This window comes from Telopea speciosissima, chromosome 11, assembly GCF_018873765.1.
Source record: "Telopea speciosissima isolate NSW1024214 ecotype Mountain lineage chromosome 11, Tspe_v1, whole genome shotgun sequence".
Lineage (NCBI taxonomy): Eukaryota > Viridiplantae > Streptophyta > Magnoliopsida > Proteales > Proteaceae > Telopea > Telopea speciosissima.
The window spans coordinates 50,681,772-50,810,577 of record NC_057926.1 but is presented as its reverse complement, the minus strand read 5'-3'; the positions used below and the strand labels follow the sequence as shown (position 1 = coordinate 50,810,577).

Genomic DNA, 128,806 nt, shown 5'->3' with positions numbered 1-128,806 from the left:
TTTGGAGACATGAGGGATTGAGGGTTATCCGACTTGAGGCCGACTAATTCCCTTGGGCTTGTACATGACCCTGCGCCACGTGAGAAACGGGAGTTTCTGGGCCTTAATGAGCCTTAGGCAGGTGGTCTCTATCAGTGGGTCATATAACCAGATCCTCTCCAATGCGCCAGCGCATCTCCAACGGTTGAGCAACATGCTAGGATGTGTGCTTAGTCTACCTAGCCATTAGATGCACGTTGGAGAGGATTTGGGTTCATGTGGGATCCACAACATATAGATTCTTCTTCTGCTTGCGGTTTGCCTAGAATCTCTGCTCTTTCCCTTTTTTCATCTCTCATCTTTATATGAAATGATTTTACTATCTTTTTTTTATTTGAAGTCATTTCCATCACATCTCATTGGTACGCTCCTCTATACCACTTGGGATAACTTTCTCATAATTTTTTTATTATTTTAGAAATGTGCTTAATTCTATACAAACACATTTTAGGTGACAATTTAGGAAGAACAATTACTCTATGCCCCCAGAATGAGAAAATATATATATAAGAGGAAATATTGATGTAATAGCTGTCCTTCCAATCTAAGGATAGAAACTGCCACAATTGATGGGTTTGAGATATTATGGCATCATATTTCTAATAGTCTTGTTCAATTATTTCTTAATAATTGGATAAGGTGGAAACTATAACATAGTTGTTGCTTGTTTGGTTTCTTTTTATTTTCTTTAAGCTTCCTTATATGATGTTGTGGATTCTAGAAAATTCTATAAACTATTTCGGCCAAGTGGGCACATAATGAATTTGTAATTGTATTTTTATTTAAAAAATAACTTTAATACATAACATATATTCATAAATTTTTTAAAATCGATTGGTTGAGTTATAAAGTTTTTCTTAATTAAATTCACAATGTGTTTTTTTTTGTAACACTAAATTCACAATGTTAAGTTGGTATATTCATGAAAGTGGTTGTGTTGATCTATATGATCAAAAGTGTTCAAAATGCTAGTGATAAAGAAAATTATTATGTCATTTATTATTGTAATTCTCGATCATAATATGATTCACTTAATTGGTTGTATCAATTTTTTTATTAAATATTTATAAATCCAAGAAATCGATAATTGATTTTGGTGAAACAATGTTAATGATATGAGTTGAATACAATATAGATGATAAGTCCATTTTTTTTAATCAAATATATTACATTTTACATGGAAATCAAATAAAGAATAATACAAATAATGACACCATATTATGTTTTCTCTTTCACTTTAGTTAAGGTGTGTCTATTTATCTCAGACTCTACAAACATGAATATTTACAGTCCAATGATTTCGACAAAAAGATGACACCATAAAATAAACTAAAACATCTCAATGTGAATGAATTTGCATTTGTATTTCTATTTTAAAACATAATTTTAATCCGTTACATTTACTCATAAAAGTTACCAATGTCTATTAGTTAAGGTTACAATGTGTTTTTATGATAAGGTCAAATTCACAATTTTAAGTTGGTATATTATGAACTTGGATATGTGTGATTTATACGATCTAAAGTATTCAAAATGCTGGTTGCAAAGGAATTTTTTTTGTCATTTTTATATTGTAGGTTGATCATGATATGATTCACTTAATTGACTCTATCAATGTTTTCTTTAACTAGTAATTAATTGGGAATCGAGTATTGAATTAAGTGAATATTTTTAATGATAGTTATGAGTTGAATATGATATACATGATAAATCAAATTTTCGTCAAATATAGTATAACTTACGTAGAAATCATATATGGAGTAGTAAAATTAAGGACACCATATTATGTTTTCCTCTTAATGTTAGTCGATCTGGCAATTGGATGTGCGTTTTTATCATATTCTCGAAAATGAATAAGTTTACACTCCAACGACTTCAACAAGAGGAAGACATCACACAATAATAAAACAAAATATCTCAAGTGAAGCTAATGTATGAACAATTAGGTTAGATCAGTTAAATTGTTACTTAATTTTGATTCACTCAACAAAATTGCGTATGTTGCTTAAATAGCATATTGTGTTGTGAGTGCTTGTGGTAGAGGCAAATATTATCTCCTTAATTATTAGAAGTAGATTTAGTTCGATTCATTATATTAACTATATTTTTTCTTATTAACTCATGATGAAATCAATAATTGATTCAAGTGACAAAATCAGATATGAACTAAATATAATTTTAATTGACTAATAAGTCAACTAAAAGCTTAGCCAATGTATGACTATGAGTAACCATTGACTCAGCAAAGATACCTATGTAGCCTAAAGGGCCTAATATCTCCAGAATATTTATGATAAAGGCAAATACATGTCCTTAATTATTGTAAGTATACTACAATTTGATTCATTAAATTAACTCTAGTCATTATTTCTAATTCACGATGAAACCGTTAATTGATTAAGGTGAATCAATTCCAATATTAATTATGAACTAAATTGAATATGCATAGTGTTGACAAGGACCAACACATCACAACTGAAACAATTTGAGTTCAATTCTCCTTGTCAAATAAGGCCCCACTTATTTGGATAAGTAGACCCATTAATTTGTCAGTCAGTAGTATCTCAACCCTTAATGACCAAAACATTGGATTTGGTAGTTTGATCGACGGAAAGGCTACATTTGGTATTAGATCAATGATACACCCTTTTCTCTCAACATCTCAAGTTTAATCAAATGGAGCTGGACAAATGACTAAATATTATTAGATCTTCAAAATACTATTTGTTGAGAATTGAGTATGGTTGTTCCACTGATATATGGAAAGATCCTTGAATTTTCAAACTTAAGGAGTACAATATTTTCCTTCATCAACTCAACATCACTCAATGTTTACCAAGGTTGAAGATCGTATGTCCGCTAGGGTTTGAAACCACAATTTGCTCTTCAACATTTTCCTTGCATCTAAAAATCTGGTGACATACAACAAAAGTTGCAGCTTCTCGCTTAATCAATGATCAGATCTAGCTAGTCTCACTCTATTGATGGATTCGGTTCAAGTAATGCAGTGAAAAATAAACTTTAATTCTACTAATCCCATAAGATCAATCCAATGTTGGTGTAAGGTATAACGAATAAAATTCCAACCATTGGAAAAGGGAAAACAATTACCTTCAATACTATAGGTACAATGACCTAATGCACGTGCATTGATCGCACATGGTGTGGTGTGGATCTGAACTCAACTGACTGTCAGTTGCTTGCTAGCAAATGATCAATAAAATTCTTCTTCCTCGATTGAAGAAGCGAAAGTGGGAATCGCAACCTAGAATAAGGGAGAGCTGCAACCTAAGATAAGGGCCTAGAACACACAAAAGGCTCATTCTCAGTAGGGAAGAGCAGATGATTTTACAGTCATGGTCTAGTTAGAGATTCGAATAAGGGTCATGTTACAAGATGAGAAGGTGTTAGGCATCCACTCCGCCCAGTCTTTCTACTGGATGGTAAAGTTTATCCTAAGCCACATGCATTTCTGTGTTTAAAACTACTAATATACACTACTATACATCATAGAATAGTACATATTATCCCACACAAGTTTGCTTTAATTATACTTAACAATTACCCTAAAGCATGCACATCCTGTTAAACACGTGCTAATTAAAATGAGACCTTGAGTAACCCTAATCAAGCTTTAACTATATTAACAATCATGCTTTTATACTTTAAGTTATCCTCGACATGCTTATCAAATTAGTAATTAATAATCTAGTGTACTGGTTAGGATTCGGCATCAAACAGGGTATTTAATTCTTCGCTCAATCTTCCCTCAATTCTTATGAAAATTCTTAGGGAAGATTCGGCTGATTTTCCTATTATTCGCAAATAGTTGTATTATTTGTTTTGGGTTTTAGGGTAAGGTGAGATGGCCTCTTTATTGAATGAGTGAGTTTTTGTAATTGCAGGTTGAGGTAAGGCGAATATGTCCCCCTCTCCCCCCCCCCCCCGCCCTTGTAATTCCTTTTTTTCCTTGATTGGTTCTTAATAAAATTTCTAGGGACCAGCCCAGGTCCCAGATAATATTTTGGTTTCAAAATAAAATGCTTATCAAATTAGCTATTTAATTACAAAGAAAAACTAAGAACCGTTTGGAAGTATTATGATATTTTGAGATTTTAACATAAATATGAAAGTTATTTATTTGAATAATTTGAATTTGGGATTTGATTTGGTGTTGGTGATTTGGAAGTGTAAATTTTGCGTTTTAGTTGAATGTTTGTATGATTAAGAATTGATGTTTAATTATTGAGCAAGGGATCGTTGTCTAGTCACGTATCACCTACACCAACATGGGGCCAATGAGAGTGTGCATAGCGGGATCTGCCTGAATATGAATTTTTTTAAAAAAATTTTATTGGGGGCTAAATGGTAAATTCACATGGTCCTATGTTATGGTTCTTTTTACCCTTAATTATTTAATATATAGTAATATATATTTAATTATGCATGTACTTGGAAAATTTATCTTTATACTTCGAAATTTTGTATATTTGTATATATGGACTAATTGGACCATCCCACTACTAAACGGAACTAGTAACTGGTTCCTATTTTTGGGGCCGTATAATAGATGGGAATACGGGATGGGTTTGGATCGTGGTTCTGAATCTTGGATCGGATCGGTATCGATCAATCCCGAGATTAGACCAATACAACAAGGTCTGACTGGATCATTCCCTGGATCGATCAATTCGGTTGGATCAGTTGATCTGATTCGATCCTTGTTTATTTTTTCAAAGTTTTTTAGTTTTTTTTTAATATTATCTTGACCAATACAGGCCGATACCAACCGATATTGACCGATCCGATGTGGATAATATTGGCCGATCCGATCCCGAGATCAAAACACCCACCAACTTTGGTCCAAACTTGATCCGATCCATAAAAAAACGATTTTGGGGTTTTTTGACTGACCAATTTGTACCATCTTATCCCGATCAAAAAAGGCTTTGGGCCTTTTGGCAATGGCCGATACCTGCATTTTGAACCTGGTTTGGATTGCCCCCTTGAACCGGGACCGGTAAGAACCATCTCAGAACCAGGCCATAGGTTGTCCCTATTTTAGTATGATGGGACTTTGCCAAGCCGTCAACGTGGAAAGACCAAAAGCATGACGTATATTAAACGAATAATATTTCGACAGGTGGAAGCAGAAATGTCACTATAACCTTCCCTAAACCCTACCGCAGTAGGTGAACCTCAAACGATCTGGTGACTCCGGTCGGACCTCCTAGAAGATCCACAACCGAAACAATGAGAAACCACCGATTCCTTCAACGTCGCGATCGTCAATTCAGAAGTCAGAAGCCCTCAATATATCCAAACCTTTATATTCATTTCCAATCCTTCTCTCTCCCTCCGAAACTGCAGTGTTCACGAAGAACAAGTACAGATTTCTCTTCACAGACGGCGAAGAACGATGCATTGCTACGCACACAGAGCGATTATACGACTGTTATTTCTTTTCTTATTCGCTCTCTTCTTTTTCTCTGCAACTGCTCGCCCGTTCGTTCTTGTTCTCTCTAAAGATGACCTCAAAGAAAATCCTCCCTCTTCCGCCGAAGACGAGTCATCCAACGATGAATCATCTGAGTGGGACGAGTTCGGAGATTCCGATAACAAGTCCGAAGACGAGCTCGATCCCGGTTCATGGCGTCCCATCTTCGAGCCCGATTCTGTAGCCGGTTCAACATCGAAGAGCGATGACGAAGGCCTGTATTACTCTGGCATCCGCAAAATGGTATCCTCTGTATGCTCCGGTGATCCTAGATTAATGGAGGAAGCCACTTCGGAGATCGAGGCAGCTGCGGTTGGTGGATTCCCTCATGCGCAGTCGGCTTTTGGATTTCTGTGTGGAACAGGACGATTGAGAGAGCAGGACAGAGCCAAGGCTTTTTTGTATCACCACTTTGCCGCCGTAGGTGGTAACATGCAGTCTAAAATGGCCCTCGCGTACACTTACTTTAGACAGGATGTACGAAACCCTAATCCCTAAAAGAGAGATTTTTCCCCTTTTTGTTGCGTTTTGATCAGAATTTTAATTCTTTCTGCTTGCTTGCAGATGTACGATAAGGCTGTGAAGCTTTATGCGGAATTAGCGGAAGCAGCGGTTTCGAGTTTCTTGATTTCCAGAGACTCGCCTGTGATTGAACACGTTAGATTACATAATGGAGCTGAGGAAAATAAGGAGGCATTGCGGAAGTTACGAGGGGAGGAAGATGAGGACTTCCAAATCACAGAGTATCAGGCGCTGAAGGGAAATGCCGGGGCCATGCATAAAATTGGGTTTATCTACTACTTTGGATTGAGAGGGGTGAGGCGTGATCATGCCAAGGCATTGTCATGGTTCTTGAAGGCCGTGGAGAAGGGGGAGCCCAGGTCCATGGAGCTTCTTGGAGAGATATATGCCAGGGGAGCTGGAGTTGAGAGGAACTACACCAAGGCGCTGGAGTGGCTCACTTTGGCATCCAAACAACAGCATTTCTCTGCTTATAACGGGATGGGCTACTTGTATGTTAAGGGCTATGGGGTAGAAAAGAAGAACTACACTAAAGTAAGTTATCCTTCTTTCTCTGGTATTTTGTTCTTTATTTGCATGTTTTTTTCAGCTTTAGGTTCATGTAGAACACCGAGCGTTTTTCCCCCTTACATTGAAACTTCCGTTTCTCAAAACTCTCTTTGTTCAGGGATGCTGCCTTAGTCTTTCTGTTGCTTAAAACTGGCTTAGGCTGTCTTCACGATGTGTATATCTTAGGCCATTGAGCTACTTCCATCTTTTGATTGCTGGAACGCCGCATAAAGTAGCACCCAAACAAAATAAAAAGAAAAAAAAATCCTGCCCGAAAACCCATAATACTGCAACTCTGTAAGATAAAAAAGCATGACATTTAGCATCGTATTCTGAGTTGGAGAACACTTCCGTTACTCCCTACATGCTTACACATGCCTTTATGACCTCCCATTCGGAACCTCCCTAGGTCCAAACATCTAAGCTACAATGGAACACAAAATAAGCATCCACTTTAGCTGAGGGTTTGATGATTTTCGGGAGATAGTGGGAAATATTGTGTTAACCTTGATGGACCTTGGGTTGCGCTAGGCTCTGTGTGGATGATTTCCTTCTTTAGGTTGGGCTACTGAGCTGCACCCCAATGCATAATCTCCAATTGATTTGTTGACCATAATAATAGTGTCTTTTCTCAAGTGCTTCACACCTTAAGCTCCAGGAAAAGGAAAACTGATATTATACTTCTGAATCAGCTATGCTGAGAATTACAATAAAGTGTGTATGGAAAATGCTCTTCTGAACCACACCATGAACCACTTACTAGTTTGGATGAGGTGTTAGCTGCATAGCATTTCTAATGTAATTCTCAATGGCACAGCTAGTAAGAAACTGGTTAAAATTTTGATTAGCCATTTGGGTGATCAAATGGAGCCATTTTTTGGCCCGAAACTTCAGGGAAAGCCTAATTAAGCATCTCTAAACATATTTGAACCTTTACATTGTAAATAAACATACCCATAATCCCTAGGTTGCTAGTGCACATTATACCCTGTCTTATGTACAGTTTCTCTTATGTGGTCTATGCTACACATAACTTAATACTAGAACACAAAAAATTCAGTTAAAACAATTAAAATAAATGCGACTTCGTGAAGCTGTAGATCGGCCAACAATTTCTTTCATTTATAAAATTGAGTCTCAACCAATATATATTAACCCTTTTTTTTCTTCAAAAAGTCATTTCAAGAAAATCGTTTTTTTTAATCAGAAATTTTAAAAACAATCTAAAAACTCATAAATAAATCCAACTTTGTGAAGTCATAGATCAGCCTATGGTGTCTAACATATAAAAATTGAAGGTCAAGCACTAAATATTTACCATATTCTTTGCAAAAATTAATTCAAAATATATCCTAATTGATCGTCGATTGCAAATGTGTTGTAGTAGTCTGTAGTCCCCAACACCTTGTTCCACCAAGAAATGTAGGCGATTTGGCTAAAAATCATAAAATATGGGTTCCCCCCCCCCCCCTCTTCTTTTCAACACCCACGAAATGAGTTGAAAATAGAAGGTGCAAAATCAGTGAGTGCTGGAGTATGCCTGTATAGTTGACCCCTTTCGTTTTGCGATTTCTTGAAACCGAAATATTTCATGAAATTTCGGTTATTCCATGTTTCAAAAAATGGCGCAAACATTGGGTCAATTGCTGAAGCAGTTGGTGTGAGTCACATGATAATGTCCTAATTGAGTTATGCTACAATATCATCCAAATGAGTATTTTGAGAGTTTGTTTCTCTTCTGTTCTTTTGTGAGCCACTTTTAGTTACTGGTTTTTTCTGAAGATTAATTCATTCTGTTGAATTAGAAATGGGTGCCAGTTTTGAATTGAACTTTATCATTGTAGGCAAAAGAGTACTTTGAGAAGGCTGCAGATAATGAGGAGCCTGGTGGGCACTATAACCTGGGGGTGTTGTACCTGAAAGGAATTGGTGTTAAAAAAGATGTTAGGTTAGCATGCAAGTTTTTCATCACAGCAGCTAATGCTGGGCAACCAAAGGCGTTTTACCAATTGGCAAAAATGTTCCATACAGGTGTTGGGCTTAAGAAAAATGTTCCTATGGTAAGTGCTTTCGACTTGTGCTGTCATGCTTATAAACTCCTTTTTTGTTCCCAAAATCTTTTCAATTATGGTTATGTTTTGCATATAGGGTTTAGCCATGTGTTTTTTTGCCCCTTTCTCCTATACTTTTTCTTTTTCTTTTTTAATTTATTGAGAAACAATCTGTTTACAATAATAGAACAAGCCTCAAAAGGCTAGGGCAAAGGCCTCCCAGTGCATGTGAACAGGGAAATGAAACTAACCCCAATCATAAGGATTAAAACTGATATTGATCTAGATCTGACAACCCCTTGCTTGGTCATCAAATTTGCCATGTCATTCACTTACCTTGGCTTCTGTTGAAATGATAGTCACCTGAACCCCAAATATCACATGTGTGAATCTCAATTGTGTATCTTCTTTGCAAGCAGCCTATGGTATTGCCAAATGAGTCATCCTCCATAACTAAATTTGAAAATCCTCTTTGGATGGCAAACTCTTACCCAGCTCGTAGGGTTAAAATCGCAGCCCCCTTTTGGAGTCACCCTGTCCAATAGTGTGAAAGTATATGCTTACTCTTGAGCTCTTGCTGTTTCCAATGATTCTTCTCACTCCCAATGGACCCGAGTCACCAAGTGAGGGCCCATCAAAATTAAATTTGACCACTCTGTCTCGCAGCAGGGACCATGGCTGCATCCTTCTCTTTTTAAATGGTTTCTCTGTTGATTTTCAGTTTCACAAGGATCCTCCTTTATTAGATCTGTCTGTGTGACCTTATGAGCATCCGATGGGATACCTGCATGTTCATCTACCAAACAATCAATTCTCAATAAAAGAGGACAACAATGATTATAGCTATCTAGAAATCGAAGAAGATTGATTCACGTACAGAAGTAGATTGTTAGTTCTATGGAGAAATTGACATTATCCCAGTCTCTAGACTGATTCATCAGTTTTCCCTTTTCCTTTCTTTAAGTCATCTGTAGACTGCTGGATTATTATTTGTCGACCAATATAATTTTGTAAGAGTAGGTGTAGATGATAATCATATCTTTTGTTATCCTTGCTTTGCTCTGTTGCTGTCTGATTTTGAATTAAGTATGGGTTAGAATGGATGACCTTCCCATTCAATTAAGTGATTGACATGTACAAAATCTATGTCGACCTGGAGATTAAAAGCTTAATGCCATGTGGAGTGTCTCCAACATTTCCTTCTCTAATAACTATATTTCACTCTAACTTGGTTTTTTGGACTGAAATCATCTTGGATGAGGCCTCCATGAAACATTTTCCAGTAGTATCTTCTCTCTAATGACAGGATCCTTTGGTGTTTCCTAATGCAAATTCATAATTGCTTCTTTACATTGTTGTGCTATTGTTTCAATATTGTTACACTGATATAATTAATGTGCATTGCATAAGAGAAGGGTTTTTTTCCCCTCATTTTAAAAGCTCTTTATGAATCAGAATCTAGCACCTTATATATCTCCTAATAGTCCTACACTTGAGAGTTGAGGTGTTAAAGTATGAGTCAGCATTTAGTTTTCTTATACATCCTAGTATGTGTAATTGTACTTTCTTTTGTTCTGAATGTATCTATATTTGACTTATACATGAACAGAGATAAAAACTTTCCCTTGCAATATCTAGAAGCAGCCAGCTGACAAATCAGAATAAACAGAAATGAAAATGGTCCTGTTGGTCTCATTGATCTCAAGTCATTTAACAAGAATCTTAGTGGTAGGAAAACCAGCTTTCTCAGGAGAAACTCTTGCTTTGGTATTTCTCAATTAATCTCAAATCTTCTATAAACATGATTTGACTTGAAGAACAACCCTTCTTAGCAGGACTATCTTCCACCTATTGCATTATCCGAAAGCATGAACAATGCAAATATCCAATTTTAAATGTTGGAAAAGACTAAAATGCCTTTGCACCAATACCAAACAGCCCAAAATTGATTGGTACGAGAAATAGAGTATGGATATTCCAAACTGGAAGACACAGATTTTGGCAATCATGCTGGTTCCCTTCCATCTATCCATAGACTTGCAAAAGTAAACAAAATATCTCTGGAGGGGTTTCTTAAAGCTGGAGGATTCCAGATACTGGATATGCTCTAGGTTATATCTTTAATGTGAAAGGCAATGAACAACTGAAAGAGATAAGAAGATTATATGAGAAAGGTCGGGTCCCATCAGATATGATTAGCAGGACTTCTTGGTAACAAAATCAATAAACAAATAATGCAAACAATAAGACAAAGAGAATTGAAAAAAAAAGAAAAAGAAAAAGAAGAAAGCTGCTCTAAAAACACCAAGAAGAAATCTGACACCGCTCATTTGCCTGAATAGATAATCATGTATATTTCCTGATAGTTAAATTCTGTTCGGTTCAGGCTACTGGCTTGTACAAGTTAGTTGCAGAGCGGGGACCTTGGAGTTCTTTATCAAGATGGGCTTTGGAGTCATACTTGAAGGGTGAAGTGGGAAAAGCATTCCTCTTGTACTCAAGAATGGCGGAGCTAGGATATGAGGTGGCACAAAGTAATGCCGCATGGATTCTTGACAGATTTGGAGAACGTAGTATGTGCATGGGAGAGGATGGGTTTTGCACGGATGCAGAAAGGCATCAACGTGCACATTCTCTGTGGTGGCAGGCTTCAGAACAGGGTAATGAACATGCTGCTCTTCTGATTGGGGATGCATATTACTATGGTCGGGTATGTGTCTTACTAATAAGCCTCTCTGAGCTCTAAGAGCTGAAAATTTGCTTTTCATGCTGTCCTTCTCTCTGAGTATCTGCTCATCTTAAATTCACTCTTTATTCTTTTTTTATTGCAGGGTACTGAAAGAGATTATGAACGTGCAGCAGAGGCTTACATGCATGCTAAATCACAATCCAATGCACAAGCCATGTTCAACCTTGGATACATGCATGAGCATGGCCAAGGGCTTCCTTTTGATCTTCATCTCGCCAAGCGATACTATGATCAGGCCCTAGAGAATGATCCAGCTGCCAAATTGCCTGTCACACTGGCTCTCATGAGCTTGTGGATAAGAAAAAACTATGCCAATAGCTTCCTGGTGAGATTATTGGTTCCTTGATTTCTTTCATAAGAAATAAGAAATTTTCTCCCAATCATAGACTGTTTCAATGTCTTTTCACAAATGGTTTCCTTCCTTTGGGTTTTCTTTGTAATTAACATACAAGTATATACGAAGAAGCTACCGTCATTGTTTTAAATTCCGGGATTGGGATAATGTGTATCGGCCGATCCACCCGATCCTGGCTGATACCATTCAATATTCTGTGAATATCATCAGCTTGTATTGGGCTTTGATCCTGGCTGATGCCATCAGCAGATTGCATTGGGCTGAATTGGCTGATCTGTCTTGGGATCAGTAGTGTCTGATCTGGCATTCAATTCCGAGATTTAACATCTTAGCTACTTGTACAATATAAACTACCTAATAGAAACATATTTGTGCACCATTTTCAACCTATATGTGCCCCCTTTGAAGTAGATTAACAAGAAGATTTTTGTCATTCACCTCATTTTCAATTCTTATTGGTTTCTTGCTATCTTTTTCTTGTAGAATTCCAACTGATTATGAACAGTAGCCTTCCCAGTTAAGAAACTCAGACTTTTATCTCCCATGGTTGCTAAGGGAAGGACTTCAAGTTGGAATCAAATACTGGAAAGAAAGTCATAATTGATATGTTTCCAATAAATATTATTTGCTAATTTTGAAAGTTTATATATACAAAACAACTCTATTTATAATTTTATGGGCAGCTGATACCAAAGATTCATAATGCTGTGACTGATGTGAATGACAATGTGAGCAGAATTCCTTCTGGACCAGAATCTGCGAAAACTTGAATTGCATCTATGAGCCCAGATAAGTACCAAGTTAACTGGCAAATCAGGAATTATGTTTGAATCTCAGCCATTTTGAGTCTAATCAAAATTTGAGTTGTTGACCAACTCAATTAGAATTGTGAGGAGGCTGGGCTGGTTGAGTTATTGAATTATCTTAGTGATGGGACTAGGGTCACTAAATATCAAGTAACACCCAACCCAACAACAGGACCAATGGGTAATATTATACAGCTAGCATAACCCTTACTTATCAGTAATAACAGGGTGGTAATAAGCCTAAGAAATAGGCCAACAGTATAGGGAATCGACACTAAAGTTAAGCCACAAAGTTGGTCTTGGTCCAAAACCTAATTTAACACCAAACAATAAGGTCACTGGAATGGTAGCTTGCTGCGCAAATTTAGAAACTAGGAAGAACCCTTGATCCCTAGGTCAATACATTGTCAAACTGATGTAAGCAGTAGTTAATAATTCCATTATGAAACCCTCAAACTCTCAGTTGCAACACATAACCATAACTAAGATTAGAGACGTGTTCCCAAAATAGTAACTAAGGGAGAACCAGCAATAACAGCCCAAAGCCACCACTGATGGGACTCAAAACACTGTTGATGGTAGGGGGTAAGGGTACCTTGAACACTTCAAAAACCCAGCCTCAGTTGATGGCTGAATTGCAAGACACTTGTTAAAAAATAGAAACTCAAACACAAATTTAGAAACTTACAACCACAGAGATTTCTAACCAAGGGATGGACTTGAAAACACTGTCGAATGAAGGCAGGGAGATGGTCAAATTGATACTAGAAGGAGGCATTCAACTGATGGATGGATGAAGAGATATAGTAACTTGAAGTTTCTATGAAGCTTGATGGAATAGACTATGGATAGTTGTCAAGGCGTCGACTAGGCACCGTCTAGGCATCCAGGCCCTGTTGACACTTAACAAGTTTACGTTGCTTTATATTTATTTTGTTTTGTTTTTTGATGAATATGCTTATATTATATCCCATGCTTTGCTTATTATATGTTTGTTTGCTCATATTAGGTTATTACTAATATAATTATATCATATTGCATTGATATGGCTTCTATGTTGCATATAGCATAATTATATAAAATTATCATTGTTATATTACATATAGTCATATACTGCACGCCTAGGGCAATTAGGCGGGCAGAACTAGCAGAACCAGTCTTGAAACTGGATTTGAATCTCCCTGCTCTCATTGTCTTCCAATGTAAAATTCGTAAGGAAGAAGAAGAAGATGGAGGAGAAGGGAGTTTTGTACCTGGAACTCTGGCTGCATCCACCAGCTCCACCACCTCTTCCACCATTGACACATCAAAAGAGGAAGAAGCATTTGTTAAATTATAAGTTCAAAGATATATATTTTTTAATTTTGTAAATTGCTCCTTCATATTTACAAGGAAAATAAATAAATTCTTTATTTTACATATAAGGTCCTCAAAATAACATATTAAAGGAGAAAATACTATATTTTACATCTAACCCCCACCTTGTATATGTATGCCTACGTCACTTAGGCACGAGGCAACAAAGCGCCTGGCCCCTACATAGGTTCGCCTTGGCACCAATGCAACTCTGGGCATGTTTCCCGTTGCATGCTCATGTAGTATTGTGTAAAGATGGGTACTTCACTACTACCTTTTTTTTTTATTTGTGGGTGGGGTGGGGTGGGGGGGTGTTGGTTTACAGAGTGTAGTGTCTATTATCGAGTTCAAGAGTCAACTCACTACTAGTTGAATGGACTCTGCTCAATTGACTTCTGAGTCAGTGTTTTGAGTTGTAAAACACTTCTGTGTTCTAATGCTCATGCTCTGTGGATGTTATTGGAAATGATTTGGTTGCATCAAATTCTGAGTTCTGACTAACTGATTATCGAAGGTTTGAAACCACAATATTTTCGGTTTTAGGTTGGTGACTCAGAATAGGGTCCCACTTTCCATAAATCTGTAGCATCTCTTATTTTTTTCCTTTTAGATCCAATGATCGAGTAGATCTTGTCAGTGAGGTTTATTGCCATTGGATTGAGAAGTAAAAGTTGATTTAGTTTTGGCAAATGATTATCGGAACAAATATTCTTCTGTATGTAGATTGTTACAATGCAAATTTTTTTTTTGGTGGGTTAGACAACAATGCAAAACAATTTGGGTGGGTATTGGATTCTTGTGTAGTTAATCAGTAGTATTGCTGTACCACCCCATCCAGCAGGGACACTTATTAATTTACGTATGAATTGTGGAAGAAGAAGGGGCAACAAGTAACAATGTATTTCTGCGAGGGAAACAGGTTGTAGTTTGTAGTCATATGGTTCGCATCATGTAGGATTTTGATTTGGCCAATCCAGGGCGTGGTTTACCCTCTTGATTTGCAGCATGGACAACGCCCCTGTTGATCATGTATTCGTCAGTCCTTTTTGTTAAATAGTAGCTGATTTGTATTTCCAGTTTTCATTTTGTTCTCCAAACAGAAGTTAGGAATAAGCTTTCATGCTTTTTTCTACTAATTGGCTGAGAACTTGCCACATAGGGGAGGGGTTGAATCATATTGGGTCTGCCAGCCAGCTAATTGCCACTTGTACAACCCTGGCTGGACAGCCCGGAAACCTAGCCTAGAAGTACAAATCAACCAACCGTGTACATCATGAATTTGTCTGTATGTAATTGTAAAAATAGCTCTTAATGTTTTCATTGGGGCCCAGTTATTGCAGAGAGTCATTAGCTTTATGTTTCTACTTGAAGTTTCTCCTGTGCTTGATACTGCCATCTTGAAGAGAAATTTCATTTTAGCTGACCTTATGTTTTGGGTTATTCAGTGATCCCAGACTCCCTGACTGGCTTTCTATTTTATCTTTTCAGGTTGGATTTATTGATTCATTGCCAGAAGTCTATCCAAAATTGGGAGCGTGGATAGAGAACGTGATCATGGATGAAGGGAACGCGACAATCCTTACTCTATTTGTTTGCCTATTGACGGTCCTCTACCTTCGTGAGCGGCAAAGAAGGCATGCAGCTGCTGGGCCTGGTGAGGTGCCCCTCCCAGTCCAACCCAATGAGCTTGATGCACCCGGTCCCAATTAGTTAAAACAATGGTGGTTCCTCACTATTGAAGATTGTAATCAGGATCCCCTAGCATACAAATTTCCAAATGATTGTCCTGTGACCAAAATATCGGGAGAAAAAAAAAGAGATACCCAGGGATGAAGGGGAATGTCCACTGCTTAACAGAATATGAGTGCTTATGATTCTGGGGTGAAAATACCCTACATATGGGAGGAATTATTGATACATGATTCATGAGGTTCGGTCAGAGAACCTGAGTTTTTCCCCTAGGGGAAATGTATAGAAGACTTCATTTTTTCCTACAAACTTCCCATTATCTATCTGCTTCAAATTCTTCAAACTCTGTTAAAATGTAAAATGTGTGATTCCAAGGATGTGCAGGTCGGACCATAGATGGGGATTGTAGCTCATGCATCCTGATTTCTGCCATTTGGGTCGCCGTATAGGTGAACTGTTGAACGGGAAGAGGACACCATATATTGATCTGACAGTCTGTCAAAGTTGGGGTTCTAAACATATGGTTTACATTTACCCTACATAACACAGTTTCCCATTCTCAATGGTTAGAGTTGCTCAAAGGTTTGTGCCCTTTTAATGTTTCTTCTTTTTTTTTATTCTAACACTTGGTACTTGGTAGGGGATTATAGGATTTATTTGTTACTGAAATTCGTGGTTCATCTCTAAAGTATTTTACTTTTCCCACTAAAAATCCCAATTTGTGGTTCATCTAAAGTATATTTCTTTTCCCACTCAAAATCCCTCAACAAGCTATAAATTTTTTTGTCGGATTAGTTTTTCATTGACGCTCGTGTATGAAATATGGTGTATCCCTAGAATAACGCAATCCGATGTGACTACAACATTGGTGATCTTCTTCCTTGGTGCTGTCATTGGTCTTGATGGCCCAACCTTGTGCCCTTTCAATGGTACTCGTGGAGATGAAACGCTCCAATTCACAGGAAATAGTGAAGTAATTTGTGGCCTTGGATTTGCATTTGAACGGCTGACTCTAAGGTACAGGGAGAGCTTGCTCCAGTTGGACATCCAAAAAAAAAAGTTTTGGTAATTGTTTAGTATCACCAATGTAAAAGTCCAGTAAAGACTTTGTAAGTTGTATTTGAGATGGTTTAACGCCTATCCTAATTCGTAAACAAGACCGCAAGACGATGCCTGTGTGTTGGTTTAACAAGTGCACCATTGTATAATGTTTAGGAACTGTTCCTAGGGTTTAAAAAACTGGGAATCGGTGGAATTGGCTGATGCGACTGAGAATTAACCGGGTTGATTCCAATAAACTTTTATTATATGTACAGCCAATCTGACCGAAATCAAACCATAATCAATAAAGGCCGATCTGTACCTGATTCTAAGTTTCTAAAGTTTGACTGTCCAACCGGCCCTCCTAATTTTTCAAACTGGTACTAAATGCCATTTAAATCACCTGTGACTAATAAACCATCGTTGCTATAAGCTGTTGATGAATATTTAATTCTGTATCCTAATCTATCAGGTCTCCTAATTGGTGCATAAACAAAAGAGGAAAGGTGCACCGGTATGTCTTTTTTTGTTTCCTCCTTTGGTTTCAGACAGCTGTTTTGAACCACTCTGGCCGAATTAGGTGAGAGACTGCCCAGATTGATATCCTCTCCAGCGCATCAACCGCTGGAGGCAGGTGATCCTAGCCGTCGGATGCGCATTTGAGGGATTGGCACGCTGGAGATGATCCAGCTCCGAGACTGCCCTCTACACAAATTATATTTTTTAAGAGAGTTTTTTCGCATGATCGGACTCATGAACAGTGAATACCTTCATTAAACACTCATTTCCTATTGTATGAGGAAGAGACTATTTATATCTCCAATTCAATCCAATGGTTATTACCAAGAAAAAAAAAATCCAATGGTCTAGACTCAGATATTGAGGCTCCCTCTATACCATGGGTGAAGAAAAACTCTTATCTATTTCTTATAAGGGAAAATGTTCTCTCAGCGGCCACTGGGGTAGTATAAGCTAGTACGTCTGTCTGTATCTATCTGTCTCTCTTCCTCATATAATGATATCTTTGTTCTTCAATTTATGATATTGTTTTATCGTATCTCATTGGCGTGTTCCTCTATGACAGGAACCCTCTTCCTTCTTATAATTATTTATCTGATAATTTTTTTTCAGATGGATCATACTTGAAAACAAATGGAACCTATAAGTCAAGATCGTTGGAGTTTGTAATCTTTGATTTTGTATTTGATACAAAGGGATCATACTTTTATCCTAGGGAAAACTATGAGAAGGGATGGAAAGAGGAGGATGAAGGCACGAATTAGGAGTCAATACTAGGTCTCCATTACAACTAACACATGGATTTAAGAATCGTATACCGCCTGTGTATGATAAATTAACATGTGGCACCAATGGGAGTGGAGGATAAGGTATCATGCAAGAGGGGTAAGGGTCATTTCAAAAGAGTAAGGGGGAGAGAATCGATATGGATCAGATAAGGATCAATGTATTGACACAATATCAGACGATTTTACCCTTAATCCATACCATTATATCAATACAAAATCGACTAGGAATTGATATTGACCTCAATCACCGAATACCAATATAAATCTGCCGATACCAAACCAATACCTACAACCATGACTCCAATACCGTGAACTAAATCCTTGAAATCAACCAGATACTTTACCAGCTGACCTAATTGACACCTTCCAATCGTACTAATTTGATGCAAAATGGCAAAGCAATTTTAGTTGCAGAATTTCAATAAATCCCACAACAAACTATAGACAGGATTCCAATCCAACGGGTTTTTTTTTAATGATCCAATCCAACGGTTTTGACCTGGGGAAGACAAGTCTTCACGCATCCTCTCTCCTTACTTGGAGCCACCTAATATTGGTCCAGGCATGATTCTAAGTATATCTTCATTGTGCTGATACTGTATGTCATACGGTACCGACAAGGGATAAAATGGTCTAAAATTCCATTTTTAAAGGAGATTCAAAGATAAATTTGTCTGATATGTCTAAAACCATGGGCCCAAGGTTAGCCCCTAACCCCCTAATGACAAGTCAAAAGTCAAAACCAAACCTTAAACGTCCGTCCCATCCTCATACTCAGATCCAGCCAGACATCCACAGAGAAAAAACAGAGAAAGAAAGAGAGAGGGTTCGTTGGTTGGTTCGTGCAGTGAGTCAGTGAACCCTTCGCCCTGCGCCCTTCGACCTTCGACCTTCGAAGTTTTGATCAAACCCCAACCCCTTTTCTCCCAAAGACCAAAGGCGAAGCCCTCCATCCATGGCCTCAACCCCGACCCCTCCACAGCCACAACACCAACTCCTCTCCATTAAGGCCGCAGCTCGCAAGCTTCCCGTCAAACGCAAAACTCCTGAAATTCCATCTATTCATACTAATAATCCTAGCCCTAACCCTGTCTGTCCCTCTCCCGTTCCGAACCAGATCCCCAAAATCGAAATCGCTGACGAAGAAAACGACAACAACATCATCGACGGCGAAGACCTCGAAGCAGCAGCCGAAGACGATCTCAAGCCTCCTCCGTTCAAATTCCATCGCATATGGCCCGAATCCGACGAAATTCGATTCCTCCAAGGCCTCCTCGAATGCTCCGCAGATGGGTTTATCTTTCCTCGAGACCTCCCTCTCTTCTACGATCGCTTCTCACAGTCCATGCCTCAACCCTACACCAGATCCCAGCTTTCAGAGAAGCTTCGTCGTCTTCGTAAGAAATTTCGCGTTATCTCTACCCGAATTTCACGTGGCCTTGATCCTTCGCTTCTTGCTCCGCACGATCGTGCGCTCTTCGATCTTTCCAATCAGTTATGGCATCCTTCATATGCCTCTTCATCTCCCTTTCAGTCTAATAAGCGGAAGCCCTCTAAGGTTAGTGTTAGGGTGAGTTTCTCTCCTACCCCTTCTGCTTGTCTTCCTCCCCCTCCTCCTCCACCACCAGTTCAACCTAACATCAACGACGCTGATATTACCGAGGAAGATACTGAAATGAATTTAGAGAACAATCTCGGCAGTGGACATGAAGAGGAGCCGTATTTGCCAGTCGGTGAAGATGGTGGTGGGCTTGGACGGTTCGCGGCGAAAACCATTTTGGATGTTTTTGATAGATCCCTCAAGGAGGTGAGAATGACACTCGTTCGCCAAGAGCTTCTTTATCCGGACCAGACGTCTACGTCTTCATCTACTCCAGCGGAATCGTCGAAACAGGGGAAGGCAATAGCTTTTGAGAAAAGGTGGCGAGAGCAAAGAGCGGCGGAACTAGATGTAATGGCTCGCCGCTTGAGGCTGGTTCTTGAGAATGCTATTAATCAACGATGAGAGCACTCGATCGATGTATAAATCGAATGTATAAACATTATTTTCTTCTCTTATTTATTTATTATCTTCTTTTACATAACCTTCAATCCTTTGGCTTTCTTTTTATTTGGTTTTTTCTTGTGTGTTTGATCGTCTAGGTGATTTTTGTATATTCGATCATAAAAGGATTCATTGTTGTGCATTCAATGTCCAATTACAGTATAAGCTTGCTTTTTTGGCAAGTCCAATTTGAAAATTGTCCAGATCAAATCAAGATCAATTGCAGAACCAGATGTTTAGATCTTGGGCTGAGGTTTTTGACCAAAAGGATTGGAGATGAGTAATCAATAAATTTGCCTTATGCCGGATTTGAGATAAATTCCTTCGGAAAGCATCCACAAACTCTATTGGACTCATCAATGGCCATGTCTTTTGACCCCCAAATAATTCCAAGTTCAGAGGATCAGTCTTTGAAATGGGATCACAATTAACAATTGTTTTTCATCGTCTACAAGAATGACAGAACATTTATGGGTGCCCCAGAGCATCTCAGGGCCTAATGGATCCTGTCAATGTCAATTGTTTACTCTACTCTTTAGCTCAACTTCTATGTACTTATATTTATGTCCATGTCTACAGTAATGCATTTCGGATTGAGCTCCTCAACTTCTATGTACTTTTATTTCTGTTCATGTCTACAGTAGTGCACATCTTGCTGCTAGGGAGGCCTAGATCCACATGCCAGTGCATCGGGATGTGGGCGGCCGAGTGGATCGAAGCTCCCCAGCCACACAATGTGCACTGGAGAGGAGCCGGATCCCCCAATTATCTAAAACCTGATCCAAATTTTAGGACCCTAAAATTGAAATAATAACCTACTAATCCAATTAGTTTACTAATTAATAAACTAATTAATTGGAAGTGTAACTGTGTAGCTATGTGACAGTTCATCCAGAGAAAGAACTCCAAGCCCTTCTGCCCAGTGAAATGAAGTGCATACTCTATTGGGAAAACAAAAAAATCTATAGCAAGTGGTAAATAGAGCGTTAGGGGTTGTCAATCTGAGACCAGAACAAAACCAGACCTATTAAAAACCAAAACATCCTACATTCCTACCCATTAATCTGTTGGGTTAGTTCTTAGTTCTGATTTACTTAATCTGGGCAGTTCTAGTCTGGACTCCAGAAAGATGAAACTGATTAAGAGCTATCTTGATTAGGAGCTGTGATTTTACATATGACAAGTTTTCCAGGCTTGATGAGCATGACCTCTATCCCTAGTTTGAGAACTAGCAACCAAGCCTAACAGTCATGCAATCAGCATGATGGAACAGCAGCCATGGCTGATTAATCCACCATAAGGCTTGTTGAACTGATCATTGTAGGATTAATTTTTTTTTTTTATCATTAATACTAATAAGAAAATATTAGGAACTAGAACAAATCATTTCCATTATTAATTGGTATTGGTTCCAAAATTTGAAACCAACAAGTTAATTGGGACAGTTTGGCCTTGGACCAATTGTGGAATTGATTTAAGATCCACCCTGATTAACTGGAACCGTCCCAATTAGCACCACTACTTGATCAAATATAAGTTTGGATCAGCCAATCTGAGTAATTGAAGTCATCATTTACATTAAGCTACTTACAAGAGTAAGAAGCTTTTCACTAGTTAGAACACAAGGAAACTAGACTCGGTTAATTTTCTTAACCACCTGGTACTTCCTTTTCAGTTTATCATCGAAAAGGGAGTGGGTATATACGCACAATGTACACAGCCAAAGGTTACATTTTTACATACAGAAGTGTAACCTAGGTGCAAGATCATAATCCATTTCAAAATATAAGATTGAACTACTGATATCCACTCAGTTTAGTACTATCCTGGTGCCGAATATTCTGAAGTGCCTACTTCCCCATATGTCTCTTTTATCAAGGTAATAAGATTTTATGCAGCACTGCACCCATGGAGGATTTCTAAGAGCCATCTCGACTTCCTTCCCATCGTCTCTCTCAGTTATTCCAAGCAATTTATTTCGCTTCCTCTTCAGTACGTCAAAAGAGGGGAAGCCATCAAAAAATGTCTCCTATCATGGATCAAGACAGAATTATAAGGTAATGCAGTCAGGGAAGTAGTTTATTAACCAACATAATCCAAAGCTTTGTCTAATTTATTTCTTGCAATTCAAATGATTGAGGTTCAAAACTTAAAATACAATCCAAAAGGATGGATCAACATCTGCACTATTTCAGAAGGATCTCTTTGAAGATGGAGTGATAGCTGGAAGTCCAGAACATGGTAAGTTCCAACCAACTCCAATAGGCAGAATCCAATAAAAAAGATACCAAATTCTTCAATGATAAGTTTTGTAGGGCATTTGGAGGGGCGTTTAATGTGCGAGCCTTGGCACAACGGTTAAGTTGCGCTATTGCAACAGTCAGATTGCGGGTTCAAAACATGGAAACAGCCTCTCTGCGAAGCAGGGGTATGGCTGCGTACATTTGCCCCTCCCAGACCCTGCAGTAGCAGGAGCCTCAGCACTGGGATGCTTTTTATTTGGAGGGGGGGTAGGGGGAGAGTGGGGCAAGAATAAAAACTTTTGCCATTTTTATTGCTGATGTAATAGCATGCGCAAAGACGGTGACCTATCATTCACTAAAAATTCCAGAACAGTTCAAGAGTTCATTTATCTAACAGATGCAGATCCTGATGCCATGCTTGCGACATTATATACAGATGGGAAGTAAATGTAAAACAAATGTTATAATTTCATGGCCTTTATACACAAGGCTAAATCTACTTGGTGAAAAGAAGGCCTTACCCCATCCTCAGCATACAAAAATGCATGGATCCTTGCAGTAGGGTCCTCCAAGGTCAACCTTATCCTATATACACCATGGGGGCTACGGAAATCCTCAACTCTACAGGGATATGTTGCTAGCACACGAACAACACACTTAAATTTGGCTGTAACCTGTAATGTACAAACAAAATTAAGCAAAGAGCTAGAGATAATTGCCAACTGACATACGACAGTAGAAAAGATGAGCATATGATATATTTCCAAAGTTTGATTCATTTGTTCTATGGATAAGTAGACAAATATTTTAAGTTTTTTTCTTCAGATTTAATACGAAACAACATTCATTAAAATCCTTGACAAAGTGATCTTTGAAAAATCATCTCATTGTAGAAATTGTGGCCTCCTCTCACAGAATATGGTAACATAACAATAGCATTACAACAATATATTCTCTTGAGCACATATATATGTATAGGAAAAGAAGGGAGACCTCTGCATAAGTGAGGACATCCATTAATGTAACAAATGGCACATGCTCATGATCAGTCTCTGAAATAGAAAACTATGCATTAGTTAAAAGAATATATTTATCAAACTTCACAGCATCCTGAATTGCAAAATGATGAATGAGAAGACAGGAAGACTATATCTACCAATCACAGTGACAAACAAGCAAGCTCTAATATTGCTAACAATGTAAAACCTGTAACACGAGAAGGCCAAGGAAAGCTTGACAAAGGCATTTTCTCCCATTTAGATGATGCCCGCTCATCGGAAAACCTGATTCAAGGAAGAGCTTGAACAATTCATGCAACCAAACCCTAGCAGATAGTAAAAACAGCACTCCAGAACCCCACTTGCAGCTCAGTAGAAACAAGCAATTACCGTTGTCGGTGTATTACGATGTTATCCTCATTTGACAAGTATTGCAGCCAGGTAGAAGGCAACAGCATGCCCTGCCATAGCCCTGATTGCTCCTTGCTGATTATGTTAGAAAACTTCATCCACCTACCACTACCTATCAAGTGTAGGCCGAGCTTTTCTTTCTCTTGGTCAATAGGCACCCTCAAGATAGTCCCAATAGAAGGAAATGTACATAAAACATCCCTTGGCAAAGGTAAAGATTCCAACTGTAAAGGAAGCGGATTCTCCATTTCATCTTCTAGCCTGTAGTTTATAACTAACATTAATACATACATACATATTATTTGTACGTCATCAGCTACCTAAATTTGAGAAAGATAAATGCCTATGAAAATGTGAATTTCAGAGTAACTTAATAACTGTGAATCCAAGTAGTGCCTACAAGGGATTACTGCAATAATGAACTCAGAACTGCTACAGAAATTATTGCATCGGCAGCATAGTTCTCCATAGAATTTGAGTATGAGACCCCATTCAAGAGCAAGAGAATCGCACCTTACATGTGTGTGTGTGTGGGTGTGTATGTGTGCGCGCGTGCGTGCACGTTGGTGTGCATATCGTGTGTGGGCATTCATGTGGGAGTGTAGGTTGTGCGGGCAGCCACACGGATGTGTATTGTGCATGTGTGTGGGGAGGGGGGGGGGGAGGGGATTTGAACTTTCTTTGAGTGCATTAGAACTTGTATTTTCAAAATTTTAATTTACTCAGTTAGGGACCTATGGTCAGTCTCCATTCTAATACCAAAAAATGAATGAAACCAAGAACATAAAAGGAAAGCAGACAAACAAATACTCACTTTGTTTGGATACTTAGAGGAGGCGTATCAGTACCATCCCACAAAAAAAGCATCCAGTTATCTTTTGAAACTTCACAGACATGAAGGATCTTCAGGCCATGAAATAGATGGTGCGACAATGAGAAAAAGAAGGAAAAGAGGGAAAATTTTTAAGTTAGTTACACATTTAAAGAAAAAAGCACTAGAATTTCTGGTTGTAAAGCTTACCTAGACACCTTAAGTAAATAACTAGGTACCATGACATGGTGAATTACCTTGCAAACTAAATCAAAGTTATGTCCTTCCTTGATCTCACTCAATGAAAAAGCTTTACTTGTTCCTAACAATCACATAAAGAGTTGAAGATTCAAATCATGATTTAAAAAAATAAGGAGAAATTGTGGGATGAAAGTGATTACTGATAACTCCACCAAATAAATATAAGAATGTAGTAGTAGTACATCTCCAACTAATATGAGGCAAAGCGTCTGAATTGAAAAGATGGTATCACGTAAGACCACAATTTTCAAAGACAACTTATTTAAGTAAACTAATGGATTATCAGTCTAGTGTAAGAATAGGGAGCAGTAAAATGTGTTTAACATTGAAAGCTTGTCAGGAACTAGAGTCAACTGAGACTTTGGTTATTAGTTTCCTATTCAAACTCTTTTATTTTGTTGTTTTGCAAATGCTTTAGAAAATATACACAGGTGGATCATTGGCTTAGTTGGTGCATTTTAGCAAGGTTTCTTTGACATATATATAGGGACAAAGTTTTCCTCCACCCATAGAGGATGGTTCACCCACCATCCTAGGGTTCACAAACCCCTCTAACAAAATAAAAAGAAAAACTGATGAAGAAGAGAGAAGATGAGAGAAGAGCCTGCTAGAAATGGAGCAGTCTCGGTTGTGAGAGCTGCTCCTCTCACGCAAGGAATATATTGATTTATGTTTCCTAAATTGAGGAAACAGAATTACACCAAATAACTGAAATAAGGAAAATAAATAAATACAAATAAGACTACAGCTGGCCTATTCGAACTATATGGACTGGCCAATTGTGTCCATGACTTATGTACCCCCATGGTACACTAAGTCATGGACCCCCATACAATATTTAACACCCTCCTAGGTTTTTGTATGTTCCAAAATACCCTCCTGATACCCATTCCTGCCCTCTCCTGCCCCTCGGTATATATATATCAAGCAGAAGAATTCAGTTTTTCATTTTCTCTCACACACTCTCTCTCTCTCTTTTTCTCATCCCTGTTTCATCCTTCATGTTGTGCTTGGTTCACTCTTCGTGATTTGTTATTTGACACAAAAATGTTGTAGTTTCTTGTGCCGGACTGTTTTGGAACCTCCAAAACTTGGATGCAAAGAGTAGCAATTAGTTGAGCTACTGCTTTAATATGTCTCAGCCTGCCAGCGTTTCTTCAATGAAAAAATGCAGATTTCAAATGAAACAATATGGTCAAGCTTACAGCAAATGGACATGAACACTATATTATGCTGTTGGCTTAAACAATACTTCTAATATGTTTATGAAAGGTTTATTTTTTCAGGTTTTTAATGTCCTAGACAACAATACTCCACTTTGCTTCTCAATCATATCGGAGGACCTGCAGTCTGAGATCATCACGAGTTTCATGAATTATGACTTCTATCAAAGTAGTCCACGTCATCTGTAGAGTTCTGATATCAAGACTTTATGAAAATTGTTGAGAGTAGAAAGTTAAAGGTTGTTCAGAATATAGAAAAGAGAAATCATGTTATTCAAAACAAATCACTGATATTTGCAATAAGGGCATAAATATGATGGCAAATCCATGGGAAACTCTGGCTAACAAAACAAAAGGGAGTTGCACTAAAAAGCATTGGAAGTAATATGCATACAGAATGTGATACTTGGGCGATTAAACACAAATTCCTAAATGGTTTTGGCGTTGTTGAGCCATGTCTAGGGCTTGATGGGGACATCAGTCCCATTCTTAAGACTTTCGAAGAGTTTACCAACGAAGACTGCGCAGACATCTTCAGGTTGGATCAGGCTCACTTTGGTTGGACAGAGATTTCTTTCGTAATGGATTGTGGCGCTGATCTGGAGTACTTTTGCTGGCCTAAGTAATTTTAATCTTTTATTGTGATTTGGGTCATATGTAATTTTGGTTCAGTTTTTTTGGTTCGGTTTGGTTCAGTTTTGGTTCCATTTGTAATTTTGGTCTAGGCTCAGGCCCACTTGGATCAGCCCCTTTAGTTGACTAGAGGACTTCTTGGAACTTGTGCTCCCTTAGGAAACAGCTCAACTAGTGTGCTTCCCTATGTGTTGGTCTTCCCAAGGGGGAGATCAATAATTTTCTATTGTTTTGTTTTTCTTTACTTAAGCTATGTACAGGCCATTCGGCCAGAAATTGTTGAATGTTAAGAAATGAAATGAAAGAAGCTATTGGCTCTTGGGTTTCCTTCTCCTCTCTTGCGTGGAGCATCTTCTCCCCTCAACCCCCCAAATGGATTTTCTTCTTCTTCTTTTCTCCTTCTCTGTTACAGCAGCACAGCAGGTAAGTGGTTAAGTTATTTGTTTCCCTTCTTCCCCATTCCCTCTTTCTTTCCCCCTTCCAATCGAACCTGCCTTGTTCTTTCTTTTCTGTTTGTTACATTATCTGCTCTACCCCATTCCCCCCTACCCGAATGCATGCTCATCACTACCCTTCCCCTCCTTGTCATATTTACTAATTAAGAATCTGGAACCCTTTTATTTTCTGACCTGATACGCACTTCTACTGCTGGTAGTTTTGGTGCATCTTCTTCATACTTTCTTATGTCTTATTCTCTATTGGAATGCATGCCTAGGACTAGTACAGCATGAATTCTTTTTAGAGTATTGAAAGGCCTCTGCACTTGATTTGGTAATTTATGTGTTGTTTCCCCGTCCTCATTTTGCCTATCAAATGTTTGTGGAAATGATGCTATGAGTTCTATTCTGTATTTTTCATTATTGCATAGGCTTTTCAATGCTTTATAATGCATATGAGTCTGTATATGCTGCTGCTACCCATTTCTGTTGCCTACTGTCCTATGAGTTGTAACCCATTAGTTATCCTAAATAGCAACCCATGTAGGAGCCCTAGTTTCTAGGTATCCCCCTACATCAGGGCTCCTTTGGTCAAACGCACCACTGAATGGGAAGATCTCCCCCCCCCCCCTATAAATTAATTACTTGCAATTTTTAATTGCCCCACGTCTACCATTTGGCCCACTGTGTTACAAATTTTATGCCAAAGCTAAGGTGTCGAGCAATTTTAAAACTTTCAAATGTATCGGGCTGAAACTTTCCAAACCGATAGATTATGGCATGGACAACATATCCTAAAAATTTAACACCCACACAGCTCCAGTGGCAGATATTTGGGTCGTACGAAACCTTCTGTTCATAGGGTAGTGAAATAAATTTTCCCACAGCTAAAACTGAAATGATAACAGAAAAAAAGTTTCAAAAGTATTTCATTCACATGTTAATTTATCCATGCCACAGACTATACATCTAAGTGACTTCCATCATTTCTGTATTCAACTCTAGTAAGTATTTCAAATCAACAGAAAAATTAAAAACCATAAGCAGGATTTTAACAACTAAAACAGGTAGTCAAAGAAATGAGCAGATCTTGTTCAGTACATGCACGAGGGTACCTGCATCATGTTGAAAATTGAGCAACCATGTCCTTAAACCGGCTATGAATTTTTTATCATCATCTCTGCTGTGGTATTTTGGAGAAACTTGATGTGGGATGAAGTTTTTACCCGATTTCCCTTCAAATAGAGCAAATGAAGAGAACTTTTTGTTGAAAAGAGCATACACCTCCCCATGATGAGCTTTAATCTGCATAATCATGTTTCTAGGTTTGACTAAAAAAGGGTCACCACTTACTGCACTTACAAGGAAATATTGAGGAAATATGTTGCACCAATCTAGCAAACATGTTCATCTCATTGCATTTTCATGTCCTTGAAAAGTAAGCAACAGTATGCAATTCTATTCTGCTAGTGCCGAAACAGAAGATAATCTGAAATTTATATTTTCATTTTATCAGTTAATTCATTTAAATTTAAAAAAAAAAACACTTCATAGACGTGTAAACACTTCAAATTTGATATGGTTAGTAGGCTACTGACTTATTGTGTCCAAAACTTCACGTCTATGTATGAAATCACCACAAAAGTCCGTGCCTAACCTACTTAGTATTAATATATGCAGGCATTCACATGCTATGTGGTTCATGTATTAATATATCCACATAAATATACAAAAGCTATTGATGTAGGACAGCCAAGGGTTTCAACATTCTAGAGCTGAACTACAGGGAACATGTAGAAAGACTGAAACCATCTGGGGTTTCATAATTGGAGATCCTTCCAATAAAAATTCCAAATTCATTACACGATTGAAAAAAAAAAAAAAGTGATGAACATAATAAAATCCATATTTAGAGAAACTTGACCCTATCACTATTTAGACTCTTAAGATGACTTTGAAGCTCAAACTTACGACGTCTCAACAACTTAGCTTCCAAGTAAACTAGAACTCCTAGGTAAAAAAAAAGAGCATCCCAATGCACGAGGCTCCCTGATGTAGGATCATAGTTATCAAGGTGGCAAGGTGACCATGGCGTTGGATAGGACCTAAAATCAAGACGACACCAACAAGGCAGCAAGGTGCCCAAGGCGACCAAGGAGCCTGGACACCTTGGTGACACCTTGATAACTATGTGTAGGATAAGACCTAGAAACTAAGTTTTCCCAAGAGGATAACAAAGCTAACTTACGGTAGGCACCAATTACACCTAAAGGCTGTCTAGTTAGGGGAGGCAGCAACACATACATGAGGCACATACATGAGAGGAACATCGATAACAATGAGAAATGAACAATAGAAACCACAGGCTACATGCATTCAACTAAACAATATTCAATTAGATGCTACAGAGGTCAGAATTTAGGCAACACTTAAGTCAAATACTAGCATGCAAGGACTTTCAAGAATCCTATGATTATAAGGCTAAGCCAACATCCATGCTAGAATAATAACAAATTCAATGTAAAGTTCTATAACAGACAATGGACAAAGCTTAAGGGAAAGAACGTAGAAGTAATTAAAACACCAACCAGATTTAGGGGCTGCACCTAGTGACCACCTTCCATATTTAGGTGGATCCGTCCATTAGAGTTAACAGTAAAGCAGAAAAAGAAAAGAACAAGGAGGGCAATACCGTGGGGTGTGGGGAAGAAGAAAACAACAAAATAAAAGGGAGGGAACAAATCTTGTAGCGAAAAGGGAGAACAGAGAGAGAAGTAGGGGAGAAGAAAGTAGAAAAAGAGGAAGGAGTAGGGAGAACAGAAATCAAGAAAGAGAAGAAAAAGAAGAGAAATTGAGAGGGAGAGAGAGAGAGACATGCTGCAAGAGGGCCACAAAGGAGAACTGTGGGAATGGAATGGTTACAAAAGTAGTTACCACTACTTTAAAAAATATAATTAAAAAAAAAGAGGAAAATATCAAGACGTGGGGAAGGGGAAGTGGGACAATTACAACATAAACAATAAAGAAAAAGAAAAGCACACTTCTCCTCACATACAAAACATACTGAAATAGAGATAGAAATAAACAGAAACAGAAATAACAATAAATAGAAATCAGAATTACTAGCTAATACTAAAGACTACTGCAAGTAGGGTCCACGCTGGGGCCCATAGGGCTGTACTCAAGCAACATGGTAGCCTCAGAACTCATCGTCAATCCACATCGAGGCAGAGGACGCCTGAGCTCTGCAATGTCTCCTCTGGTATATCATGAATCCTTGATCGGATGGTATGACGTCCTCATCACTCCCACTACCGCAGGGTGTGGGAAAGGCAAATGGATGCAGCTTTACCCCTTGCTTCGCAGGAGAAGCTGTTTCCAAGTTTTGAACCCGCAACCAACAGGTTGCAATTGTAAAACCTAACACGATGCAGAGAAGAATGGAAATCGCAAACACAATCACACAATGCGCACAAAGATTTACGTGGTTCGGCAAGGTTGCCTACGTCCACGGTGAGATGAGATCTGTTTCACTATCAATGGAGAATAGGGTTACAGTCGCTCGTTCCTCACACCTCTCTCAGATTTTCAATACAGAGAAAGAACTCTCGCTACAGATTTATAGCGAAAACCCTATACAGGAAATTTATCGAAGGCCCATGGAGGCTCCACACAACAGTCCATCATCAGAAGTCAAGACACCAAAACCTCAACAGCAATAGCGCAACCTTACTATTCTTTGGCAAGTTTCTATGACACAGAAATAGAAACTTGCCAAAGAATAGTAAAACCAGATTTACTATAAATAGCACTATCAGATGTCCTACACTAGTAACTTAACCCAAATCAAAATAAACCCCCCGAAAAAAAAAATCAAAGCTATAACTTCAACCCCATAGAAATACAAGAATCCTCATGTTTTGACATGAAAACAACCTAGAAGCAAATCCCAACACTACGTAATCCTTCCCCTGCTTGTTTCTACTTCAGATATTGAAATCTTTGGGACCGCACAGATAGAGAGGAAAATCAAAAGACTTGGATCATTATTGCTTTGTTTTTTTTTTTTTTTTTAAATGAATATGCTTATATTATATCATATGTTTTTTTTTTATTACATTTTGGTTTTCTCATATTAGGCCATTACTAACATAAAACAACAACAACATAGCCTTATCCCAACTAAATGGGGTCGGCCACATGGAGCGTATGCTTCGTCATTACTAGCATAATTATATCATATTGCATTGAAATATGATGTCTATGTTGCAAATAAGCATAATTATATCCTTGGTGTATGTTTTTTGTTGATGATATTGTTTTGGTAGATGAGACAAAAAAACAAGGATTAACGCTAAGTTGGAGTTATGGAGATCAACCTTGGAATCAAAAGGTCTCAATTTAAGTAGAACGAAGAGTATGTGGTGTGTAACTTTAGCCACACTAGGACGGTTAATGAGGTGGTGAATATTGATTAGAGACAGATTCCACAAAGTGATTATTTTAGATATATAGGCTCAATCGTAAATAAAGAAGGTGATATAGAGTATGATGTTGCCCAAAGAATTAAAATAGGATGGTTGAAGAGCGTTTGGAGTGCAGCGTGAGATGCATTTGGAGTGCTGCATGATCAGGGTATATACCTTTAAAATTTAAAGGAAAATTTTATACAACGGGCTATGATGTATGGTCCAAAATGTTGGGCAGTTAAGAAGCGTCATATAGATAAACTAAGTGTAGCAAAAATGAGGATTTTGAGATGGATGTATGACAAAACTAGGAAGGATAAAGTAAAGAATGACCATATTAGAGTTGAGTTGGGAGTAACTCCAATACGTGAGATGCTTCGAGAGAGTCGTTTGAGGTGGCATGGCCATGTTCAACAAAGGCCTTGGGATGCTAGAATGCAAAGGAGTGATTTGATTCAGATTAAAGGAACTAAAAGAGCCGAGGGAAGAACTAAAATAACCCTAGGATAGGTGGTGAGGGACGACATGCATAGCTTAGGCCTCTTATCTTATATGACTTCAAATAGAGCTGATTGGAAAGCAGGGATTCATTTAGTCGACCCAATTTAGTTGGGATAAGGCTTTGCTGTTGTATAAATTATCATTTTCTATATTACATATAGTCATATAGTACATACACACCTAAGGAGTGTAGATGATGCCTACACGAGCGCCTTGTCGCCTAGAGGCCCCTCCAACGCCTTGGGTCGCCCTGATAACTATGGTCAATATTGAAAGTGGAGGGTACCAAGATTAGAGAAAGGTCAAGGGGAAATTTCCAGTAATTACAAATAAATATCACTTCAACAGAAAGAGGGGGGCTGGAAGAAATTTAGGAGAAATCAGTGGCAATGATGAGAAGAATGACCAAAGGTATGAGAAATTTGAAGCTAAAACTTCGGGAAAGATGAAGACAGAAAGAACCAGATTCTGAATTTTGATTGTGATTTGAAAGGGTATGAAAGATGATGGCTTATCTTGGTTGACTCTATGTTTAAACAGATCAATGGAGCTAAGAAAATGGAAGATGAATAAAATAAATTATGCTACTGTTCATATTTAAAACCCAATGAGACAGCATTGCACAAATTTTTATGAGATCAAGATCGTGAGCATACTCCAAACTGTGGGAGAGACGAATTAAACAAAGATTTATGCACAAGAATATCAAGAATCAGTTTGGTTGCTTTCCAAGGAGATGAACACTTGAGTTATTTTCTTAAGCAATTGAGTATAGTCCATACCTAGTGTGAAACAATTGAGGGGTAGCCCTAATAGGTGGTCCACTCAGGTGCAAAAAATTGGATAGTTCATGTCGAGGGCTCCATAAGGACAAGGGGAAACAAAAATATGTGGGTTGAGACAGTGAAAGAGACTTCACATTTCATGACTTGACGAAGGGGATTGCCTTAAAGGGAAAAGATTGGCTAAAAAGAAGGCATAGCTGAAGCCAAATAGTTGGGAACAGGCTTCGTTGAGTTTAGTTTAATTAATCAACTTTGAATAAGTTCAGTAGGTGACTCCTTAAATGTTCAATGTGTTCCTCTTTCAGTTCATAGTCCACAAAGCACCATTTAACATCTAACAGTTTCTGAAACTATACAAAACAAGATATTAAGAATAACTGGTCTAACATTTCAAACTTAAGTAGAATCATAGAATATTTACTACGAAATTAATTCCTACAATTGAATGACAAAAATTTAATAAAAAGGGTGTAGCCAGTGCACGATGCTCCCGCCATTACTGGGTTCTAGGGAGGGTCATAATGTACGCAGCCTTACCCTCGTTTCGCGGAGAGGCTGTTTCCCAACTTTAACAAGTAACCACTAGGTCGCAATGGAGCAACCCTACTATTGTGCCGAGGTCCTCTTTCGGTGCAAAAATCTAATAGTCTTTGTAAATTTAAAATTGGCTCTCATCTACATCTGTTTAATTATGAGAGAAACTTAGAAGTAGGATTCATTTTCTAAATAGTTATCCAATAGAATAATGTTTGGAAAAAGATAGAAAGATTATAGAGAAGATAAGGCAGGAAGTGCTTCCAGGGGCTACCACAACGTGAAAAAACTGAATTATATCTCCATCGGATTCAATGTGAGGCAGCTTCTCCATGTTTTCAGCAAAAATATTAACTGTAATCCCAGAACTTTGACATGATTCATCTACTATCTTTAGCTTGCAGAAATAATCTGCAAAGAAAGTCTCAATAAGAAAGGCAAAATAAGAAAATCTAATAATGATGAACTCAAAATAAAATATTCGATGAAAAAGGTTGACCTGATTTTATACAACAGTCATACTCAATTAAAAAAAAGCAATGGAATAAAAAATTTAACAAAGAATGTCATAATACATATAATTAGTGAAAGTACACAAATAATTAGCAATCAGTATCTATGGGTTAAAATTATGGAATGCCAATTTTGATATCCAGCCCTATTACCATTGTTCGTTAGGCAAACCACCTCATTAACTCCAAGTCTTTGATTATTTTGCATCTTATTATCCAGATACATCAAATGCTAGTAGCCTTCACTTGTTTGTCGGGTTCGAAATTTCAGTTTTCGACCGAAATGTTGCACATTTCAGCTTCTGGATTTGTTTGACCATTTTGGTAAACAAAAGGACATATTTTGGCCCAAAATTTCAAAGAAATCCTAATTAAGCATCTCTAAACATACTGGAACCTTTAGATTGTAAAAAAACATATCCAAAATGGTAGTTTGATTTTGGACCCTAGGGGGCTAATGTACGCCGTACCTTGCTGTATATTTACTCTAATATAACCTATTCTATGAATAACTTAGTACTTAACGCAGAAATCCAATTAAGAAAACTCAAATATGCATTAGGAATGGAGGAAAACCATTTAATAGTACACTTACACATAGCAGAGTACAGCTATTTCTCCAACTCTAAGTCAGTACCATAGAGAGTTCCGGAGCCCCAAAACCACTAGAAAATGCGTTGGTCTAATAATACACTTACAAGTAGTCAATACAACTTGGAATCTTGCACAAATCCGGAAAATCGCTGATATAAATGCGTTTTTATACTCCACAACACCTTTTTCCACCAAGAAATGTAGATAATTTGGTCAGAGTTCATTATCGTATTCTCAGACTCCATTTAATAGTACACTTACAAGTACTCAAGTACAACTTGGAATCTTGCTCGAATCATCAATGCATATGCATTGTTCTAGTCACCAACAACTAATTCCCACCAAGAAATGTAGGTGATAAGGCAAAAAATACCAATTCTGGGGTTTTCTGGACTTTCCTCCCTCTTAAGAGTCGAAATGCACAAAGCTATCGAAATGGGTCGAAATTTCAACCCATTTCAATCGAAACATGGTATTTAAACATGTGATTTTATCATTTCACAAAAACAATACCGAGCCCCAAAATCTCAACAGAAATGCCAAAATTTCAGCCAACTCCCTACATTCCTACTAATTCGCACCCAATTTCATTTCAACCTTCGTCGAAAACGAAACATTTCGCGAAATCTCTATGGTTTCAACCAAGATTTCGGACTATACTTTTTGTCCTATAACTGTCAAAGTGCCACTAAGAAGTGAAATCTGGATTTCAAAAGTGAAGAAACAGTAATTTGAATTTTCTTTCATCAACGAAATGTCCATGATCTACATGACCATAAACTAAATTATTCAAAGCATTAACTTTGAAAAAGGCAAGCTTGTCGGCATCCTTTCCTCTTTCTGTTTTGGTTTGGGGGAGGGGGGGGGGATAAATAAGCTCAATTGGCATCATTGGCTTGAATCAACGTTTCAATGCAGAAAAGTTGTTGACCAATAAAAAATTGACACTGAGTAGCCAAATCTGGTATGCCATCATCATGGTAAGGTGCACATGAGCAAGAAGAGACCCAAGCGATTGTCCTAGTGCGTCAATAAAAAATTTGATAATCTTTATTAGGTAAAACTTTACAATTATATTAATAATCCTTATATTTCAACAAGATAAACAAGTTTTAGGGGTACTAATCTGCAGAATGGTTTCCCCTTATCTTTTCCCCTTATGCAGATCAGCCCCAACTCCCAAGAGCATCAAGATAGGTACTCTGAAAAGTTCTTTAGAGAATTAGAGATAACTATGCCTAGTCATTGTAGTCATTACAGATAGGGACAATGAGTCATAGACACCATACTTTCCCTATCAATTCTCTTGTAATCTCTATTATAAATAAAGGGGCCTCTGTCACTAATGACGAGTCACATCATTCTCCCATTCTCTGATGAAACTTGGTATGTTGTGTCGCCAGTAGGGTTTCTCCTTTACCTCCCATGGGGCTCCGGCCTCTCAGGTCTAACATGGTAGACTAACCAGCACCATGTTCCACTAACCCTAACTGGCATCACATCACTGTCACTAACCGCTACTGTTAACCATCACCGTCGCTGACTCATTGCCACCGCTGTTATCTCGCCGTCAGTGCTCCTCACCCCTACCACTGTTGCCGCCCTGCTCCGCCGTGACAACCTGTCGCTGTGCCTTCCTCAACCGCAACTCCTTGTTCTTTTGAAAAGGTAGCAATGTCAACTCTACACACCATGGGGACAGGATGATAAAAATCCAACGGCTGCCAGAGTACAGTCATGGCAGCATAATAAGAGGTAAGGGACATATCCTCTTGTGAGGTTTCCTGAACATTACGACAGAGCTCATAAATTTGAGCATAGTTGCTGGTCTGAGCATAAGTTTGTTGGACAGCATCCCATAGTTTTGTGCAGTGTTAAGTAGAACAAAGCAAGCACTAATCTGTGGTTCCATGGAATTTAGGAGAAAGGACATCACCAAGGCATCATTAGCAAGCTAGATGATCTTAGCAGTACCACTAGATGGCACAGGTGTGTCTCTAGTTAAATACCCTGAAAGATGATTTTGACAGATAGTCAAAAGGCATGTCCGCGACCATGCAAGGTAGTTAGTCCCATTCAAATTGGTTGGACCTGGTTTCATAGAAAGGTTATGGTTGTGAGTCCCAACATGACTCATCTCCATAGTTGTCAAGGCCTCGCCAAGGTGTCCAGGCTAGTTGGTGTCGCCTTGCCTTTAAACCCTCTCCAACGCCTCGGGTCCCCTAGACGTCATGACCACTATGCTCACCTCACTACCCCCAATGTCTCTCGCAGAGTCATAACATCACTATCCTCCGCCATGGGTTAGAATCACAACAAAGAAATTGATATGGAACTGAAACAACTATATATAACAAGGAGTAGTAGTGTGGAGGCTACCATATCATTCGCGAGAGGCGAGACAACATACCGCAAAGAGCGGGACGGGCAGCAAGGTAAATGGATGAAACCGAGGGCTTGGGAGAGACCAAGGTCAAGCACGGCAAGAGGCGGAGGGCCCTTGGTGGTGACAACAAAGGGGGAGGAGAGCTCATAGAGATGACAACAGGGGGCGGAGGTCCCTTGATGGCTTCAACAAAGGGGTGGAAGGCCCTTGGATGACTACGGTAGGGGGCGAGAGGCCTCAGGTAATAGCAACGGACGAGAGGCACTGGGTGACGTGAGACAGGGGCGGGAGGCTCCTGGTTGGTGTCGACAGAGTATGGGAGGCCCTAGGGCTATCGCGAGAGGGGATGGATCTCCTGGTGGTGCAGCGAACAAAGGGCTAAGGCCCTATGAGGCGCAGCGGCAGTGGTGCAGAGGCCATTGGAGCCTGACGGTGATTGGTGATGGGAGGCGGCAGCAGTGGTGGTACAAAAAACATTGGTCAGTGGTTGTTAGTAGCGGGCCATATGTGGTACGACATACGTTTGTGAATATTCAGTCAACCGTGTCTCACGCAATGAGGCAGGAGCCTTGAGATTGGTGGTGGGGCTCTACTGGAAACGGTAGCGAAAGAAAACCAAAAGGAAAAAATTTAAGTACCCGCTTGATAACCTTACTGCTGTTTCGTGCTGAAATCGTGCTTTGAAACAAGAGAACAGTTTTTCCGAAACCCATGCCGAGAAACCGCTTTTGACCCACTTGGTAAACCTGTACTAAAAATTTGTTCCCAAGAGACTCCCTCTGCAATTTCTTATCCTCTTGCCTGCTTCTCCCAACTCCAAAATGGCATTGGCTCGCCCCATTTCTCTCCCAAAACACACACCCACCACCCTCCTACACTCCAACTTCCTCGCTCCACCGTCATCTCTCAAACCCTTCAACAACAACAACAGAAACCAGACCCCAACTCTTCAAACTCTCTCTGAAGTCTGAAGATAGATTTTGCACCAATAGGCACGGGAAATGGCAAACAAAATCCATCTATATTCGTGTGCAGCTTCTTGTAGATTCACTTCCATTTACACAAGTAATGTTATTTTTCTTGCCCAAAAAAAATTTTCTGTTCAAATTTCTTCCTGGGTGAATACCCATATAGGAGGAAGCGCAGAACTCAAATACTTTCTCATGATTCAATCTGATAACAAAGGACTGAGAATTTCTAGGTAATCGATGCCTTTCTGATTGTTCTTTGGGGTTGGGCTCTTGTTAATCAACAATCGCCGCTAAACTCGCCGCCAAGCTCCAGAAACTGCTCATGCTCACTACCCACCATCGCCTCCTCTTGTCTAAGCTCGTTCACCAAAAAGCTTGAATAAAACAGATCTCAAACCCAGCCTGAATGGACCCCGAATCATTCAACGAATAAACTGTATCTATTGAATCTAGCAGATGAGAATAGAAACCCTAGAAGTAGAATCCGATCAATCAATCAAAGAAGAACCAAATAAAGTTTGCTAAACCTAGAGAGAATCGAAGATCATAAAGTAAATTTATAGGATAAAAGAATATTACCTAAATCAAACGCACATTACACCCAAAATCCCAATCGCCCACAACAACGAAACTCACAAGCTTCGGAGACGGAGAAGACGAAGGGTATTAACTCAATCCCCTTAGCCTTAGGAGACTCGCGGCTGCAATGGTCACTCATTGCTGCTCATGCTCGCTACCTACCTTGCCGTTGCAAGGTTTCAATGGCTAGAGGCATGAGAGGTGAGAGAGAGGTTAGAGGCGTTGAGAGGTGAGAGAGAGCTTAGAGGCGAGAGTATCGTGAATATGAGGAGAGTATTTATCAGGAACAAATTTTCAATTTTGTGCCAAGAAACAACAGATATGTCCAACATGTTCTGTCAAAAGTCTTCCATAGCAAATTTTGATTTATGCTCCCAAAAGCACTCAACAAAAACACTCCGTTCTCAAGCGCTTTTTATGATGTTCTCCCGTTTCTCGGAATGGAAAAACACCAACAACTGTTTCCCATAAGGTTATCAAGCGGCTTTAAGGTTTTTGGCGCTCTAATACCAAGTTGAATATTAGAGTACGATCTGAACATTCGTCTTGTCTCTAGAGGATAGAAGCCCACTTTATTTATAGATTTCATTAGGGAAACAAATAAGGTATGCTAGGTGGAGATGACTCAGCTCCACCTTGGCATACACAAGGAACATCGAACCTAGACACATTATACCCATTAACATTACTCAATCAATGACTCAAAACACTTACCAAGAGCTCCTATAAGGCATTGTAATCAATTTTGTTTTGGCAAAATCAACTTGATTCCTTGTTTCTACTAGCAAAAACGACTCTAGTAGCACTGATTTTATCATCTTTTGGTAATTAAACAACCTACAATCAAATATTGATTTTTATCAGAGCTTTGAATTTGTTTCACAAATATTGATTTTTAGTGTTGTTTTTGGTAATGGATCACCAGGTTAGTGAAAAACAACCTAAATGATTGCATCAAACTAGGTTTTTTTTTTTTTTTTTTTTTTGTGGCAATTAGGTGTGGATCTGAACCCTAAATCTTCCCCTACTAAAAATTGACTTTTTTTGTATTAGTACAAATAAGAAATTTCATCCTTTATACATAATCAACTGAATGCACTTGTCTCGTCATAATTTTTTCTCCTCTTTATACATGATATTACTTAAAAATAGTGTTTTATGCTTTAAAACCGTATTTTGCATGAATCCTAAGCATTTTCATGTGTATCTTTAGTGTATCTTGCTTCTCTCCGATACGATACAATACGTCTCTTAAAATCACCTTTCCGATACGATACCTGCTACCAATACTTTAAACCTTAGTAGCACCCACCACAAAGGAGGACCAAACTCTCTATCAAGCACCCACTTGATAGCTTAAAAATTACAATCAAAATGGCATACAAAGATGTCCCCAATCTAAGCACATAGTTGATAATGGTATTTCAACAAACACCTTGCCTATTGTAGGTTGTTTAGTTACCAAATGATGATAAAATCAACATTTAACCAAGCTGCTTCTTCCATTTCTTCTACTCAATTTTTTCTCCTCCTCGAATGTATAACTTCAACCAATCACTCGAAGAAGGCTTGAATGCTTGTTGAGTCTTCTCACAAACCTTAGGTTTGTTCTCCACCTCATCTTTCTCTCCTTACAACCCTTTATAATTTCTCAAATAGGCTTAAAGAATCCTTCTCATAACAATCCAAGATGGCTTCAATGAATGGCTTGGAGGAAGTCTTCTAGGGTTTCTCTCCTTAGAGTCTCTCTTCTCCTTTTTTCTTGAGTTGGGTTTTTCTGTTTGTTTTTCATATACAACATTTCCTTTTATATGTGGCCCAAAATGACTTGAAAGCAATGAACCACAAGTAGCTACATTCGATGTCAAGCTCATTCAGTTCAACGTCCAATGCAACTCTGTTGACATCAAGCGCATATCTACCAACCCTTTGTAAATGTCAACTCGAGTCCTTTCTATGTAGAACAAAGCATCTTCAATGTCGGGTGTCTCAAACATGTGAACTGACGCGAAACACATTCTATTCACCAATTAGTCGATGTCGAGTATGCGTCAACAATATTGCTGTCGACATCAGTAACACTTCATTTAACGTCGAACAGAGATGATTTAGCGTCAAACTCAACTGATTTTCTGAAAATCATGCTATACTGAAGCTTATACTCTTCTTCAGTACAAGCCATTCTTATTCTACCATATTAGCAATGCATCCAGTCTTAGGTGAGTGTGTTGAACCAACAAACCGTGTTGACAACAATGACAACATACATAACACTTTGCCCAACAATCTCCCCCTCTGGAATTGTTGACAGCACAACACATATGCAACACATATTGCACTAACTTGCTTCAACACGAACACATCACCAATTCTCACCTGCATATCACAACACCCATATTGTCTCTCCCCTTTGACAACAACACCGAAGGGCGTAGGAATTAACTCCTCCTGAGTCCATACGGGAGCAAAACCATTATAATGACAACCATGGAACTAATCTCGGTCGAAACTGACTAAATCTTCGAGTTGTCTCGGTTCTGGGCCTGGACAAAACAAGACCCAAGGTCAAAACCCAAGTTTTGAACTTGTGTTTCAACCCAAAGAGTCCCAGGATCGAAACCTAGTATTGAAACCTCGAAACAAGATCTTCCACGTCTTGGTTTCAAGCCTGACCAAAACTGAGATCTCGATCCTTGATGACAACATGCTCTCACTATTAGTAGGCACCTAACCACAATTCAATACTTAGGACGTTTACCCACACCCAATTTCCTTTAAAGGCAACTATGGACCTCCCTGGGCAATAGCTGGATAGATACATATGTTTGCTCATCTCTGACCTCTTTCCCCACAGGCTTAGTCACTGCTTAATTCTTCTACTTGGACTTTGGCTATGGTGGCCTCTCAGAATTTCTCTTGTTCTGTCAATCTGTCTATTTCCATGATGATAATGTCTTCTTCCTTGCCACTGCTTATATGGAGGCATCCTTCTACAGTTTCTTGTAATGTGCCCATACTTGTGAGATGCAAAGCATTCCACAAAATGCCCCAATGAAGGCAAAAGTTTCCCCTTGGCCCTACATTATATTTGCAATCTGAACTTCTACGACCATAGTCATTGCATGTAAAGCAATAACCAGGAAAGTAAGAATTGAACTTGGGTTGTGGACTCTGCCAGGTTGTGGGAGCAATGTACCTCCATTGCCTATAATAGGTGACCTTGTTGTAGTTGTCATGGTTCACCTCCTTTGCCTGTCTTGCATTTCCTGTCTTTTTCACTTGCATCTGCCAATGCCTCTTCTCTTCTATTCTCACAGGATTCATAGTTGTGCCTTTGCCCTTCTCCTTGGTCTTCAACAACTCATTTGTTTTCCTTGCCTTACTTGAAGATGCTCCTTCAACAAAGCCAAGACCAGTCTTGATGTGAATAGGACTTTTTCAGCATTTCATCAAGCTTGTCTATCCTTTCTTTAATCTCACGAAGATCACACTCTTCTTGATTTAACTTTGTCACTTATATTTTCAGGTTTTGATCTCTTCTTCAAGCTTGCAGTTGTTCTCATTCTTCAAGATGGGTTGAGCTCAAGTTCCTCCACTATGACCTTGAATTATTTCACCTGCCCTTTCAGGTTTATGATAAGCTCAGTTGCATCACTTAGATTTTTAGAGGTCTTCTTATGTTTCCTCTCTGCATTTAGTTCTTCTAAGGCTGCAATCAGTTCTCCTTCAAGATCAACCTCAGCTTCAATCTCCTCTTCATCTGACTCTAAAAGGAAATCTCCCTCCTTGCATAAGCTAAGTTGGAGTTCCTTTAACTATCTAGGAAATTAATACCAAAAAAGAAACCAAATCTGAATAAAGAAAGGGACTGGACATATCCCAGTTTCACTTAACAACTCAAAAATAATAAAAGAAAAGAAATAAAGACTTGACCCACAATTGGGCTGAAGATTAGATTCCTAAAATTAGACATAAAAAAAATCTGTAACCGCATGCCATCCTTCAAATGAGCCACACGAGTTGCGTAAAGATAAAATTCCTGAAAATCAGGAATTATAGAATTGCATGCCATAACACAGTCTCTAAAACTAGCTCCGCAATATCTGGTTTCTAGGAGAACCAGATCTGAATCAAATTTTGAACCACATGGATTGGTTTGAACCATAACAACCCAAACCAAACTAAGGGTGTCACGGTATGGAACACACCAGTTATTCTGATCAGACCCAACCAGCTAATACTGCATCTATATGTATAACAATGTAACCATAGAGATGAGGAATGAAAGTCCCAGGGGAAATAAATTTGATCACAGTTCTAAATAATCCTGACTGGCTCAGAAGCACCTTTAATAAGTCTCATCATTCTACTACCAAATGAATGAAATTCAAAGCAACTGTAAGACCGGCCTTTTTGTCATCATTGCCAGCAAGAACATTACCGTATGTTAGTGCACCAAGTGGGTATGAAATAAACATGAAACTATAGAAGTGCAAGGGCTTTAGCTATGGCCTGCCAGAGTAGAATGGTGAATAGGATTTATGTAGCTGAGTCCTAGTAGTGGGGATGAGCCTTATCTACATATAGACAATGAGACTAACCATCATTACAAACTCAAATAACGAATGAAAGGGAAATGGCAAAAACGTAGAGAGTGAAAAAAGAACGAACACATGAAACTTAATACTACACCTATATGTATAAAAGTGTAACAATATACAGACGAGAAATGAACAACCCCAAGGAAAAGATTTGATCCCAGTTTTAAATAATCCTGACTGGCTCAGCAAGCATCTTTAGTAAGTCTCATCATTCTACTACCAAATGGATGAAATCCAAAGCAGCTGTAAGCCTGGCCTTTTTATCGTCATTGCCAACAAGAACATTACCATTTCTTGGTGCAACAAATGGGTATGATTAACATGAAAGTATAGAAGTGCATGGGCTTTACCTATGCCTTGCCAGAGTAAAATGGTGCAACAGGCTTTATGTGAATAGAAAAAACAACTTTAGATCTTTCCAATGATTCAGAAGAAGTTTCAATTTTGTAAAACTGGTTTCAGTTACTAGTAGACCTCTAAGTATATCAAAACTGAAGAGTATTAAAGTTCATATGACTGATGCATCTTTCTAGTCATAATACCATGTGGCATTCCACTTTCCTGAATAAATTCCATACAAAGCTTAGACACATCAATTTTTTGTCTTGTAAATTAGAGTTTTATTAAGGAAAAGAGACCCCTAATAAATAAAAAGACTCTATAAGTAAATATAAAAATCATACAACATCAAGCAAGAGGTACAGCAAAGATGTGGCATTCCCTAAGAATAGAAGCAAAGGTGAGATCACAAAATGCCTTAGATATAGGAGTCAAAGTCTGAATTTTATCTAACAAATTTAGCCATTCTGTATGCTGCTTCAGCAGTTCCTCCAAACATCTTGTTATTCCTTTCCTTTAACATGCTCCAAGTAACAGTCCCAGGATTTAATTTCCCAAGTTTCATACTTTCAGGCATAAATTTCAGAATTTTTCCATTTGAATAAAATTGCCTGATGAGAGTAGGATGCAATTATTATACAAATAATCGGTACTAACAACAGTCCAATATGTTACTCCCTTCTTTTTGTTAGGAGAAAATAAAAATTAATTTTAATATAAACCATAACATCAAAATAAAGTTTGTCCAAGTTTAAAGAACCATTCTGGAAATGCTTTGAAATGAAGGTACCACAAATGCATTTGGGACCAAACGACCTATATCAACTACAAGAGCAGACAAATTCTAAAAAATTCAAAAGCAGGAAGATGCTATAGACTACATCTGGTAACAATGTTAGAGTGATCTTGATAGGATCAGCACCGATGGAATCTAATCTAAAACGGTTGCAAGTCCAGCCTTTCCGTCGTGCCAGCAGTCAGAAGATTAAAACATATTCGATACACCAAATGGTTAGACAATACGCCATGGTATGTTTTCTCAAGTACGAAGCAGTGGTATTTAGTACCTCCCAGTCCCAGAACAATGTGATATCCATTTTGTGTATAAACTTGTAGACTAGAAAAGACTAAGCTAGCACAGAATATCAGATTAACCAAAAAAAAAAGACTTTCACTGAGTGTTTCTACTGTGTTGAGAGGATTCCAACACTGCAATACATATAATCTACAGATGACAAACCAGTAAAACGATTTCTGCACTCAGAATATCCAGGTTAACGAAAAAACACTTTCACTGAGTATTTCTACTGTGTTGAGAGGATTCCAACACTGCAACACATATAATCTACAGATGACAAATCACTGAAACGATTTCTGCACTCAGATCCCGTGAGGATAAAAACAGAGAAGAATAAGAAAATTTACCAGTTCCTCTGCTCTGCTTGGGAATACTAAACTCAACCACAACCCCCATCAGGTTTACTTTCTGATTGATAGCACCAATTACATCCCTTATCTTAAGAAATCTGTAGTCATCATGTCGCCTCGCCATTTCTACCTCCCAAAAACCCTAACCTAACAGAGAGAATTTGAATTTTGGAGCCACGATGCAGAGCCGAACTATTTAAATTGTTCTTAATTTCATCTAATTACCAGAATTACCCATGGTGATCCTGCTGTAGTGATGACCACGAGTCGTTATCCTCTCTTGTTATTGTTACTGCACGGTGCAGTAATGGATCGTGCGACAGCTGCATAGGCCATGTGCACCATGTGGGGCCTGCTGTGCCACATGGTCTCTGCAGCACCGAACGATGCAGTACTACACTGCACAATAACAAAAGAGGATAAAAATTCGTGTCGTGTGACAGCTGAAGCCATGTGACTTGCTGCGTATAGGGGCAAACATGTATTAACACATTTCAAATTAAGACCAGCCTCAATGGTTCAGACCTGACTCCCGCCCCTTTCCCCTTCTCTAGTCCTACCCTTGCCTGAACATGTTCTTTCCGAATACAAGTTGCTCCTAAGACAATCTAGGAAATGGAGGGTCCAGCCTCACAAAATGACAGCAAAAATAGGGGTGGGCTGGTCATTCCACGGTACCTGGGCCCCACATTTAAAATGATCAACCCTCTGTTTTTGGGGTGGTTTTCGAGCGTTGGACCCTCCAACTCCCGCCACGACTAGAGTAGAGCAGATCCAACAATCTATGCCATCGATCACTATGGATGTAGTTCATGGTAAACAACACGAGAGTCCGTTGCTAGCAATACCAATTGTATCGGTTTAAACTTGGTCAAAAAGTCCTTTTTTCACCTAAAAATGGATGTCCATATCGTATCAGTTGATCCGATACTGATACCCAAAACCATGACTAGGTTTGAAGAAAGTCGACACAGGTATCCATCGCCCAGTGATAGTGATACATATTGTTTGCATCGGTCCGATACTAGATCAAAAAGCCATTTTTTCATTAAAAAAATGTATGTCCATACTATATCCTACTTATTTTGCCTCACTAAACCCTAGTAATTTTATTTCAGAAAAACTCAAATCTATCTCTTTCTCTCTCTCTCCCTCTCTCAATTACCAAATCACTTCACCAGTATACGTCCTTGTTCCATAGTTGCTCTTGTAACTCATGGAAGAAACCTCTACTACTAAATGAACATATTGCAAAGAAAGAGAAAACAAGAGGGAAGAAGAATATACAAGAGGATTGATGGCTACAACATCAATCTCATGGACAGGACCTAAAAGAAGAAACAACCCCAAAAAGAAAAGCCTAAGGCAGCAAGCAAAGTTATAAAGCACATCAATACAGTCAAGAGCAAATTAAGCACTCGTTATTTGAGTAGAAAACCAATTTTCCAATGTCTTCAATGCTATCCTTTCTAAAGGTCTTAGCAACCCGGCCAAACACCCTCTAACAGAGCAGAACTGGAAGGCTATCAATTTGGGTAGCGCTCAATCAAGATCTCCCTCCATACATGTCTAGTGAATGATCAGGGCCCGCTTCTTCAGTAAAGAGTTGGTACGGGTTTGGTATCTGATATACACGAAAATATATTTGTATAGCTGTCAACACATCCATAAGGCTCTTTTGACCATATAGATTTGTGTGGGCCACCGTTCATTAATGCATCCATGGTATTATATCTTCCAATCCCTTCTCAAAGATAACTCAAAGTGACCGATCTTATACAAGTCGGCTATGACAAGAAAGTATCCTCCTTATTCCTGTTGAACAGTTGGAAAGTGGGGACCATTGATCTATTTTTGATTGCCCATTCTCTTCACCTTCGAGGGGTCTTGGGAGGAGAGAGTTTGAGGCTCAGTGGGTGGAGAGAGCATTAATTCAATGGCGATCTGCTAGGAGGTATTGTCAAGCTAGCATTTTGCTATACTATTGACCACATTTGGGAAGAAAAAGAATTTTCAGATCTTTCGGAATAAGATTAACACCACTCCAATCATTATTTGAAGCATTCGTTCAGATGCGGAGGAATACTATCGAGTCTTCATTCCTAAGGGGTCAATAAAGACCCCTACGAATCAATACCTTATGGAGCAATGGGGAGTCCAACACATTTAGTTTGAGTTGGGGCCCACTCATAAGGCCTGTCTTTGTGTGTTTGAGGGGGTAACCCCTTGTTCTTTGTATATTATCTTAATTGACTTGTGATCATCTTTGAAATGATTTTATATGAGGAGTTGCATAAGCCTTTGAGATGAAAATCATCTATTAGGCTCTAAAGATATGGTAATATGGATAGACAAAACAAAATTGTTTGAACCATTGATCGAATCGAAAACATCCTTTGTTTCAAAGAGAGCAGGGCAGGTTATTCACATCTCATTTGATGATTTGAGGTGGTGGAGGAAAAGATAGCGATTAAGTAAGAACGTCCACATGTACTATCGAATGCCATATAGAGTTAATTTAGATAAAATAGGCATTTAAGTTAAAAAAAATGGAGTTGAACATTAGATCGGTTCGAGCCGAATCCAAAGTGGTTCATTATCAATTCAAACCAGGTGGAATTCTTGAAATTCAAACCATGTTAAGGGTGTCGATTTATACACAGAATAAAAATGAAACCAAAATCAATTTGAATCGGATGGACTCATAAACTTATATGACATAAACTTATATGAGTCGTTGTGTACCACATTTTACATTATATGGTGCTCTGGGTGCGAGGTAAGCCAATGAGCCCGGATCCTCTCCAATGACATTTAACCACCAGAGACGATCTCCCACCATTCTTGGGATGTGGGTTCCACCTCTGGGGTGTGGGGATCACACCCCATGGATAGTGGGAGATCGTCTCTAGTGGTTAAATGTCATTAGAGAGGATCTGGATTCGTAAGCCATTGGTATAACAAGAGTAGGCCCATGGAAGCTGTTGCTCAAAATTTTCTAAGAGTCAGAGTAGAACCATAACAAGGAGAACCCTTGAACCCATTTTCATCCTTCACTCTACAAATAATGTTTTTTATGTAGAAAAGACTATGGAAGCATGAGGAACGCCAATGTCCTCTCATTTGGGTTGTGTTGCCCTTAATTGGGTTTGTAGAAGTTTTCATTTCCGAAGGACCTCCTCAATATTGTAACTTGCCTTCTACCCCTGAGGCCTAAATATATTGCCCTGTCTACAGGGTTTTTCGTGTCCCAAAAAAAAAAAACTGTCCCTCAACAAAGAGGTTTTAATTCAAACTCTATTTCGAAACAAGTAAAAATTCATGTCCCTTCATGTATGGGAATTAGTACGGATGCAAGCTTGGTAATGCGACTGATGGAATTTCCTACAATTCTAACTAAAGATCAACTTTATTACTGAATATCTAACCGAATACTACGAATGGAGTCTACTTTTAATAACTATGTTCATCATATGAGTTGGAAGAAGTTAAATAAAAACCTTCGTACGGTGATTATGGAAATATCAACTTGATTGTTCACAGTGCAATTATAGACTTCAACACTTTGCATTACAAAGAATTAAATAGGGACAGGGGCACGGTGTCTGGTCTCGTGTAGTCTATGCCCAGACACAGATCCCTTGAAATGACCGTCCTACCTCCTTACAAATGAAAAAATCGTCCTAGTCAATGCCCCTGTGCGTCCCCTCATTGGTCCACATGCTAGTGCAGGGGTCACGCGTGCAGCATTCTTTCCCATTAAATGTATAGCAAATTCATAAAAACACAATGGGCAATAGATCTCCGATTGGTTCTGTAGTGCTTGCATTAATGTGAGGACCAATGAGAGCACGCATATGACATCAATATGAATGCCATTTTATTTCACTGAGGCTTGAGTTATAATTTCATGCGATATTGTGTCCGGACAAAAAAACCAAACAACAAGTTAACGTTCTGTTTCCCAAAACAAAAAGGGGGAGAATTATCTGTTCAATAGCGTGGCACATAAGTCAATAGGGGACCACTGAGAACGCTTGGAGAAACATCGACAGAGTGGGATTTGTGCCTTTCATCCGAAAACGGCATTTATTTTACAGGGAGCTGTGTCTGGGCGTGGGAGCCACACTCCCAAAAACATATATAGACGGCTACATGGAGTAATCCTTCCATCCAACTGACTCTAAATATGGAATTGAGGCGTGGAATACTGATTTGGTAATTGAGAGACGACCGTACGTGAGTGCGATAGAGAAAAAGAAAGAGATAGGTAAGACCGTAAGCGTAGAGAGTTAAGAGTCGTAGGAGACTAGAAGACTTTTAACTGCTCCTCAAGTTGTAGGAAGACTAGGAGAGAGTTAAACTGGTAAGGTCTATAAATAAAAGGAAACTAAGAGAGTTTTTTCTATCAATCTTACCATAAAAAACTAAGAGAGCTTCTGAAGTTATAAAATTGCTAGGATTGCTTTCTCCGTAGGATACGATTTCCTACCAAAACCATCTCGATTTATTCCTCACTCAGTCTTCTCCATAGCTGTTTTTTTTGGTGTTGTACGTTTCTGTGTTTTTTTTTCGAGCTTGAGGAATCCCTCGTCTTTGGTTTAGGAATATGGATTCAGATGATTATGTCTACGAGGATGGGAATTATAGGGATATGGATTCAGAAGATGATGTGTTTGGAGATGGTGAATCTCTTGATTATAATGTCAAGAAGTTGCAACCACAGCAGCAGCAGAACTACACCATATTGAGCGAGGAAGATATACGTCGACACCAAGAAGAAGATATTACAACGATATCTACTGTGCTTTCAATATCAAAAGCTTGGTCAAGTATTCTTATGCGCCACTATAATTGGAGTACCTGTAAAGTTCACGAAGCATGGTTTGCAGACGAGGAGAAAGTACGCAAAGCTGTTGGTTTACTAGAGCAACCAATCGTTGAAATCCCAGAAAAGGGTAAAGAAATTACTTGTGGAATCTGTTTTGAAATTAATTCTCTTAATAAGATGGCTGCCGCTATTTGTGGCCATCTCTTCTGTGTTTCATGTTGGGCAGGTTATATTAGCACATCAATTAATGATGGCCCAGGATGTTTGATGCTTCGATGTCCTGATCCATCGTGCAGTGTTGCTATCGATCAAGATTTCATCGATCGATTCGCTTCCAATGAAGAAAAGGAGAAGTTTTCGAGTTACTTTCTTAGATCTTATATCGAAACGAATAGGAAAACTAAATGGTGTCCTTCTCCAGGCTGTGAATATGCTATAGAGTTTGAGGTTTGTAGTACTGGAAGCTCTGATGTTACTTGTCGTTGCTCATATCGCTTTTGCTGGACTTGTGGTGAGGAAGTTCACAGGCCCTTGGATTGTGACACTGTGACTAAGTGGATGTTGAAGAATAGTTCTGAAGCTGAAAATATGAATTGGCTATTAGCTAATTCGAAACAATGCCCTAAGTGCAAGCGGCAAATCCAAAAGAGTCAAGGCTGTGTGCATATGACATGCGCACCTCCATGTGGATATGAGTTTTGTTGGTTGTGCCTTGGTCCATGGTCGGAGCATGAGTATATTGAGGGAACAGGTGATTACTTTTCATGTAATAGTTATGCAATAGCAAAGCTTAAGGGAACTTATGATGAGGCTGAGATGAGACGTAAGATGGCTAAAAATTCTCTAGACAAATATACTCATTATTATGAACGATGGGTAAGCAACCAGTCGTCAAGGAAAAAGGCTTTGGAAGATTTACACCAAATTCAAACTGGGAAGAAGCTTAAGGAACTGAGTCTCAAAGGACTATCTAAGATGGATCTTGAATTCATAACGGAGGCATGGCTATTGATAGTTGAATGCACCCGAGTTCTGAAGTGGACCTATGCGTATGGATATTATATTCCTGAGCATGAAGAGGGTAAGAGAGAGTTCTTTGAGTACTTACAAGGTGCAGCAGAATCTGGATTAGAAAAGCTTCATCAATGTGTGGAGAAGGAACTAAAGGGGTACCTCCAGGTTGATGGTCCAATTCAAGGCTTCCATGAATTCCTCACAAAGCTAGTCGGATTGACCAAAGTGACGCGGAATTACTTTAGGAACTTGGTTGAAGCATTGGAGAATGGGCTCTCGGATGTCACTTGCGTTGGAGCAGGAAGAGCAGGAAAATTGAAGAGCTTGGGAGATGGTAAGGATACAGGTAGGGGGAGCCATAGAAGAACAATGAAATGCTTTGCTTGGTGTAATTTTGGATGGTAACTATTGCGTGTTTTCAAAATTATACGTTATTTAATGATTCAGTGTAACTAAGTATTATTGAAACATTAATTACTTGTGTGTGTGTGTGTGTGTAATTTTTTTTTGGTTTTTGGAAAGTTCTTTTGAGGTTTGCAAATATTTTAAGGCACACCCGTAGCAAAACATCGAAATCTATTTGAAGCAAGCAATATCATCTCAAGCCCCTTACATTCATTCGATCTATCACCTTCACACGAGAATTCAACATCCGCATCTCCTGCATCTTCATTGGTACATAGATTCATACTTTTATTCACTTGTCATCCTATTATATTTCATGTAATTTTTCTTATATTCTAAAGAAGAAAAACAGTGTTGCTGACTCTCTGGCAAGGAACGCTCTCTTGGTTAGGTGTACAACAGTTTGGCCAAATTCCAATCCATAGATTTTAAAGTCATGCTCAACTCCTTTCATGTGTAATACATCTTAAATTTAATAAAGTATGCATCTTTCTACCCAAAAAAATAATAATAATAAGATTTGGTTGCAAGAAGCACCCAGATTCATACTATTGCAGATTCATATTTTCATGATCTGGACAACAAATTTCTTGTAGCCAGTGAAAAGTTCTAAAAGTGTGTTTTGGTTGATGAGTTCGTATGGCTTAAGATTTCGTTCCATTGTAATCGGATAAAAGGGTAATCTACTTCAGCAGTTGAATTCATCAATTTGGTGCAGTCTATTCTACCTAAGGATCAAAGTTTTTACACTTCCTTTTAAGTATTGTTTTAGCCATATATGTGTGCATGTAATATAATCATAATAGACGGAAATTTATGGGGAAAAGATCTCTACTTGTTGGTGTTTTCTACACTCTCTCACAGAGCACCATGAGATGACGTCTATGTCCCCTGGGTAGATACCCAGGCGTACTCACTCATTGGCCCAGACACTTGTGTGGAGACCATGTGATCTCTTGCCCGAAATTTATATAGGATTTCTTTTTTTATTTTTAGCTCTTGATTCTGTTTCAGCACATTTGACTGTTCAGAGACATTTTTAGCACCTCCTAAATATAGGTTCTTAAGCAATTAGTACTTTTTCTATTTTCCATATCAAGGAGAGATGATCGATCCCTCTTAAAATCATACCAGATTAGAAAGGATTACAAAAAACTACCGGTAAGATACATGCCTACAAGCCAAGTACTCTAGCTTATTGAAGTGTCTTCATCGTGGTGGACATTTGATTTGCATAACTTCTCTATTTGCTTGATCCTAGGCATCTTGGCATGTCCTAGCAGGAGATGTTCCGTATATCGTCCTCTTTGTGGAGAGCATCGTACGACTTCATTGGATTGTGAAGAAATCATGTGGAGTGGCATTAATTGCCGGAATGAGGACGACCAGGAGTGAGGACAATGGTCGTCGGGGTCTTCTCAACCTTAGTCAGTTGACGCGGGGCTTCTTTGATTGCCGGAGTGAGAGGGTTCTTTATCAACTCGTTGGCTGCTCGGCCCAGTTCCCAGTTCCTCTAACAAAGAGGGGTTGAAATGACCTCTCTATTCATGTCCAAACATTCTGTTCGGGTGGGGTCCACCATCCCCCTATTAGAAGAACTAGGAAACTGAGCCGGTCAGCAAACTGGAGAAGATAATTTTCCGAGTGAGAGTGCCTTCAGTTGGCCGAATGGTAGCAAAGGTGTTTCTCTTTATGGAATTGGTTGAGGAAGTAGATGGGATGTGTTTGAATCTTTTTCTTGGCATACACTAATCAGGGTAGAATTGTATTTTTCAAAAAAATTAACCTGCAGATATCACTACTTAACAACCCTTGAATATTCGGTTTGGTGTTCTAAGGAGTGCTCGTTTCATCCAGATCTAGACCAAGTCTTATCTTGATTCTGGAAATTGGTACTTGTACCGAATCTATTTTATTCTAAAATTTGAATCCTACACAGTTCGGTTCAGATCATGTACTCGATTTATACTATATGTATAGTATAATATATTATACTTTTTTTTTTTGGTTACTACCATATTATACTATAATATAATAACATTATAAAATTTAATATTATTATTAGTAATATATATTATAATATATCAATATTATCTTATATTAATATACTAAATAGTATTTTAATATTATATTATATTAATAAACTATAATATATTGATACTAAAATTCGGTTTGGTTTCGATTTTAACAGTCGGTCCTACGCTGATCCAGAGAGTAACCAAGTTCCACAAGGTCCCATTTTGGTTTTCGAAACCAATTTCAATCTGACACCTTTAATATTAAACACCCACATAAACTAGCCGGTTCCCGCATGTGTGACCCAATCACTAGTTCACTAACCCTTGTGCTACTACTGTTTCCAAAGCCAAAGGTATTTTTATATGGAAGACTTAGATGATTCGGTACTCAATGGATTTTTTTTTATTGCAATCAAGCATCTATTCATCAAAGCAATCAAAGCTTATAATTGTAGAATTACAAGAATCCATAAACCAAGGAATGGAATTAGGTCAAACTATTCTATTCATAATAGACAGGGTTTTCCTAATTAGAAAATCAAGTACATAATTAGTCTCTCTAAGAACAAAATGGAATTTTACGTTTTAGAAAATAAGTAGAAATATGGGGTTATGTTTAATTTTAACCACCGGTTGAACACGCAAAGGTACGGATGTGTGTCCTTCTTGTGATGTACACGCAGAACTCCTTACTATTTGTTTCCACTGGCCACCTGCTGGTCTAAAGATATAGACATAACTTCAAGCATCTGACTACACATCGCCAAAGCTTCACCCAATAGACTGGAGTTAGCTTTGCAGCTGGTCCACAAGCAAGGTAGGTAGGTCCATTACCGGCTGGCTCTGGACCGAAAAGACCAGTGCCAGCTACCTAGATAGGTTGAAGAAGCAAAGGAAAGCTGTTTGGTGGAACGTAAGCCCTATAAAAAAAAGTTGGAGAGGTTGGTCATGGATCACCAGAAGATGAAACACAGGAATATCGGGATTGACAGTTTTGTATGATTGAAATAAGCCTAAACTCAACACGATTAGTAAATTCAAATTATAGTCTAACGCGGATTTCTTCAAATTGTTGTAGTATGGTATGTGGGTTTTTCAGTAAAGACCCTGATGCTTGGGAAAAGTGAACCCGACTTTGAAGGTATATAAAGAGAAGGAAGAACACAAGAGCAAAAGCGGAACATTTTAGAGCCAGCCAACCAGCCATGGCAACGATTTCACAGGGTTTGCCCAGAAAAAAGTGTTGGTTCTACTAAATTCGTGACACTCACAGAACCTAACCACACACACTCTTCCGCATTTCTCTTTTCTTCCACGTCAGCTTCAAGAGAAACAGCAGAAGGAGAAGAAGAAGGAAAGAAAAAGAAATAAAAAATAAAGGTATTGAATAAAAACATGGGCAAATTTGTTTAAAAAAAAAATAACCTGCTCACATCACTAATTAAAAGTCTAACCCTGTTAGTTTTTTTGCTAGATTTGATATTTTGGTACTCAGTGGGATTGCATTAAAATAACGGGATAACTCAGGGGATGGCAATGATAATTTCCCTTTTTTATTTCTTGTAGTGACTCAGGATCGGGCTCCTCTCCAACACGCCGGAGTTGGATGATGTCCAACACACCCCAAAAGGTAGAGATACGTGGCCAAGGTGTCACTCAAATGGTAAGGATTGATGCACACATCTGTGCATGGTGCACATGCGATGGAGAGAAGGATTTTCAGCTCGGATGTGCGCATCCATCCTCACCATTCGAGCGGCACCTCGGTCACATGTCGACCTTTGAGGGTGAAAAATTCATGTGTGGTAAAGGATCTAGTACTACCTATCCACAATATTTGAGCGCCATCCATCTTGCCAAATAGCAAAACTAAAAGACCATCCAACTTTTCTATATAGTAGATTCGAACTAGGATCTTTATCCCCTTCAGTTCCCTGCCCGACCCAGTTCCTCTAACAAGGGGGGCTGAAATGAACACCCTACCCGCTATTAGAGGAACTAGGGAACTGGAGGAGATAGTTTTCCTTCCAACTAGCTAGAGCCCGCTTTGATTAAGTTCTAGCCCAATTAAAGTAGATCATCAATTTAATAATAGGGTAAGAAGCGGATCAAGATGGATCTAATCCAGTTAAGATCCATTTCGATGGCCAATCCCAGACTCCCAGTTCCATAGTTAGTAAGTCCGCGTATTAATTGTCATATTTGACCGTATGAATCAATAATTTGAATCTTATTGTATTCTATCAAGTAGTATAATTTTATATGCGGCTCTAAAGAACACTATATTAATTACCGTATTAATACATATTTATGAGTTTAAATTAAAAAATTAAAAATTAAAAAGCTAAAAGCTAAAAGCCTAAAAGCCGGTGAAGCCGGTGAGAAAACCCCCAAACCTAAAACCCGAAGACTCTCTTTCTAGCAAACCTAAAACCTAAAACCCCCAAGCCGGTGAGCACTCTGGTTCTTCGATCAACCTCGAAGACTCTAGTTCTTGTTCATATCCATCAAATCCAAGTATCTTTTATCCTTCTTTATCTCTCTCTTTGCCTGTGTTGTATTGATAAGATTTTTATATATAGATCTGCAATTCTTCACGAGCTAGGTTTTTTTTTTATTTGTGTTAGTTGTTTTCGATTCATGGTGAAGGGTAATCCCTTTCTTCTTTTTCTTTTATTGGTATTTTTTTTTGTTTCTTTGCTTATGATCTTATTATTTTCTCGATTCTCTGCTTGGGGTTTATGTTAGTCTGGAATTTGGATTTATCAAAGCTGAAATACTTGGAAGAATCACTAAATTATGTTTCTTTTGGGAGATGGATGTTTTTTTTAGGGGGGGGGGGGGTGATTGAATTTGTCCCCCCTTTTTCATCTTCCCTTAATCAAACCATATGGATAGTTGTTCTCATTTTTTTTATATTTTGGATTATAGATCTGAAAGTCTTCACAAACTAGGTTTTTTTTATTATTTTATTTATGTTAGTTGTTTTTTATTCATGGTGCAGGGTAATCCCTTTCTTCTTTGTCTTCAATTGGTATTTTCTTTTGCTGCGTTGCTTATGACCTTATTATTTTCTCGATTCCCTACTTAGGGTTTATGTTAGTTTGGAATTTGGTTTCATCAATGCTGAAAGCCTGAAATACTTTGAAGAATCACTGAATTCTGTTTCTTTTGAGAGATGGGTGTTTTTTTTTGGGGGGAGGGGGGATTGATTGAATTTGTCCCCCTTTTTCGTCTTCCCTTAGTCAGACTATATGGATAGATGTTCTCATTTTTAATTTTGGATTTGACGAGTCTATGCATATTTTTGTGTTGTATTTTGGTTAGGTTATCGATCTCTCTATCCAAATTGGTATGTTTCTGTATTTTATTAGGGTAATAAAATTCTATGTTAATGTCTTCTTATTTTGTTTTTTTGTTGGTAAAGATGTCTTCTTATTTTGTTTATTGATTATAAATGGTTCGGTGGTGCAACTATTTAATAGTTTTGGTGGTCATCTTGGTTTTAAGTGTTCATGAGAAATGATTTCAAATTGGAAAGCCATATTGGTTTTTTTTGTTTTTTCTTTTTTGGAATTGGAGGTATTTGGCCTTTAGTCGACTAATTCCCCCAAGGCTCGTGCGTGACCTCACAACACACACGAACTGGGAGATACTGGGGCCCCCATGTTCACTAGGGAGTTTCCTCTAAGACGGGTGGCCCCAAGGAGGGAGGCGGATTCGAACTTAGGACCTTCAGCTTCCTTAGGCCTCGTCCCTTGCCAACTGCGCTGCCCCGTGGAGTTAATGCCATATTGGTTTTAAGTGTTCATGCAATTTGGATCCTCTATTGCCCAGCTGCTTGGTAGGACCCTACTGCCAAGACACAACAAGGCGTTAAATGACCACCTTACCCCCACTCGAGCAGGAGTAAGGCGGTAATTTAGGGCCTACTGTGTCTTGGTAGTAGGGTCCTGCCGGGCAGCTCGGCAGTAGAGGAACAGGGTTCATGTTCATGAAGGCATGAGAGATTATAATTTAGTTGCAAAAAAATTAGAATGCTCCTTGATTTTTACTAGGATAAACCCGTATTTTTGGTCCAGTACTTATACAGAGCAATAATATTAATACATGTATTAAACATGTATTATATCATTGCCGTACAGTTTTATTTTGCCAGATTTTTTAATACTATTGCCGCATAGGCCGATTAATTGCCATATGTATCCTTTCCGTATTATTGCCTCCCAGCCCAATCCATCCAAGTCGTCAGGTCCATGTGTGCGCGAGAGAGAAAAAGAAGGAGATTTTATACATTAAAAAAATCCTAGGAGGGTAGAAGAGTCATAAGACACTTAGAAGAGTTAACTGATTAGGTCTCTCGCATGGAAAAGTAGAAAACCTAGAAAACCTCTTTCCAAATTCATAGGGGACTAGGAGAGTAAACTAATAGGGTTTTTCTTTAAGGTCTTTTTCGCGATCGAATCTCATATAAAAAAACGATTTGTTCTTCTCTGTTTTTGAATTTGTCTTCTATTGGGGTAACAAGGGATTGATCAGTAATATTAATTCTATGATTTCTAGGGCGGCTTCTGGGTCTGATATGGATTCAGAGGATATGTATGACGATGGAGATTATAGAGATACAGAGGAAGAGGAAGAAGATGATGTGTATGAAGATGGTGATTATCTTGATTATAATGTCAAGAAGTTGCAACCACAGCAGTACTACACCATACTGAGCGAGGCAGATATAGGTCGACGCCAAGATGAAGATATCACAACTATATCTACTGTGCTTTCAATATCAAAAGCTTGGTCAAGTATCCTTATGCGCCACTATAATTGGAGTATCAGTAAAGTTAACGATCTATGGTTTGCAGACGAGGAGAAAGTACGGAAAACTGTTGGTTTATTAGAGAAACCAATTGTTGAAATTCCAGAAAAGGGTAAAGAACTTACCTGTGAAATCTGTTTTGAAATTTACTGTCTTCATATGATGGCTGCCCCTGTTTGTGGCCATCTCTTCTGTGTTTCATGTTGGACAGGTTATATTAGCACATCAATTAATGATGGCCATCAATGTTTGATGCTGCGATGTCCTGATCCATCCTGCAATGTTGCTATCGATCAAGATTTCATCGATCGGATTCGCTTCCGACGAAGAAAAGGAGAAATTTTCTCGTTACCTTCTTAGATCTTATATCGAAACGAACAGAAAGATTAAATGGTGTCCTTCTCCAGGTTGTGGATATGCTATAGAGTTTGAGGTTGGTAGTAGTGGAAGCTCTGATGTTACTTGTCGCTGTTCATATAGCTTTTGCTGGACTTGTACAGAGGAAGTTCACTGACCGGTGGACTGTGAAACCGTGGCTAAGTGGTTGTTGAAACATAGTTCTGAAGCTGAAAATATGAATTGGCTATTAGCTTATACCAAACCTTGTCCCAAGTGCGAAAAGCCAATCGAGAAGAATCATGGGTGTATGCATATGACATGTAGACCTCCTTGTACGTGTGAGTTTTGTTGGTTATGTCTCGATGCATGGACAGTTCATGATGGATATTCGTCATGTAATAAATATCGCAAAATAGAGGTAGAAGATGAAGGTGAGAGGAAACGAAAGAATGCTAAAGCATATATGGAGAGATATGCACACTATTATGAACGATGGGCAAGCAACCAGTCGTCAAGGCAAAAGGCTCTGGCAGATTTACACCAAATGGAAGCTACCCAACTCGACAATCTGAAGGATAAACAGGCTGAAACTTCTTCGCAGCTCGAATTCATTACGGAGGCTTGGTTACAAATAATTGAATGCAGGCGGGAATTGAAGTGGACTTACGCCTATGGATATTATCTTCCTGATTATGAATATGGTAAGAGACAGTTATTTGAGTACTTACAAGGCCAAGCTAAGTCTGGGTTAGAAAGGCTTCATTACTGTGCAGAGACAGAACTACAAGTTTACATTGAGGCTAATTAAAGCTCCGATTCCAGGCTTTAAAGAGTTCCGCATAAAACTGGTTGAACTTACCAACGTGACAAGGAATTACTTTGAGAACTTGGTCCAAGCATTGGAGAACGGACTCTCAGATGTTGATAGCTAGCCATGGCACATGCCAGCAGGAAAGGAAGCAGGAAAAGCTGGGGAGGTAGGTGACGATGTTCTTCTCTAGTGATCAAAACTCTTGGTGCATTATATCACTCTCTTAAATCTAATTATGGTTGATATAAATATATTAGGGATTCTGTACTGATTTCTTTCTTGTATGTGCCATAAGATTGTAGTTAGCTGCTCCCCTGCTTTAAAGACACCAAAAAATTTTGCAATGTTACTGCTACCTGGGAGCTTGTATCCAAAGAAATTGAATAATTAACTTCTCCTTAGGGTTCAAAAATACCCTCATAGGTTATAATATTTTTCAAAATACCCTTTTTGATTTCATTTCTTTGGTTGCAAACCAGGTAGCAGGAACATTTGCGCAATACACGCAGCCCCTTTGACCTCACACAGGGGCACGCAAAATGACCGCCGCATCCCTGGTCATTTCCAGGGTTCTAGGGGGTGCAACTGTCATTTTGTGTGCCCCTGTGTCAGGTTGCAGGGGCAGCGTGCGCTGCGTGACCACATGGCGTTCTCTTTCCCCAAATATATATTAATTATGTTTGTCTTGTCAAGATTCAAGAGATCTCTATTGACCATAAATGTGCAGTGACACTCTGAGCTATTATATAAACCAATGGATTAAAATCCTCTCCAATTCCCCCATGGTGTAGGGCGGTGTAGTTCCGTGTGGAGAGGTTGACACTAGTAGGTGTGATATCCAATGGTTTGTGTTGCACCGCCCCGGTTTTTTTTTTCTTCTCGAGCTTGGAATTGTTGGATGTCACGCCTGCCAGGTCTTGACATCTCCACCCCGAACTATTCCGCACTACACTTTTAGGGAATTGGAGAGGATTGTTTTCCGTAAACCGACGTTAAAATTGCTTTAAGTTTTGTTTAAAAAAAATAAAAAAGGAAGAATGTGGAATTTTAATGAGGCATATTTGTAATTTAATTTGTTTAAGTATTTCGGCGCTAGAGCATTATCCTAATCAGATTGGCCATGGCCAATACTAATACCTAATTGAGACTATATCAAATAGGGAGAGGGCAAAATGGTACAAAAAATTTGATATCGATATTTTAAGGAGAAGACTTGCACATTTAACCGAGTGTCCCTCAACATTAGCCAGGTTGACTTAGCATTCTCGTATAATAAAAATAGTTGTTTTTATCGTCCAAGAATGAGAAATTTACCTAGTGCACAAGGCTCCCGCGTTTAGCAAGGAGCTTCTCTGGAAACAGGGGTAAGGCTGTATACATTTGACCCTCCCCTGACCCTGCTAAACGTGGAAGCCTTGTGCACTGGGTACGGCCTTTTTTTAATGAGAATTTGACCTAGAATGCATTGTAGTAATGCATATCAAACACAGGATCTGGTTCAAACTCGTACACTCAGAATGCAAACTTGGCCATGCTACCAATGGAGTCTCCTACTTTTTGATAATCCAGACTGAAAGATTAACTTGATTATTGAACATCTAACCGAATGCTACCAATGGAATCTCTTTTAAAATAATATTTTCATCATATGAGTTGGAAGAAGTTAAATGAAAACCTTGGTAAGATGATTAATAGAAAGATCAACTTGATTAATTATAGGGCGATTATAGATCAATGCTTTGCATAACAGAGAAGTATGTATGGAGAGATTAGATTTCTTTGACCGGGAGCACAGGCGCGCTAGTACTATCATTTCACGAGGGCCTATGTCTAGGAGCAGGAACCATACTTCATTAAATATATAGCAAATGGCGGGAGTGTTTTTTGTGTGGCAGTGTGTCCCCTGAACTAGCACGTAGAAACATCAACAAGGATGGGATTTCCATTTTCATTGGGGGTACGACAATCATTCCCGGGATCCTATGTCTGGGCGCAGGAGCCAAACTCCCTGCTCTACCATAGGGATAAGGAACAATAACCCGTCGTGCAGCATGACGTGTACCTACGTCCAGACACAGCGGTGCGCAAAATGATTTACACATCCCTAGTCCTCTCTACCTTTCCAGGGGTGTGCTGGTCATATCGTGCATTGTGCGACCGGGTGACGTTTTTTATCCCAATTTATAAAATAAGCAAAGATATCGAATGTCCTCTCAGAACGTTTAGCCTTTCTAACCAAAATGGAGCAATCCTTTCATCAATGGTCAGACTGACTCTAAATAGTAAATATGTGAACTAGTGGGTAATTTAGAAATTTTTTTTTTTTTTTTGGAACTGGGTAATTTAGAGATTGAACGTTAAGTGTGTGTGTGTGTGCGAGTTAGAAAAAAATAAGATTTTAAGGATTAAAAAGCAATTTGGCTCTCCTCCAAATGTGGCGGGTGCTGGAGGGTCCAGCCCAGCAAAAACGGGGGTGTTTGGTCATTTTCGAGGTGGGTCCCCTGTGAAATGACCAAACACCCCCTGTTTTTGTTGGGCTGAACGAAAAATTATCCTCTTCAATTCCCTAAAGCTTGGTAGTGCGACAGTGCTAGTGTGGATGTCCGACACATGATAGTCCGAGCTCATTGACTATATATGTTGAGTTCAAACTATTGGAAAGGATAATAATCCGGGCTGGACCCTCCATCGGACCATCTCCCGCCACAGCTGGAGGAAACCCAAGTCCATTAAAAAGTTCTTGGAGAGTAGAAGAGTCATAGGACACTAGAAAAGTTAACTGATACGGTCTCCGTGTAGAAAACGTCTTCCAAAATTAGTAAGAGACTAGGAGAGTTAAGTGATAGGGTTTTTAAGTAGAAGGAGACTAGAGGAGAGTCTTTTATATTCTACCTGGGATCGCAGCCAATGAATTAGAAAAATTCAATTCCCCATTTTTAGAGATATCGTTGAGAAAATATCCTTCAAGGTTACGTGTCTTTGGCAGCAAGCCGACGTAGCAGGAAAGTTCTTGCAATCGTCCATGTGATCTCTTTCGCCTAAACAAAATAAGAAGGATAAGATTTTCTTCCAAAAACGACTTGAGGTTTTTGGTCGAAAAACTCAAGTCGATCTCAGTCGCAATCCCCGCCCTAAAAAACCGATGATAATTCTTGATTGATTCTTCAATCAAATCTTCTCCTTCTAGGGTTTCTGGATCATTCGTTTAGGGATATGAATTCAGAGGATTATGCCTATGAGGATGGGAATTATAGGGATATGGATTCAGAAGATGATGAGTTTGATGATGGTGATTCTCTTGATTATAATGTCAAGAAGTTGCATCCACCGCGGCAGAACTACACCATACTGAGTGAGGAAGATACACGTCGACGCCAAGATGAAGATATTACAACGATATCTGCTGTGCTTTCAATATCAAAAGCTTGGTCAAGTATTCTGATGCGCCACTATAATTGGAGTACCAGTAAAGTTCACGAAGCATGGTTTGCAGACGTGGAGAAAGTACGCAAAGCTGTTGGTTTATTAGAGCAACCAATCGTTGAAATCCCAGAAAAGGTCAAAGAACTTACTTGTGGAATCTGTTTTGAAATTAATTCTCTTGATAAGATGGCTGCCTCTGTTTGTGGCCATCTCTTCTGTGTTTCATGTTGGGCAGGTTATATTAGCACATCAATTAATGATGGACCTCAATGTTTGATGCTGCGATGTCCTGATCCATCCTGCAATGTAGCTATCGATCAAGATTTCATCGATCGATTCGCTTCCGACAAAGAAAAGGAGAAGTTTTCTCTTTACCTTCTTAGATCTTATATCGAAACAAATAGGAAAATCAAATGGTGTCCTGCTCCAGGTTGTGGATATGCTATAGAGTTTGAGGTTGGTAGTAGTGAAAGCTCTGATGTTACTTGTCGCTGTTCATATAGCTTTTGCTGGAGTTGCACCGAGGAAATTCACCGGCCGGTGGATTGTGACACCGTGGCTAAATGGATGTTGAAGCATAGTTCTGAAGGTGAAAATGTGAATTGGATATTAGCTTATACCAAACCTTGTCCCAAGTGGTTAATATAAATATATTTGAGAAATCTCTGTACTGATTTCTTTCTTGCATGTGCCCGTCGTGGTACATAAGATTGTAGTTAGCTGCTCCCCTACTTTTAAGATGGAAAATTTTTAGCTACTACTCAGGTTGCAGGAATGTGTTCTTGTTACCTGGGCTTGTACCCAAAGAAATTGAATAATTCACTTCCTCTCAGGGTTCACAAATATCTTCATGGGTTATAGTATTTTCCAAAATACCCTTTTTGTATTCATTTCTTTTGCTGTGAACCGGGTAGCAGGAACAATATTCCTGCAACCCCGATAGCAGCAAAATTTCGTTCTTTAAAGACTTATCTGCTTTCTTGTGATATCCATTCAATAAGGTAATGCAAATTTTTTCCTCGTAGGGAGGAAGATAAAGGATTTTCTTCTTCTCAAGTGCGGTGCACCATACTTAAGAATCCAACCGTTAAAACATGGGGTGGTGACGTCTTTTTATCCTCTCAAGTGTTGGGTGGACGGATGGATTCTTAAGTGACACTTGAGAGGATAAATTTCTAGAAGATAAAACCTACCATAGTGCATCTTGGTCAGTATTTGTGACTGCATTGATAAGGTAGAGAAAGTGAAAAAAAAAAGGAGAAGCTGAAAAACCATCCTTTCCTCTTAGGATATCTGTATGTGATAAAAAGGATTTGAATATAGGATGCAACTTGTTATCGCCAAAGGGTGCAACCTTGGCTACAACAATACATATATATATTTATTATTTATTTATATATGCAGAAGAGGTCTTTGAGGGGGAGTGTGGTATATATAGGACTTAGTTTTCCTCCACTCCCATTCACCGAGGGGAGGGAGATCAAGGCGGAAAAAGGTATATATATACATTCCTTCACTACTTGGTGTTGAATGGGAGTCGAGGGAAACTTAATCCACAATTGGTGTTGCTTGGTTGACACGCTCCCCACAGCCAATCAATTCCTCAAGCAACCGAATGATTGTGGTGCTTCATTATTGTTGTTTTTGTTGTAAAGCTTTAAAAGCCGATATCGACATGACATTCATAGTTGCTTGGATGTGATCTTCAAAGAGAACTAGATAACCTCTAATGGGTTCCTTGTCGGGAATTGGGGTGTCCATGTAGTCTAGAACCGGCATTGACCTTCTCTGGCGGTTCTGATTTGATGAGTGTTCTTTCTCTTGGTTCTGTTGATTTGCTTTGTAACTTTGGTTGCCGCCTTAGGTTTTGCTTTCTAGGGCTGTTTCTTCGATCCCTTAGGTCTGTCTATGAGATTGATGGATTTGGATCCTCTATGGCCGGGCAGGTAGCAGCCATTGTGCTGCCTACACCACGATAGGGGCGTGGACCCCACCTAAATAGGATGCTGGCATAGTGGGTAGGACAGTCATTTCACCCCCATTTGGGTGTGGGCAGCACAATGGTTGCTTGGTTGTCTAGTGGTAGAGGAGCCGAATCCGAGATCGATAATTTAGGCGCCAATACATATATTCTTGTTCTTCCCTCTTGTGTTTTTTTTGGTTGCCAATAAAGTTGAGACTCACCCCCCCCCCCAAAAAAAAGAGGATTTGTGAGGAATTTAATTTAATAAAAAACTATAACATTACGAGGGGGGAAAAATCAAATTCAACCTTAAAATTTGTTAATTAATTTGGCTAATTTGGCACGACATGTTGTATCTCAATTTATAGTTATTACTACTGCATAGTTGAGGTTTTGATCTTTAATTTTCCTAATTATATTTATGAATCCATAGCCTACTAATTTTAGAATTTCTCTTTCCTCTGTATGGGAGCATGGTCTGTACGGGAGCATGGTCTACGCTAATGCTCCCTATGTATGTTTTTCAATTGCGGAAGGGACAGAGCAAGAGACACATGGGAGAGCTGGCGTAAGCCACACACTTAGACAATTCTTTTTCCCAAGTATTAGGGAGAAAGAACACCACCAGTTCGTGCAATGCACACCGCCCCTTTGCCTTGACACAGGGGTACGCAAAATCACCGCCACATCCCCGATCATTTCCAAGGTTCTAGGGGGTACAACAGTCATTTTGTGTGCCTCTGTGCCAAAGTGCAAGGGGCGTGCAATGTGCAACCATATAGCGTTCTTTTTCCCCAAGTATTAATTATGTTTGTCTTGTCAAAACTCAAGAGATCTCTATTGACCATAAATGTGTAGTGACACTCTTAGCTATTATATAAATCGATGGATTAAAATCCTCTCCTATTCCCCCATGGTGTAGTGCAGTGCAGTTCGGTGTGGAGAGATTGACACTGGCAGACATGATATCCAACGGTCCGCGTTGCACCGGCCTAGTTTTTTTTCTTCTCGCAGTTGGAACTGTTGGATATCACGCCTGCTAGGTCTCGACATTTCCACCCCGAATTGCACCACACTACAAATTGTTTTCTTTTAAAATTGCTTTATTTTCGTAAGTAATTAAGTTTTGTTTAAAAAAAATTAAAAAGGAAGAATGTGGGATTTTAATGAAGTATATTTGTAATTTAATTTGTTTAATTATTTTGGCTCTAGAGCATTATCCTAATCAGATGGCCAATACTAATACCTGATTGAGATTTGAGACTATATCAATGGTATCAAATAGGGAGAGGGCACAATGGTCCAAAAATAAAATATCGATAGTTTAAAGGGAAAAACTGTTCAACAAAGACTTGCTCATTTAACCGAATGTCCCTCAACATTAGGCAGTGTTTGGTATGCATTCTCATAATGCATTCTAGGTTGATTTCACATTATTGAATGATAAAAATAGTTGTTTTTATCATCCAAGAATGAGAAATTGGCCTAGAATGCATTCCAAGAATGCATACCAAACACAAGGTCTGATTCGAACTCGTACAATGGAGTCTCCTACTTTTTGGTAATCCAGACTGAATGATTAACTTGATTATTGAACATCTAACCGAATGCTACCAATGGAATCTCATTTAAAAAAGTATTTTCATCATATGAGTAGGAAGAAGTTAAGTGAAAACCTTGGTGAGATGATTAATTGAAAGTTCAACTTGATTTTTTATAGAGGAGTTATAGATCAATGCTTTGCAACAGAGAATTATATATTGGAAGATTAGATTTCTTTGACCGAGAGCGCAGCCCGCGCTAGTACAATCATTTCAAGGGGGTTGTATGGTTGCAGGAGCCACACTCCATTAAATTTATAGCAAATCGTGGGAGTATTTTCAGTGTGGGAGCGCATCCCCTGCACCAACACGTGGGCCAATGAGAATGCACGTAGAAACATCAACAAAGATGGAATTTCCATTTTATTGGGGGCACAACGATCATTTCACGGGATCCTGTGTCTGGGCACAGGAGTCAAACTCCCGGCTCTACCATAGGGATAAGAAATGCTAACCCATCATGCATCACGACGTGTACCTACACACAAACACACCTGTACGTGAAATTACAAACGCACCCCTAGTCCTTTTCAGGGGTGTGCGCTGTGCGACTGAGTGGCGTTCTTCATCCCAATTTATAAATAAGCAAAGGTGAATGTCCTCTCAGAACGGTTTAGCCTTTCTAAGCCACATGGAGCAATCCTTTTTTTTTGGGGGGGGGGGGTGTTAAAAATGGAGCAATCCTTTCATCAATGATCAAACTGACTCTCAATATGTGGAATAGTGGGTACTTTAGAGATCGAACGTTACGTGTGTGTGCCTGCGAGTGAGAAAAAGAAATGTTAACTGATTAAAAAGTCCTACCCTCCTAGGAGGGTAGAAGAATCGTAGGACTAGAGAATTGGGTAAAAGCGAATTGTGATGCTAGTCTAAAATATAATTCAGATTCTGGTGGTTTGGGGTTGATCTACAGGAATCATCTGGGTGATATTTTGCTTGTTGTGTCTATGCCTTATAACTTTCATACAGCTATTGAAGTTGAGGCATTGGCTATACGGTCTATGTTATTGGAAGGGATTTCTGAAGGATATAGTTGCTTGATGGTGGAATCGGACCAGCAGGCGATTATGATCGAATTATCTCCAACACAGTGATGTTTCTCCTCCTTTAACTCTCAAACCTATTTTGGATGATGTTCATCATTTATCATCCTTTAAGGGAGCAAAATAGCTTGGCCGATTCCCTGGCAAGTAAGTCAATGTCAGTTGAGTATGGCATGTTTCATATCCATGGTTAATGGATTTAATTAGTTTTTTCTCCATCCATGTGTAATACACGACAGTATCAATAAATCTGCCTATTACTACCAAAAAAATATAAACAAATAAGGTCCCACATGTAAAAAACGTCTTCCAAAAATCGTAGGAGACTAGGAGAGTTAAGTGATAGGGTTTTTAAGTGGAAGGAGACTAGAGGAGAGTCTTTTATATTCCACCTGGGCTCGCACCTAATGAATTGGAATAATTTGGCAAAATTTCGTCCATTTGTTAGTCTCTTTCGCCTAAATCAAAAAAAGAAGGATAAGATTTTTTTCCAAAAACTACTTGAGGTTTTTGGTAGAAAAACTCAAGTCGATCTCAGTCGCAATCCCCGCCCCCAAAATCAAAGACAATTCTCGATTCGTTCTTCAATCGAATCTTGATGTTCTTTTTGGTGTTGTTTCTGTGTTTTTGGGGGTTTGTTTTGTACTGGGGTGACAAGGGTTCTTCGAGCTTTAGAGCTTTAGAAATTCTAGGGTTTTGTCATATTGGGTGACAAGGGTTTTGAGCATTAGAAATAGGGATATGGAATCAGAGGATTATGCCTATGAGGATGCGAATTATAGGGATACGGATTCAGAGGATGATGTGTTTGGTGTTGGTGATTCTTTTGATTATAATGTTAAGAAGTTGCAACCACAGCAGCAGAACTACACCATATTGAGCGAGGAAGATATACATCGACGCCAAGAAGAAGTTATTACAACGATCTCTACTGTGCTTTCAATATCAAAAGCTTGGTCAAGTATCTTTATGCACCACTATAATTGGAGTATCAATAAACTTCACGAAGCATGGTTTCTGAGCGAGGAGAAAGTACGCAAAGTTGTTGGTTTATTAGAGAAACCAATCGTTGAAATTCGAAAAAGGGTAAAGAAATTACTTACGGAATCATTTTGAGATTTATTCTCTTGATAAGATGGCTGCATTGTTTGTGGCCATCTCTTCTATGTGTCATGTTGGCGGGTTATATTACCACATCAATTAATGATGGACCTCAATGTTTGATGCTGCGATGTCCTGATCCATCGTGCAATGTTGCTATCGATCAAGATTTCATCTGTCGATTTGCTTCGACGAAGAAAAGGAGAAGTTTTCTCGTTACTTTCTTAGATCTTACATCGAAGCGAATAAGAAAATCAAATGGTGTCTGCTCAGTACGTGAATATGCTATAGAGTTCGAGGTTGATAGTAGTGGGAGCTCGATCCGATTGTGCAGTTGATAGTGAATAATTGGATGATTCCATTATCTATGACTGATTACATATATAGAGTATGAGATCCCATTGATTGAGGATAAGAATGAAAGAAAAAGGAAAGAATATCATCACGATTGGTGAGGTTTATCTATACGACTAGGAGACTTGATTTGAGCCAGGTAATTAAGTCCAATACTCCCCCTCAAGTTGGGCGAGTGAATGTCAAGAACCCCCAACTTGGACCTATGTGATATAAACAATTCTTTGCCCAAGGATTTGGTGAAGATGTCAGCTAGTTGTGCAGCACTGGGAATATATTGAGTTTGAAGTAGCCCATTTTGGATATTATCACGGACAATATGGCAGTCTATCTCGATGTGATTTGTGCGTTCATGAAACACTGGGTTTGCCGCAATGTGCATGGCAGCTTGATTATCACAAAATAAAGTAATGGGTTGAGGTGGCTGGACACCAAGATCTCAAAGTAGAGAAGTCAACCATATCAATTCGCAGGTTGCAACAGCCATGGCCCTGTACTCGGCCTCTGCAGAGGATCGAGAGATAGTGTGTTGCTTTTTTGATTTCCACGAGATTGGACTTGATCCTAGGAAAACACAATATCCCATAGTGGAACGGCATGTATTAGGACAACTTTCCCAATCGGAATCATAGTAGGCTTGAAGAGACAAGGAGCTATCCGTAGACAATAAGATACCTTGACCTGGGGAACCATTAATATAACGGAGTAAACGAGTCGCAGCATCCATGTGGGGTTGCCGTGGTTGGCTCATAAATTGACTTAAGAGATTCACAGTATGGACAATATCGGGTCTTGTGATGGTGAGGTAAATCAGTCGCCCAATCAAGCGGCGATATCGTGTTGCATCTGGCAGTAAATCACCATCAGTGGTTGTCAATTTTAGATTATGCTCCATGGGAAACTCAACGGGACGGGCACCAGTAAGTCCAATATCAGAGATGATGTCAAGAGCATATTTCCTTTAGTTTAAGAACATCCCTTTCTTTGAGCGGGCCACTTCTAAATCAAGAAAATATTTCAAAGGGCCGAGATCCTTTGTGCGAAACTGTTTTTGGATAGTTGCTTTTAAGGCCAATATGGCATTGGAGTTAGGCCCTGCAACTAGAATATCGTCCATATAGACGAGCACAAACAGAGCATTCAATCCTGTTCCTTTAAAGAAGAGAGAGTAGTCAGACTTGGACTGAGTGAAACCAAGTCCCACGAGAGCAGTAGAAAATTTGGCAAACTAGTTTCGAGATGCTTGCTTGAGACCGTAAAGAGACTTATTCAAGCGACAAACCATATGCTCCCCCTTCCGGTGATGGCCAGGTGGCAATTTCATGTAAACTAATTCATCAAGATCACCATGTAAGAAAGCGTTATTGACATCAAGTTGGTGAAGTGTCCGTCTTTCCACGGCAATGGCAAGTAAAGCACGGACGATGAGTGAGCTTGGCAACAGGAGCATATGTTTCATGAAAATCAATACCTTTAGTTTGTGTGTAACCCTTTGCCACCAAGCGTGCTTTGTACCGTTCAATGGAACCGTCAGCATGACGTTTTATTTTGTATACCCATTTGCATCCAATGGGTTTGACATTTGTTGGTAAAGGTACAAGGGACCATGTGTGGTTCTATTCCAGTGCCTCTATTTCAGTTTGCATGGCTGTCTTCCAATCGGGTGATGACACTGCTTTGGCAAAGCTGGTAGGTTCTATGTGGGAAGATAAAGACTTGATATACTTAAGGTGAGAAGTAGAGAGATTATCATAATATAAAGAAGAATCAATAGGGCTTAGAGTACCTACAGTGGATGGCGATGATTGGAGTTGAGAAGCGTGGCAGTGGTAATCCTTCAAGTGCGCCGGTGGCTGTCGAGATCATATTGGTCGAGTTGGAGGGGATGGCAAAGCATTAATGGGGGTTGAACCAGTAACAATAGGAAGGGAAGGTTGTGGACTCAGTGAAGGTGTGGGCAGCGGAGTGGGTGAACTAGTAACAATTGGAAGGAAAGAAGTACAAACCACCGCGCGCTTTGCCCAATCCAATCGTCTCCTTTGTTTGTAGGTCCTGTAGAACACAATGGGTTGAGAAAAAATTGATGGAACCATTCAATGTCTTAGAAAGTTGTGCTACAGATAGTAGATTAAAATTAAAAGATGGAACGAGAAGTACATCATGTAAAGTTAAATTGGGAAGAGGATGGTATGTGCCAATGTGGGTAACCAAACTGGTTTGTCTAGTGGGCATTGTAATAGGAGAAGTGTGGGGACGAAGGCTTTGAGGAGTAAACACGGAAGGGTCTGATGCCATATGAAAATTGGCACCAGAGTCAATTATCCAGAGGGGGGTGGTTGTGTCATACTTGCTGCGTTTGCCAACGGAGTGGTGTTACCCGATTGGATTAAGGAGAGAAGTGGTTATCTTGATCGATGTAAATGTTAGTCTTGGAGAAACATCAACCATGGTGGCTGCAAGAGAGTGTGCGGCGGTGCGGCGGAAGGAACCTTTGAACCGCACCCGGTGGGTAATCGTGTTTTTAAAACAACGAGATTCAGAGTGGCCATCGAGCCCGTAAAAATCGCAATGATAATGAGGTTTTGGTTTGGCTGATTTGGAGCCAGAAGAATGATGGGCAGCAGCCAGAGCCGAGTCTTGAAGGGAGGGGTCCGGTGCTGTATTGATCGAACGTTGGCTTTCTTCTTGGAGCAACAATGAGTAGGCACAATTAATAGTAGGCAACGGTTCCAACAGAAGGAGTTGGCTTCGAATGGATTCGTAAGACTCATTTAGTCCCATAAAAAATTCTAGCAAACGATCACGTTGCATGAGATCTGTATGATTCTGAAGATAACCACACAAGCAGGGAGGGAATGAATTGTAAGAGGATAATTCATCCCAAAAACCTTGAGAGCAGTGTAATAAGTGGCCAAAGAAGAAGGTCCTTGGTGATGAGTGGCAATGTTACGGCGAATCTCGAAAATGCGTGGAGCATTCTTCTGAGAGTAATGGTCGAAGAGGTCGACCCAGACATCACGCTGTGAGCAATATCAAAAGCAAGGGTGTTGAACAGCCATGAAAGCACCATGCTGTTACAACGAACCCATTGCGGCAAGGATGGAGAAGTAGCCTTCGATTTGGTGATGGAACCATCAATGACACCCAACTTGTGTTTAGCTTCCAAAGCCATATGCATGGCATGGCTCCAGCTGGGATAATTATCTCCCTTCAACGGTTGGGTAACCAAAAGTGCATCTAGGTTATCAGAGTGGTGCAAAAAAAATGGAGAAGAAGAATTCAGATCAGCGGGAACCGTGGTGGTGGTGGTCATGGGGCTGCTGGAATCGTTGGTTTGGTTGGTGTTAGCCATTAGAGAAGAAAAGAGAATGAAAAGAAGACAGAATCGTGATGAGGCTGATACCATGTAAATTTGATAGTGAATAATTGGATGATTCCATTATCTATGACTGATTACATATATAGAGTATGAGATCCCATTGATTGAGGGATAAGCATGAAAGAAAAAGGAAAGAATATCTGTACAGTTGGTGAGGTTTATCTATACAGCTAGGAGACTTGATTTGAGCCGGTAATTAACTCCAATACTGATGTTACTTGTCATTGCTCATATAGATTTTGCTGGACTTGTACCGAGGAAGTTCACCGACCGATGGACTGTGACACCGTGGCTAAGTGGATGTTGAAGCATAGTTACAAGTTGAAAATATGAATTGGATATTAGCTTCTACTAAACCTTGTCCAAAGTGCAAAAAGCCAATTGAGAATAATCATGGGTGTATGCATATGAGATGTAGAGCTCCTTGTAATTTTCGATTTTGCTGGTTATGCCTCAGTCCATTGAAAAATCACTCATCAGCATGTAATCGTTATGCAGCAGAAAAAGAAAGATAATGAGGATGAGAGGAGACGAAAGAAGGCTAGAACATATATGAGGAGATACATTCACTATTATGAATGATGGGCAAGCAACCATCGTCAAGGCAAAAGGCTCGCAGCGTTTTACACCAAATGCAAACTACCAACTTGACAATCTTAAGGCTAAACAGGCTCAAACATCGTCGCAGCTCGAATTCATTACAGAGGCTTGGTTACAAATAGTTGAATGTAGGCGAGTATTGAAGTGGACTTACCCCTACGGATATTATCTTCCTAACCATGAATATGGTAAGAGACAGTTATTTGAGTACTTGCAAGGTGAAGTGAATCAGGTTGGAAAGGCTTCATTATCGTGCGGAGAAGGAACTACAAGTTTACTTTAAGGGTAAAGGTCCAACTCCAGGTTTTGAAGAGTTCCGCATAAACTGGTTAGACTTGTAAGGGTATTTATGTAATATCCCTTCATATGTGCTAATATAATCCTACTTGTATTAATACTCAGTGTGAGGGGCAATCTAGTAATTAGCCCATCCGACCTAAACCATAGTTTCCTATAAATACTAGTTGGCAAGCTGATGCAGGTATTCCAAACTAGATACTCAAGGTGTAATGCTTTAAGCAACCTTGTGCTTAAACCCTAAACCCTAACAATCTTAAAGCATTAGATTTTTGTTTTCCTGCAATCAAGATCGGTTTTGGTTTTACAGATTCTCATTCGGCTTTGGTCTTCTCTCTGATCGATTCTAGTTAGTTGATTGATTTCTGCGATCAGTCTTTTGCAATCGGTTTTGAGAGATCAACGTGCTTCGGTGATTTTTCTCCAATTGAGCTTCGGTGATTTTTCTCCAATTGATCTTCGGTGGTTTTACTCCAATCGTCTTCGTGGTGGTATTGATCGATCTTAGAAGACAATCGGGAAAAAAAAAAATCTGTAGAATTCATTAAAGGGGTTTGCAGGTTGTCAGGGAGTTTTTACCTGAGGTGTTATTTTCTTTGATTAAAGAATTCAATATATGGTTACATCATCACCTTTTGGCTAATTCAAAAAGGCAAAAGGAAAATCTGTAGAACGTAGTTTCCAAAGCTGTTTTCTACTCCTTTGATTTGATTCTTAAAAAAAAAAGAAAAGAAAAGAGGAGGGTCAAATCACGTTGACAGAGAGGCAGTGAGCCATCTCTTCAACGAATAGTGTTGGTTTGTTGGAAAAAAAAAAAAGAAATTAGAATTCGTTGAAGAGAGAAAGGTCTAAGCTTTTCTTTGAAAAGTCAAACTTTGCATTTTTTATTCTGAAAAAAAAAAAGAAAAAGAAAAGTAGAAGAAGACAAAACAAAAGAGACAAAAGCTTTAGCTTTTGATTTGTTTTTGAGATAGGTCACTACCTATGGGTGCGACAATGCCGACCATTATCAAACAAGCAGTCAATGATCTGTCGACGCCGCTGCACCGCCGCCATCTTTTCCTCCGTCGTCTAAATCCAGGGTTCTCCATCTCAGGTGTGACTGTTCATTTGAGCATTTATTTTTTATTTGAATTTTTGCTTGGGCATATAAACAAATCACTTAACAATGGGGAAACACGTTGTTCCAATTGAGATGATCAAATTGGAAAGTTTTAGTGGCTCTAAGTTCAGTTCTTGAAAAAGGAGGACTCAGTTTAGACTGAAGTACCTCAATATTTTCTACACTGTAGTAAATAAATTTTCTGATTGTACGGACCTAACTGAAGCCCAATGGATAAGTGATGAGGACTTTTGCAAAGACTACCTATTGAACTGCCTGTCAGAGACCTATAGTAAATATGAGACTGCAAAAGAGATTTGGGAAAACTTAGAAGCCCAATTCAAAAAGGAGGAGGACCTATCAAAGACTCACTTGGTTGACAAGTTTAAGGATTTCAAGTTTCAAGACGACAAGAAAATACTTCCTCAAGTAACAGACTTTGAGAACGTGAGAACAAAACTGAACCAAGAAAACATCCCTGTTGTTGATGCATTCTTAATGGGTGCAATTATTTTTAAGTTACCATTTACGTGACATTCCTTTAAAACTGAGATGCATAGGAAGAAAACACAAGTGGGGCTAAATGATCTCAAACGGTTCATTAGAATCGAAGATGAGAACAAAACCAGGAATAACTTGGAGATGGTGAAACAACAACAGGCATCTACCAATTTAGTTTCACAATCCAAGAAAAATCCCAGGCAATCCAAGCCACCTAAGACAGAACCCCAACAGTTAGAGGCCAAAAAGACTAAATTTGAAAAGAAGGGCAAGTGCCGCAACTGTAGAAAGTGGGGTCACTATGCATCTGAGTGTAGGGGTCCTAAGAAAGGGAACACTGACACACCACAGAAGGAAGTTCACATGTTGGTGGACTGCTCTTCTGCCGCCTACGGACATAGGTGACCATCGGGCTGCTCACTAAAGGCCGTCAAGAGGGGAGGGGCAAAGCCACCCCGGGAAGGAAAGGGTGAAATTTAGCGAATAAGGTTAGCTGGGTAGGGGAGGGGGGACAAGGGGGGTGATGGTGGGGGGGTGCCAAATGAAGGAATGAGGGGATTCGAAGTGGATCGGGAGAGGGTTGGGTGGGAGGGGAAGGAAATGGGAATTGGGTTGGGGAAGGATGATAGGGAGGTTGTTGGTAAAAAAGGATTTGGGCTGGGTATGGGGGCTCGGGTTGGCCAAGGGAGTGGACTGAGAGGGAGTTGGAGAGGTGGGGTGGAGATGGGCCGATAAAAGGGGCTGGGTGGGCTGAGGAGGGTCCAGCAAGGGAGATGAAGTGGGATTTAGGGTCACGTGTTGGAGACCATGTGAAGGGGGGTGTTAATTTTGTAATTAAAGGGTGAGCAAGGGTGGGGGCTTAAGAACCGACAAAGAGGGGGGCTATACCTTTGCGTAGGAACCAGGAGGCTTTCACGCAAATGGCAAAGGCCTCGGTCCAGGTTACTCGCAGTGACCAAACCAGACCTGTAGTCACCCAAATCTGGCAAGGATGGAGCCTCAATGTGGATGCCAAGCTCAGGCAAATCTTCTGAGCGAGATTGGAGAGGTGACAACGATGACTGTTCAAGGATCGCAGGCAGCTAAGCATCATCGTCAACAGCTTTTTCGAGCAGACTGGAGCTTCTGCCGTGGGAGATGTGAGATCCAGGCACAGTGGGCAGGCCTTCAGGAGAAGCAGAGGTAGCAGTAACAGATTTCGGGGGCTCCACTGTAGAAAGCTGCACACGGTTGTGATGGAGCAAATTGTTGCAACGGCGACGGGAGGTTGATCTTCCACCCTGCGGCGAGACAGACGAGGCTTCAGGGAGAGGGTCTGGAGTAGGAACATTCAAAGGGGCAAGGGCAGCTGAAGCTTCTGCGCAAGTCATCGAGGGAGGCAGCTCAGAGGAAGACGATGGATTATTACCCAGATAGGCTGCGAGGGAAAGAGGAGCAGAGGCGGCACAGTCTTTCGTTGAGTGTCCAAATGCCTTGCAGTGACTACAGCGAGGAGGCAGCCATTTAAGCTAGAATAATAACAAATTCAATGTAAAGTTCTATAACAGACAATGGATAAAGCTTAAGGGAAAGAACGTAGAAGTAATTAAAACACCAACCAGATTTAGGGGCTGCACCTATTGACCACCTTCCATATTTAGGTGGATCCGTCCATTAGAGTAAACAGTAAAGCAGAAAAAGAAAAGAACAAGGAGGGCAATACCGTGGGGTGTGGGGAAGAAGAAAACAACAAAATAAAAGGGAGGGAACAAATCTCGTAGCGAAAAGGGAGAACAGAGAGAGAAGTAGGGGAGAAGAAAGTAGAAGAAGAGGAAGGAGTAGGGAGAACAGAAATCAAGAAAGAGAAGAAAAAGAAGAGGAATTGAGAGGGAGAGAGAGAGACATGCTGCAAGAGGGCCACAAAGGAGAACTGTGGGAATGGAATGGTTACAAAAGTAGTTACCACTACTTTAAAAAATATAATTAAAAAAAAAACGAGGAAAATATCAAGTCGTGGGGAAGGGGAAGTGGAACAATTACAACATAAACAATAAAGAAAAAGAAAAGCACACTTCTCCTCACATACAAAACATACTGAAATAGAGATAGAAATAAACAGAAACAGAAATAACAATAAATAGAAATCAGAATTACTAGCTAATACTAAAGACTACGCAAGTAGGGTCCACGCCGGGGCCCATAGGGCTGTACTCAAGCAACATGGTAGCCTCGAACTCATCGTCAATCCACATCGAGGCAGAGGACGCCTGAGCTCTGCAACGTCTCCTCTGGTATATCATGAATCCTTGATCGGATGGTATGACGTCCTCATCACTCCCACTACCGCAGGTGTGGGAAGGCAAATGGATGCGCTTTACCCCTTGCTTCGCAGAGAAGTCGTTTCCAAGTTTTGAACCCGCAACCAACAAAGTTGCAATTGTAAAACCTAACACAATGCGAGAAGAATGGAAATCGCAAACACAATCACACAATGCGCACAAAGATTTACGTGGTTCGGCAAGGTTGCCTACGTCCACGGTGAGATGAGATCTGTTTCACTATCAATGGAGAATAGGGTTACAGTCGCTCGTTCCTCACACCTCTCTCAGATTTTCAATACAGAGAAAGAACTCTCGCTACAGATTTATAGCGAAAACCCTATACAGGAAATTTATCGAAGGCCCACGAAGGCTCCACACAACAGTCCATCATCAGAAGTCAAGACACCAAAACCTCAACAGCAATAGCACAACCTTACTATTCTTTGGCAAGTTTCTATCACACAGAAATAGAAACTTGCCAAAGAATAGTAAAACCAGATTTACTATAAATAGCACTATCAGATGTCCTACACTAGTAAGTTAACCCAAATCAAAATAAACCCCCCGAAAAAAAAAATCAAAGCTATAACTTCAACCCCATAGAAATACAAGAATCCTCATGTTTTGACATGAAAACAACCTAGAAGCAAATCCCAACACTACGTAATCCTTCCCCTGCTTGGTTCTACTTCAGATATTGAAATCTTTGGGACCGCACAGATAGAGAGGAAAATCAAAAGACTTGGATCATTATTGCTTTGTTTTTTTTTTTTTTCAAATGAATATGCTTATATTATATCATATGTTTTTTTTTTTATTACATCTTGGTTTTCTCATATTAGGCCATTACTAACATAAAACAACAACAACATAGCCTTATCCCAACTAAATGGGGTCGGCCACATGGAGCGTATGCTTGGTCATTACTAGCATAATTATATCATATTGCATTGAAATATGATGTCTATGTTGCAAATAAGCATAATTATATCCTTGGTGTATGCTTTTTGTTGATGATATTGTTTTGGTGGATGAGACCAAAAAACAAGGATTAACGCTAAGTTGGAGTTATGGAGATCAACCTTGGAATCAAAAGGTCTCAATTTAAGTAGAACGAAGAGTATGTGGTGTGTAACTTTAGCCACACTAGGACGGTTAATGAGGTGGTGAATATTGATTAGAGACAGATTCCACAAAGTGATTATTTTAGATATCTGGGCTCAATCGTAAATAAAGAAGGTGATATAGAGTATGATGTTGCCCAAAGAATTAAAATAGGATGGTTGAAGAGCGTTTGGAGTGCAGCATGAGATGCATTTGGAGTGCTGCGTGATCAGGGTATATGCCTTTAAAGTTTAAAGGAAAATTTTATACAACGGGCTATGATGTATGGTCCAAAATGTTGGGCAGTTAAGAAGCTTCATATAGATAAACTAAGTGTAGCAGAAATGAGGATTTTGAGATGGATGTATGACAAAACTAGGAAGGATAAAGTAAAGAATGACCATATTAGAGTTGAGTTGGGAGTAACTCCAATATGTGAGATGCTTCGAGAGAGTCGTTTGAGGTGGCATGGCCATGTTCAACAAAGGCCTTGGGATGCTAGAATGCAGAGGAGTGATTTGATTCAGATTAAAGGAACTAAAAGAGCCGAGGGAAGAACTAAAATAACCCTAGGATAGGTGGTGAGGGACGACATGCATAGCTTAGGCCTCTTATCTTATATGACTTCAAATAGAGCTGATTGGAAAGCAAGGATTCATTTAGTCGACCCAATTTAGTTGGGATAAGGCTTTGTTGTTGTATAAAATTATCATTTTCTATATTACATATAGTCATATAGTACATACACACCTAAGGAGTGTAGATGATGCCTACACGAGTGCCTTGTCGCCTAGAGGCCCCTCCAACGCCTTGGGTCGCCCTGATAACTATGGTCAATATTGAAAGTGGAGGGTACCAAGATTAGAGAAAGGTCAAGGGGAAATTTCCAGTAATTACAAATAAATATCACATCAACAGAAAGAGGGGGGCTGGAAGAAATTTAGGAGAAATCAGTGGCAATGATGAGAAGAATGACCAAAGGTACTTCTATGAGAAATTTGAAGCTAAAACTTCGGGAAAGATGAAGACAGAAAGAACCAGATTCTGAACTTTGATTGTGATTTGAAAGGGTATGAGAGATGATGGCTTATCTTGGTTGACTCTATATTTAAACAGATCAATGGAGCTAAGAAAATGGAAGATGAATAAAATAAATTATGCTACTGTTCATATTTCAAACCCAATGAGACAGCATTGCACAAATTTTTATGAGATCAAGATCGTGAGCATACTCCAAACTGTGGGAGAGACGAATTAAACAAAGATTTATGCACAAGAATATCAAGAATCAGTTTGGTTGATTTCCAAGGAGATGAACACTTGAGTTATTTTCTTAAGCAATTGAGTATAATCCATACCTAGTGTGAAACAATTGAGGGGTAGCCCTAATAGGTGGTCCACTCAGGTGCAAAAAATTGGATAGTTCATGTCGAGGGCTCCATAAGGACAAGGGGAAACAAAAATATGTGGGTTGAGACAGTGAAAGAGACTTCACATTTCATGACTTGACGAAGGGGATTGCCTTAAAGGGAAAAGATTGGCTAAAAAGAAGGCATAGCTGAAGCCAAATAATTGGGAACAGGCTTCGTTGAGTTTAGTTTAATTAATCAACTTTGAATAAGTTCAATAGGTGACTCCTTAAATGTTCAATGTGTTCCTCTTTCAGTTCATAGTCCACAAAGCACCATTTAACATCTAACAGTTTTTGAAACTATAGCAAACAAGATATTAAGAATAACTGGTCTAACATTTCAAACTTAAGTAGAATCATAGAATATTTACTACGAAATTAATTCCTATAATTGAATGACAAAAATCTAATAAAAAGGGTGTAGCCAGTGCACGATGCTCCCGCCATTACTAAGTTCTAGGGAGGGTCATAATGTACGCAGCCTTACCCTCGCTTCGCGGAGAGGCTGTTTCCCAACTTTAACAAGTAACCACTAGGTCGCAATGGAGCAACCCTACTGTTGTGCCGAGGTCCTCCTTCGGTGCAAAAATCTAATAGTCTTTGTAAATTTAAAATTGGCTCTCATCTACATCTGTTTAATTATGAGAGAAACTTAGAAGTAGGATTCATTTTCTAAATAGTTATCCAATAGAATAATGTTTGGAAAAAGATAGAAAGATTATAGAGAAGATAAGGCAGGAAGTGCTTCCAGGGGCTACCACAACGTGAAAAAACTGAATTATATCTCCATCGGATTCAATGTGAGGCAGCTTCTCCATGTTTTCAGCAAAAATATTAACTGTAATCCCAGAACTTTGACATGATTCATCTACTATCTTTAGCTTGCAGAAATAATCTGCAAAGAAAGTTTCAATAGGAAAGGCAAAAATAAGAAAATCTAATAATGATGAACTCAAAATAAAATATTCGATGAAAAAGGTTGACTTGATTTTATACAACAGTCATACTCAATTAAAAAAAAGCAATGGAATAAAAAATTTAACAAAGAATGTCATAATACATATAATTAGTGAAAGTACACAAATAATTAGCAATCAGTATCTATGGGTTAAAATTATGGAATGCCAATTTTGATATCCAGCCCTATTACCATTGTTCGTTAGGCAAACCACCTCATTAACTCCAAGTCTTTGATTATTTTGCATCTTATTATCCAGATACATCAAATGCTAGTAGCCTTCACTTGTTTGTCGGGTTCGAAATTTCAGTTTTCGACCGAAATGTTGCACATTTCAGCTTCTGGATTTGTTTGACCATTTTGGTAAACAAAAGGACATATTTTGGCCCAAAATTTCAAAGAAATCCTAATTAAGCATCTCTAAACATACTGGAACCTTTAGATTGTAAAAAAACATATCCAAAATGGTAGTTTGATTTTGGACCCTAGGGGGCTAATGTACGCCGTACCTTGCTGTATATTTACTCTAATATAACCTATTCTATGAATAACTTAGTACTTAACGCAGAAATCCAATTAAGAAAACTCAAATATGCATTAGGAATGGAGGAAAACCATTTAATAGTACACTTACACATAGCAGAGTACAGCTATTTCTCCAACTCTAAGTCAGTACCATAGAGAGTTCCAGAGCCCCAAAACCACTAGAAAATGCGTTGGTCTAATAATACACTTACAAGTAGTCAATACAACTTGGAATCTTGCTCAAATCCAGCAAATCGCCGATATAAATGCGTTTTTATACTCCACAACACCTTTTTCCACCAAGAAATGTAGATAATTTGGTCAGAGTTCATTATCGTATTCTCAGACTCCATTTAATAGTACACTCACAAGTACTCAAGTACAACTTGGAATCTTGCTCGAATCATCAATGCATATATGCATTGTTCTAGTCACCAACAACTTATTCCCACCAAGAAATGTAGGTGATCAGGCAAAAAATACCAATTCTGGGGTTTTCTGGACTTTCCTCCCTCTTAGAGTCGAAATGCACAAAGCTATCGAAATGGGTCGAAATTTCAACCCATTTCAATCGAAACATGGTATTTAAACATGTGATTTTATCATTTCACAAAAACAATACCGAGCCCCAAAATCTCAACAGAAATGCCAAAATTTCAGGCAACTCCCAACATTCCTACTAATTCGCACCCAATTTCATTTCAACCTTCGTCGAAAACGAAACATTTCGCGAAATCTCTATGGTTCCAACCAAGATTTCGGACTATACTTTTTGTCCTATAACTGTCAAAGTGCCACTAAGAAGTGAAATCTGGATTTCAAAAGTGAAGAAACAGTAATTTGAATTTTCTTTCATCAACGAATTGTCCATGATCTCCATGACCATAAACAAGATTATTCAAAGCATTAACTTTGAAAAAGGCAAGCTTGTCGGCATCCTTTCCTCTTTCTGTTTTGGTCTGGGGGGGGGGGGGGAATAACTAAGCTCAATTGGCATCATTGGCTTGAATCAACGTTTCAATGCAGAAAAGTTGTTGACCAATAAAAAATTGACACTGAGTAGCCAAATCTGGTATGGCATCATCATGGTAAGGTGCACATGAGCAAGAAGAGAACCAAGCGATTGTCCTAGTGCCTCAATAAAAAATTTGATAATCTTTATTAGGTAAAACTTTACAATTATATTAATAATCCTTATATTTCAACAAGATAAACAAGTTTTAGGGGTACTAATCTGCAGAATGGTTTCCCCTTATCTTTTCCCCTTATGCAGATCAGCCCCAACTCCCAAGAGCATCAAGATAGGTACTCTGAAAAGTTCTTTAGAGAATTAGAGATAACTATGCCTAGTAATTGTAGTCGTTACAGATAGGGACAATGAGTCATAGACGCCATACTGTCCCTATCAATTCTCTTGTAATCTCTATTATAAATAAAGGGGCCTCTGTCACTAATGACGAGTCACATCATTCTCCCATTCTCTGATGAAACTTGGTATGTTGTGTCGCCAGTAGGGTTTCTCCTTTACCTCCCATGGGGCTCCGGCCTCTCAGGTCTAACATGGTAGACTAACCAGCACCATGTTCCACTAACCCTAACTGGCATCACATCACTGTCACTAACCGCTACTGTTAACCATCACCGTCGCTGACTCATTGCCACCGCTGTTATCTCGCCGTCAGTGCTCCTCACCCCTACCACTGTTGCCGCCCTGCTCCGCCGTGACAACCTGTCGCTGTGCCTTCCTCCGCCGCAACTCCTTGTTCTTTTGAAAAGGTAGCAATGTCAACTCTACACACCATGGGGACAGGATGATAAAAATCCAACGGCTGCCAGAGTACAGTCATGGCAGCATAATAAGAGGTAAGGGACATATCCTTTTGTGAGGTTTCCTGAACATTACGACACAGCTCATAAATTTGAGCATAGTTGCTGGTCTGAGCATAAGTTTGTTGGACAGCATCCCATAGTTTTGTGCAGTGTTAAGTAGAACAAAGCAAGCACTAATCTGTGGTTCCATGGAATTTAGGAGAAAGGACATCACCAAGGCATCATTAGCAAGCTAGATGATCTTAGCAGTACCACTAGATAGCACAGGTGTGTCTCTAGTTAAATACCCTGAAAGATGATTTTGACAGATAGTCAAAAGGCATGTCCGCGACCATGCAAGGTAGTTAGTCCCATTCAAATTGGTTGGACCTGGTTTCATAGAAAGGTTATGGTCGTGAGTCCCAACATGACTCATCTCCATAGTCGTCAAGGCCTCGCCAAGGTGTCCAGGCTAGTTGGTGTCGCCTTGCCTTTAAACCCTCTCCAACGCCTCGGGTCCCCTAGACGTCATGACCACTATGCTCACCTCACTACCCCCAATGTCTCTCGCAGAGTCATAACATCACTATCCTCCACCATGGGTTAGAATCACAACAAAGAAATTGATATGGAACTGAAACAACTATTTATAACAAGGAGTAGTAGTGTGGAGGCTACCATATCATTCGCGAGAGGCAAGACAACATACCGCAACGAGCGGGACGGGTAGCAAGGTAAATGGATGAAACCGAGGGCCTGGGAGAGACCAAGGTCAAGCACAGCAAGAGGCAGAGGGCCCTTGGTGGTGACAACAAAGGGGGAGGAGAGCCCATAGAGATGACAACAGGGGGCGGAGGTCCCTTGATGGCTTCAACAAAGGGGTGGAAGGCCCTTGGATGACTACGGTAGGGGGCGAGAGGCCTCAGGTAATAGCAAGGGACGAGAGGCACTGGGTGACGTGAGACAGGGGCGGGAGGCTCCTGGCTGGTGTCGACAAAGTATGGGAGGCCCTAGGGCTATCGCGAGAGGGGATGGATCCCCTGGTGGTGCAGCGAACAAAGGGCTAAGGCCCTATGAGGCGCAGCATCAGTGGTGCAGAGGCCATTGGAGCCTGACAGTGGTTGGTGATGGGAGGAGGCAGCAGTGGTGGTACAAAAAACATTGGTCCGTGGTTGTTAGTAGCGGGCCATATGTGGTACGACATACGTTTGTGCATATTCAGTCAACCATGTCTCACGCAATGAGGCAGGAGCCTTGAGATTGGTGGTGGGGCTCTACTGGAAACGGTAGCGAAAGAAAACCGAAAGGAAAAAATTTAAGTACCCGCTTGATAACCTTACTGCTGTTTCTGTGCTGAAACTGTGCTGAGAAACAGTAGAACAGTTTTTTCCGAAACCCATGCTGAGAAACCGCTTTTGACCCACTTGGTAAACCTGTACTAAAAATTTGTTCCCAAGAGACTCCCTCTGCAATTTCTTATCCTCTTGCCTGCTTCTCCCAACTCCAAAATGGCATTGGCTCGCCCCATTTCTCTCCCAAAACACACACCCACCACCCTCCTACACTCCAACTTCCTCCCTCCTCCACCGTCATCTCTCAAACCCTTCAACAACAACAACAGAAACCAGACCCCAACTCTTCAAACTCTCTCTAAAGTCTGAAGATAGATTTTGCACCAATAGGCACGGGAAACGGCGAACAAAATCCATCTATTTTCGTGTGCAGCTTCTTGTAGATTCACTTCCATTTACACAAGTAGTTATTTTTCTTGCCCAAAAAAAAATTTTCTGTTCAAATTTCTTCCTGGGTGAATACCCATATAGGAGGAAGCGCAGAACTCAAATACTTTCTCATGATTCAATCTGATAACAGAGGACTGAGAATTTCTGGGTAATCCATGCCTTTCTGATTGTTCTTTGGGGTTGGGCTCTTGTTAATCAACAATCGCCGCTAAACTCGCCGCCAAGCTCCAGAAACTGCTCATGCTCGCTACCCACCATCACCTCCTCTTGTCTAAGCTCGTTCACCAAAAAACTTGAATAAAACAGATCTCAAACCCAGCCTGAATGGACCCTGAATCATTCAACGAATAAACTATATCTATTGAATCTAGCAGATGAGAATAGAAACCCTAGAAGTAGAATCCGATCAATCAATCAAAGAAGAACCAAATAAAGTTTGCTAAACCTAGAGAGAATCGAAGATCGTAAAGTAAATTTATAGGATAAAAGAATATTACCTAAATCAAATGCACATCACACCCAAAATCCCAATCGCCCAGAACGACGAAACTCACAAGCTTCGGAGACGGAGAAGACGAAGGGTATTAACTCAATCCCCTTAGCCTTAGGAGACTCGCGGCTGCAATGGTCACTCGTTGCTGCTCATGCTCGCTACCCACCTTGCCGTTGCAAGGTTTCAATGGCTAGAGGCATGAGAGGTGAGAGAGAGGTTAGAGGCGAGAGTATCGTGAATATGAGGAGAGTTTTTATCAGGAACAAATTTTCAATTTTGTGCCAAGAAACAACAGATATGTCCAACATGTTCTGTCAAAAGTCTTCCATAGCAAATTTTGATTTATGCTCCCAAAAGCACTCAACAAAAACACTCCGTTATCAAGCGCTTTTTATGATGTTCTCCCGTTTCTCAGAATGGAAAAACACCAAAAACTGTTTCCCATAAGGTTATCAAGCGGCTTTAAGGTTTTTGGCGCTCTGATACCAAGTTGAATATTAGAGTACGATCTGAACATTCGTCTTGTCTCTAGAGGATAGAAGCCCACTTTATTTATAGATTTCATTAGGGAAACAAATAAGGTATGCTAGGTGGAGATGACTCAGCTCCACCTTGGCATACACAAGGAACATCGAACCTAGACACATTATACCCATTAACATTACTCAATCAATGACTCAAAACACTTACCAAGAGCTCCTATAAGGCATTGTAATCAATTTTGTTTTGGCAAAATCAACTTGATTCCTTGTTTCTACTAGCAAAAACGACTCTAGTAGCACTGATTTTATCATCTTTTGGTAATTAAACAACCTACAATCAAATATTGATTTTTATCAGAGCTTTGAATTTGTTTCACAAATATTGATTTTTAGTGTTGTTTTTGGTAATGGATCACCAGGTTAGTGAAAAACAACCTAAATGATTGCATCAAACTAGGGTTTTTTTGTTTTTTTTTTTGCAATTAGGTGTGTACCTGAACCCTAAATCTTCCCCTACTAAAAATTGACTTTTTTTGTATTAGTACAAATAAGAAATTTCATCCTTTATACATAATCAATTGAATGTACTTGTCTCGTCATAATTTTTTCTCCTCTTTATACATGATATTACTTAAAAATAGTGTTTTATGCTTTAAAACCGTATTTTGCATGTATTCTAAGCATTTTCATGTGTATCTTTACTGTATCTTGCTTCTCTCCGATACGATACAATACGTCTCTTAAAATCACCTTTCCGATACGATACCTGCTACCAATACTTTAAACCTTAGTAGCACCCACCACAAAGGAGGACCAAACTCTCTATCAAGCACCCACTTGATACCTTAAAAAGTACAATCAAAATGGCATACAAAGATGTCCCCAATCTAAGCACATAGTTGATAATGGTATTTCAACAAACACCTTGCCTATTGTAGGTTGTTTAGTTACCAAATGATGATAAAATCAACATTTAACCAAGCTGCTTCTTCCATTTCTTCTACTCGATTTTTTCTCCTCCTCGAATGTATAACTTCAACCAATCACTCGAAGAAGGCTTGAATGCTTGTTGAGTCTTCTCACAAACCTTAGGTTTGTTCTCCACCTCATCTTTCTCTCCTTACAACCCTTTATAATTTCTCAAATAGGCTTAAAGAATCCTTCTCATAACAATCCAAGATGGCTTCAATGAATGGCTTGGAGGAAGTCTTCTAGGGTTTCTCTCCTTAGAGTCTCTCTTCTCCTTTTTTCTTGAGTTAGGTTTTTCTGTTTGTTTTTCATAAACAACATTTCCTTTTATATGTGGCCCAAAATGACTTGAAAGCAATGAACCACAAGTAGCTACATTCGATGTCAAGCTCATTCAGTTCAACGTCCAATGCAACTCTGTTGACATCAAGTGCATATCTACCAACCCTTTGTAAATGTCAACTCGAGTCCTTTCTATGTAGAACAAAGCATCTTCAATGTCGGGTGTCTCAAACATGTGAACTGACGCGAAACACATTCTATTCACCAATTAGTCGACGTCGAGTATGCGTCAACAATATTGTTGTCGACATCAGTAACACTTCATTTAACGTCGAACAGAGATGATTTATCGTCAAACTCAACTGATTTTCCGAAAATCATGCTATGCTGAAGCTTATGCTCTTCTTCAGTACAAGCCATTCTTATTCTACCATATTAGCAATGCATCCATTCTTAGGTGAGTGTGTTGAACCAACAAACCGTGTTGACAACAATGACAACATACATAACACTTTGCCCAACAATCTCCCCCTTTGGAATTGTTGACAGCACAACACATATGCAATACATATAGCACTAACTTGCTTCAACACAAACACATCACCAATTCTCACCTGCATATCACAACACCCATATACTCTCTCCCCTTTGACAACAACACCGAAGGGCGTAGGAATTAACTCCTCCTGAGTCCATACGGGAGCAAAACCATTATAATGACAACCATGGAACTAATCTCGGTCGAAACTGACTAAATCTTCGAGTTGTCTCGGTTCTGGGCCTGGACAAAACAAGACCCAAGGCCAAAACCCAAGTTTTGAACTTGTGTTTCAACCCAAAGAGTCCCAGGATCGAAACCTCGAAACAAGATCTTCCACGTCTTGGTTTCAAGCCTGACCAAAACTGAGATCTCGATCCTTGATGACAACATGCTCTCACTATTAGTAGGCACCTAACCACAATTCAATACTTAGGACGTTTACCCAAACCCAATTTCCTTTAAAGGCAACTATGGACCTCCCTGGGCAATAGCTGGATAGATACATATGTTTGCTCATCTCTGACCTCTTTCCCCACAGGCTTAGTCACTGCTTAATTCTTCTACTTGGACTTTGGCTATGGTGGCCTCTCAGAATTTCTCTTGTTCTGTCAATCTGTCTATTTCCATGATGATAATGTCTTCTTCCTTGCCACTGCTTATATGGAGGCATCCTTCTACAGTTTCTTGTAATGTGCCCATACTTGTGACATGCAAAGCATTCCACAAAATGCCCCAATGAAGGCAAAAGTTTCCCCTTGGCCCTACATTATATTTGCAATCTGAACTTCTACAACCATAGTCATTGCATGTAAAGCAATAACCAGGAAAGTAAGAATTGAACTTGGGTTGTGGACTCTGCCAGGTTGTGGGAGCAATGTACCTCCGTTGCCTATAATAGGTGACCTTGTTGTAGTTGTCATGGTTCACCTTCTTTGCCTGTCTTGCATTTCCTGTCTTTTTCACTTGCATCTGCCAATGTCTCTTCTCTTCTATTCTCACAGGATTCGTAGTTGTGCCTTTGCCCTTCTCCTTGGTCTTCAACAACTCATTTGTTTTCCTTGCCTTACTTGAAGATGCTCCTTCAACAAAGCCAAGACCAGTCTTGATGTGAATAGGACTTTTTCAGCATTTCATCAAGCTTGTCTATCCTTTCTTTAATCTCACGAAGATCACACTCTTCTTGATTTAACTTTGTCACTTATATTTTCAGGTTTTGATCTCTTCTTCAAGCTTGCAGTTGTTCTCATTCTTCAAGATGGGTTGAGCTCAAGTTCCTCCACTATGACCTTGAATTCTTTCACCTGCCCTTTCAGGTTTATGATAAGCTCAGTTGCATCACTTAAATTTTTAGAGGTCTTCTTATGTTTCCTCTCTGCATTTAGTTCTTCTAAGGCTGCAATCAGTTCTCCTTCAAGATCAACCTCAGCTTCAATCTCCTCTTCATCTGACTCTAAAAGGAAATCTCCCTCCTTGCATAAGCTAAGTTGGAGGTCCTTTAACTATCTAGGAAATTAATACCAAAAAAGAAACCAAATCTGAATAAAGAAAGGGACTGCACATATCCCAGTTTCACTTAACAACTCAAAAATAATAAAAGAAAAGAAATAAAGACTTGACCCACAATTGGGCTGAAGATTAGATTCCTAAAATTAGACATAAAAAAAATCTGTAACCGCATGCCATAGAAGTCCTTCAAATGAGCCACACGAGTTGCGTAAAGATAAAATTCCTGAAAATCAGGAATTATAGAATTGCATGCCATAACACAGTCTCTAAAACTAGCTCCGCAATATCTGGTTTCTAGGAGAACCAGATCTGAATCAAATTTTGAACCACATGGATTGGTTTGAACCATAACAACCCAAACCAAACATAGGGTGTCACGGTATGGAACACACCAGTTATTCTGATCAGACCCAACCAGCTAATACTGCATCTATATGTATAACAATGTAACCATAGAGATGAGGAATGAAAGTCCCAGGGGAAATAAATTTGATCACAGTTCTAAATAATCCTGACTGGCTCAGAAGCACCTTTAATAAGTCTCATCATTCTACTACCAAATGAATGAAATTCAAAGCAACTGTAAGACCGGCCTTTTTGTCATCATTGCCAGCAAGAACATTACCGTATGTTAGTGCACCAAGTGGGTATGAAATAAACATGAAACTATAGAAGTGCAAGGGCTTTAGCTATGGCCTGCCAGAGCAGAATGGTGAATAGGATTTATGTAGCTGAGTCCTAGTAGTGGGGATGAGCCTTATCTACATATAGACAATGAGACTAACCATCATTACAAACTCAAATAACGAATGAAAGGGAAATGGCAAAAACGTAGAGAGTGAAAAAAGAACGAACACATGAAACTTAATACTACACCTATATGTATAAAAGTGTAACAATACACAGACGAGAAATGAACATCCCCAAGGAAAAGATTTGATCCCAGTTTTAAATAATCCTGACTGGCTCAGCAAGCAATCTTTAGTAAGTCTCATCATTCTACTACCAAATGGATGAAATCCAAAGCAGCTGTAAGCCTGGCCTTTTTATCGTCATTGCCAACAAGAACATTACCATTTCTTGGTGCAACAAATGGGTATGATTAACATGAAAGTATAGAAGTGCATGGGCTTAGCTATGCCTTGCCAGAGTAAAATGGTGCAACAGGCTTTATGTGAATAGAAAAAACATCTTTAGATCTTTCCAATGATTCAGAAGAAGTTTCAATTTTGTAAAACTGGTTTCAGTTACTAGTAGACCTCTAAGTATATCAAAACTGAAGAGTATTAAAGTTCATATGACTGATGCATCTTTCTAGTCATAATACTATGTGGCATTCCACTTTCCTGAATAAATTCCATACAAACCTTAGACACATCAATTTTTTGTCTTGTAAATTAGAGTTTTATTAAGGAAAAGAGACCCTTAATAAATAAAAAGACTCTATTAGTAAATATAAAAATCATACAACATCAAGCAAGAGGTACAGCAAAGATGTGGTATTCCCTAAGAATAGAAGCAAAGGTGAGATCACAAAATGCCTTAGATATAGGAGTCAAAGTCTGAATTTTATCTAACAAATTTAGCCATTCTGTATGCTGCTTCAGCAGTTCCTCCAAACATCTTGTTATTCCTTTCCTTTAACATGCTCCAAGTAACAGTCCCAGGATTTAATTTCCCAAGTTTCATACTTTCAGGAGTGGAAGGTAATCTTTAAGAAAGAAGAGGCACAAGAGGCATAAATTTCAGAATTTTTCCATTTGAATAAAATTGCCTGATGAAAGTAGGATGCAATTATTATACAAATAATCGGTACTAAACAGTCCAATATGTTACTCCCTTCTTTTTCTTAGGAGAAAATAAAAATTAATTTTAATATAAACCATAACATCAAAATAAAGTCTGTCCAAGTATAAAGAACCATTCTGGAAATGCTTTGAAATGAAGCTACCACAAATGCATTTGGGACCAAACGACCTATATCAACTACAAGAGCAGAGAAATTCTAAAAAATTCAAAAGCAGGAAGATGCTATAGACTACATCTGGTAACAATGTTAGAGTGATCTTGATAGGATCAGCACCGATGGAATCTAAAACGGTTGCAAGTCCAGCCTTTCCGTCGTGCCAGCAGTCAGAAGATTAAAACATATTCGATACTCCAAATGGTTAGACAATACGCCATGGTATGTTTTCTCAAGTACGAAGCAGTGGTATTTAGTACCTCCCAGTCCCAGAACAATGTGATATCCATTTTGTGTATAAACTTGTAGACTAGAAAAGACTAAGCTAGCACAGAATATCAGATTAACCAAAAAAAAAAACACTTTCACTGAGTGTTTCTACTGTGTTGAGAGGATTCCAACACTGCAATACATATAATCTACAGATGACAAACCAGTAAAACGATTTCTGCACTCAGAATATCCAGGTTAACGAAAAAACACTTTCACTGAGTATTTCTACTGTGTAGAGAGGATTCCAACACTGCAACACATATAATCTACAGATGACAAATCACTGAAACGATTTCTGCACTCAGATCCCGTGAGGATAAAAACAGAGAAGAATAAGAAAATTTACCAGTTCCTCTGCTCTGCTTGGGAATACTAAACTCAACCACAACCCCCATCAGGTTTACTTTCTGATTGATAGCACCAATTACATCCCTTATCTTAAGAAATCTGTAGTCATCATGTCGCCTCGCCATTTCTAGCTCCCAAAAACCCTAACCTAACAGAGAGAATTTGAATTTTGGAGCCACAATGCAGAGCCGAACTATTTAAATTGTTCTTAATTTCATCTAATTACCAGAATTACCCATGGTGATTCGCTACAACGTCTCTGTTCGCCCTAAAAATTGATCGGAAAACCCCATTAACGTCCAACGTGTACGTGTATCCCTTTGATCCTGCTGCAGTGATGACCGCAAATCGTTATCCTCTCTCGTTACTGCACGGTGCAGTAATGCATCGTGCGACAGCTGCATAGGCCATGTGCACCATGTGGGGCCTGCTGTGCCACATGGTCTCTGCAGCACCGAACGATGCAGTACTACACTGTGCAATAACAAAAGAGGATAAAAATTCGTGTCGTGTGACAGCTGAAGCCATGTGACTTGCTGCGTACAAGGGCAAACATGTATTAACACATCTCAAATAAAGACCAGCCTCAATGGTTCAGACCCGACTCCCGCCCCTTTCCCCTTCTCTAGTCCTACCCTTGCCTGAACACGTTCTTTCCGAAAACAAGTTGCTCCTAAGACAATCTAGGAAATGGAGGGTCCAGCCTCACAAAATGACAGCAAAAACAGGGGCGGGCTGGTCATTCCACGGTACCTGGGCCCCACATTTAAAATGATCAATCCTCTGTTTTTGGGGTGGTTTTCGAGCGTTGGACCCTCCAACTCCCGCCACGGCTGGAGTAGAGCCAGATCCGACAATCTATGCCATCGATCACTATGGATGTAGTTCATGGTAAACAACACAAGAGTCCGTTGCCGGCAATACCAATTGCATTGGTTTAAACTTGGTCAAAAAGTCCTTTTTTCACCTAAAAATGGATGTCCATATCGTATCAGTTGATCCGATACTGATACCCAAAACCATGACTAGGTTTGAAAAAAGTCGACACAGGTATCCATCGCCCAGTGATAGTGATACATATTGTTTGTATTGGTCCGATACTAGATCAAAAAGCCATTTTTTCATTAAAAAAATGTATGTCCATACTATATCCTACTTATTTTGCCTCACAAAACCCTAGTAATTTTATTTCAGAAAAACTCAAATCTATCTCTCTCTCTCTCTCTCTCTCTCAATTACCAAATCACTTCACCAGTATACGTCCTTGTTCCATAGTTGCTCTTGTAACTCATGGAAGAAACCTCTACTACTAAATGAACATATTGCAAAGAAAGAGAAAACAAGAGGGAAGAAGAATATACAAGAGGATTGATGGCTACAACATCAATCTCATGGACAAGACCTAAAAGAAGAAACAACCCCAAAAAGAAAAGCCTAAGGCAGCAAGCAAAGTTATAAAGCAAATCAATACAGTCAAGAGCAAATTAAGCACTCGTTCTTTGAGTAGAAAACCAATTTTCCAATGTCTTCAATGGTATCCTTTCTAAAGGTCTTAGCAACCCGGCCAAACCCCCTCTAACAGAGCAGAACTGGAAGGCTGTCAATTTGGGTAGCGCTCAATCAAGATCTCCCTCCATACATGTCTAGTGAATGATCAAGGCCCGCTTCTTCAGTTGAGTTGGTACGGGTTTGGTATCTGATATACACGAAAATATATTTGTATAGGTGTCAACACATCCATAAGGCTCTTTTGACCATATAGATTTGTGTGGGCCACCGTTCATTAATGCATCCATGGTATTATATCTTCCAATCCCTTCTCAAAGATAATTCAGAGTGACCGACCTTATCCAAGTCGGCTATGACAGCGAACTATCCTCCTTATTCCTGTTCCTGTTGTGCAGTTGGAAAGTGGGGACCATTGATCTATTTTTGATTGCCCATTCTCTTTGCCTTCGAGGGGTCTTGGGAGGAGAGAGTTTGAGGCTCAGTGGGTGGAGAGAGCATTCAATGGCGATCTGCTAGGAGGTATTGTCAAGCTAGCATTTTGCTATACTATTGACTACATTTGGGAAGAAAAAGAATTTTCAGATCTTTCGAAATAAGATTAACACCGTTCCAATCATTATTTGAAGCATTCGTTCAAATGCGGAGGAACACTATCGAGTTTTCATTTCTAAGGGATCAATAAAGATCCCTACGAATCAATACCTTATGGAGCAATGGGGAGTCCAACACATTTAGTTTGAGTTGGGGCCCACTCATAAGGCCTGTCTTTGTGTGTTTGAGGGGGTAACCCCTTGTTCTTTGTATATTATCTTAATTGACTTGTGATCATCTTTGAAATGATTTTATATGAGGAGTTGCATAAGCCTATGAGATGAAAATCATCTATTAGGCTCTAAAGATATGGTAATATAGATAGACAAAACAAAATTGTTTGAACCATTGATCGAACCGAAAACATCCTTTGTTTCAAAGAGAGCAGGGCGGGTTATTCACATCTCATTTGATGGTTTGAGGTGGTGGAGGAAAAGATAGCGATTAAGTAAGAACGTCCACATGTACTATCGAATGCCATATAGAGTTAATTTAGATAAAATAGGCATTTAGGTTGAAAAAAATGGAACACAAACTGAATTGAGTAAATCTAACCGAGTAAGGGCAAAGTTCAAGTTATGGAGTTGAACATTAGATCGGTTCAAGCCGAATCCAAAGTGGTTCATAATCAATTCAAACCATGTTAAGGGTGTCGATTTATAAACAGAATAAAAATGAAACCAAAATCAATTTGAATCGGATGGACTCATAAACTTATATGAGTCGTTGTGTACCACATTTTACATTATATGGTGCTCTGGGTGCGAGGTAAGCCAATGAGCCCGGATCCTCTCCAATGACATTTAACCACTAGAGACGATCTCCCACCATCCTTGGGGTGTGGGTTCCACCTCTGGGGTGTGGGGATCACACCCCATGGATGGTGGGAGATCGTCTCTAGTGGTTAAATGTCATTAGAGAGGATCTAGATTCGTAAGCCATTGGTATAACAAGAGTAGGCCCATGGAAGCTGTTGCTCAAAATTTTCTAAGAGTCAGAGTAGAACCATAACAAGGAGAACCCTTGAACCCATTTTCATCCTTCACTCTACAAATAATGTTTTTTATGTAGAAAAGACTATGGAAGGATGAGGAACGCCAATGTCCTCTCATTTGGGTTGTGTTGCCCTTAATTGGGTTTGTAGAAGTTTTCATTTCCGAAGGACCTCCTCAATATTGTAACTTGTCTTCTACCCTCTGAGGCCTAATATATTGCCCTGTCTACAGGGTTTTTCGTGTCCCAAAAAAAAAAAAAAAAAAAAAAAACTGTCCCTCAACAAAGAGGTTTTAATTCAAACTCTATTTCGAAACAAGTAAAAATTCCTGTCCCTCCATGTATGGGAATTAGTACAGATGCAAGCTTGGTAATGCGACTAATGGAATTTCCTACAATTCTAACTAAAGATCAACTTTATTACTGAATATCTAACCGAATACTACCAATGGAGTCTACTTTTAATAACTATGTTCATCATATGACTTGGAAGAAGTTAAATAAAAACCTTCGTAAGGTGATTATGGAAATATCAACTTGATTGTTCACAGTGCAATTATAGACTTCAACACTTTGCATTACAAAGAATTAAATAGGGAAAGGGGAACGGTGTTTGGTCTCGTGTAGTCTATGCCCAGACACAGATCCCTTGAAATGACCGTCCTACCTCCTTACAAATGAAAATATCGTCCTAGTCAATGCCCCTGTGCGTCCCCTCATTGGTCCACATGCTAGTGCAGGGGTCACGCATGCAGCGTTCTCCCCCATTAAATGTATAGCAAATTCATAAAAACAAAATGAGCAATAGATCTCCGATTGGTTCTGTAGTGCTTGCATTAGTGCGAGGACCAATGAGAGTACGCATATGAACATCAATATGAATGCCATTTTATTTCACTGGGGGTTGAGTTATAATTTCATGTGATATTGTGTCCGGGCACAAAAACCAAACAACAAGTTAACGTTCTTTTTCCCAAAACAAAAAGGGGGAGAATTATCTGTTCAATAGCGTGGCACATAAGTCAACAGGGGACCAATGAGAACGCTTGGAGAAACATCAACAGAGTAGGATTTGTGCCTTTCATCCGAAAACGGCATTTATTTTACAGGGAACTTTGTCTGGGCGTGGGAGCCACACTCCCAGAAACATATATATAGACGGCTACATGGAGTAATCCTTCCATCAAACTGACTCTAAATATGGAATTGAGGCGTGGAATACTGATTTGGTAATTGAGAGACGACCGTACGTGAGTGCGATAGAGAAAAAGAAAGAGATAGGTAAGACCGTAAGAGTAGAGAGTTAAGCGTCGTAGGAGACTAGAAGACTTTTAACTGCTCCTCAAGTTGTAGGAAGACTAGGAGAGAGTTAAACTGGTAAGGTCTATAAATAAAAGGAAATTAAGAGAGTTTTTTCTATCAATCTTACCATAAAAAACTAAGAGAGCTTCTGAAGTTATAAAATTACTAGGATTGCTTTCTCCGTAGGATACGATTTCCTACCAAAACCATCTCGATTTATTCCTCACTCAGTCTTCTCCATAGCTGTTCTTTTTGGTATTGTTTCTGTGTTTTTTTTTTCGAGCTTGAGGAATCCCTCGTCTTTGGTTTAGGAATATGGATTCAGATGATTATGTCTACGAGGATGGGAATTATAGGGATATGGATTCAGAGGATGATGTGTTTGGAGATGGTGATTCTCTTGATTATAATGTCAAGAAGTTGCAACCACAGCAGCAGCAGAACTACACCATATTGAGCGAGGAAGATATACGTCGACACCAAGAAGAAGATATTACAACGATATCTATGGTGCTTTCAATATCAAAAGCTTGGTCAAGTATCCTTATGCGCCACTATAATTGGAGTACCAGTAAAGTTCACGAAGCATGGTTTGCAGACGAGGAGAAAGTACGCAAAGCTGTTGGTTTACTAGAGCAACCAATCGTTGAAATCCCAGAAAAGGGTAAAGAAATTACTTGTGGAATCTGTTTTGAAATTAATTCTCTTAATAAGATGGCTGCCGCTATTTGTGGCCATCTCTTCTGTGTTTCATGTTGGGCAGGTTATATTAGCACATCAATTAATGATGGCCCAGGATGTTTGATGCTTCGATGTCCTGATCCATCGTGCAGTGTTGCTATCGATCAAGATTTCATCGATCGATTCGCTTCCAATGAAGAAAAGGAGAAGTTTTCGAGTTACTTTCTTAGATCTTATATCGAAACGAATAGGAAAACTAAATGGTGTCCTGCTCCAGGCTGTGAATATGCTGTAGAGTTTGAGGTTTGTAGTACTGGAAGCTCTGATGTTACTTGCAATTGTTCATATCACTTTTGCTGGACTTGTGGTGAGGAAGTTCACAGGCCCTTGGATTGTGACACTGTGACTAAGTGGATGTTGAAGAATAGTTCTGAAGCTGAAAATATGAATTGGCTATTAGCTAATTCGAAACAATGCCCTAAGTGCAAGCGGCAAATCCAAAAGAGTCAAGGCTGTGTGCATATGACATGCGCACCTCCATGTGGATATGAGTTTTGTTGGTTGTGCCTTGGTCCATGGTCGGAGCATGAGTATATTGAGGGAACAGGTGATTATTTTTCATGTAATAGTTATGCAATAGCAAAGCTTAAGGGAACTTATGATGAGGCTGAGATGAGACGTAAGATGGCTAAAAATTCTCTAGACAAATATACTCATTATTATGAACGATGGGTAAGCAACCAGTCGTCAGGGAAAAAGGCTTTGGAAGATTTAAACCAAATTCAAACAGAGAAGAAGCTTAAGGAACTGAGTCTCAAAGGACTATCTAAGATGGATCTTGAATTCATAACCGAGGCATGGTTTTTGATAATTGAATGCAGGCGAGTGTTGAAGTGGACTTATGCTTATGGATATTATATTCCTGAGCATGAAGAGGGTAAGAGAGAGTTCTTTGAGTACTTACAAGGTGCAGCAGAATCTGGATTAGAAAAGCTTCATCAATGTGTGGAGATGGAACTAAAGGAGCACCTCGAGGTTGATGGTCTAATTCCAGGCTTCCATGAATTCCTCACAAAGCTAATTGGATTAACCAAAGTGACGCGGAATTATTTTAAGAACTTGGTTGAAGCATTGGAGAATGGGCTCTCGGATGTCACTTGCGTTGGAGCAGGAAGAGCAGGAAAATTGAAGAGCTTGGGAGATGGTAAGGATACAGGTAGGGGGAGCCATAGAAGAACAATGAAATGCTTTGCTTGGTGTAATTTTGGTTGGTAACTATTGCGTGTTTTCAAAATTATACGTTATTTAATGATTCAGTGTAACTAAGTATTATTGAAACATTAATTACTTGTGTGTGTGTGTATGTGTGTAGTTTTTTTTTGGTTTTTGGAAAGTACTTTTGAGGTGTGCAAATATTTTAAGGCACACCCGTTGCAAAACATCGAAATCTATTTGAAGCAAGCAATATCATCTCAAGCCCCTTACATTCATTCGATCTATCACCTTCACACGAGAATTCAACATCCGCATCTCCTGCATCTTCATTGGTACATAGATTCATACTTTTATTCACTTGTCATCCTATTATATTTCATGTTGCTGACTCTCTGACAAGGAACGCTCTCTTGATTAGGTGTACAACAGTTTGGCCAAATTCCAATCCATAGATTTTAAAGTCATGCTCAACTCCTTTCATGTGTAATACATCTTAAATTTAATAAAGTATGCATCTTTCTACCCAAAAAAATAATAATAATAAGATTTGGTTGCAAGAAGCACCCAGATTCATACTATTGCAGATTCATATTTTCATGATCTGGACAACAAATTTCTTGTAGCCAGTGAAAAGTTCTAAAAGTGTGTTTTGGTTGATGAGTTCGTATGGCTTAAGATTTCGTTCCATTGTAATCGGATAAAAGGGTAATCTACTTCAGCAGTTGAATTCATCAATTTGGTGCAGTCTATTCTACCTAAGGATCAAAGTTTTTACACTTCCTTTTAAGTATTGTTTTAGCCATATATATGTGCATGTAATATAATCATAATAGATGGAAATTTATGGGAAAAAGATCTGTACTTGTTGGTGTTTTCTATGCTCTCTCACAGGGCACCATGAGATGATGTCTATGTCCCCTGGGTAGATACCCAGGCGTACTCACCCATTGGCTCAGACACTTGTGTGGAGACCATGTGATCTATTGCCCGAAATTTATATAGGATTTCTTTTTTAATTTTTAGCTCTTGATTCTGTTTCAGCACATTTGACTGTTCAGAGACATTTTTAGCACCTCCTAAATATAGGTTCTTAAGCAATTAGTACTTTTTCTATTTTCCACATCTCATCTCTCCTTCTTAAAATCATACCAGATTAGAAAGGATTACAAAAAACTACCGGTAAGATACATGCCTACAAGCCAAGTACTCTAGCTTATTGAAGTGTCTTAATCGTGGTGGACAAATGATTTGCATAACTTCTCTATTTGCTTGATCCTAGGCATCTTGGCATGTCCTAGCAGGAGATGTTCCGTATATCGTCCTCTTTGTGGAGAGCATCGTACGACTTGATTGGATTGTGAAGAAATCATGTGGAGTGGCATTAATTGCCGGAATGAGGACGACCAGGAGTGAGGACAATGGTCGTCGGGGTCTTCTCAACCTTAGTCAGTTGGCGTGGGGCTTCTTTGATTGCCGGAGTGAGAGGATCTTTATCAACTCGTTGGCTGCTCGGCCCAGTTCCCAGTTCCTCTAACAAAGGGGGTTGAAATGAACTCTCTATCCATGTCCAAACATTCTGTTCGGGTGGGATCCACCATCCCCCTATTAGAGAAACTGGGAAACTGGGCCGGTCAGCAAACTGGAAAAGATAATTTTCCGAGTGAGAGTGCCTTCAGTTGGCCGAATGGTAGCAAAGGTGTTTCTCTTTATGGAATTGGTTGAGGAAGTAGATGAGATGTGTTTGAATCTTTTTCTTGGAATACACTAATCAAGGTAGAATTGTATTTTTCAAAAAAATTAACCTGCAGATATCACTACTTAACAACCCTTGAATATTCGGTTTGGTGTTCTAAGCAGTGCTCGTTTCATCCAGATCTAGACCAAGTCTTGCCTTGATTCTGGAAATTGGCACTTGTACTGAATCTATTTTATTCTAAAATTTGAATCCTACACAGTTCGGTTCAGATCATGTACTCGATTTATACTATATGTATAGTATAGTATATTATACTTTTTTTTTTCGGTTACTACCATATTATACTATAATATAATAACATTATAAAATTTAATATTATTATTAGTAATATATATTATAATATATCAATATTATCTTATATTAATATACTAAATAGTATTTTAGTATTATATTATATTAATAAACTATAATATATTGATACTAAAATTCGGTTTGGTTTCGATTTTAACAGTCGGTCCTACGATGATCCAGAAAGTAACCAAGTTCCACAGGATCCCATTTTGGTTTTCGAAACCAATTTCAATCTGACACCTTTAATATTAAACACCCACATAAACTAGCCGGTTCCCGCATGTGTGACCCAATCACTAGTTCACTACCCCTTGTGCTACTACTGTTTCCAAAGCCAAAGGTATTTTTATATGGAAGACTTAGATGATTCGGTATTCAATGGATTTTTTTTTATTGCAATCAAGCATCTATTCATCAAAGCAATCAAAGCTTATAATTGTAGAATTACAAGAATCCATAAACCAAGAAATGGAATTAGGTCAAACTATTCTATTAATAATAGACAGGACTTTCCTAATTAGAAAATCAAGTAAATAATTAGTCTCTCTAAGAACAAAATGGAATTTTACGTTTTAGAAAATAAGTAGAAATATGGGGTTATGTTTAATTTTAACCACCGGTTGAACACGCAAAGGTACGGATGTGTGTCCTTCTTGTGATGTACACGCAGAACTCCTTACTATTTGTTTCCACTGGCCACCTGCTGGTCTAAAGATATAGACATAACTTCAAGCATCTGACTACACATCGCCAAAGTTTCACCCAATAGACTGGAGTTAGCTTTGCAGCAGGTCCACAAGCAAGGTAGGTAGGTCCATTACCGGCTGGCTCTGGACCGAAAAGACCAGTGCCAGCTAACTAGATAGGTTGAAGAAGCAAAGGAAAGCTGTTTGGTGGAACGTAAGCCCTATAAAAAAAAATTGGAGAGGTTGGTCATGGATCACTAGAAGATGAAACACAGGAATATCGGGATTGACAGTTTTGTATGATTGAAATAAGCCTAAACTCAACACGATTAGTAAATTCAAATTATAGTCTAACGCGGATTTCTTCAAATTGTTGTAGTATAGTATGTGGGTTTTTCAATAAAGACCCTGATGCTTGGGAAAAGTGAACCCGACTTTGAAGGTATATAAAGAGAAGGAAGAACACAAGAGCAAAAGCGGAACATTTTAGAGCCAGCCAACCAGCCATGGCAACGATTTCACAGGGTTTGCCCAGAAAAAACTGTTGGTTCTACTAAATTCGTGACACTCACAGAACCTAACCACACACACTCTTCCGCATTTCTCTTTTCTTCCACGTCAGCTTCAAGAGAAACAGCAGTAGGAGAAGAAGAAGGAAAGAAAAAGAAATAAAAAATAAAGGTATTGAATAAAAACATGGGCAAATTTGTTTTAAAAAAAACTAACCTGCTCACATCACTAATTAAAAGTCTAACCCTGTTAGTTTTTTTGCTAGATTTGATATTTTGGTACTCAGTGGGGTTGCATTAAAATAACGGGATAACTCAGGGGATGGCAATGATAATTTTCCTTTTTCATTTCTTGTAATGACTCAGGATCGGGCTCCTCTCCAACACGCCGGAGTTGGACGATGTCCAACACACCCCAAAAGGTAGAGATACGTGGCCAAGGTATCACCCAAATGGTAACGATTGATGCACACATCTGTGCATGGTGCACATGCGATGGAGAGAAGGATTTTCAGCTCGGATGTGCGTATCCATCCTCACCATTCGAGCGGCACCTCGGTCACATGTCGACCTTTGAGGGTGAAAAATTCATGTGTGGTAAAGGATTTAGTACTACCTATCCACAATATTTGAGCGCCATCCATCTTGCCAAATAGCAAAACTAAAAGACCATCCAACTTTTCTATATAGTAGATTCCAACTAGGATCTTTATCCCCTTCAGTTCCCTGCCCGACCCAGTTCCTCTAACAAGGGGGGGCTGAAATGAACACCCTACCCCTACTCGGGTGGGGTCCACCACCCCCTATTAGAGGAACTAGGGAACTGGAGGAGATAGTTTTCCTTCCAACTAGCTAGAGCCAGCTTTGATTAAGTTCTAGCCCAATTAAAGTAGATCATCAATTTAATAATAGGGTAAGAAGCGGATCAAGATGGATCTAATCCAGTTAAGATCCATTTCGATGGCCAATCCCAGACTCCCAGTTCCATAGTTAGTAAGTCCGCGTATTAATTGTCATATTTGACCGTATGAATCAATAATTTGAATCTTACTGTATTCTATCAAGTAGTATAATTTTATATGCGGCTCTAAAGAACATTGTATTAATTACCGTATTAATACATATTTATGAGTTTAAATTAAAAAATTAAAAATTAAAAAGCTAAAAGCTAAAAGCCTAAAAGCCGGTGAAGCCGGTGAGAAAACCCCCAAACCTAAAACCCGAAGACTCTCGTTCTAGCAAACCTAAAACCTAAAACCCCCAAGCCGGTGAGCACTCTGGTTCTTCGATCAACCTCGAAGACTCTAGTTCTTGTTCATATCCATCAAATCTAGGTATCTTTTATCCTTCTTTATCTCTCTCTTTGCCTGTGTTGTATTGATAAGATTTTTATATATAGATCTGCAATTCTTCACGAGCTAGGTTTTTTTTTATTTGTGTTAGTTGTTTTCGATTCATGGTGCAAGGTAATCCCTTTCTTCTTTTTCTTTTATTGGTATTTTTTTTTGTTTCTTTGCTTATGATCTTATTATTTTCTCGATTCTCTGCTTGGGGTTTATGTTAGTTTGGAATTTGGATTCATCAAAGCTGAAATACTTGGAAGAATCACTAAATTAAGTTTCTTTTGGGAGATGGATGTTTTTTTTTGGGGGGGGGGTGATTGAATTTGTCCCCCCTTTTTCATCTTCCCTTAATCAAACTATATGGATAACTGTTCTCATTTTTTTTATATTTTGGATTATAGATCTGAAAGTCTTCACAAACTATGTTTTTTTTATTATTTTATTTATGTTAGTTGTTTTTTATTCATGGTGCAGGGTAATCCCTTTCTTCTTTGTCTTCAATTGGTATTTTCTTTTGCTGCGTTGCTTATGACCTTATTATTTTCTCGATTCTCTACTGAGGGTTTATGTTAGTTTGGAATTTGGTTTCATCAATGCTGAAAGCCTGAAATACTTTGAAGAATCACTGAATTCTGTTTCTTTTGAGAGATGGGTGTTTTTTTTTGGGGGGAGGGGGGATTGATTGAATTTGTCCACCTTTTTCGTCTTCCCTTAGTCAGACTATATGGATAGATGTTCTCATTTTTAATTTTGGATTTGACGAGTCTATGCATATTTTTGTGTTGTATTTTGGTTAGGTTATCGATCTCTCTATCCAAATTGGTATGTTTCTGTATTTTATTAGGGTAATAAAATTCTATGTTAATGTCTTCTTATTTTGTTTTTTTTTTGGTAAAGATGTCTTCTTATTTTGTTTATTGATTATAAATGGTTCGGTGGTGCAACTATTTAATAGTTTTGGTGGTCATCTTGGTTTTAAGTGTTCATGAGAAATGATTTCAAATTGGAAAGCCATATTGGTTTTTTTTGTTTTTTCTTTTTTGGAATTGGTATTTGGCCTTTAGTAGACTAATTCCCCCAAGGCTCGTGCGTGACCTCACAACACACACGAACTGGGAGATACTGGGGCCCCCATGTTCACTAGGGAGTTTTCTCTAAGACGGGTGGCCCGATGTTCATTAGAATGCTCCTTGATTTTTACTAGGATAAACCCGTATTTTTGGTCCAATATTTATACAGAGCAATAATATTAATACATGTATTAAACATGTATTATATCATTGCCGTACAGTTTTATTATGTCAGATTTTTTAATACTATTGCCGCATAGGCCGATTAATTGCCATATGTATCCTTTCCGTATTATTGCCTCCCAGCCCAATCCATCCAAGTCGTCAGGTCCATGTGTGCGAGAGAAAAAAAGAAAGGAGATTTTATAGATTAAAAAAATCCTAGGAGGGTAGAAGAGTCATAGGATACTTAGAAGAGTTAACTGATTAGGTCTGTCGCATGGAAAAGTAGAAAACCTAGAAAACCTCTTTCCAAATTCGTAGGGGAGTAGGAGAGTAAACTAATAGGGTTTTTCTTTAAGGTCTTTTTCGCGATCCAATCTCATATAAAAAAACGATTTGTTCTTCTCTGTTTTTGAATTTGTCTTCTATTGGGGTAACAAGGGATTGATCAGTAATATTAATTCTATGATTTCTAGGGCGCTCCGGGTCTCGATATGGATTCGGAGGATATGTATGACGATGGAGATTATAGAGATACGAGAGGAAGAGGAAGAAGATGATGTGTATGAAGATGGTGATTATCTTGATTATAATGTCAAGAAGTTGCAACCACAGCAGTACTACACCATACTGAGCGAGGCAGATATAAGTCGACGCCAAGATGAATGTATCACAACGATATCTACTGTGCTTTCAATATCAAAAGCTTGGTCAAGTATCCTTATGCGCCACTATTGTAGCGCCCCCAAATCCGGGTGAGATATGGGTGCTGGCCCTCGCGGGCCGCCGTGTGATAACGATCGGTCTTCCATCTCACTTACATTTAATTCATTGGCAGCGGATAATCAATCACTCAAATATCATTGAATTGCAGTGGAAACTAAGCCTATATCACCTCAATGCACAACGGAAGTTATTCATTCTAAGTAATTCTGTCAATGACCGAAATCTAAAAAGAACTTCATTCACATAACCATAGTCTAAAAACCTCTTACTTAAGTCATCACACAACTTGTATCATCATAAAGCATTACATCCCATTCTATTCTTCAAATTACATTAATGCTATTGACCACCAACTATCACACTAAAACTCACCAATTGACTTGAATCATAAAAAGAAAAGAAATAACTCTAAGCGTTATTAAATCAAGGATCCACTACTCAGGAATTATCAAGTATTTTCCCCTAGCCTTCTTAACGCACTCCGTACAGTGACACTCCATGTGAGCCTGCTCTGCAACTGTAAAATATTGAGGGGTGAGCTCAACTAGCCCGTGAGAAGAATACAGTCATATTATGATGCAAGAAACATGGATGATAGAATCCGAACATATTATACATTTGATCATAGATATATAATCATGCATGGCATTTGAAAATAACACTAAAAACATGCTCAATGAAAATATAGTACATCTTTTAATTCTTAAGATAAATCATTTAATTAATTTGGTCTGGTCATTGTGAACTACCACTCGTACGTAGAAAGTGAGGTTGTCATAACTGCCATAAACTTAAGGTCTACTCCTGATTCCAGGCATCGTAACCCTGGGGAGGACCGCCATATCACTGAACAATGGATAGTCTACCCCTAGTTCCAGGCATCGTAACCCTGGGAGGGACTAATCTCATCGGTATATAAGGGATAGTCTACTTCTGATTCCGGGCATCGTAACCCCGGGAAGGGCTATCTCAGAATATACTATGTCTACTCCTGGTTCCGGGCATCGTAACCCCGGGGAGGACATCTGTCACACTAGGCATGATCTACTCCCGATTCCGGGCATCGTAACCCGGAAGGATCACACTCTAGCATCTCAGACACCTCATCCAAGTACCTAACCCCCTACTGGAAAGGGGTGGTAGTCACATGGGTTCTTTACCATTCCATTCCTTTCGTTTCATTTCCATGAGTCTAACATTTATTTCAATCTTTCATTCATGAAATTCATATTAGCCTTAAAATCTCATCATAAATAAGATCATCTATTTATATATCATTTAAAACATTCTAAGACATATAATATAATACATTTCACTTAAACATAAATCATGATGCAATGAAACATGATTAATCATAAAGTGCAATAAAACTCAATAATATGATGATATTCCACTCACATTGCACTGTGTCCGTTGGTTCTATGAAAACCCCTTTCTGTCTCGTTTCTTGTGAATTCGTCCACGTCACCTACATGGGTATCCTTCCTTAATTTAAAATCTAAACATTTTATTACTTCAATTTTAATGATTTAAAACATAGACAGTCCTAATTAATTTTTGGTTTTTTGGTTCATTATATATACTATCGACTTCCCCGATTTGACTTTGGTTCACCCAATCAAAGAACCATTATTTTGTTTGTTTACTTATAGTGCAGGATCGATAGAGAAGAAGGTTGAAAGGGGTAGCAACTCTCCTAGGTCCCTAGTAAGCAGTAGAGAAGCCCTTCAAGGTTTGCCCAAGGATTCATCAACGTTCATTAATGGAGTCTCCTCCAAAATAGAAATCAATATCATATTCTCTCTGTCTTCTCAATCCAATAGAATAGCCATTAACTAGCTATTGAGCTCACGAGATTACAAGAAGAATAGGAAAGATACATAAAATAATAACTAGATAAAGCAACTAACATAAAATAATTACTAGACATGCAATCAGCAATAACATAATAGGGAGTTAGATAGGAGCAGCAATAATATAATAGGAAGCTTAGTGCTGAGGTAGATGGGGCGTAAGCTTCTCATGGACCCTTCTGGAATGCCAACGCTATTTAGGATGGTTGTGCGACTCAAGTGTTCCTCTTATAACCATGGGGTATATGGAATAATCAGGGGTCTCTGGTTCAAACATGGATTCAAGTCGGAGATCGATTTAGCCTGTGCATAGCACGGAAGTTGGTCTGGATTATTGAGTATTATACATACAGGGTGCTAGGCTATATTCATTTAAAAATAGGGTATACTATTTAGGAATGGGATCACCACCACCCATCAATGACACCAACATATTAAATAATGGGGTGATGTAATCATCATCCAACAAACATTAAATGAAACCAATGTAAATATAACATAGTGAGGTCATGTAATACTATTCATCATAAATATATGTATAAAGTATTAGATTTGAAAAGTATCCACTACTAGCCTTATAATATATAAAATTAACAATTATGTTGAAACCAATACTATTCAAGAGGGAAAGCATTCGGTTGTCATAGGCTTGGTGACTTAGTCACCGCGGCTTGAGAAGATGACCGGAGTCATGACCAAGGTGAAAAGAATGGGAATAAAACTAGTGGGTTTATATATATTTGGTCCATTATGATCATATGGGCAGGGGTATTTCATGCTCAAGGTTGAGGACTACAGAGGCTAAGGATACCTGAAACGTTAACAGGTGATTTCGTCTTCCACGGCAAAGCTGGTTCTGGACGGTGGAGTCTTGCACCGCAGCTGCTACGTGGGCGACAACACCTCCTCTTTTTATTCCAAAAGCAACTCAGCTCCCTCAAATTCTTTTACACTTTGCCCCTATTCCACCTCTCACCTTCGTCTCTCTATTTTGTCTCACTTTCTCACAAACTACCTCTTCTTACCATCTCATTCTCACAATCCACTCTCTCTGCTAATGGCATGAAGATCATTCCCTTCCCTGCCTTAGCTTTATAAACTCTCTCTTACTCCTGTACGTTGGAGGGGGATGATGGAATTCGAAATGGGAAGTCAAGAAAGGATGCCCCGGCCATGATTTAAACGGCTAAGGTATTAATGCGAGTGCCAGTTGATTGAAGAAAATCAAAACAGAGGGATCCTACCCGCCGCCTACCTATCACATAATGCCGACGCAAACGGGAAAAAAATGAGGTGTAGAACTCGCGTGAATCCCGGATGACTTTGGTTCTGCAGAGAATTGGTTCAAAAATAGGGGTTTACTGTATAAAATGTATATTTACAAAGAATGGACAAGCATGGCAGAGATAATCATGCGTAGTGGTTGGAGAAGTTCTCTCAACGGAGAGGATCGTGGTTGCGAGATTCTCTCGACAGAAATATTGTTGAAGCTTTAAAGAAGAAGAAAATAATGAAGGGACACACCCATGTGACAACTACATGTGTAGATAAAGAGAAGTGTATTTAGATTTGGATGTTGAAGTTGATAATCTTGACTTTTGAACCATATTCATTAATATATCTATCTATTCAACTATTCAGCTACATGACCCATTCTCCCTTTTTGTTGAAAACCCTATTTGAATGTATTAAATATATATATCTATAATGCATTTATGTATATAAGAATATCTCGAAAACTAAAATTCAGGGTATCACAACTATCATTGGAGTATCAGTAAAGTTAACGATCTATGGTTTGTAGACGAGGAGAAATTACGGAAAACTGTTGGTTTATTAGAGAAACCAATTGTTGAAATTCCGGAAAAGGGTAAAGAACTTACCTGTGAAATCTGTTTTGAAATTTACTCTCTTCATATGATGGCTGCCCCTGTTTGTGGCCATCTCTTCTGTGTTTCATGTTGGACAGGTTATATTAGCACATCAATTAATGATGGCCATCAATGTTTGATGCTGCGATGTCCTGATCCATCCTGCAATGTTGCTATCGATCAAGATTTCATCGATCGGATTCGCTTCCGACGAAGAAAAGGAGAAATTTTCTCGTTACCTTGTTAGATCTTATATCGAAACGAACAGAAAGATTAAATGGTGTCCTTCTCCAGGTTGTGGATATGCTATAGAGTTTGAGGTTGGTAGTAGTGGAAGCTCTGATGTTACTTGTCGCTGTTCATATAGCTTTTGCTGGACTTGTACAGAGGAAGTTCACTGACCGGTGGACTGTGAAACCGTGGCTAAGTGGTTGTTGAAACATAGTTCTGAAGCTGAAAATATGAATTGGATATTAGCTTATACCAAACCTTGTCCCAAGTGCAAAAAGCCAATCGAGAAGAATCATGGGTGTATGCATATGACATGTAGACCTCCTTGTAAATTTGAGTTTTGTTGGTTATGTCTCGATGCATGGACAGTTCATGATGGATATTCGTCATGTAATAAATATCGCAAAATAGAGGTAGAAGATGAAGGTGAGAGGAAACGAAAGAATGCTAAAGCATATATGGAGAGATATGCACACTATTATGAACGATGGGCAAGCAACCAGTCGTCAAGGCAAAAGGCTCTGGCAGATTTACACCAAATGGAAGCTACCCAACTCGACAATCTGAAGGATAAACAGGCTGAAACTTCGTCGCAGCTCGAATTCATTACGGAGGCTTGGTTACAAATAATTGAATGTAGGCGGGTATTGAAGTGGACTTACGACTATGGATATTATCTTCCTGATTATGAATATGGTAAGAGACAGAGTACTTACAAGGCCAAGCTGAGTCTGGGTTAGAAAGGCTTCATTACTGTGCAGAGACAGAACTACAAGTTTACATTGAGGCTAATTAAAGCTCCGATTCCAGGCTTTGAAGAGTTCCGCATAAAACTTGTTGAACTTACCAACGTGACAAGGAATTACTTTGAGAACTTGGTCCAAGCATTGGAGAACGGACTCTCAGATGTTGATAGCCATGGCACATGCCAGCAGGAAAGGAAGCAGGAAAAGCTGGGGAGGTAGGTGAAGATGTTCTTCTCTAGTGATCAAAACTCTTGGTGCATTATATCACTCTCTTAAATCTAATTATGGTTGATATAAATATATTAGGGATTCTGTACTGATTTCTTTCTTGTATGTGCCATAAGATTGTAGTTAGCTGCTCCCCTGCTTTAAAGACACCAAAAAATTTTGCAATGTTACTGCTACCTGGGAGCTTGTATCCAAAGAAATTGAATAATTAACTTCCCCTTAGGGTTCAAAAATACCCTCATAGGTTATAATATTTTTCAAAATACCCTTTTTGATTTCATTTCTTTGGTTGCGAACTAGGTAGCAGGAACATGTGCGCAACACACGCAGCCCCTTTGAACTCACACAGGGGCACGCAAAATGACCGCCGCATCCCTGGTCATTTCCAGGGTTCTAGGGGGTGCAACTGTCATTTTGTGTGCCCCTGTGTTAGGGTGCAGGGGCAGCGTGCGCTGCGTGACCACATGGCATTCTCTTTCCCCAAGTATATATTAATTATGTTTGTCTTGTCAAGATTCAAGAGATCTCTATTGACCATAAATGTGCAGTGACACTCTGAGCTATTATATAAACCAATGGATTAAAATCCTCTCCAATTCCCCCATGGTGTAGGCGGTGTAGTTCCGTGTGGAGAGATTGACACTAGCAGGTGCGATATCCAATGGTTTGTGTTGCACCGCCCCGGTTTTTTTTTTCTTCTCGAGCTTGGAATTGTTGGATGTCACGCCTGCCAAGTCTCGACATCTCCACCCCGAACTGTACCGCACTACACTTTTAGGGAATTGGAGAGGATTGTTTTCCGTAAACCGATGTTAAAATTGCTTTAAGTTTTGTTTAAAAAAAATAAAAAAGGAAGAATGTGGAATTTTAATGAGGCATATTTGTAATTTAATTTGTTTAAGTATTTCGGCGCTAGAGCATTATCCTAATCAGATTGGCCATGGCCAATACTAATATCTAATTGAGACTATATCAAATAGGGAGAGGGCAAAATGGTACAAAAAATCTGATATCGATATTTTAAGGAGAAGACTTGCACATTTAACCGAGTGTCCCCCAACATTAGGCAGGTTGACTTAGCATTCTCGTATAATAAAAATAGTTGTTTTTATAGTCCAAGAATGAGAAATTTACCTAGTGCACAAGACTCCCGCGTTTAGCAGGGAGCTTCTTTGGAAACAGGGGTAAGGCAGTATACATTTGACCCTCCCCTGACCCTGCTAAACGTGGAAGCCTTGTGCACTGGGTACGGCCTTTTTTTAATGAGAATTTGACCTAGAATGCATTGTAGTAATGCATATCAAACACAGGATCTGGTTCGAACTCGTACACTCAGAATGCAAACTTGGCCATGCTACCAATGGAGTCTCCTACTTTTTGATAATCCAGACTGAAAGATTAACTCGATTATTGAACATCTAACCGAATGCTACCAATGGAATCTCTTTAAAAATAATATTTTCATCATATGAGTTGGAAGAAGTTAAATGAAAACCTTGGTAAGATGATTAATAGAAAGATCAACTTGATTAATTATAGAGCAGTTATAGATCAATGCTTTGCATAACAGAGAAGTATGTATGGAGAGATTAGATTTCTTTGACCGGGAGCACAGTGCGCGCTAGTACTATCATTTCACGAGGGCCTATGTCTGGGAGCGAGAACCATACTTCATTAAATATATAGCAAATGGTGGGAGTGTTTTTTGTGTGGCAGTGTGTCCCCTGAACTAGCACGTAGAAACATCAACAAGGATGGGATTTCCATTTTCATTGGGGGTAAGACAATCATTCACGGGATCCTATGTCTGGGCGCAGGAGCCAAACTCCCTGCTCTACCATAGGGATAAGGAACAATAACCCGTCGTGCAGCATGACGTGTATCTACGTCCAGACACAGCGGTGCGCGAAATGATTTACACATCCCTAGTCCTCTCTACCTTTCCAGGGGTGCGCTGGTCATATCGTGCATTGTGCGACCGGGTGACGTTTTTTATCCCAATTTATAAAATAAGCAAAGATGAATGTCCTCTCAGAACGTTTAACCTTTCTAACCAAAATGGAGCAATCCTTTCATCAATGGTCAGACTTACTCTAAATAGTAAATATGTGGAATACTGGGTAATTTAGAAATTTTCTTTTTTTTTTTGGAACTGGGTAATTTAGAGATTGAACGTTAAATGTGTGTGCAGAGTCAGAAAAAAAAAAGATTTTAAGGATTAAAAAGCAATTTGGCTCTCCTCCAAATGTGGCGGGAGCTAGAGGGTCCAGCCCAGCAAAAACGAGGGTGTTTGGTCAATTTCGAGGTGGGTCCCTGTGAAATGACCAAACACCCCCTATTTTTGCTGGGCTGAACGAAAAATTATCCTCTTCAATTCCCTAAAGCTTGGTAGTGTGATAGTGCTAGTGTGGATGTCCACACATGATAGCTCGGACATCGAACAGTCCGAGCTCATTGACTATATATGTTGAGTTCAGACTGTTGGAAAGGATAATAATCCGGGCTGGACCCTCCATCGCCCGCCACAGCTGGAGGAAACCTAAGTCCATTAAAAAGTTCTTGGAGAGTAGAAGAGTCATAGGACACTAGAAAAGTTAACTGATAAGGTCTCCCGTGTAGAAAACGTCTTCCAAAAATACTAAGAGACTAGGAGAGTTAAGTGATAGGGTTTTTAAGTAGAAGGAGACTAGAGGAGAGTCTTTTATATTCTACCTGGGATCGCAGCCAATGAATTAGAAAAATTCACTTCCCCATTTTTAGAGATATCGTTGAGAAAATATCCTTCAAGGTTACGTGTCTTTGGCTGCAAGCCGACGTAGCAGGAAAGTTCTTGCAATCGTCCATGTGATCTCTTTCGCCTAAACAAAATAAGAAGGATAAGATTTTCTTCCAAAAACGACTTGAGGTTTTTGGTCGAAAAACTCAAGACGATCTCAGTCGCAATCCCCGCCCTAAAAAACCGATGATAATTCTTGATTGATTCTTCAATCAAATCTTCTCCTTCTAGGGTTTCTGGATCATTCGTTTAGGGATATGAATTCAGAGGATTATGCCTATGAGGATGGGAATTATAGGGATATGGATTCAGAAGATGATGAGTTTGATGATGGTGATTCTCTTGATTATAATGTCAAGAAGTTGCATCCACCGCGGCAGAACTACACCATACTGAGTGAGGAAGATACACGTCGACGCCAAGATGAAGATATTACAACGATATCTACTGTGCTTTCAATATCAAGAGCTTGGTCAAGTACCCTTATGCGCCACTATAAATTGGAGTACCAGTGAAGTTCACGATGCATGGTTTGCAGACGAGGAGAAAGTGAGCAAAGCTGTTGGTTTATTAGAGAAACCAATCGTTGAAATCCCAGAACTGGTCAAAGAACTTACTTGTGGAATCTGTTTTGAAATTAATTCTCTTGATAAGATGGCTGCCGCTGTTTGTGGCCATCTCTTCTGTGTTTCATGTTGGGCAGGTTATATTAGCACATCAATTAATGATGGACCTCAATGTTTGATGCTGCGATGTCCTGATCCATCCTGCAATGTAGCTATCGATCAAGATTTCATCGATCGATTCGCTTCCGACAAAGAAAAGGAGAAGTTTTCTCTTTACCTTCTTAGATCTTATATCGAAACAAATAGGAAAATCAAATGGTGTCCTGCTCCAGGTTGTGGATATGCTATAGAGTTTGAGGTTGGTAGTAGTGAAAGCTCTGATGTTACTTGTCGCTGTTCATATAGCTTTTGCTGGAGTTGCACCGAGGAAATTCACCGGCCGGTGGATTGTGACACCGTGGCTAAATGGATGTTGAAGCATAGTTCTGAAGGTGAAAATGTGAATTGGATATTAGCTTATACCAAACCTTGTCCCAAGTGCAAAAAACCAATCGAGAAGAATCAAGGGTGTAATGCTATGAGATGTAGACCTCCTTGTAATTTTCGGTTTTGCTGGTTATGTCTCCGTTCATTGTCAAATCATCATTTAGCATGTAATGGTTATGTAGCAGAAAAGAAAGATGTTGAGGATGAGAGCAGACGAAAGAAGGCAAGAACATATATGGAGAGATATGCTCACTATTATGAACGATGGGCAAGCAACCAGTCATCAAGACAAAAGGCTCTGGCAGATTTACACCAAATGCAAACTACCAAGCTTGACAATCTGAAGGTTAAACAGGCTGAAACTTCATTGCAGCTCGAATTCATAACGGAGGCTTGGTTACAAATAGTTGAATGTAGGCGAGTATTGAAGTGGACTTACGCTTATGGATATTATCTTCATGACTATGAATATGGTAAGAGAGAGTTATTTGAGTACTTGCAAGGTGAAGCTGAGTCTGGGTTAGAAAGGCTTCATTACTGTGCAGAGAAAGAACTACAAGTTTACTTTGAGGGTGAAGGTCCAACTCCAGGTTTTGAAGAGTTCCGCATAAAATTGGTTGGACTTACCAATGTGACACGAAGTTACTTTGAGAACTTGGTCCAAGCATTGGAGAATGGGCTTTCAGACGTTGATAGCCGTGGCACTTGCAGTAGGGAAGGAAGTACTAAGAGCTGGGGAGGTGACGATGTTTTTCTCTGGTGATCAACAGTACTCTTGGTGCATCTTATAACTCACTTAAATCCAATTATGGTTAATATAAATATATTTGAGAAATCTCTGTACTGATTTCTTTCTTGCGTGTTCCCGTCGTGGTACATAAGATTGTTGTTAGCTGCTCCCCTACTTTTAAGTTGGAAGGAAAATTTTTAGCTACTACTCAGGTTGCAGGAATGTGTTCTTGTTACCTGGGCTTGTACCCAAAGAAATTGAATAATTCACTTCCTCTCAGGGTTCACAAATATCTTCATAGGTTATAGTATTTTCCAAAATACCCTTTTTGTTTTCATTTCTTTTGCTGTGAACCGGGTAGCAGGAACAATATTCCTGCAACCTCGATAGCAGCAAAATTTTGTTCTTTAAAGACTTATCTGCTTTCTTGTGATATCCATTCAATAAGGTAATGCAATTTTTTTCCTCATAGGGAGGAAGATAAAGGATTTTCTTCTTCTTAAGTGCGGTGCACCATACTTAAGAATCCAACCGTTAAAACATGGGGTGGTGACGTCTTTTTATCCTCTCAAGTGTTGGGTGGATGGATGGCTTCTTAAGTGACACTTGAGAGAATAAATTTCTAGAAGATAAAATCTAGGTGCATCTTGGTCAGTATTTGTAACTGCATTGATAAGGTAGAGAAAGTGAAAAAAAAGGAGAAGCTGAAAAACCATCCTTTCCTCTTAGGATATCTGTATGTGATAAAAAGGATTTGAATATAAGATGCAACTTGTTATCGCCAAAGGATGCACCTTGGTTACAACAATAGATATATATATTTATTATTAATTTATACATGCAGAAGAAGTCTTTTGAGGGGGAGTGTGGTATACATAGGACTTAGTTTTCCTCCACTCCCATTCACCGAGGGGAGGGAGATCAAGGCGGAAAAAGGTATATATATACATTCCTTCACTACTTGGTGTTGAATGGGAGTGGAGGGAAACTTAATCCACAATTGGTGTTGCTTGGTTGACACGCTCCCCACAGCCAATCAATTCCTCAAGCGACCGAATGATTGTGGTGCTTCATTATTGTTGTTTTTGTTGTAAAGCTTTAAAAGCCGATATCGACATGACATTCATAGTTGCTTGGATGTGATCTTCAAAGAGAACTAGATAACCTCTAATGGGTTCCTTGTCGGGAATTGGGGTGTCCATGTAGTCTAGAACCGGCACTGACCTTCGCTGGCGGTTCTGATTTGATGAGTGTTCTTTCTCTTGGCTCTGTTGATTTGCTTTGTAACTTTGGTTGCCGCCTTAGGTTTTGCTTTCTAGGGTTGTTTCTTCGATCCCTTAGGTCTATCCATGAGATTGATGGATTTGGATCCTTTATGGCCGGGCAGGTAGCAGCCATTGTGCTGCCTACACCAAGACAGGGGCGTGGACTCCACCCAAATAGGATACTGGCATAGTGGGTAGGACAGTCATTTCACCCCATTTGGGTGTGGGCAGCACAATGGTTGGTTGGCTGTCTAGTGGTAGAGGAGCCAAATCCGAGATCGATAATTTAGGCGCCAATACATATATTCTTGTTCTTCCCTCGTGTTTTTTTTGGTTGGCAATAAAGTTGATACTCACCCCCCCAAAAAAAAAGAGGATTTGTGAGGAATTTAATTTAATAAAAAACTATAACATTACGAGGGGGGAAAAATCAAATTCAACCTTAAAATTTGTTAATTAATTTGGCTAATTTGGCACGACATGTTGTATCTCAATTTATAGTTATTACTACTGCATAGTTGAGGTTTTGATCTTTAATTTTCCTAATTATATTTATGAATCCATAGCCTACTAATTTTAGAATTTCTCTTTCCTCTGTATGGGAGCATGGTCTGTACGGGAGCATGGTCTACGCTAGTGCTCCCTATGTATGTTTTTCAATTGCGGAAGGGACAGAGCAAGAGACACATGGGAGAGCTGGCGTAAGCCACACACTTAGACAATTCTTTTTCCCAAGTATTAGGGAGAAAGAACACCACCAGTTCGTGCAATGCACACCGCCCCTTTGCCTTGACACAGGGGTACGCAAAATCACCGCCACATCCCCGATCATTTCCAAGGTTCTAGGGGGTACAACAGTCATTTTGTGTGCCTCTGTGCCAAAGTGCAAGTGGCGTGCAATGTGCAACCATATAGCGTTCTTTTTCCCCAAGTATTAATTATGTTTGTCTAGTCAAAACTCAAGAGATCTCTATTGACCATAAATGTGTAGTGACACTCTTAGCTATTATATAAATCGATGGATTAAAATCCTCTCCTATTCCCCCATGGTGTAGTGCGTGCGTTCGGTGTGGAGAGATTGACACGCGACATGATATCCAACCGTCCGCGTTGCACCGGCCTAGTTTTTTTCTTCTCACGGTTGGAACTGTTGGATATCACGCCGCTAGGTCTCGACATTTCCACCCCGAATTGCACCACACTACAAATTGTTTTCTTTTAAAATTGCTTTATTTTCGTAAGTAATTAAGTTTTGTTTAAAAAAAATAAAAAAGGAAGAATGTGGGATTTTAATGAAGTATATTTGTAATTTAATTTGTTTAATTATTTTGGCTCTTGAGCATTATCCTAATCAGATGGCCAATACTAATACCTGATTGAGATTTGAGACTATATCAATGGTATCAAATAGGGAGAGGGCACAATGGTCCAAAAATAAAATATCGATAGTTTAAAGGGAAAAACTGTTCAACAAAGACTTGCTCATTTAACCGAATGTCCCTCAACATTAGGCAGTGTTTGGTATGCATTCTCATAATGCATTCTAGGTTGATTTCACATTATTGAATGATAAAAATAGTTGTTTTTATCATCCAAGAATGAGAAATTGGCCTAGAATGCATTCCAAGAATGCATACCAAACACAAGGTCTGATTCGAACTCGTACAATGGAGTCTCCTACTTTTTGGTAATCCAGACTGAATGATTAACTTGATTATTGAACATCTAACCGAATGCTACCAATGGAATCTCATTTAAAAAAGTATTTTCATCATATGAGTAGGAAGAAGTTAAGTGAAATCCTTGGTGAGATGATTAATTGAAAGTTCAACTTGATTTTTTATAGAGGAGTTATAGATCAATGCTTTGCAACAGAGAATTATATATGGGAAGATTAGATTTCTTTGACCGAGAGCGCAACCCGCGCTAGTACAATCATTTCAAGGGGGTTGTATGGTTGCAGGAGCCACACTCCATTAAATTTATAGCCAATCGTGGGAGTATTTTCAGTGTGGGAGCGCATCCCCTGCACCAACACGTGGGCCAATGAGAATGCACGTAGAAACATCAACAAAGATGGAATTTCCATTTTCATTGGGGGCACAACGATCATTTCACGGGATCCTGTGTCTGGGCGCAGGAGTCAAACTCCCGGCTCTACCATAGGGATAAGAAACGCTAACCCATCATGCATCACGACGTGTACCTACACACAGACACACCTGTACGTGAAATTACAAACGCACCCCTAGTCCTTTTCAGGGGTGTGCGCTGTGCGACCGAGTGGCATTCTTCATCCCAATTTATAAATAAGCAAAGGTGAATGTCCTCTCAGAACGGTTTAGCCTTTCTAAGCCACATGGAGCAATCCTTTTTTTTGGGGGGGGGGGGTGTTAAAAATGGAGCAATCCTTTCATCAATGATCAAACTGACTCTCAATATGTGGAATAGTGGGTACTTTAGAGATCGAACGTTACGTGTGTGTGCCTGCGAGTGAGAAAAAGAAATGTTAACTGATTAAAAAGTCCTACCCTCCTAGGAGGGTAGAAGAATCGTAGGACTAGAGAATTGGGTAAAAGCGAATTGTGATGCTAGTCTAAAATATAATTCAGATTCTGGTGGTTTGGGGTTGGTCTACAGGAATCATCTGGGTGATATTTTGCTTGTTGTGTCTATGCCTTATAACTTTCATACAGCTATTGAAGTTGAGGCATTGGCTATACGGTCTATGTTATTGGAAGGGATTTCTGAAGGATATAGTTGTTTGATGGTGGAATCAGACCAGCAGGCGATTATGATCGAATTATCTCCAACACAGTGATGTTTCTCCTCCTTTAACTCTCAAACCTATTTTGGATGATGTTCATCATTTATCATCCTTTAAGGGAGCAAAATAGCTTGGCCGATTCCCTGGCAAGTAAGTCAATGTCGGTTGAGTATGGCATGTTTCATATCCATGGTTAATGGATTTAATTAGTTTTTTCTCCATCCATGTGTAATACACGACAGTATCAATAAATCTGCCTATTACTACCAAAAAAATAAAAACAAATAAGGTCCCACATGTAAAAAACGTCTTCCAAAAATCGTAGGAGACTAGGAGAGTTAAGTGATAGGGTTTTTAAGTGGAAGGAGACTAGAGGAGAGTCTTTTATATTCCACCTAGGCTCGCACCTAATGAATTGGAATAATTTGGCAAAATTTCGTCCATTTGTTAGTCTCTTTCGCCTAAATCAAAAAAAGAAGGATAAGATTTTTTTCCAAAAACTACTTGAGGTTTTTGGTAGAAAAACTCAAGTCGATCTCAGTCGCAATCCCCGCCCCCAAAATCAACGACAATTCTCGATTCGTTCTTCAATCGAATCTTGCTGTTCTTTTTGGTGTTGTTTCTGTGTTTTTGGGGGTTTGTTTTGTACTGGGGTGACAAGGGTTTCTTCGAGCTTTAGAGCTTCAGAAATTCTAGGGTTTTGTCATATTGGGTGACAAGGGTTTTGAGCATTAGAAATAGGGATATGGAATCAGAGGATTATGCCTATGAGGATGCGAATTATAGGGATACGGATTCAGAGGATGATGTGTTTGGTGTTGGTGATTCTTTTGATTATAATGTTAAGAAGTTGCAACCACAGCAGCAGAACTACACCATATTGAGCGAGGAAGATATACATCGACGCCAAGAAGAAGTTATTACAACGATCTCTACTGTGCTTTCAATATCAAAAGCTTGGTCAAGTATCTTTATGCACCACTATAATTGGAGTATCAATAAACTTCACGAAGCATGGTTTACAGACGAGGAGAAAGTACGCAAAGTTGTTGGTTTATTAGAGAAACCAATCGTTGAAATTCCAGAAAAGGGTAAAGAAATTACTTCTGGAATCTGTTTTGAGATTTATTCTCTTGATAAGATGGCTGCCGCTGTTTGTGGCCATCTCTTCTATGTGTCATGTTGGGCAGGTTATATTACCACATCAATTAATGATGGACCTCAATGTTTGATGCTGCGATGTCCTGATCCATCGTGCAATGTTGCTATCGATCAAGATTTCATCTGTCGATTTGCTTCTGACGAAGAAAAGGAGAAGTTTTCTCGTTACTTTCTTAGATCTTACATCGAAACGAATAAGAAAATCAAATGGTGTCCTGCTCCAGGCTGTGAATATGCTATAGAGTTCGAGGTTGATAGTAGTGGGAGCTCGATCTGATTGTACAGTTGATAGTGAATAATTGGATGATTCCATTATCTATGACTGATTACATATATAGAGTATGAGATCCCATTGATTGAGGGATAAGAATGAAAGAAAAAGGAAAGAATATCTGTACAGTTGGTGAGGTTTATCTATACAGCTAGGAGACTTGATTTGAGCCGGTAATTAAGTCCAATACTCCCCCTCAAGTTGGGCAGTGAATGTCAAGAACCCCCAACTTGGACCTATGTGATATAAACAATTCTTTGCCCAAGGATTTGGTGAAGATGTCAGCTAGTTGTGCAGCACTGGGAATATATTGAGTTTGAAGTAGCCCATTTTGGATATTATCACGGACAATATGGCAGTCTATCTCGATGTGCTTTGTGCGTTCATGAAACACTGGGTTTGCCGCAATGTGCATGGCAGCTTGATTATCACAAAATAAAGTAATGGGTTGAGGTGGCTGGACACCAAGATCTCAAAGTAGAGAAGTCAACCATATCAATTCGCAGGTTGCAACAGCCATGGCCCTGTACTCGGCCTCTGCAGAGGATCGAGAGATAGTGTGTTGCTTTTTTGATTTCCACGAGATTGGACTTGATCCTAGGAAAACACAATATCCCATAGTGGAACGGCATGTATTAGGACAACTTTCCCAATCGGAATCATAGTAGGCTTGAAGAGACAAGGAGCTATCTGTAGACAATAAGATACCTTGACCTGGGGAACCGTTAATATAACGGAGTAAACGAGTCGCAGCATCCATGTGGGGTTGCCGTGGTTGGCTCATAAATTGACTTAAGAGATTCACAGTATGGACAATATCGGGTCTTGTGATGGTGAGGTAAATCAGTCGCCCAATCAAGCGGCGATATCGTGTTGCATCTGGCAGTAAATCACCATCAGTGGTTGTCCATTTTAGATTATGCTCCATGGGAAACTCAACGGGACGGGCACCAGTAAGTCCAATATCAGAGATGATGTCAAGAGCATATTTCCTTTAGTTTAAGAACATCCCTTTCTTTGAGCGGGCCACTTCTAAATCAAGAAAATATTTCAAAGGGCCGAGATCCTTTGTGCGAAACTGTTTTTGGATAGTTGCTTTTAAGGCCAATATGGCATTGGAGTTAGGCCCTGCAACTAGAATATCGTCCATATAGACGAGCACAAACAGAGCATTCAATCCTGTTCCTTTAAAGAAGAGAGAGTAGTCAGACTTGGACTGAGTGAAACCAAGTCCCACGAGAGCAGTAGAAAATTTGGCAAACTAGTTTCGAGATGCTTGCTTGAGACCGTAAAGAGACTTATTCAAGCGACAAACCATATGCTCCCCCTTCCGGTGATGGCCAGGTGGCAATTTCATGTAAACTAATTCATCAAGATCACCATGTAAGAAAGCGTTATTGACATCAAGTTGGTGAAGTGTCCAGTCTTTCACAGCGGCAATGGCAAGTAAAGCACGGACAGTAGTGAGCTTGGCAACAGGAGCATATGTTTCATGAAAATCAATACCTTTAGTTTGTGTGTAACCCTTTGCCACCAAGCGTGCTTTGTACCGTTCAATGGAACCGTCAGCATGACGTTTTATTTTGTATACCCATTTGCATCCAATGGGTTTGACATTTGTTGGTAAAGGTACAAGGGACCATGTGTGGTTCTATTCCAGTGCCTCTATTTCAGTTTGCATGGCTGTCTTCCAATCGGGTGATGACACTGCTTTGGCAAAGCTGGTAGGTTCTATGTGGGAAGATAAAGACTTGATATACTTAAGGTGAGAAGTAGAGAGATTATCATAATATAAAGAAGAATCAATAGGGCTTAGAGTACCTACAGTGGATGGCGATGATTGGAGTTGAGAAGCGTGGCAGTGGTAATCCTTCAAGTGCGCCGGTGGCTGTCGAGATCATATTGGTCGAGTTGGAGGGGATGGCAAAGCATTAATGGGGGTTGAACCAGTAACAATAGGAAGGGAAGGTTGTGGACTCAGTGAAGGTGTGGGCAGCGGAGTGGGTGAACCAGTAACAATTGGAAGGAAAGAAGTACAAACCACCGCGCGCTTTGCCCAATCCAATCGTCTCCTTTGTTTGTAGGTCCTGTAGAACACAATGGGTTGAGAAAAAAATTGATGGAACCATTCAATGTCTTAGAAAGTTGTGCTACAGATAGTAGATTAAAATTAAAAGATGGAACGAGAAGTACATCATGTAAAGTTAAATTGGGAAGAGGATGGTATGTGCCAATGTGGGTAACCAAACTGGTTTGTCTAGTGGGCATTGTAATAGGAGAAGTGTGGGGACGAAGGCTTTGAGGAGTAAACACGGAAGGGTCTGATGCCATATGAAAATTGGCACCAGAGTCAATTATCCAGAGGGGGGTGGTTGTGTCATACTTGCTGCGTTTGCCAACGGAGTGGTGTTACCCGATTGGATTAAGGAGAGAAGCTGGTTGTACTGATCTGATGTAAATGTTAGTGCTGGAGAAACATCAACCATGGTGGCTGCAAGAGAGTGTGCGGCCGGTGCGACAGAAGGAACCTTTGAACCGCACTTCGGTGGGTAATCGTGTTTTTTAAAACAACGAGATTCAGAGTGGCCATCGAGCCCGTAAAAATCGCAATGATAATGAGGTTTTGGTTTGGCTGATTTGGAGCCAGAAGAATGATGGGCAGCAACCAGAGCCGAGTCTTGAAGGGAGGGGTCCGGTGCTGTATTGATCGAACGTTGGCTTTCTTCTTGGAGCAACAATGAGTAGGCACAATTAATAGTAGGCAACGGTTCCAACAGAAGGAGTTGGCTTCGAATGGATTCATAAGACTCATTTAGTCCCATAAAAAATTCTAGCAAACGATCACGTTGCATGAGATCTGTATAATTCTGAAGATAACCACACAAGCAGGGAGGGAATGAATTGTAAGAGGATAATTCATCCCAAAAGCCTTGAGAGCAGTGTAATAAGTGGCCAAAGAAGAAGGTCCTTGGTGATGAGTGGCAATGTTACGGCGAATCTCAAAAATGCGTGGAGCATTCTTCTGAGAGTAATGGTCGAAGAGGTCGACCCAGACATCACGCTGTGAGCAATATCAAAAGCAAGGGTGTTGAACAGCCATGAAAGCACCATGCTGTTACAACGAACCCATTGCGGCAAGGATGGAGAAGTAGCCTTCGATTTGGTGATGGAACCATCAATGACACCCAACTTGTGTTTAGCTTCCAAAGCCATATGCATGGCATGGGTCCAGCTGGGATAATTATCTCCCTTCAACGGTTGGGTAACCAAAAGTGCACCTAGGTTATCAGAGTGGTGCAAAAAAAATGGAGAAGAAGAATTCAGATCAGCGGGAACCGTGGTGGTGGTGGTCATGGGGCTGCTGGAATCGTTGGTTTGGTTGGTGTTAGCCATTAGAGAAGAAAAGAGAATGAAAAGAAGACAGAATCGTGATGAGGCTGATACCATGTAAATTTGATAGTGAATAATTGGATGATTCCATTATCTATGACTGATTACATATATAGAGTATGAGATCCCATTGATTGAGGGATAAGCATGAAAGAAAAAGGAAAGAATATCTGTACAGTTGGTGAGGTTTATCTATACAGCTAGGAGACTTGATTTGAGCCGGTAATTAAGTCCAATACTGATGTTACTTGTCATTGCTCATATGGATTTTGCTGGACTTGTACCGAGGAAGTTCACCGATCGGTGGACTGTGACACCGTGGCTAAGTGGATGTTGAAGCATAGTTCTGAAGCTGAAAATATGAATTGGATATTAGCTTCTACTAAACCTTGTCCAAAGTGCAAAAAGCCAATTGAGAATAATCATGGGTGTATGCATATGAGATGTAGAGCTCCTTGTAATTTTCGATTTTGCTGGTTATGCCTCAGTCCATTGAAAAATCACTCATCAGCATGTAATCGTTATGCAGCAGAAAAGAAAGATAATGAGGATGAGAGGAGACGAAAGAAGGCTAGAACATATATGAGGAGATACATTCACTATTATGAATGATGGGCAAGCAACCAGTCGTCAAGGCAAAAGGCTCTGGCAGATTTACACCAAATGCAAACTACCAACTTGACAATCTTAAGGCTAAACAGGCTCAAACATCGTCGCAGCTCGAATTCATTACAGAGGCTTGGTTACAAATAGTTGAATGTAGGCGAGTATTGAAGTGGACTTACCCCTACGGATATTATCTTCCTAACCATGAATATGGTAAGAGACAGTTATTTGAGTACTTGCAAGGTGAAGCTGAATCTGGGTTGGAAAGGCTTCATTACTGTGCGGAGAAGGAACTACAAGTTTACTTTAAGGGTAAAGGTCCAACTCCAGGTTTTGAAGAGTTCCGCATAAAACTGGTTAGACTTGTAAGGGTATTTATGTAATATCCCTTCATATGTGCTAATATAATCCTACTTGTATTAATACTCAGGCTGTGAGGGGCAATCTAGTAATTAGCCCATCTGACCTAAACCATAGTTTCCTATAAATACTAGCTGGAGGCAGCAGTCTGGGTATTCCAAACTAGATACTCAAGGTGTAATGCTTTAAGCAACCTTGTGCTTAAACCCTAAACCCTAACAATCTTAAAGCATTAGATTTTTGTTTTCCTGCAATCAAGATCGGTTTTGGTTTTACAGATTCTCATTCGGCTTTGGTCTTCTCTCTGATCGATTCTAGTTAGTTGATTGATTTCTGCGATCAGTCTTTTGCAATCGGTTTTGAGAGATCAACGTGCTTCGGTGATTTTTCTCCAATTGAGCTTCGGTGATTTTTCTCCAATTGATCTTCGGTGGTTTTACTCCAATCGTCTTCGTGGTGGTATTGATCGATCTTAGAAGACAACCGGGGGAAAAAAAAATTCTGCAGAATTCATTAAAGGGGTTTACAGGTTGTCAGGGAGTTTTTACCTGAGGTGTTATTTTCTTTGATTAAAGAATTCAATATATGGTTACATCATCACCTTTTGGCTGATTCAAAAAGGCAAAAGGAAAATCTGTAGAACGTAGTTTCCAAAGCTGTTTTCTACTCCTTTGATTTGATTCTTAAAAAAAAAAGAAAAGAAAAGAGGAGGGTCAAATCACGTTGACAGAGAGGCAGTGAGCCATCTCTTCAACGAATAGTGTTGGTTTGTTGGAAAAAAAAAAAAGAAATTAGAATTCGTTGAAGAGAGAAAGGTCTAAGCTTTTCTTTGAAAAGTCAAACTTTGCATTTTTTATTCTGAAAAAAAAAAGAAAAAGAAAAGTAGAAGAAGACAAAACAGAAGAGACAAAAGCTTTAGCTTTTGATTTGTTTTTGAGATAGGTCACTACCTATGGGCTGCGACCAGTGCCAGCCATTATCAAACAGCAGTCAATGATCTGTCGACGCCGCTGCACCGCCGCCATCTTTTCCTCCGTCGTCTAAATCCAGGGTTCTCCATCTCAGGTGTGACTGTTCATTTGAGCATTTATTTTTTATTTGAATTTTTGCTTGGGCATATAAACAAATCACTTAACAATGGAGAAACACGTTGTTCCAATTGAGATGTTCAAATTGGAAAGTTTTAGTGGCTCTAAGTTCAGTTCTTGGAAAAGGAGGACTCAGTTTGGACTGAAGTACCTCAATATTTTCTACACTGTAGTAAATAAATTTTCTGATTGTACGGACCTAACTGAAGCCCAATGGATAAGTGATGAGGACTTTTGCAAAGACTACCTATTGAACTGCCTGTCAGAGACCTATAGTAAATATGAGACTGCAAAAGAGATTTGGGAAAACTTAGAAGCCCAATTCAAAAAGGAGGAGGACCTATCAAAGACTCACTTGGTTGACAAGTTTAAGGATTTCAAGTTTCAAGACGACAAGAAAATACTTCCTCAAGTAACAGACTTTGAGAACGTGAGAACAAAACTGAACCAAGAAAACATCCATGTTGTTGATGCATTCTTAATGGGTGCAATTATTTTTAAGTTACCCTTTACGTGACATTCCTTTAAAACTGAGATGCATAGGAAGAAAACACAAGTGGGGCTAAATGATCTCAAACGGTTCATTAGAATCGAAGATGAGAACAAAACCAGGAATAACTTGGAGATGGTGAAACAACAATAGGCATCTACCAATTTAGTTTCACAATCCAAGAAAAATCCCAGGCAATCCAAGCCACCTAAGACAGAACCCCAACAGTTAGAGGCCAAAAAGACTAAATTTGAAAAGAAGGGTAAGTGCCGCAACTGTAGAAAGTGGGGTCACTATGCATCTGAGTGTAGGGGTCCTAAGAAAGGGAACACTGACACACCACAGAAGGAAGTTCACATGTTGGTGGACTGCTCTTCTGTCGCCTACGGACATAGGTGACCATCGGGCTGCTCACTAAAGGCCGTCGAGAGGGGAGGGGTAAAGCACCCCCGGGAAGGAAAGGGTGAAATTTGCGAATAAGGTTAGTGGGTAGGGGAGGGGGACAAGGGGGTGATGGTGGGGGGTGCCAAATGAAGGAATGAGGGGTTTCGAAGTGGATCGGGAGAGGGTTGGGTGGGAGGAGAAGGAAATGGGAATTGGGTTGGGGTAGGATGATAGGGAGGTTGTTGGTAAAAAAGGATTTGGGCTGGGTATGGGGGCTCGGGTTGGCCAAGGGAGTGGACTGAGAGGGAGTTGGAGAGGTGGGGTGGAGATGGGCCGATAAAAGGGGCTGGGTGGGCTGAGGAGGGTCCAGCAAGGGAGATGAAGTGGGATTTAGGGTCACGTGTTGGAGACCACGTGAAGGGGGGTGTTAATTTTGTAATTAAAGGGTGAGCAAGGGTGGGGGCTTAAGAACCGACAAAGAGGGGGGTTATACCTTTGCGTAGGAACCAGGAGGCTTTCACGCAAATGGCAAAGGCCTCGGTCCAGGTTACTCGCAGTGACCAAACTAGACCTGTAGTCACCCAAATCTGGCAAGGATGGAGCCTCAATGTGGATGCCAAGCTCAGGCAAATCTTCTGAGCGAGATTGGAGAGGTGACAACGATGACCGCTTCAAGGATCGCAGTGGCTAAGCATCATCGTCAATAGCTTTTTCGAGCAGACCGAGCTTCGTCGTGGGAGATGTGAGATCCAGGCACAGTGGCAGGCCTTCAGGAGAAGCAGAGGTAGCAGTAACAGATTTCGGGGGCTCCACTGTAGAAAGCTGCACACGGTTGTGATGGAGCAAATTGTTGCAACGGCGACGGGAGGTTGATCTTCCACCCCGCGGCGAGACAGACGAGGCTTCAGGGAGAGGGTCTGGAGTAGGAACATTCAGAGGGGCAAGGGGAGCTGAAGCTTCTGCGCAAGTCATCGAGGGAGGCAGCTCAGAGGAAGACGATGGATTATTACCCAGATAGGCTGCGAGGGAAAGAGGAGCAGAGGCGGCACAGTCTTTCGTTGAGTGTCCAAATGCCTTGTAGTGACTACAGCGAGGAGGCAGCCATTTAAGCTTGACGGGCTGAGCAAAATTGAACCCATCATCTTCAACGACAGTGATGAATGAGGGAGGAGCAGACTCGACAGAGATATCCACGCAAATCCGAGCGAATGAAAGGCAGTCCATCTTACTGACCAAGAACCAGGAAACACAATCTTATCTCCCTACCCGAAATAAAAGATAACTACTATGATTTGCGCAAAAGAAAACTAAAAAATCCAAACTGTCATGTGGATCCCTCGTACAATTGTAGAAGCAATCCAAATCTGGAGGATCTTTCGCAATCCACAGGAAAATAAGGCTGATCGAATGCATCTCCAAGGGACTGGCTCATCTCGGTCAAGATTGCTAAGAGGGTCAACCCGGTTCAGCACTTGTCCTTCATCAACTCTCCCGTGGTTGAGAAAAACTCGTCCACAAGTTTTAAAGAAGGATTAGCACCACACACACACGCGCACACACACACACATATACATATACAAAAGGGTATATATGTTATAAATTATGGAATCAGATGTTGATCAAATCAAATACCGGGATATCCGTACCTAAATAATCAAAATACATATGGATTGGATTGAGAGAAAAAGGTTTGTTTTCTCCCCCCCCCCCCTTTTTCTTTTGGTGATAGAATTTATTTTTAAAAAAAAAACCCTCTCTGTTGACAGCCCTATTTAGAGATATGTTCAAGTGTAAAATTGTATAAATACCCTATTTGGATGATTTAATCTTGCCAAATAATGAATACAAAAGCTTCCCTTTTTAGGTTTGAAAATTCACTTTCCTTCCCTTGGATTTTCCTTGCAATCAAGCGGTATCTCTCTCTCCTCAATTTTCATCACATCGTCATCCATCATAGTGTGACTGAAGTTACACATCATATATTCTATCTTTGATCTACTAATCTTAAAGCCCCTTTTTCCCAACAACTTTAACTTAGCGTTAATCCATGTGATGCAGCTCCAAGAAGGAGGAAGAAGAAGAAGAAGCCCTGAACTTAGGGCTTGAATAGGGAGCTATAGATTAGGATTATTATTTTCCATACTTAGTTTATTTTTCTGTTTTAGATTGAACCGGTTTAGAATTGGTTGCACCCAATTGGTTCAATTGGTCTAATTTAAGTGAAGTGTTCCTATTGGTTAATAGGTCCTTATATCCTATTGGCTAATATGGAATCTTCTTTTATATTAGTTATTTTAAGTTAGATATCTTTTAACTTAAGTTAGTAGGGTTAAATAGGTCTTTTACTATTTTAAATTAGTTAAGTTAGAATAAATCCCTTCCTTCCACGATTTTTGAAGGAAAAGACCTTAAACCCTAGACTGCTAAGCTCCGTCCAACCCTATCCTCTCACCTAAAATTCAGGCATAGCATCCGTATCCCAACCCTATCACTCGATTCAGCTTTGGGCCTGATCAGATCTGTTCAACCCTAATTCCCTCTTCTCCATTAAAACCCAAAAAACCCTAATTTCTGTCTAGACTTATTCAGCCGTCAGAATTCCTTCAAATCACAGCCGAACTTCCATTCCCTTGTCCCTCACACCCGACCTCAATCCCTGTTCATAAATCCCATTTTAAACCCTCCATTCCTCCACTCAATTCTATCCAGAATTGCAGAATTTTAAAACCTTCCCAAAGCCTATTAATTATATACCATAAAAGCACCCTAGACCAGCATGTTAAAGCCATATAAGACCCATTCCCAAATTCCCATCCTAAACCCTAGAATTAACCTAAATCCTAGTGCTATCCATTCGAACCAGCAACCCCTTTTGCTATTGATCCTGTTGTCTGGCTCCTAGTAGGTCTCCTACCTATCTAGGACTACATTACCATGCTTTTGTCTCATCCACCAAAATGATATCATCGGTGAAGAGCATTCACCACGGTACCTCAACTTGGATGTTCTTGGTTAATTTATCCATGATAAACATAAACAAAAAAGTGCTAAGGGTTGATCCTTGATGTAACCCAACCGTAATTGGGAATTCGTTCCTCTGACCTCCCAAAGATCTCACACTAGTCACCACACCCTCGCACATATCTTTAATTATCTCTATATACTTACTCGATACTCCTCTTTTCGCCAGAACATGTCGGATTAAATCTCTAGGGACTCTTTCTTAGGCTTTGTCCAGGTCAATAAAGACTGTATGAAGATCCTTCTTACTAGCTCTACATCTTTCCATAAGCCTCCTTAGTAGGTAGATAACTTCTTTCGTGGATGTACTTGGCATAAAACCAAATTGATTCTTCGAGTTATGAGTGTCTCTTCTCAGTCGGGCTTCAATAGTCTTTTCTCAAAGTTTCATAGCATGACTCATCAATTTTATGCTTCTATAGTTATTGCAACTTTGGAAATCACCCTTATTTTTGTATTCCGGAACTACAATGCTTCTCCTCCAATCATCTGGCATTTTCCTTGAAATCATAATCTTGTTAACTAACTTGGTTAACTAATATACTCCACATACTCGTAGTGTCTTCCACACTTCTATTGGGATCTCATCCGGGGTAGGTATTTTGCCTACTTTCATGATGAATAATGTTGTTAAATGATTCGATCATATTCGAACTA

General features: G+C 39.5%; 7 protein-coding genes, 1 long non-coding RNA gene, 4 other non-coding genes and 4 pseudogenes across 14 annotated transcripts; 9 read left to right on the top strand and 7 right to left on the bottom strand.

Annotated features, from left to right (window-relative positions):
* The first annotated feature begins 5,390 nt into the window (after positions 1-5,390).
* Positions 5,391-15,729, top strand: LOC122646820 (ERAD-associated E3 ubiquitin-protein ligase component HRD3A-like). Its single transcript, XM_043840425.1, has 6 exons — positions 5,391-6,013; positions 6,101-6,592; positions 8,452-8,667; positions 11,045-11,368; positions 11,490-11,732; positions 15,413-15,729. The coding sequence occupies exons 1-6, from the start codon at positions 5,459-5,461 to the stop codon at positions 15,632-15,634; spliced, it is 2,052 nt and encodes a 683-aa protein (XP_043696360.1). The 5' UTR covers positions 5,391-5,458; the 3' UTR covers positions 15,635-15,729.
* On the bottom strand, positions 8,714-13,376 carry LOC122646823. Its single transcript, XR_006330700.1, has 3 exons — positions 13,018-13,376; positions 12,266-12,271; positions 8,714-8,724 (listed from the first exon to the last, which is right to left on the bottom strand). It is a non-coding gene; the product is annotated as an uncharacterized LOC122646823 (long non-coding RNA).
* A 3,187-nt stretch (positions 15,730-18,916) lies between the features above and the next one.
* On the top strand, positions 18,917-19,966 carry LOC122645302 (probable transcription factor At5g28040). Its single transcript, XM_043838618.1, has one exon. It carries the CDS (start codon positions 18,917-18,919, stop codon positions 19,964-19,966), a length of 1,050 nt encoding a protein of 349 aa, XP_043694553.1.
* A 1,772-nt stretch (positions 19,967-21,738) lies between these two features.
* On the bottom strand, positions 21,739-44,856 carry LOC122646822 (protection of telomeres protein 1b). 2 transcript variants are annotated; one of them, XM_043840427.1, is made up of 10 exons: positions 44,719-44,856; positions 33,586-33,722; positions 28,138-28,327; positions 24,726-24,790; positions 24,472-24,560; positions 23,637-23,918; positions 23,455-23,531; positions 23,242-23,300; positions 22,770-22,922; positions 21,739-22,034 (listed from the first exon to the last, which is right to left on the bottom strand). In XM_043840427.1, the coding sequence occupies exons 1-10, from the start codon at positions 44,843-44,845 to the stop codon at positions 21,816-21,818; spliced, it is 1,398 nt and encodes a 465-aa protein (XP_043696362.1). In that variant the 5' UTR covers positions 44,846-44,856; the 3' UTR covers positions 21,739-21,815. The 2 variants fall into 2 exon arrangements, with proteins under 2 accessions (XP_043696362.1, XP_043696363.1); XM_043840428.1 differs by lacking the exon at positions 44,719-44,856 and having other exon boundaries at positions 21,741-22,034; positions 28,138-28,343.
* Positions 42,685-42,781, bottom strand: LOC122646913. Its single transcript, XR_006330717.1, has one exon. It is a non-coding gene; the product is annotated as a small nucleolar RNA snoR113 (small nucleolar RNA).
* Positions 43,132-43,229, bottom strand: LOC122646915. The gene has a single exon (XR_006330718.1). It is a non-coding gene; the product is annotated as a small nucleolar RNA snoR113 (small nucleolar RNA).
* Positions 44,857-49,330: 4,474 nt separating the features above from the next.
* Positions 49,331-52,366, top strand: LOC122645301 (probable E3 ubiquitin-protein ligase ARI8). The gene is made up of 2 exons (XM_043838617.1): positions 49,331-50,912; positions 52,233-52,366. The coding sequence occupies exons 1-2, from the start codon at positions 49,331-49,333 to the stop codon at positions 52,364-52,366; spliced, it is 1,716 nt and encodes a 571-aa protein (XP_043694552.1).
* A 5,205-nt stretch (positions 52,367-57,571) lies between these two features.
* LOC122645300 lies at positions 57,572-59,076 on the top strand (annotated as a pseudogene).
* Positions 59,077-59,078: 2 nt separating this feature from the next.
* On the top strand, positions 59,079-67,036 carry LOC122645298 (probable E3 ubiquitin-protein ligase ARI5). The gene is made up of 3 exons (XM_043838616.1): positions 59,079-59,121; positions 62,143-63,016; positions 66,856-67,036. Exons 1-3 carry the CDS (start codon positions 59,079-59,081, stop codon positions 67,034-67,036), a joined length of 1,098 nt encoding a protein of 365 aa, XP_043694551.1.
* Positions 67,037-67,726: 690 nt separating this feature from the next.
* Positions 67,727-68,366, top strand: LOC122645297 (annotated as a pseudogene).
* LOC122644565 (probable E3 ubiquitin-protein ligase ARI8) lies at positions 67,748-108,743 on the top strand. Of its 2 annotated transcripts, XM_043837945.1 has the most exons (3): positions 67,748-67,791; positions 95,793-97,068; positions 108,534-108,743. In XM_043837945.1, the coding sequence occupies exons 2-3, from the start codon at positions 95,928-95,930 to the stop codon at positions 108,608-108,610; spliced, it is 1,218 nt and encodes a 405-aa protein (XP_043693880.1). In that variant the 5' UTR covers positions 67,748-67,791; positions 95,793-95,927; the 3' UTR covers positions 108,611-108,743. The 2 variants fall into 2 exon arrangements, with proteins under 2 accessions (XP_043693880.1, XP_043693878.1); XM_043837943.1 differs by lacking the exon at positions 67,748-67,791 and having other exon boundaries at positions 95,736-97,068.
* On the bottom strand, positions 79,772-91,298 carry LOC122644566 (protection of telomeres protein 1c). The gene is made up of 2 exons (XM_043837946.1): positions 91,024-91,298; positions 79,772-80,029 (listed from the first exon to the last, which is right to left on the bottom strand). Exons 1-2 carry the CDS (start codon positions 91,148-91,150, stop codon positions 79,815-79,817), a joined length of 342 nt encoding a protein of 113 aa, XP_043693881.1. The 5' UTR covers positions 91,151-91,298; the 3' UTR covers positions 79,772-79,814.
* On the bottom strand, positions 88,957-89,053 carry LOC122646977. The gene has a single exon (XR_006330773.1). It is a non-coding gene; the product is annotated as a small nucleolar RNA snoR113 (small nucleolar RNA).
* On the bottom strand, positions 89,404-89,502 carry LOC122646916. Its single transcript, XR_006330719.1, has one exon. It is a non-coding gene; the product is annotated as a small nucleolar RNA snoR113 (small nucleolar RNA).
* Positions 108,744-111,821: 3,078 nt separating the features above from the next.
* On the top strand, positions 111,822-113,379 carry LOC122645296 (annotated as a pseudogene).
* Positions 113,380-118,123: 4,744 nt separating this feature from the next.
* LOC122645295 lies at positions 118,124-123,189 on the top strand (annotated as a pseudogene).
* The last annotated feature ends 5,617 nt before the right edge of the window (positions 123,190-128,806 follow it).

Coding starts and splice junctions, on each gene's coding strand:
- LOC122644566 (XM_043837946.1), bottom strand. CDS start 91,150: ATGGCGAGGCGACATGATGACTACAGATTTCTTAAGATAAGGGATGTA. Junction 80,030..91,023: donor CAAGCAGAGCAGAGGAACTG/GTAAATTTTCTT, acceptor CTTTCTTTGCAG/ATTATTTCTGCAAGCTAAAG.
- LOC122646820 (XM_043840425.1), top strand. CDS start 5,459: ATGCATTGCTACGCACACAGAGCGATTATACGACTGTTATTTCTTTTC. Junction 6,014..6,100: donor ACACTTACTTTAGACAGGAT/GTACGAAACCCT, acceptor GCTTGCTTGCAG/ATGTACGATAAGGCTGTGAA. Junction 11,369..11,489: donor ATGCATATTACTATGGTCGG/GTATGTGTCTTA, acceptor TTTTTATTGCAG/GGTACTGAAAGAGATTATGA.
- LOC122645301 (XM_043838617.1), top strand. CDS start 49,331: ATGGATTCAGATGATTATGTCTACGAGGATGGGAATTATAGGGATATG. Junction 50,913..52,232: donor GGGAGATGGTAAGGATACAG/GTAGGGGGAGCC, acceptor GCTTGATCCTAG/GCATCTTGGCATGTCCTAGC.
- LOC122646822 (XM_043840427.1), bottom strand. CDS start 44,845: ATGGCGAGGCGACATGATGACTACAGATTTCTTAAGATAAGGGATGTA. Junction 24,561..24,725: donor ACTTTGATTTAGTTTGCAAG/GTAATTCACCAT, acceptor CATGGCCTGAAG/ATCCTTCATGTCTGTGAAGT. Junction 23,301..23,454: donor TTGGCCTTCTCGTGTTACAG/GTTTTACATTGT, acceptor TTTCTATTTCAG/AGACTGATCATGAGCATGTG.
- LOC122644565 (XM_043837943.1), top strand. CDS start 95,736: ATGGATTCAGATGATTATGTCTACGAGGATGGGAATTATAGGGATATG. Junction 97,069..108,533: donor GTTCTTTGAGTACTTACAAG/GTGCAGCAGAAT, acceptor AGTACTTACAAG/GCCAAGCTGAGTCTGGGTTA.
- LOC122645298 (XM_043838616.1), top strand. CDS start 59,079: ATGGCACATGCCAGCAGGAAAGGAAGCAGGAAAAGCTGGGGAG. Junction 59,122..62,142: donor AAGCAGGAAAAGCTGGGGAG/GTAGGTGACGAT, acceptor TTCTCCTTCTAG/GGTTTCTGGATCATTCGTTT. Junction 63,017..66,855: donor ACCAAACCTTGTCCCAAGTG/GTTAATATAAAT, acceptor GTTGATCTACAG/GAATCATCTGGGTGATATTT.
- LOC122645302 (XM_043838618.1), top strand. CDS start 18,917: ATGGCCTCAACCCCGACCCCTCCACAGCCACAACACCAACTCCTCTCC.